Raw genomic sequence first — 125,511 nt, 5'->3', positions numbered from 1 at the left:
ACCCTAATTCCTAGCCCCTCAAAATGTGATAGGGCATTTAGAGAGGTGACAAAATTAAATGAGGCTCTAATCTAACCTGATGGGGGTCCTGACATGAGGAGGAACAGACAGACACCAAGGATTCTTGCAGACAGAGGAAGGCCACGTGAGGAAAGTAGCTGTCTGCAAGCCAAGGAGAGCGGATGGATTTCTATTGTTTAGGCCACCCCATCTGTAGGATCCGAGCTGACTGATGTGGCGGGGTGGGGTGGGGTTGGCGATTACCGCTGCTGTGCTGTTTGGACGTTTGTAGACGTCATTGTTTTGGACAGGAAGCCTGCCCAGCATGTCCTATAGATACGTTATTTATTCTGTTCTGTTCTGTACACTACAAATATGTTAGGTTTCAGAATATGGCTGAATGAGGAAATAGGTTTCAGGGATGGCTTGAATTGATACGTTGTTGTGTGCACCTTCTCCCCACGTCAGCAAAGCTGTCCTTTGTCAGGGCACATCGTATTTTTTGTTTTTTTTTTTTAATTTTTTAAAATTTATTTTTGAGAGAGAGACAGAGAGTGAGCGGTGGAGGGGCAGAGAGCGTGGGAGACACAAAATCCGAAACAGGGTCCAGACTCAGAGCTGTCAGCACCGAGCCTGATGTGGGGCTCGAACCCACGAACCATGAGATCATGGCCTGAGCCGAAACCAAGAATCAGACACTTCACCGACTGAGCCACCTAGGTGCCCCGGGCAGATCTCATTCTGTTGGGCTGACAAATTACTGTCCTTCTCTAGAGCGGCAGGCATTGGCAAGCCATCTGTGTTAAGAGCCAGATTGTGGCGTTTTCGGTTTGTGGTGTGGCAGGCCACACGGTCGCTGGGGCAGGTGCTGAGTGCACCTGTTGGCCAGCCCTTGCTCTGTTGCGGGAGGATACAGAACCATGACTCTCTCTTGAGGCTGTTGTTTATTTTTGCGGTCATGTCGTTGCTTTTTTGTGTAGATGGGCCCATCTCTAGGTAACAGTGTCATGTTTTCTCTGGGAAGTCTTCCCGGGCATCTCCTCTGCAGGCCTGCTTCCCAAGTGCCGTGTTGCCACAGAGCGTCTCAGAGAGATCGAGAGCAGCCCATCACCCTGACCAGCGGCCAGCCTGAGCCACTAGACTGGCTCACTGTTCTCCAGAGCATGTACCCCAATCCTGCCTTTGAAACTGCAGGGGAGTCCTCTCAAGCTAGCATCCCTCCTCCTAGATGGGTGGGTGTGTGTGTGTGTGTGTGTGTGTGTGTGTGTGTGTGTGTGTGTGTGTTCTTGAAAACAAAGGCTTTTATTGTCTCTAGTTGTGGGGAAGGATGAGGGGGTGGAAGCTTCCAGAATGGAAAGGGCTCAGAGCCCAGGGCTGAACCTTGTCTGCACGTCAGCCCTCCCTGGCCCCTCCTCACCCTCGTTTCTGCTTTTCTCTGCCCTCCAGTCCCTGTCTGCTGCAGACGCCCTTCCCCGCGAGTTACACATCATCCTTGGCAGCTGCCGTCCAGCCTCAGGGAAGGGGGATGACGAGGGACTCCGTGTGGCCCCTGTGCCTTATCCAGCTGCCTCCAGTGACTTGTTCTGCCTTGTTCTCCCTGCGGTCCCTGGGCCATGCAGAGCTGGCCTCGATTTTTTGTCCCCCCTCCCAGTGACCTAACCTCTGCTTCTGTACTCACCCATCCCCTTCCCATCCCAGTTCGCGACATCGTCTCAGGTACGTCCCTATATGCATCGAGTCCTGTCCCGGCTGGCTCCCCTTCCAGGTTATTAAAGTAGTCTCCTATGCTGGTCTTCCCCCTCCAGCACATCTATGAGCCTAGCTCTGTGTGTGCTCATTCCCTGCTTGAAATACTGTAGTGGCTCCTCCCTCGTGCACTGCTGACTTTTAAAAATAATCTGGGCAAACAGGCCAAGGTCACTCACCTGCCGTAGCCTGGATATCTGTATTTTCCTCTCTCTGAGCCTGTGGACTCAACTGAGAAAGCCTCTGTGTTGTTCCCTTTTATGACCCGCCTGCCACTGCCTGCCACTTCGGTTCCCGTGTTCCCTGTGCCCAGAACTGCCTGCCTCTCAAGGGTCCCGTGCCTCACCCCATCTGAAACACCCACCCCCTCAAATCCACCGTCTTCCTAGAGTTTTCAGTATTTGGTCCAAGTAGAGAAAGGCTCTCCCTGTGATTCCACTTGGAGCTTTGTTTTTATGTTTCCTATTTTATTTTATTTTATTTATTTTATTTTATTTTATTTTATATTTTATTTTATATTTATTTTATTTTGTATTTATTTTATTTTTTATTTTATTTAATTTTATTTTTATTTTAGAGAGAGAGAGTGCACAAGTGGAGGAGATGGGCAAAGGGAGAGAGAGAGAGAGAGAGAGAGTGAGTGAGAGAGGGTGTGTATCCCAAGCAGGCTCCACACTCAGCTTGAAGCCTGATGTAGGGTTCGAGCCCATGACCTGGGATCATGATCTGAGCCGGATTCAAGAGTAGGATGTTCGGGGTACCTGGTGGCTCAGTTAGTTAAGCATCTGACCCTTGACTTCGGCTCAGGTTATGATCTCGAAGTTTGTGAGTTCGAGCCCCACATCAGGCTCCGAGCTGACAGTTTGGAGCCTGCTTGCGATTCTTTCTGTCCCCGTCTCTCTGCCCCTCCCCCGTTTCTCCCTCCAAATAAGTAAATAAACTTAAGAAAAAAAAAAAAGTAGGATGCTCAACTGACTGAGTCACCCAGCTGCCCCTGGAGCTTTGCTTTGTGACCTTTGCTTTGTGCCTGATACTGATGCTTTGTTTCACGTATACATGATTCCTCGGAGGACACTGGCTGCCCCTGTGGCATCCGTTCCCTCCCGAGGTACCCACCTAGTTCCCACCTTCCTGGGCTGTGTCCGGCTTTGGGCATGGACCTGACTGGTTTAGGGGGGGCCCACTGGTCTTTCCAGTGGTTTATTGTTGTTGTTTTGGTAGTGGGTATGTGTTTCCATTCTGGCCAGTAAAGTGGGTAGGGAGCTCTGGAGGGGGGCTTCAGGGAATAGATGCCCTGTCTTGTGCTGGGCACAAACCCAGAACAGAGGGGTAGGCCTCGCAGACCCCTTGGCAGAGGGTGGGCTCACCTGTGAGCTTCTAGGCTTCTCCCAGCCTCACTTTCTCGTTTTCAGTGTTTGTCCAGGAGATTAGAAAACTTGGACTTACTGTACCCTTAAAGCTCTATTGTGGTTTAATTGTAGAGGGATTCTCTAACACGTTTCATTTAGTGACTTGCATCGGGATGAATGACGGGTGATCCAAACATCCGTTTCTTCAGGGCTCACTGGTGTTGTCAGGTTACTGTCAGGGAACCAGTAACGAGAGGTGAATTTATGCCTCACCTCCATGCCTCACCATAAGCTGGAAAGTGCATGTTTGAACCGGGAGCCCTGCCGTGTTCAGCTGTCCGTTTCTCCAGCCTTCCGGAAGGCAGTGCAGTGGTGGTGGGTGTCTGGCTTTGTCCTGTTCCTACTTCCCTGTAGCCTGCTCTGTGAATATTCTCCTGTGCTGTTCCCCCACTAGCTCCCCTGGCCATCATGTCTCCGGTCCCACAACTGCCAAAATGTACGGCGGGGGGTGGGGGGCTGGCTGGCATCCTGGTTTCCTGAGGCTTTTGCTGAGATGCCTTTTATCAGTCAACATAACCTTGACCCCAGGGGCCCTAGGCGTCTTACCTAGGGAATGAACTGTCCTGTCGTTGCATACAGTTCTTGGACTGCAGCTCCCAGACACCAGCATTGTGATGGTAATGATGTACGCTGACCTAACATTGGCATATGGAGGTGCCAGTCTGCACCCCAAGAAGGAGCTGATTCCATCTAGAAAAGAACTTCTGGGGATCAGCTCCTATATGTTCTCTCAGTGTTACTGCTGTTTTTTAAAATTTATTTTCCTTTTATTTATTTTATTATTATGAAATAGTAGGTGCTCTTTATTTGTTAATATGTATCTTTTGGTAGTGAAGTAGAACTTGCATTCAGAAAAGTAAAAAATGACAACAGCTGGATGAATTTTCCTGGAGTGAACACGGCTGTGTAAGTCATTATCCAGATCAAGAGATCGAACTTTCCTGTTTCTATGTCCTAGGCCCCACAGGTGCCACTGAACCTCTCCCCTGAAGATGCTGTGTCTTAAATTTTCACACCATAGATTAGCCTCTATTTGACCTTTATGTAAACGAAATAAATATATTCGTGTCCAGCCTTTTCACTCTTTTGTTTAGGAGATTGTAGCTATAGTAGCCCATTTTCTTTGCTGAACCACAGGCCGTGTGTGTGTGTGTGTGTGTGTGTGTGTGTGTGTGTGTGTGTGTGTGTGTGTGTGTGTGTAAGGGGACTTTAGAAAATTCTTAGTGGCTTTGACATCCTTGTGGTCCCTTTTCATCCTTCCCCAGAGATGAGCCATCTTGAACACAGATTTGACATCTGTTGCCTCAGAGCCCACCCCTGGCTGCTCTGTGGCTGGGGTCTGCCTTCCAGAAGATTTATTGTTTTCTCGCAGACACTTTGTAACTACTTCAGTAGAGTGCTCAGATGCATGCTAGCTGCTTCTGCGGTTGATTTCCTTTCATGGAATTTTATAGATGGAATCTGGACTCCCCAAGACATATCAACTTCCGTCTTATAAAAGGGTAATCCAAGTGATAGAATATTGCTTTTGATCTGTTGAGTTTTGTCTTTGGGTTGCTTTTTTTTTTAATGTTTATTTCTTTATTTGAGAGAGAGAGAGCAAGAGAGAGAGCGCGTGCATGAGCAGGGCAGGGGCAGAGAGGGAGAGAGAGGATCCCAAGCAGGCTCCGCACTGTCAGTGCAGAGCCTGACCTGTGGCTCAAACCCCCGAACCGTGAGATCAAGACCTGAGCCAAAGCCAAGAGTCAGACACTTAACTAACTGAGCCACCACCCAGGGTGCCCTGTGTTTTTGGTTTCTTAAAGCAGTTAACTGTACTTACTGTTCCGTGCTTGTCTTGGCCTCAGCTCAGTATTTGGGAATCCAGGCAAATCTCCTTGTAGAGTAAGCCTGGCGTACCAGGATGATAACATTCAAATCCAAGGGCAAGGAATGAGGCCCTTCACAGGTTGGGGTTCATTTTGAAGCACAAGATAAAGCGCTGAGAGAGTGATGTTCACTGTAAGGACTTGCAGGGCACATCCTGGTCTCTGAAAGAAATGCTATTTTACCAAGTCTTTTGCAGTGAGTGACCACAGTGCTCTGGGACACAGTGTGCACCAAAGGAGGTAGGATTGATTGATTGATTTTTTTTGGTCCTAAAAGCTGTGTGAATCCAGAGATGACTGGAAAGTATCAACATACTAAGATATTCACAGACGAACACAGGAGATGCAGTGCTCTGGGGGCCTCCAGAGAAACTGAAGTCTGATCAAAGGTGGAAGAGGGTAGCTAGTGGAATAATTAGGTAGCTCAGGAGAGTGACCGACCAGCATCCAGCTGTATAAAGGGTGCTGTTCCTAAGAAGTCTGTGTGGCAAGCCTTGGCCAGTCCTGACCTATGATCACCGTTCTTACCCTCACTAGTGATTTTGCAGCCTGAGTTCTGATGTCCTGCAGAAATGCTGCGTTAGCTTCTGGACGCAGCATTCCCCGGTGTCCTTGAGCGGTGGCTGATTCTTCTAAGGATGTCTCCCCTTTGATTTAATCATGTCCCAATGGAATTAACTTTTTTTTTTTTTTTTTTGAGAGAGAGAGACAGACAGCACAGGCGAGGGAGGGGCAAAGAGGGAGACACAGAATCCGAAGCAAGCTCCAGGCTCTGAGCTGGCAGCACTGAGCCCGACACGGGGCTCGAACTCACGGACTGGGAGATCATGACCTGAGCTGAAGTCAGACACTTAACTGACTGACCCACCCAGGTGCCCCTGGAATTAACTTTTAAAATAGTTTTTCTTTAACCTTTGCATCTGTAGCTGCATTTCTCCTTACCCATAATGGAGGGTAGGGGCGGAAGAAGGAATCTCTTATGGATTTGAGAAGCTTATGTTATTAGGGCGTTAATGCCCCATATGTGTTGGGGCAAATGTGAGGATGGAAAGAGAAGCTGTTGTGTAGAGTACAAATCTACATTTATGAATTCAGCGGTCCATCGCCGGGTCACAGCAGACCCCAAATTTGTGTGTTCTTCGCGGCTGTTGGTATGTTACTGAAGTTAAGTCAGGTGTCTAGAGAGAGACGTCCTAGGAGGTAAAATTGACAGAGAAGTTCTAGGAGATAAAATCTTCTGCTACAGGGTTATCGGGAGAGGAAATAGAGGGAGCCCATACGATATGTTTTAATGGTTCACCACTAATTAGATATATGACCTTGAACGAGCTACTTCATATCTCTGAGCTGAATAAACTGCCCTTTGACCAACTTTTTAACACCATGAATCTGTTTATCTCCACGATGAGGGTGGTCAGGTGCATGTCCCACATGTGGGAAGGTTTCACAACGCATGCCAAGCGCCCACCCAGTGTCCTGCATGAGTGAGCCATTGAGTGAAGGGTGTTTTGTTGTTATTCCTGGAACACACAGCTTCTGTTCCATTCACGTACCTTGATCACCTAAAAGTCCAGAGCAAATGAGCTTCCACTTAGACGGGAATGTCCCTGGGGTTGGAACATTTGCCCAGCAGTACAAGCTATGTGTGTGTGTGTGTGTGTGTGTGTGTGTGTGTGTGTGTGTGTGTGTGTGTGTGTGTGTGTGTGTGAAATACAGAGCACGGGAGCATGGTGAAGGCGTCTCTCCCTGCCTCCCTAATCATCTGCAGCTCCAAACAGTCCCAGCGCAGCTGCTTTTGACAGCTGGTGTGACAGTGCTGCAAGCCACGGGCATCTGAGGGCCCAGGAAGCAGGGAGTGCCCGCTGTGCTTAAGCAAACATGCCAGAGGAGAGGCTGGAGGTGCCCGCTGGCAGGAGCGGTCCCCGTGGAGGCTGGTACGCGCTCACCATCTCTGCTTCCTCTGGTTGATCTCGTCCCCTCTGCGACACGCTCTGCTTTTCTTCCAATCTCCCAGTGACTCGCTCCGGGGAGACACAGCTTCCCGTGGCCTTGGTTTCAGAGGCTGCCTCAGATGTGGCATCACATCTTTGGCTCTCCCGCGGGGGGTACTGGTGGCCTCCCAGCCCTTCCTATGTGACCTGGGCATCGCTTGGAGTTTTGTGGGGTAGAGGAGGTCTCCCCTCCGCCAAGGCCTTGCGGGGCCAGTTCCTCTGGGGTGACTGTCGGTTTTACAGGCTGCCTAGAGCGTGTCCTTATCGGCCCCTCATTTAAGAGCCTTCTGCCGGAAGTGGGGGGCTGAGTCCCCCTCTCCTTCACCCCATCCCATCCACGTATCTTCCTCTGGAGTGGAGGCGCTAATGGGAAGACAGAGCAAGGCTGACCATCACCCTGACACCTCTCATTGTAGTGAACTTGGCCAACCTGTCAGCTAGCACTTGGACACAGTGGAGAGAACGCCGACAGACAAGACAGGGTGCTTTTTCCCAAGGTTGAAAGGAATGGTGACTGCTGTATGCCGTTAAACGAGGTACGGATACAGTACATTGTATGAAAGCGTGCGTGTTGGTGTTTAAAACAGGTGGACGCGGAGCGGATGGTCCGTATGTTCTGTGAGCGTTTTGGGTCGGTGGGGGTCCTGGGGTCTGTGGTTTCCTCCCCTCACAGCTGGGAGCCCTTGAAGGGACCGCCACTCTGCTCATCAGCAAACGATTCTGCCATTTGAGTCGCATACACCCAAGGCCCTCACGTGTTCATTGGATGGACATCTTGGGTCCGGGCTGGGCTGTCCCCCCACCCCCCCCGCCCACCCCCCGCTCCAGCACAGAGTAACCTCACGTCCCTTGTTGGCTCATTCCCCCCCTCCCCACGCCACAGCACCTGCGGGGCTGTCCACTGCAGAGACTGAAGTCCCCGCCAGTGTCCACATCGTTCTCTGGTCTCCCACACTTGGGTTTTGCTAAGAGCCATCACTTTCTTGTCACTCCCCCCCGCCGCCCCTCCTGGACCCCAGTTCCCTTTATGTCTGTCACTGGTGCCAGGGAGAGGTCATGACTTCAGGAAGATACGCAGTTTTGTTTTCTGGGTTCAAGTTACTGTGCATGTTCCTACTTTCCTGCTGGAAGATGGTAGACAAGTATGAAGTCAGACACTGGCCGTCAGCTGGACTTAGGTTTTTTAATTTTTTTTAATGTTTATTTGTTTATTCTTGAGAGAGAGAGAGAGAGAGACAGAGCATGAGCAGGGCAAAGAGAGAGGGAGACACAGAATCCGAAGTAGGCTCCGAAGCAGAATCCGAATCCAGGCTGTCAGCACAGAGCCCCACGTGGGGCTCGAACTCACAAACTATGAGATCACGACCTGAGCCGAAGTGAGACGCCTAAGTGACTGAGCCACCCAGGTGCCCCTGGACTTAGTTCGTAAGTATTCCCTGCAGCTTCCTAACTTTACAAAACCCAGACCCCTATTCAGGAAGGACTACAGGTGATTCAACATGAAAATTCATGGACTTGCGGTCTCCTTGTTTTATCAAACCTTCAGTGGCTTGAGGGGATCCGATCTCTCTCTTCTACCCTATTTAAATGTTTCATACGGTTCTTGAATTTAAAAAGATTTTCAAAACAAATGCTTCACACGTGTGTTGCCCATTTGCTTTCGAGTAAGGTGAGGGGACGTGACCAGGGACGGCTTGTTACAGGTTTCACATTATTTTCCCTCACTTGTTTGTCCAGAGAGTATCTGAGTGCTTACCATCAGCTAGGTGCTGTAGTAGGGAGTGTAGCACATGAACACTTCCAGCAGGAGGAGCTGGTTCTGATTTGGATTTAAATTTTTTGTTTTTTTAGTGTTTTATTTTTTGAGAGACAGAGAATGAGTGTGGGGGGGAGGGGTGCAGAGAGAGGGAGACACAGAATCTGAAGCGGACTCCAGGTTCCAAGCCGTCAGCACAGAGCCCGACGCGGGGCTCGAACCCACGAACCCCGACATCACGACCTGAGCCGAAGCTGGATACTCGACCGGCTGAGCCACCCAGGTGCCCTGGTTCTGATTTGGATTTAAATGACAATTTCATAATTGTCCTCAACTCCAGCAATATGTCATTATTTCAGTTTTACCATCATATATTCATAAGCCTTCCTAGCAATGAACCGAAAATAAGGCAGGACAGGCTTTATCAGTTTCAAAGGAGTGTTCATTTAAAAACGGCCCTTTAAATTATGTACTGGAATGAGTACTCTGCTCATCAGCAAACGATTCTGTAGTTAAAAATCTCTTACTAAAAAGACCTCTTATTAAGCTCAGAAGGACATGCATCTAATTCCAACGGCTTTGTGTTTCATTGAATTAAAGAAATTCATATCAGTGAAGTGTTAACTGATATAATGTCTAGCTGTCAATTAAATTGGAAAATGTACTTGTTTATTATAAAAACTGAGTGCCTTCCATGCTATGAAAACCTAATAGTGTGCTTGCCTAGAAGATCAAAAGGGGGCTGCATGGGTGCGATGTCCTAGAGATCACGCTCTGGGATTCTTTTGATCCCCATAACTTCCGGTTAGTTTTTCCATGGCTGAGTGCCTAACAGCCTCCTGAGTGTCTGTGACAATGAATGACAGGCTGTATCGATGGAACTTGGGTAGAGTCATTTGGGGAATATATATTTTTTATTTTTTATTTTATTTTTATTTATTTATTTTAATTTTATTTTTTATCTTTTAAAATTTTCATCCAAATTAGCATATGGTGCAACAATGACTTCAGGAGTAGATTCCTTAGTGCCCCTTCCCCATTTAGCCCGTCCCCCCTCCCACACCTCCTCCCGTAACCTTCAGTTTGTTCTCCATATTTAAGAGTCTCTTCTGTCCCCCTGCCTGTTTTTATATTATTTTTGTTTCCCTTCCCTTACGCTCATCTGTTTTGTCTCTTAAAGTCGTCATGTGAGTGAAGTCATGTAATATTTGTCTTTCTCTGACTGACTCATTTCACTTAACATAATACCCTCCAGTTCCATCCACGTAGTTGCAAATGGCAAGATTTCATTCTTTTTGATTGCAGAGTAATACTCCATTGTATATGTATAGACCACATCTTCTTTAAATTTATTTTTTAATTCTTTTAACGTTTATTTATTTTTGAGACAGAGACAGAGCATGAACGGGGGAGGGTCAGAGAGAGAGGGAGACACAGAATCTGAAACAGGCTCCAGGCTCTGAGCTGTCAGCACAGAGCCCAATGCGGAGCTTGAACTCACGGACCTCGAGATCATGACCTGAGCCGAAGCTGGACGCTTAACCAACTGAGCCACCCAGGTGCCCCCGCATCTTCTTTATCCATTCATCCATCGATGGCCATTTGAGCTCTTTCTGTACTTTGGCTGTTGTTGATAGTGCTGCTTATAAACATGGGGGTTCATGTGTCCCTTCGAAACAGCACACCTGTATCCTGTGGATAAATGCCTAGCAGTGCAACTGCTGCATCATAGGGTAGTTCTGTTTTTAGTTTTTTGAGGAACCTCCATACTGTTTTCCAGAATGGCTGCACCAGTTTCCATCCCCATGGGAATATATTTAAAAAAAATTTTTTTAATGTTTATTTTTGACAGAGAGAGAGAGAGAGAGAGAGAGAGAGAGAGAGAGAGAGACGGAGCATGAGTGGGGGAGGGGCAGAGAGAGAGGGAGACACAGAATCTGAAACAGGCTCCAGGCTCTGAGCTGTCAGCACAGAACCCGATGTGGGGCTCGAACTCAGGGACCACAAGATCATGACCTGAGCTGAAGTCGGGTGCTGAACCGACTAAGCCACCCAGGAGCCCTGGGAATATTTTTAAAAGAGGCTTTGGGAGTGCCTGGGTGGCTCAGTCAGTTAAACGTCCAACTCTTGATTTGGCCTCAGGTGATGATCTCACAGTTCATGAGTTCAAGCCCTGTGGAAGGCTCTGTGCTGACGGTGTGCAGCCTGCTTGGGATTCTCTGTCGCGTGCGTTCTCTATCTCTCTCTCTCAAATAATAAAAGCAACTTCAGGTCATACAGTTAGTCCCCTGCTCCTTGGCTACAGAGAGAGAGCTCACCATATCCTCAGAAGTGTGCAGACGTCGATGCTGTTTGCTTTACTGGCTCACGTACCCCTTTCTCAAAGCACCCCCATTTCCTTACGAAAATCTCCCCACTCTTAGGTCTTGTCGAGAGGAACCCCTGCTTGTCACCATGCCCTTCTAAGGGTCAACCAAATCTCTTGGCTTCCTGTCCCTGGTAGAGCCCTAGTAGTCTCATGATCTCTCAGCCAGTCTTTCCTTTTTCCTCTTAATTAAATACTTATTTTGCAGTCACTGTAGATTCATTTGCCAATGTCAAAAGATAGAGGGGTCCCTGGTGGTAGCATCTTGTAAAGCTCTAATAACGATGTCCCAACCAGATACTGATGCGGATACAGTCAAGATATAGCACCTTCCCATCACCATGAGGACCCACACTGGTTTCGCTCCAGCCCCTTCCTGACGTTAAGCCCTAGCCACTGTTTTTATAATTGTATTTCAAGAATACTAGCTACATGGGATTGGCTGTTTTCACTGGGCATAATTCTCTAGAGATTTGTCCATGTTCCTGGATCGAGAGTTCATTGTATTGCTGAGTAGTCCCGGCTACTTAATATACATAATACATATTCATTCATATGTAATACATATTCATTCATTGCATCTTGACCAGCTGGTTTCTGCCCTGAGCCTGACTTCCTGCTTTCCTCCTCTTTACTTTCTGGAACCTTCTGGGGCAGTTCCCAGTGCTGTGGTTTCCATGATTCCCTACATCCTTGTAATAGATCTCACTTTGCTTTTGAGAACCAGACCCTTCCCGTCAGAGCCCTCAATGATCCAGAGTCTGGGGATTACGTGGTCAGATCAGCGTGGCTCGTGCTAACGAGTCAGCCGACAGGCTGGAGCTTAAACAACAGTGCAATTCTTGCCACTCCGATGTTTGAGTTCCTTGCCCGTTCTTCCAGCATTTTCCTACAAGGTCTGTGTGGAGACAATGCCATCATTCAGATGCACATATAGAGATGTGGAAAGGTACAGAATTTCTATGTACTCTGTCAGAATACTGCGGCTCTCACTCTTTGGTAATACTGTATTCTTTCAGCTTCTGCTTTCTGTGCTACCTCTGTTCTGCCTTTATAAAGATAAAAGTCGAGGGGTGCCTGGGTGGCTCAGTCAGTTGAGTGTCCGACTTTGGCTCAGGTCATGATCTCACGGTTTGTGAGTTCACGCCCCGTGTTGGGCTCTGTGCTGACGGCTCAGAGCCTGGAGCCTGCTTCGGATTCTGTGTCTCCCTCTCTCTCTGTCCCTCCCCCATTCATGCTCTGTATCTCTCTCTCAAAAGTAAATAAACATTTGAAAAAAAAAACTTAAGAGGTTGAAAATCTTCTGTAGTAAAACTGTTATTGTCTGTAGCCTGGGATTAGAGCCGAGGCGACTAGAGTCTGTTTTATCCCTTCAGCTTCTAGTTTTGAATTAACAGGAGTTCATTCTATTAGATAAGAAGCCTGTCACTGCTTCATTCTGCTCATTTAAAGAGTTACAGCCCTGCAGAAAGAGCCTGCTCATTAAAGGCAGTCTCTCGTGAAGATAGGGATCTATTGGAGTGCAGGACGTGACCATCAGTGGTCGAGCCATTCAGACCTTGGGGAGGTTAGTGCCCGAGAAAAGGCTGTGTGGCAGAAACCCAGCAGTACCTCCTGGCAACACATTCCACTAAAGATGATTCATTGCAGTATTCAGTTAACTAGACTTATTTTCCATGCTCTGCTTTTTGTTGTTGTTGTTGATTTTTTGAGAGAGCGCTTGAGTGAGCAGGGCAGGGGCAGAGAGAGAGAGAGAATCTGCACTGTTAGAATCACACACGGGGCTCCAACTCACAAAACTGCGAGATCATGACCTGAGCCGAAACCAAGGGTTGGCCACTCAACCGACTGAGCCACCCAGGTGAAGAAGGACCCTTGTCCCTCCTCTCTGCCTTTGCAGCTCCAGGGGTACGCCACGTGTAAGAGTTGTCCTGCTCAGCATCTGTCTCGATCCTTGCTACCTTTTCATAACATCTGGGGCTTAATTCTTATTGCCAACACCTTGAATCTTTGTTTGAGCTGGGTCTGTTGAAGCCTTGCTTTCTGCTACACGCAGTGTCCCCTGGGACACACTTCATGCCTTACCAGTGCACAAATCAGCATGAACTGCAGGTTTCAAGACTGTTGAATTAGACCCAGGGTAAGAATGACTGTAGGATTGGAGTTTTGAGATTGTAAAGCTGAAAGATCTGAAGTACAGTCGGGATTGAATTGCTGATTTTGATGGGTAAGGAAACAAAGGCCCAGAAAAGATCAGTGGTTTGACCCGAGTGTGTGTTTGCATCTCTGGGGAAAGCTGGAAATTTAAGTTCTTTCTTCAGTCCCTGGCATCCAGCCTGTGAGTTTTCAACAGTGGATGATGTAGTCCTATTATCTGCCTTATCCCGCCCCCCGCATGCGATTTAAAACAATCCAGAAAGTATTTTCAAAGCTCTGAGAATGTACCTCTTGGGCTTTGCAGATTACTTGTTTTAAGAGGAAAGGAAAGCCTGTTATAATATGGCTGTTTCTTGGGGTGTCTGGGTGGCTCAGTTGGTTAAGCACCTGACTGACTCTTGATTTCAGTTCAGGTCATGATCTCACAGTTGGTGAGTTCGAGCCCCACTTCAGGCTCTGTGCTGACAGTACAGAGTCTGCTTCAGATCTCTGTCTCCCTCTCTTCTCTGCCTCTCCTCTGCTTGCGCTCTCTGTCTTCCAAAATAAATAAACATTAACATTTTTCTTTAAATATGTGGATGTCAGGGCATCTGGATGGTTTACTCAGTTAAGCATCTGACTTTGCGTTCAGGTCATGCTCTCATGTTTCATGGGTTCGAGACCAGTGTCAGGCTCTGTGCTGATGGCTCACAACCTGGAGCCTGCTTTGGATCCTGTGTCACCCTTCCCCCCTGCCCCTCACTTGCTTGTACTCTGTCTCTCTCTCAAAAATAAACATTAAAAAAAATTTTTTAAATGTGGGTGTTTCTTGGGCACCTTAACCCTAACCCTAACCCTGGTACCACCAGTTCATAAAGGAGCCCCCTCAGTCCTTCCTTGGTTGGGGGGGGGGCCGGGGGCGGCGGGGATCGATGATCCCGTGGAAGGTCAGGATGTCCCCATTCCCCTGCCAGGACTCCGAACGGCAGACGGCCAGTAGAGGAGCTGCTGTGGCTTCTTGGCAAAGCCCAGGTCTCATTCTGGAACCTTTAAGTCGCTGTGGCAGAAGGTCTTTGCTCCCATCTTGGTCATACCCTTTTCCTTTTGGTAAAAGGAAGATGTATCCTTTCCCAGGGCTGTCCCAGCAGAGATGCAAACAGGTTGCTTAAACAGGTTTATTGTCTCTCAGTTCTGGAAGCTGGAGGCCAGGTGTCAAGGTGTCAGTGGCCGTCCTGCCCTGAAGGTTCCTGGGGACAATCCTTCCTTGGTTACGGATGCATCCCTCCAGTTGCAGCCTCTGTCTTCGCGTGGTCTTCTCTCCTGGGTGTCTGTGTCCAAATTTCCCTCTTGTAAGGACGTCAGCCATTGGATTAGAGCCCACTCTCATCTAGTATGATCTCCTCTTAAATCGAGTCCATCTGCAAAGATCCTGAACCGAAGTAAGCTCACATCCCCAATTCCTGGAACTAGGACTTGGGCATCTGTCTTTGGGGCACACAGTTCAGCCCATAAAAGAGAGCGAGGGGCGCCTGGGTGGCTTAGCCCGTCAAGCATCTGGCCCGTGATTTCCACTCAGGTCATGATCTCTTGGATTATGCGTTTGAGCCACCCCCCTCCTCTCCCCCTCCCCCACGCCCTTGTCGGGCACTGCGCTGACAGTGTGGAGCCTGTGTGGTACTATCTCTCCCTCTCTCTCTGCCCCTACCCCCATCAAAATAAATAAATAAACTTAAAAATACGATACAACTTGGTTTTGAGTTATAATCTACATATAGAACACTGTTCACATTGTAAGCATAGGCACTGATGAACTTTCACATAGTATGCCCCACTTGTAACCCAGATGAAGGAATGGAAGAAACCGGTGTCTTTTTGTCTTTGCCTTTGCCTTTGTCTTTGTCTTTCTTTTCTTTTCTTTTTTCTTTTCTTTTCTCTTCTTTTCTTTTCTTATACCTTTTATTTATGCCTTTTTTAAGGTATACACCTTAAGGAAAGCCTCCCCTCTTACCCCAGGCTCTTTAGTTTGGTTTGTGCTTTTAATTCTTGTATGTTGCTGACACTTCTGGCTGGGTATACTGTAATAAAACCTCTGATGATAGGGGTTAGGAAGAAATTCCTGCGATGCTTGCGTCTCAGGTGTATTTATATCTTTAGTTTTTACTTAGGGAACCCTCATATTGAACAAGTACACGTTTTGACCACAGTGGCTTCCTAAGAACTCTATTGTAAAGAATACATATAGGGGCACCTGGGTGGTGGCTCAGTCAGTCAGTGTACGACTTGGACTCACGGTTCCTGAGTTTGAGCCCCACGTCGGGCTCTGTGCTGATAGCTTAGAGCCTGGAGCCTGCTTCGGATTCTGTGTCTCCCTTTTCTGCCCCTCCCCAGCCTGTACTCTGTCTCTCTCTCTCTCTCTCTCTCTGAAAAATAAACATTTAAAAAAAATTTTTTTAATGAACTCTAAGCAAGGAGGGATGGCCATTTTTTGTTTGTTTTTTAAAGTTGAGAGTGAGAGAGGGCGGAGAGAGGCGGAGAGAGAGAATCCCCAAGCAGTCTCCACACTGTCAGCACAGAGTCTGACGGGGAACTTGAGCTCATGATCCATGAGATCGTGACCTGAGCTGAAGGTCGGATGCTGAAGTTGGATGCTTAACCCACTGAGCCACCCAGGCGCCCCAAGGACCCCTCTTTAAATGAGAGCAAGAACATTGTTGACTTTTGTCACTTAGGTTTTAAATTTTTTTTTTTTCAAATCACAGGCTGTTCACTCTTTTATAAAGAGAAAAAGTGGCATTTCTGTCTTATGTCCTACATGTCAAATACAGTGAAAAGAACCTCTGCCTGTTGTGTAAAATATTTTAGCTGTATTTGGAATCGGTCACTGTTCCTAAGCTGACTTTGTTTTCCAGATCCTTGGGTAGAATTTGTTTTATAGTCTGTCATGGGAGATAGCTGCTTCCCTGCTCTTTTGAACAGTGATTGTAAAATCCCAAGGAGTCCCGCATCAGTCCTAACAGACAAATACACACTTTACATCAAATTTTCCCCTAAAAGGACTGGATAAAGCACAAGAGACAGAATGACATCAGGCTGCAGCTAGCCTAAAAAATGACTTTGCTGAGAGCTTTGCCATGTTGTGTTAAGCCACCGAGACCCTGGAAGAGGTGGTGACTCCCTCTATCCTCAACGTACACAACCTGGAGGTGTGTTGGGGCTCCTACCTCTGTGCCTTGCCTCTGCACACTTTTACGTATCGTAAACTAAGCATGTAAAATTAACTCAGTGTCTTTAGTTAACTGGTGAGTAATTCAATCTTTAACTTGGGAAAAACTGGAAGTGGGCTATGAAGCATATTTTTTTTAATGTTTATTTAAATGTTTTTATTTGTTTTTGAGAGAGCGTGAGTCGGGGAGAGGCAGAGAGAGAGGGAGAGACAGAATCCGAAGCTGGCTCCAGGCTCTGAGCTGTCAGCACAGAGTCCGATGCGGGCTCGAACTCATGAACTGTGAGATCATGACCTGAGCCCAAGTTGGACACTTAATGTATTGAGCCACCCAGGCACCCCAGCATATTCTAACGTCTAGTAAAAGATTGTACGCCCCCCTCCCCAAACCACAACCAAAAGGTCTGAATTTAGGGCTCCTTGAGTGGCTGGCTCAGTCAGTTGAGCATCCAACTTCAGCTCAGGTTCTCACAGTTCTCACAGTTCAGATCTCACAGTTCGTGGGTTCGAGCCCCATGTCAGGCTTTGCACCAACAGCATGGAGCCTGCTTTGGAATCTCTATGCCCCCTCTCTCTGCCCTTCCCCCTGCTCATGCTCTTCCTCCCTCCCTCCCTCCTCCCCACTCTCTCTCAAACATAAACATTAAATAAACAAAGAGGTTTAAAAAAAAAAAAAGCTCTGAATTTGCTCTGTCTTGGCTGAAGCTGTGGCCACTACTGTGCCAGGAGAATTAAGTTCTTTTATTTTGAGTCTCTTTTTTTTCTTAAGACTTTAGAATGTTTCCATATTTGCTCCCAAAGCTATGAATGAACTTGGGAGAAACAAACAACATTAAGCGTTGAAGGTTTTGCCTGGACAAGTTGGCCACTGGAAAAAGTCAGCGAAGAGTTTTCTGATTTCTATGCAATCTCATTAGGACTGGAGTAGCTTAAATCTCCAGTGTTTTTCTTTTTCATGACTGAGAAGGGTTCCAAATTAGATAATAGTTTGGCTAACTTTGGTTTGATGCTAACTTCAGTTCACTGTGGATAAATAATATTACTCATGAGCTGAGGAATGTGTTTAGTGTAATAAAAACTTGCTTTCATGTAGTCTCATTTATATTTAAACAATTAGATTTTGTACGTATCAACCCTGCTTCCATCCATGGTTTTTAGTTTTTTCTTTTATGGGTTTTTTGTTTTGTTTTGTTTTGTTTGGTTTTTCTGGTTTTTTGTTTGTTTGGTTTTTTTTACAGTGGTTTATACCATTAGTCTTTGCCATCAAAGAGTACAGGCGTTAGACAAACAGAAATGTGATGACTCCTCATAGCTGCTGGATTTTTTTTTCTTTAGGGTATGTGCAGTTTGTCTTACTCTTTTTTTAATATAATATTTTGTTTAATGTTTATTTTTGAGAGCGAGAGAACAAAGCTGGGGCGGGGGTGGGAGTTGCACAGAGAGAGAGAGACAGAATCCAGAGCAGGCTCCGTGCTATCGGCCAAAGTCGAATGCTTACCTGACTGAGGCACCCAGGTGCCCCTTCAATACAAACATCAGTAAGCAAGACATGTAGGTTTTCTTAGCCTGTTTCTCAGACATGATAAATTATGTGTCTCAAAATAAATAACATTTTAAAACATTTATTTATTTAATTTTATTTAATTTTATATTTTATTTTATTTTATTTTATTTTATTTTATATTTTATTTTATTTTATTTTATATTTTATTTTATTTTATTTTATTTTATTATTTTATTTTTTTATTTTATTTTATTTTATTTTTTTAATTTTTTTAATTTTTTTAATTTTTTTTATTTTATTTTATTTTATTTTATTTTATTTTATTTTATTATTTTATTGTAATGTTGAGAGGGATCACATACTTGCAGGGCAGGGACAGACAGAGAATCCCAAGCAGGCTCCACACTGTCAGTGCAGAGCCCAACATGGGGCTCGAACTCTTGAACCATGAGATAGTGACTTGAGCCAAAACCAAGAGTCAGAAACTTAACTGACTGAACCACCCAGGCACCTTGCTCTGGACACTTAAAGAATCATGACTCATTTGAAGGCACCCATGTCTTCTGGCCGGATTGTTCTGGTTTTCTGAGGACCTCGCCGCAGGCACGTCACGGCAGCATGGGCGACCTAGGCCGTTGAGTGTGCTGCCCGAACACCCAGCTCTGGTGCGTGGCCGGCTCCCACCCGTGGCTGGCCACCTCCTGGGCCCCGAGACTCTTCGGGGCTCTCTCTGCTGTCTGCACGGTAGCTATAGCATCTGCGGGCCCGTGTGCTCTTTCTCGGGGGCCCCAGATGTGTCTGCTTCTGGTGCAGCCTCACAGGGCGCCTGGGCGCCTCGTCGGTCAAGCGCCTGACTCCTGATTTCGGCTCGGGTCCTGATCTGTTCATGGTTCGTGAGATCAAGCCCTACATCAGGCTTTGCACTGACAGCATGCAGCCTACTTGGGATCCTCTCTCTCCCTCTCTCTCTGCTCCTCCCCTCCTCTCGGTCTCTCCCTCTCTCTCTCTCTCTCAAATAAACAACAAAAAAAAACCCTGATGCAGCCTCCAGCTGACGCCTGCTTCCGTCCCCTGTGCCAGGACCACCGCACAGCCACCCTCCCTGCAGGCGAACATGGCCGTCCCCTCGTGGCGATTCCTACTGTGGGGAGAGCAGGGCTTCTGGCCTCCAGAGACTGATGCTCACCAGTGGTGGGAGGGTATCGCCCTGGAAGATACAGTCGGGCCTGGAGAACTCAGTGCTTGTCTAGAGTGCTGAGGGAGCCCACATGACAGGGGAGGAGGGGACATGAGGGTAGGGATAGTGGCAGAATGCTGGGTGAAGGGACATAAGGAAGACCGCCTGGGGGGTAGGGTTCCCGCGTGCTGCCGTGGCTTCTGACACAGGAGAAGAGGCGTATATGACAGAGGAGGACCAGAGGTGCGTGTGTGGTTACGTGTATGTGACCTTCTGATAATGATTTTTTTTTCTCACCTCATTTAAAAATTTGTTTTGATGTTTTATTTTTTTATTTTTTGAGAGCGAAAGCATGAGTGGGGGAGAGACAGAGAGAGAGGGAAACAGAATCCGAAGCAGGCTCCAGGCTCTGAGCTGTCAGCACAGGACCCGACGCGGTGCTCGAACTCACGAACCATGTGATCATGACCTGAACCGAAGTCGGACGCTCAACCGGCTGAGCCACCCAGGTGCCCCTCACTCACCTCCCTTTTAAAAGCCAAGGATTGGGGCACCTGGGTGGCGCAGTCGGTTAAGCGTCCGACTTCAGCCAGGTCACGATCTCGCGGTCTGTGAGTTCGAGCCCCGCGTCAGGCTCTGGGCTGATGGCTCAGAGCCTGGAGCCTGTTTCCGATTCTGTGCTCCTTCTCTCTCTGCCCCTCCCCTGTTCATGCTCTGTCTCCTCTGTCCCAAAAATAAATAAACGTTGAAAAAAAAATTTAAAAGCCAAGGATTGCCAGCCTTTGAGGTCCTAGGGAAATTATCGATAAAAATCCAGATGGTCAGGGGCGCCTGGGTGGCGCAGTCGGTTAAGTGTCCGACTTCAGCCAGGTCACGATCTCGCGGTCCGTGAGTTCGAGCCCCGCGTCGGGCTCTGGGCTGATGGCTCAGAGCCTGGAGCCTGTTTCCGATTCTGTGTCTCCCTCTCTCTCTGCCCCTCCCCCGTTCATGCTCTGTCTCTCTCTGTCGCAAAAATAAAATAAAAACGTTGAAAAAAAAAATCCAGATGGTCAGATTTAGGAGAATTAAAAGAAAAAAAAAAAAAAAAGGCCTGCTCCCACTGAGTGCTGATTTCACTTCCGCGAGTGGCATCTTTTGTACACGTGGCCCCTTCTCGACCTTATGAGCACTTGCTGTGCAAGTCAGGGCTTCGTGTTCTTCCCGCAGGGCTCAGCGAGGCCCTGTGGGCTGGACCTTTGACATCTGCCTTTGTCTCTTCCGGCTAATGTAACAACAATACCACAGACTGGGCAGCTCATAAACAAATAGTTATTTCTCGCAGTTCTGGAGGCCAGAAGTCCAAGTTCAACGTGGTGGCAGATAGGGTGTCTGGAGAGAGCCCTCTTCCCTCTGTATAGACAGCTGTCTTTCCACGGTGTCCTCCCATGAGGGAAGGGGTGACGGAGCTTGTGGGGTGTCTAGTAGAAGAGCACTAAGCCCAGTCCCGAGGGTTGCACCCTCATGACCCGATCCCGCCTGGGAGTGTCCCACCGGGCATCAGGGCTCAACATGTGAGTTTGGGGAGGACACAAACATTCATTCACCGCCAACATCACTGAAAAAAGAGTTTTTCAAGCAGAAAGACAGCCCTTGTGATGGAGGAGATCATCCATATTTTACCCAGCACAAAAAGCGAAGGGTTTAAGGGAGCTCTGAGTTTACCCAAAGGAAAGGTGAACGTAACTTTGGCCACGTTCCCTCTGAGCAGCGCGTCTCTTGGGTCGCACAGGGGCGGCGTTATCTGAAGGGACAAGCGCTGTTTCTTTGAAATGGCAGTAGGCTGGGAACGTCCATTAAAAATAAACAGCCGTGTGTTCTGAAAAGCCAGGGACACTTTGTTCTAATATCCAGCGGTTCCTTTTCCTGTTTCGTGATTGCCTATCAGCTCTTGGAGATTGCTTTTCTACTTTGAAAACTGAAAACCTAAGTAATTCCAGTCATCTCTGTTTAACCGGCACTTAATGTTCCCACCATTTGTTTCCAGAAGCTCTGAGAGAGGGGCGCCTGGATGGCTCGTCTGACTCAATTTTAGCTCAGGTCATGATCTCACAGTTCATGGGTTCGAGCCCCACATCAGGCTCTGTGCTGACATTGTATAGCTTGCTTGGGATTCTCTCTCTCTCTCTGTCTCTTTCTCTCTCTCTCTCTGTCTCTTTCTTTCTCTCTGTCTCTTCTTTCTCTCTCTCTCTCTGCCCCCTCCCTCTGTGCTCTCTCTGGCTCTCTCAATAAACTTTAAATAAATTAATAAATTAGAATATACATGCATGCATACATACATATATGCTTGGGGTGGTTTTGTCCCAACCAGTCTTGAGATTTCTAAGACTGACTTGAAAGACCAGGACTGGGGACACCTGGGTTAAGCACCCAACTTCAGAGTCCTTGTGATTCGCCGTCTATGATTTGGAGCCCCGTGTTGGGCTCTGTGCCGACAGTTTGGAGCTTAGAGCCTGCTTTGGATTCTGTGTCTCCCTCTCTCTGCCCCTCCTCTGCTCATGCTGTCTCTGTGGCTCAAAAATGAATAAATGTTAAAAAAAAAAAAGAACTGTAGTGGGGTTTTCGTCCCACGGTCCTTAGGATGAAGGCAGGGCTTGAGACAAAAACCTGGCCATCTTCACTGGTTCCCTTCCTCTGTTCACCCCTTCCACAGTGTTGCCTCCTGCCTTGCAGCAGACATTGGTATAGGAGGGACTAGCAAAGATGCCACCTGGGCTTTGTTCTCAAAGACGGGCTAGTCCCGCCACGGAGCTAGAAGCAGAGGCAGAGGACCATCAACGGGGTTCATTGCAGTGGTTGGCGGTGCGGCCTGGGTGTCAGAGAGGCCAGGAGGAGGGCCGCCAGTCCCGCGGTGGAGGCAGGAGGAGGCTTGTGTGGCGTCCAATGGGAGTGAGCCAGGTACAGTGCGTGCATGTCCATGATGGGGGCGGCGGCCTGAATGGAGGGGACCTGGCCAGCAAAGCCCGCAGACAAGAAAGACCATTTTCTGTGGGGACAAAGAACAAAGGCTTCTTAGTTGCGGGTGTGTGATGTTGGGACAGGACCCGTGGTTCCCAGAACAACAAGGCCTGCTTTGCATGGTAATGATGGGCCTCATTAAACACGGTGGCTCCACCTGGCCCGATGGGCCTTGTGCGCGGCTGCCAGTGACCAGAGAGCCTGTCCCTGTGAGGCTGTCTGCTTCTCACCACAGTGGATGGGGTTTGCGGGGCAGGCGTAAAAATGGGATTTAGGCGGTGTCTTGCTTTTTGTGCAGATGTTCACGAGAGCTGGCCTGGTTGTCCCGGATACTTAATCCTTTCTCTAGAACAGTGGCTCTGAACTAAGGGTGATTTTTTGGGGGGTCCCCTAGGGGACATTCGGTAATATCTGGAGACATTTTTAGTTGTTACAAATTGGGGTGACGGATGGTCCTGGCATCTAGTAGGTGGAGAGCAGGGATACTGCTAGTAAACATTTTGCGCCCAGCACGACCCCCCACAACAAAGAATTACCCAGCCCCAGTCTCAGAGGTAGAGAAGTGTGACGTGATATTCCACCGTGAGCCGTCCCATAGTTTACTTTTTGGACATCTGGGTTGTTCTAGGGTCTTAGGTGTCATTGATGATGCTGGTGTGGACATTGTGGTATGGGCCCGTTGGGTAATCTACAGTCACACTGATGAGGTATAGGTTATGCAGTGTGGTTTCCCACGTGGTCACATTGATCCCACGTGGTCACATCCATGTAGCCTACAGGACTTGCAGTCATTGAAGCAGCCCACGTGTCCACTGACAGGTGAAAGAATAAAGAAGGGGCACCTGGGTGGCTGTCGGTTGAGCGACCGACCGACTTTGGCTCAGGTCATGGTCTCACGGTTCGTGAGTTCGAGCCCCGCATTGGGCTCTCCTCTGACTGCACAGAGCTTGATTGGGATTCTCTTTCCCTCCCTCTCTCTCGTCGCCCCTCCCCCGCTTGTGCACGCTCTCTCTCTCTCTGTTTCTCTCTCTTTTTTTTTTTTTAAATCTTAACATCTTCATGCCGGTATTTTTTTTTCAACGTTTATTTATTTTTGGGACAGAGAGAGACAGAGCATGAACGGGGGAGGGGCAGAGAGAGAGGGAGACACAGAATCGGAAACAGGCTCCAGGCTCCGAGCCATCAGCCCAGAGCCCGACGCGGGGCTCGAACTCACGGACCGCGAGATCGTGACCTGGCTGAAGTCGGACGCTTAACCGACTGAGCCACTCAGGCGCCCCTATGTCTCTCTCTTTCTTAAAAATAAACATTGAGAAAAAATAAAGACAAGGCATATATGTACAGGGAATATTATTGAGCTTTAAAAGGGAAGGCTGCTATGCATGATGTGCTGTGGCATGGATGGACCTTGAGAGCTATAACCAGGCGAAAGGACAAATACCGTATGATTCTACTTATGTAAGGTGTCTAGAGCAGTCGGGTTCCTGGAAAGAAAGAAGAATGGTGCTTGCTGGGGGCTGGCGAGAAGGGGACTGGGGCATTGTTCGGATATAGGGTCAGTTGTACAGGATGAAGTTTTAGAGATGGGGTATACACGATGTGTTTATACTTAACGCTACTGAACTGTGCACTTTAAACACATGGTTTTTTAAATTTTTAATTTAATTTTAATTGAGAGAGAACCAGTGGGGGAGGGGCAGAGAGAGAGGATAGAGGATTCGAAGCAGGCTCCATGCAGATAGCAGACACCCAGACACAGGGCTTGACTCATCAACTGTGAGATCATGGCCTGAGCTGAAGTCTAACACTTAAGGAGCTGAGCCACCCAGGCGCTCCGCGCCTTAAACACAGTTAAAAGAGTAGATTGTGGCGCACGTGTTTAAGCACTGTCAAAGAGCTGCAGGTGACCCCGTTTTCCTTTCAGGCACCCTGTGCTCCTGTGCAGGTCACCGAGCAACTGTGCACCCTGGGGCACACCCTCCTTTTCCTGCCTGAGGGCGCTAGGGGGCGACAGGGAACGTAGGTGTTGGGAGCCGCACAGATGATGAAGACATATTAAAGGAACTAGAGCTCATGGAATTGTGGGAGAACGTCCTCAGGGGGCATGTTGGGCAGCAGGAAGGCCTCTGACAACCCATGTCCACCCGGCTTGGGAAGACTGAGGGAGGCAGGCCCCTCGGTGTGGCCAGGCATCCCCCTGGCGGGCCACTGGTCTCGCGGCCCCAGTGTGGAGCAGTGGCCTGTGAAGACGTCCTGGGGCCTCCTGGGCCCCTCTGCAGCCATCCCTTGCTGACTGGGACCTTGTAGAGACCTTGTCACCAGTAGAGAATAGTGCTGCTGTATCGATTCTGCCTCCCATAGTTGGGCAGGTTCATTCTAATGCAGAACCATACAGAGACGGAGATTCTGGAAAATGTAGTTCCCATTTTAACCAAGAGGACCCACTACTGACGCCTAAGTTGGAAACACCTTTTACTTATTGAATCTGTTCAAAGGGCCACCTGGGGAAATTCGTGTTCCTTTTTTTCCCTTTGCTTGACTGCAAATCTGTGGTATTTGAGCCACAAGTATTTTCAAGTATTTGTATCTTGAGAATTTATCATGTAAATCATGCTTTTTTAAAAGGGGGAACTGTGGTCTGGTTTCTACATAATCCGCTTAGGCTAAATTTTTGTAAAATATCATTTATATACTGTGGCTTTGTCTACTTAAGTTTTCTGTGATGCTATTATAGCTAAATAATGGAAAAAGGAAACTTTAAGTTAGGTTTAAACAATAGCATCTAGGATAACTGAGCTTTGGGATTTTTTTTTTCTTTTTCAAACAGCTTCAGGAAAGGACTTAGAAACTATTGTACCTAAATAAATAGCTTGGAGCATTGTAAATGAAGCATTCTCCCTTACCACTTCAGCCTTATTTCCTAGTGTTAAAATCAAGAATGGGGGGTGCCTGGGTGGCTCAGTCAGTTGAGCTTGGGACTCTTGATTTCAGTTCAGGTCATGATCTCAAGGTTTGTGGGTTCAAGCCCCACGTTGGATTCTGCACTAACAGTGCAGAGCCTGCTTGGGATTCTGTCTCCCTCTCTCTCCGCTCCTCCCCCACCCGTGTTTTCTCTCACTCGCTCTCTCAAAATAAATAAATAAACACTTAAAAAAAATCAAGAATAGAATCATTAGGTCACTGAAGCCTAGCCAGGTAGTTCCACTTGTTACACCAACAAATGGTAAGTGAAATAATTTGTGAATATGCTTGTGTAATACTTTAGAGTTTACAAAATATTTTTTTAGGTGACAAAACAGACAAAAATGAGTGACTTTAAGTTGACTAGTTAAGTAAATGGAGGAGTCAAGACTTTTTTTTTTTTTTTTTTTTTTTAGTTTATTTATTTTGAGAGAGAGCAGGAAAAGCGGAGAAGGGCAGAGGGAGAAAGAGAGAATCCCAAGCAGGCTCTGCGCTGTCAGTGCGGAGCGCGATGTGGGTCTCGAACTCACAAACCACAAGATTATGACCTGAGCCAAAATCAAGAGTGAGACGCTTAACCACTGAGCCACCCAGGCGCCCCTAAACGTTTTATTTTTTTAAGTAATCTCTACACCCAGTGTGGGGCTCGAACTCACAATCCTGAGAGCAAGAGTCCCACACTCCCACCTCTTTTAATCCTTCACTGATGCTCATCATCTCCTTGCTCCCTAGCCAGCCCGTAGTATAATTTTGCTGCTTGGGCCCCGCGGGTGTCTGTTACTGCACTTGCCACGGGGAATTTATATCTGTCAGTGTCCGGAGAGGAGACAAACCGTTCAGTAATTTGGACAGGAAATGCTTCATATAAAGCAGGATTCGGCAGACCGGCGACATACAACACAGCGTTCTTTGTCTTGTCGGTTGCACAGAGTCGAGCGCTGGCTGTAGGCTGCGAGGCCCACGAAGCCTAAACTGAAACACTGCTCGCCGTGCGGCTCTTTACAGAAAGGTTTGCCCCCCCCCCCACAAAAAAATTATTACCTCTTAATGGATAATTACTCGAATTGACAAGTAAAGAGGACTGTAAATGCAGAACCGTGGCTGTGAGGCGCAGCCACCACCCCCGGGGCTGAGGCGGGTGAGCGAAGGAAGAAGGCCTTAGAGGTAGCCCACCCCTCCCGCCGGGAGTCAGGCCTCCGTGGGGGCGCATGTGACCGCGTACCCCCCGGCAGGGACGAAACTCAAGGAGTCGCAGAGCAGCAGGGAGCGGGGCAAGGGTGCTGCCAGAGCCGGCTGGTGTGCCGGTGGAGAAGCCTCTGGGGAAGGCACTGGGGTGACGCTGCTAAAACTCGCGGAGAAGCCGCCCCCGCCCCCCAGCGTATCCGCAGAAGGTGCCCGGAAGCTACCGTGCTGCTGGGCACGCCAGGTGACTGCCACGCGCGGGGGACTGCCGCGCCCATTAATGTGGCCAGCCGTGACTATTATGCCACGTGACTGGCGAGCCAGGTGACTGCCATGCTCACGTGAGCACCGCGCCCTTTGACGCCTTCGGGTGACTGCCACGCCCATCACTGTCATGCTCACGTGACTGCCACGCCCACATGACTGGCGTGCGGTCATACCTACAGTCACCCATGTGACTGCTGTGACCACGTGACTGACGCGTCCCTGACTGCCACGCCCATAACTGTGGGCACGTGACGACCCATCCACATGATTGCCACGCCCATGTGACTTGCGTGTGGGCATAATGGCCACACCCACATGAAAGCCATGCCCCCAAACGGTCATGCTCACGTGACTGTCACACTCACGTGACTGGAGGATGGACATAAAGGCCTCGCCCATGTGATTCCCTTGCCCATTAAGGGTTGGGTCCCTTTGACGCCCTGCCCATGTGACTGCCACGCCCATAGCTACTGTGCTCATGTGACTGCTGTGCTCATGTGACTGCTGTGCCCACGTGACTCAACGCCCACGTGACTGGCGGGTCGGCCTAATGGCCACATGACTGTTATGCCCACGTGACTGCCACGTCCATTAACATGGGTCAACCCATGCCCACATGACTGCCTTTCCTCTTGGCTGCCACGCCCATTAACTGTGGAGTCCCTGTGACTGCCACACCCGTGAACTAATGAGCCCATGTGACTATCACATTCATGTGACTGCCTGACCTGTCCACGTGAGTGCTGTGCTCATTAATGGTCACGTCGGTCTGACGTGACTGGCACACCCATTAACTGCTGAGTCCAAATTACTGCCATGCCCGCGTGACTGCCATGCCCATTAACTGCCTCACCCACGTGACTTTTGCTCCTCCAATGACTTCCATGCTCCCGTGACTGCCACACCTGTTAGCTTCTACGTCCGCGCTGCACCCACGTGACTGCCGCCCCCATAACTACCATGCTCACGTGACTGCCACGCCCACGTGACTGACGTGTCCCTCGACTGCCTTGCCCATTAACTGCCGTGCTCGCCTGACTGCCACACCCACGTGACTGCTGTGTCCATCAGCTGCCTTGTCCTCGTGACTTCCACTCCCGTCTGATGGTCGCGCCCATTGACTGCCTTGCCCACGTGACCCTAGTTCACGTGACGCCAAGCCCCAGTGAGTGCCATGTCCACGTGACGGCCACGCTGAATCACGGCGCCATGCCCACGTCTCCGCCTTGTCCGCGTGACGACGTGCCCACGTGATTTTTCATGGCCACGTGAGTGTGGCACCTCGTGAGTGCCATGCCCATGTGCCGGCCTCTCCCACGTGACTGGTGCACCCACGTGATGGCCGCATCCACCTGATGCCGTGCCCACGTGACTGCCGCCTCAGGGGAGCAGGTATAGAGGAAGGCAGGCCGCAAGTGGAAAGGGTGACGGAGTCCCCTTCTGGTGTCCCTCCCGTGCCCTCTGCTGACGGTCCTTACTGGTGCCTGCGGCAAGGAGAAGCGGGCACAGGGCCCCTCTGCGGGATCTTCAGGGGAGGCCGCGGAGGGCAGAGCTAGAGCCGAGGCGGCACGTTGCTAACCGGCAACGTGAGAGCCGGAAGTCTTCGTGCCCCTTCTGGCCTGAATCCTCCCTGACACCTGACGGTGTTTAGAAGATGCTCCTTGGATGTGGCTTTCCGGAAGCCGTCCCTTACGTGCGTAGGCCTCTGTTCCTGGGACGCAGGGACGATGTGGTGATGAGGACTTTGCAGAGTGTACTCCTGTCCCGGACCTTGGCCCCGTAGAGAGGAGGCCCTCGCTCGGGCCTCATCCGGCCGTAGGCGGGCAGCCGGGCCCGGGCTCGGGAGGAGCGCTTCTCCTTTGGCTCCTGGCGCGGCTGGCCTGGCTTCTGCGCTGTACTCCCGACCGCCTGATGCGGAGCCCCTCCTCTGCCGATTGTGCTTGAGCCGTCCTCCACATTTCGGTTTCCGTCTCTGGCTGTCCGGTGCAGCCTCCAGATCTTGTCCTCCTCTTCCGTGGGACTTCGCCTTGACGCTTTTGTTGGCCACATTCCCCCTCCGCGCACGGGCTCGTCACCCAGGCGTGTCTTCCTTTTATATATCTCGTCGGCCGGGGTCTGGTCTGGCGGTTAGTTAACCTGCCTTGGTCCCGTTGTGCAGGCCACATTTGCCTTTCTTTTTATGGGGTCTCACGTGACCAGCTCTCCTTTTAGGGAGGCTGAAAGGAACGTGTTAGAATAGTCAGAGCGAGCCGTCGCGTTCTTAAATGCCTCGGAGTAACCCAACTTGCTCACCGGGAGACCAAAGCCCAGGAGGTGGGTTGTGGTTTCTTTTGTTAGTTTTAGGGGGGCATCGTTTTGTCTTTTCTCTTGCTTTTTGATTTTGGTTGTCAACCATGAGGGAAAAAAAGAGGTGGTTTTTTTTCTTTCCACAATTGAGATTTCGTTGGTGGTTTGATGATCCGTACACAGACGTTTCATTTTGTCTAGATTGTTTTGAAGTTTATTTATTTATTTTGAGAAAGAGAGAGAGAGAGCATCCCAAGTAGGCTCTGCAGTGTCAGCACAGAACCGGACATGGGGCTTGAAATCACAAATAGTGAGATCGTAACCTGAGCTGAAATCAAGAGTCGGACGCTTAACCGACTGAGCCACCCAGATGCCCCTCATTTTGTACAGTTTTTAACACAGATACCAAAGACCTAAAAAGATGTAGTCTGCCACTCTTATGTAAACCGTTATTCCGGTGACTTTACAGCTTGAAATGTGGAGGCAGATTTTCCTTAGGAAGAGATAAGTATCAGTATCTTGTGTGTCGATAATCTGTTCAATCACAGTGCTCCCCACCTCATTCACAATTCACAATTTAACATCCTAAACACGACTTGTTCAAACTTCCAGGTTTTTCATGGCACACGACCAACGTGTTTAGGGAAACTGGGCTAGCACGCTCAGGAACTGAGCGCACCGAGATCAGGGAATGGTTTTCTTTAGGAATTGTGGGGAGAGAGTAACTTTCAGTGTTCGAGACACACGAAATACACGACCGTGCCTCCAGATTGCCACGTAGCATGCTTTGTACTGTCGGCTGTAAAAACTGCTCGCCTGACCCGTGGAATGTTAAGCTGACCCAGACAGCCAGAGCCTCCTGGGATTCCATATCTTGCTCTTTCCTGGTTGTACTAAAAAATACATAACCAGCGAATGATTTTGCCTCTTAAAAAAAAAAAAGTTACACTTAACTCGGATGAAGTGAGATTCTCTCCTTAAAAATATTCCCAGACTTAGTAAAAAGCTTACATTCCCAAAATAGCGATGAAACTCCCCTCTGGATTCTGTAAGGAGACAGGGCCCACCAGTAAGACGTGGCGTGTGATCTTAGGCTGGGCTTCCTTCACCTCTGCTTCTCCAGAGGCTGGACTCTCCTGAAGCTTTCGTTCCTCTGTTTCCTCAGGTAGATCTGTAGTTTCTTGTCAGTCCCTTCAGCCTGTTTTCCCATTTGTTTGCCCTTTTTTTGTTTGTTTGTTTGAAGAGGTTTTGCTCCATTTCCACTTTTGCTGGTGCAGGTTTTAGCTGACAACTTGCGTGTCTCCTCTGGGGCTCCCTCACCGCCCCTGCACCCGAGTTGACCTTTCTCTCGGGCATCTTGGCCGTGGAGAGGGTGCTGGTCGGTCCCGAGATGCCGAAGAGCCTTCTAGAAGCTGGGCTGCCTGGATTGTGTGGCTTCTCTCGTCACAGGGGGCCGGCAATTATTGCTTGTTCGAGTCTCCAACACGTTTAGGTGGAAGTTTCCAGTTTTCAATGGGCTTGTCTGTTACCAGAGATACACATTCAGGTTGTTTCACTACTTGATACTTCCCCTGGATGAGTCAGGTTTCCTTTCCGAAGCTTTTTGGTTCTGGGAGAATGAGTAAAATACTGAAATTAAGCAGCCTGAAGCGGTGACATCAGGGGCTGACATCAGGGATTGCCCCGTCTAACAACAGGCATTGCTTTGTCATGCAGTTCCTGTTGTCTGGACCATTCTTGAGGTAGAACTGATAAGTTGCACGTGTGATTCATGGCCTTTGAAATAGGATATTAGACTCCGTGTCGTTTTCTTCCTTTCATTTTGATCTCTGGCCATCGTGATTTTCTGAATCACTCGAGCACAACACCTCCGCACCACTGGCTTCTTTCCTTTGGCCCATTGTGTCCATCTGTGACGACATCGTGAGGTCTTCCCTCACAGCGTCTAAAGTCCTTGCCCACGTTCCTGTTCTCTGCCCTGTGTCGTTTTGAGCCCTCGTTTCTGTCCAGCACCAAGATGGAGGTGAGGATCTTCGTCATTGCCACCTTGTTCTTAGGCAGAAATTCATTTCACGTGTTGTGCCTGCGAGGTTCATCTTCCACAAATACTTGCGTGAATACTATCATTTCCCTACTTCCATGCCTGCTTTCTCTGCGCCTTCACTGCCTACGGGATATTGTCCCAGATTCTGATTCAAGGTCAAGTTCCTAATCTTCTCCCTTCTGCCCTTATCTTCAAACGCCCTCTTGTGAGAGCTTTACACCCTGCCAGGCTGACATTCCTGTGACACGCCTGGGCTTCCCGCCCGTGCCCCTGTCTTCAATGTCAAGACCCGACTTTGGGATGTCCTCCCCGAAACACGCACTTCCTTTCAAGTTGTGTTCATGGCCCTTCCCATTTGTGAAACTGCATTTCCGCCCCCGAGACAGAAGTGAACGATGCCCCTCGTGCTGCCCCCTGCGTTGGACGCGATTCCTTTCAGCGTATGTCTGGTCCACTCCCAGACCCGATTCTTTTGCCTCTGTGGGTCTTCATTCCCGATCATCTGTAACGTCCGTTCCAAGAAGTATGAAAACTTTGTTCCAAAATGACTCTCGGGCGTTTAGGTGACTCAGTCGGTTCAGTGTCTGACTTTGGCTCAGGTCGTGATTGCACGGTTTGTGGGTTCGAGCCCTGTGTCAGGCTCTGACCTGCCAGCATAGAGCCTGCTTTGGATTCTCTGCCTCTCTCTCTCTCTCTCTCTCTCTGTGACCCTTCCCCGTTGATGCTCGCCCGCTTGCTCTCAAAATAAATAAATGATAAAAAATGAAGGCTTGTGTTAACTGTTTCTCCCCACTGCTGTTTCCAGACAACATATTGCTATAAGAAGAGTAAGGCCTTCTTTACGTCACGGGACATCTCACTTCATTGGGATGGTGAGCGTGGGTTTGCCGTAAGGAATGCCAGTTAGTGACTCCGGGTGGAATATGTGGACTGGCGCGGGTGCTCGGGACTCCCGTTCTGTACGTGTGAAGTGCGTGCCACGTGGGCCCGCATTGTGGGCACAGCAGGGTTTGTCTCTGCCCGCCTCCCGTTGTGCGGGGGACTCTTCTGGGTTGGAGCAGGTGACCTTGGCCGGAACTGCCCTGCTGGTGGCTCCCACCCTCTGTACACGTGGGTGGTCGCCCCTACTGGTTAACAGTGCCAAGCACGGTCCTTTGTAGTGTGTGGCCCTGGGGACGGAATGCCCATAAGCATTGGGTTTGGATACACTGTCACGTGCGGGCAGGCAGAGTCCTTATCCTGTGCGGGTAGCACCGACTTCAGGTTTGTTCTTCGCCAAGTTGAAGCCTAATTAATCCCACCTGCTGTGAGATGTTTGGGGGGTGGTATAGAATGCAGGTTTTCAAAGCTGCTTTTTCTTTTCCAGCTTCTTCCCCCAAGAGCACAATAAATATCAAAGAGAAACTTTGTCTTGGGGAGGAAGCCAAGGGCGGGGGTGCAGGGGGGAGGGTAAAGCCCCAGCTACTTTATCTCCCAAACCCAGACCGATTTTTTTTTCTGGGAAGTGTAGGTGGAGTGCGTTAGGGCGAGGCTGAAGGAGGCTTTGGAATGCAGTCTTCCTTTATAGAGGGGAAACTGGAGAAGTCTTTACGGATGAGAGGAAGTAACATGGTGTTTGTCTCCGTGGCGAAGCCGGAGGACATGACGGGGCTTCACGGGAGTCTCGCACAACTTGTCCATAGAAGGGTTTGTGGGGATGACGCAGAGAAACCCACCAAGTGGTAGCTGAGCCAGACACCGGTGACGTGTTCCCTCCAGGGCCTGCTGCCTTCACAACTGTCCTGAGACCCTGCAGGTCATTAGTCACGGTGGTTTTGCCTAAAGATGTTCTCTTTCACTGCAATTCAAAGGGAATCACTGTAGGGAGGACGCTTATGTTCACTCTTATCATGGCGTCAGGATCTTTTCTTGTAGATACAGAAGGATGTGTGACTTTTAGTATGCTAAATGTGTCTGACACAAAACTCACCATTTTAACCCCTTTAGAATGTGTGATTCAGGGGCGCCTGGGTGGCTCAGTCCATTAAGTGACGACTCCTGGCTTCAGCTCAGGTCATGATCTCATGGTTCGTGTGTTTGAGTCCCGTGTTGGGCTCTGCACTGTCAGTGCAGAGCTGGCTTGGGTTTCTCTCTCTTCCTTTAAATAAATAAATAAACTTAAAAAAACTTGTATGTTCTGTGGCTTCCTCATGGTGCCTGGCCCTTGTGTGTTGTGATGAGTCTCCAAAAAGCGCATCCTTCAAGGCTGCACCAAATGCCATGGGCTCTGTGAAAATGTTCCTGGGGGGTCCATCCACACCATAGAGGGCAAGCCGACTTCTCACTCGTCTGGTACTTCATTTATCTGTCCCTATATCTCTACACTGCAACTCAAAGCACCGTCTCCTCTCCTGGGAGCTTGTTAAGGATAGTCTTAGAGACGCAGAAGTTCAGGCCCCACCCAGGACCTGCTGAATCAGATCTGCATTTAAAAAACATTTTTTTAAAGTTTTATTTATCTGTTTTGAGAGAGAGGGCATGAGCAGAAGAGGGGCAGAGACGGGGGGGAGGGGAGAGAGGGAGAGAGACAGAATCCCAACCAGGCTCCACACTGCCAGTGCAGAGCCTGATGCAGGGCTCAAACTCACAAACTGTGGGATCACGACATGAGCTGAAATCAGGAGTTGGATGCTTAACTGACTGAGCCACCCAGCCACCCCCAGATCTGCATTTTAAACCCCGGGAGACTTGTGTGCACATTACAGGTTGAGAAGCATTGGCCTCTAAGCCTAGAAATGTCTTCGAGGCGGGAACTACATCTTGCAAGACCCACTGTCCAGTATCTAGCGGTTTTTGTGCATAGTACTTGCTCTGTAGATGCTTACTGAAAGAATAAGTACAAACTCTGCACGCAGATGGCTTTTTTTGCACTCATGCCACCAAAGCATTTACCTAATGGAATTCAGGCAATAGTTCGCTGGGTACAGACCCAAGTTACCATCTGCATGTGTTCTGTATTCTAGATTTTGCCCTCCAGATTGTGTACTTAGCGCCAAGAGGAGAGAGAGAGAGGAGATGAAACTGACCCAGGCACGCCTTGAAGGCCGCCTTGAGGGCCTGCAGCGTCTGGGTCCCCGTTTTGGGGGACAGGTGCTGGTCTTGACCCCAGCCACCACAGTGCTGCGGGCTCTGGTAGTGACCCCAGCCGGAGCGTTGGTCAGCTTCCCCTGGGGGCTTTCCCCGCACGGGCAGGGTCGCCGGCCGTCCTCGTCAGTGTGAACTTCGGTGGTGGAGGCTCTGCTGCGATGCTCACCCTTTCTCCTTTATCTCCTGTGGTTTACCTGGTGCCCTCTTTCACCAGCGCTCTAATTGTTGGGGATCCAGGGTTCCATCTCTGTGGTTATCTGCCCGTGACTCTGTCTTCTGTCCGGGCAGCCTCCTTCAGTCTCCCCAGCCCCCTGGTTTTGTTTTTTTTTTAAGTTTTATTTATTTCTGAGAGAGAGTGAGTGTGTATGCACAAGCCAGGGAGGGGCAGAGAGAGAGAGAGAGACAAACAGAATGGAAGCAGGCTCCAGGCTCTGAGCAGTCAGTACAGAGCCCGACACGGGGCTTGAACCCATGAACCACAAGATCGTGACCTGAGCTGAAGTTGGACACTTGACCTACTGAGCCACCCAGGCACCCTGCCCCTCAAATCTTTAAATATCTTCTGCTTGGGGTCACTCCATGGGTGGGCCACCTTTCCCTGGATGCTCTTCTCCCACAGCCAGCTGCCCACGGACCCTCCACCTGGACAGCCCCTTGGCCTCTCGCACAGGACGTGTCAAAAACCTAAGCTCTCCACTGAATGCCACCTGCACCTTGACTGTACCTGGCTGAACGTGTAATCTTGGGCAGGTGGAAATTTATTTACAACGTGTCTGTTACTGTGTTGGGATAAAATTGTCTAGACTTTTTTTTTTTAATTTTTTTTTCAACGTTTATTTATTTTTGGGACAGAGAGAGACAGAGCATGAACGGGGGAGGGGCACAGAGAGAGGGAGACACAGAATCAGAAACAGGCTCCAGGCTCTGAGCCATCAGCCCAGAGCCCGACGCGGGGCTCGAACTCACGGACCGCGAGATCGTGACCTGGCTGAAGTCGGACGCTTAACCGACTGCGCCACCCAGGCGCCCCTAAAATTGTCTAGACTTTTGAAACCAGTTGTTAACAAAAATATGAAGCCATCCATTCGGTTAAGAAGTGGCCGTTTACTTGCATTGATGGTGTTGACTTACAATGAATAATTGCTTGGTTAACCTGAGAGTTCAAACGTTGTCCTTAGATTTAAGTGGAGATTTGAGGCAACTATCATTCACTTGCAGAACTGAGGCATATAAGTTGCTTAGTACCCAGTTTTTTAACCGGAAGGAAAGATGTACTGCTCTACTGCTTTGTGAGGGCTTTGTAAGTAACTGTTAGGTTGGCCACGGCAAACAGTCAGGCAGTGACCTTTCAGACTGTACACAGATAGTCTCACAAACGTTAACTTTGTTCACCGGTTTTCCTAGCAGTTTGTAAAGATAATTGCTTTTTGGTATAAAACTGGGGTTGGCAAACTGTTTTGTAACAAGCCAAGTAGTAAATACTCTTGGCTTTGTGGGCCAGGCGACTCATTGCTGTCCTGTAGCCATATGTAAGCAAGTGGGTGTGGTTCTATTGCAGTAACATTTTATTTACAAAAAAGGCAGGGGGGGGGCGCATCTGGCTGGATTTCGCTCATGGGCCATAGTTTGCCAAGCACTAGTAGAGAAAGCAGACAGGGTTAATTGCTGCTGAGATTATTATTACTGTATAGAAAAAAACTAGGTTTAGTATTTAAAGACCAAGATTTCTTGGGGCGCCTGGGTGGCTCAGTTGGTTAAGTATCTGGCTCTTGATTTTGTCTCAGGTCATGATCTCTTGGTTCATGAGTTTGAGCCCTGAGTGGAGCTCTGTGCTGACATCATAAAGCCAGCTTGGGATTCTTTCTTCCTCTCTCTGCCTCTCCCCTGAGTGGGCACTCTCTTTTTCTCTCTCTTAAAATAAATAAACGTTTTTAAAAATGCCACATGTTGCAGAATTCTTTTTATTTGTTTAAATGTTTAATTTTTAAAATTTATTTATTATGAGAGAAAGAGAGAGAGAGAGCACAAGTGGGGGAGGAACAAAGAAAGAGGGAGAGAGAAGCCCAAGCAGGCTCCATGCTGCCTGTGTGGAGCCTGACACAGGGCTCGATCTCATGAACCATGAGATCATGACCTGAGCCAAAATCAAGAGTTGGATGCTTAACCGGCTGAACCACACAGGCGCCCCATTGTTCATTTATTTTGAGAGAGAGAGAGAGAGAGAGTGCAGGGGAGGGGCAGAGAGACAGGGAGAGAGAGAATTCCAAGCCGACTCCACATTGTCAGCACAGATCCCAATGGAGGGCTCTATCCCACAAACCGTGAGATCATGACCTGAGTCAAAATCAAGAGTCAGACGCTTAACCACCTGAAACGCCCAGGCGCCCCTGTAGGATCCTTTTTCTGTGAGCTATCCAGCAAGGGCAAATGCATAGAGACAGGAGGTGGGTTAGTGGTGGCCAGGGCTGGAGGGGATCAGGAGGTGACTGCTCACGGCTACCAGGTTTCTTCTGGGTTTAGGACGTGATGGTTCCACAGTTCTGTGAATATACTAAAAAGTCATTCACTTGTATATTTATGTGAGTGAGTTTTGTGGTATTTGAACTCTCTCTCAGTAAAGCAGTTACAAGAATCTAGGTCTGGGATTAATGTATGAGAAATAGTACATAATAAAAATAACCCATCATTATTGTTTGGATAAAGGATTTCCAGAAAAAGGTCCTGTATCTTTAGATCCACCGTTTTGGGTCGTGCGTGTTCCAGAGCGCACGCGCTCTTTCCTGTTCCCTCCGTGAAGGTAGCCCAGGTCCGCGCAGAGGCAAGCGCTGGGTGAGGGATGTGTCCCTCATCCGTCAAATAGGAATCCGCGCAGCCTCAGGGCCTAGATGGGGTCCTAGCCGATCCCAGAGCCAGTCATAGAGCTGTGGGCGGCACACGTCACAGGCACGTTGCTCCTGGCTGACTTCTGGGGACTTGCTTTGCTTGTTTGGAGGCTCATGGCACGTGCGTCTTTGTTGCAGATTGAAGAAGGAAGGAAAGCTGCGGCAGTGGACAAGTTACTGGCCGGGGACGAGATCGTCGGCATCAACGACATTGGTCTCTCAGGGTTTAGACAGGAGGCGATTTGCCTGGTGAAGGGCTCTCATAAAACCCTGAAGCTGGTAGTGAAAAGGTAAGACCCACCCCTCGTGCCATTTTCACAAACGGAAGTGAGTAAAATAGCAAAAGGTGAAGCCAGGTCTGCTGATCTGTATCACTGCAAGCAAATCCCGGTTTGGACTTAAGGGGTGTGTGTGTGTGTGTGTGTGTGTGTGTGCGTGTGTGTGTGCGCGTGCGGGCCCGCGTGCGCGCATGACCATAAAATTCTACTCCTTGGCCAAGGGTGAATCCAGCGTCCAAAACTTAAAAGATGCCTTCTTCTAGTACTATGCATTGTTTATTTGATACATTAAGTGAATTTGAATGCTTTTTTCTTTTCATTTTTTGATTTAAAATCAAGTTAGTTAACGTACAGTGTGGTCTTGGTTTCAGGAGTAGAACCCAGGGATTCATCGCTTACATATGACACCCAGTGCTCATCCCAACAAGTGTCCTCTTAATGCCCATCACCCATTTTCACTACCCCAGTCAACCCTTAGTTTGTTCTCTGTATTTAAGAGTCTCTTACGGTTTGCCTCCCTTTCTGTTTTTATCTTATTTTGCCTTCCCTCTCCCTGGGTTCGTCTGTTGTGTTTTTTAAATTCCACTTATGAGTGAAATCACATAATATTTGTCTTTCTCTGAGTTATTTCACTTAGCATCATACATTCTAGTTCCATCCACACTGCTCCAATGGCAAGATTTTATTCTTTTTCATCACGATGGAACATATTCGATTGTATACATAAACCACATCTTCTTTATCCATTTGTCAGTTGATGGACATTTAGGCTCTTTCCATACTTTGGCTATTGTTGATATTACTGCTGTAAATACTGGGGTGCATATGCCCCTTCAAATCAGCATTTTTGTTTCCTTTGGATAAATACCTAGTAGTGCAGCTGCTGGGTCAGAGGGTAGTTCTATTTTCAGTTTTTTGAGGAACCCCCATACTGTTCTCCAGAGTGGCTGCACCAGTTTGCATTCCCACCGACGGTGCAGGAGGGTTCCCCATTCTCCACATCCTCGCCAGCATCTGTTGTTTCCTGAGTGGTTAATTTTAGCCACTCTGACCGGTGTGAGGTGGTATCTCATTGCGGTTTTGATTTGTATTTCCCTGATGATGAGTGACGTTGAGCATCTTTTCATGTGCCTGTTAGAATGCTTTTCTCTTTTCTTCAGCCATATGTAGGTTATTCTGTTAGAAAGCTGCACTGACGCTTCAGATGAAGTGTTGTTACCTCTTGTTTCCACAAGGTGGCAGGCTACTGCGTTTTCGCCTTAAAGGAAAATGGTGCAGGGCTGCCTGTACACTTGTCAGCTACCAGGAGTTTCTAGAGCTGTGCTGAGGTCTGGGGGGAGCGCGCTGCCTGTTCCTGCAAATCAGATTGCAGAACTTTGGAGGACTTGAAGTGGTTAGAAAAGGGGAATGAGGGGCGTGATGTTTTTATGCACAGGAGCGACCCTGAACCCCCATAAAGGTACTTGTGATTTCTTGTCTTCAAATAGAAGTAATTCTCTACCTTGAATTTTGTAGTTGGCTAATTCACACTAAAATGTTTGCATGCCCCTCCTCTTTTTTTTTAAGTGGAATTAGTGTATTCTTTCAAGTTTAAGTGTAAATTTTAAAAAATAAATGGACTCAGGAGCCTGAGTGGCTCAGTTAAGTGTCCGACTTCGGCTCAGGTCATGATCTCATGGGCTTGTGGATTCGAGCCCCACGTTGGGCTCTGTGCTGAAAGCTCGGAGCCTGGAGCCTGCTTCGGATTCTCTCTCTCTCTCTCTCTCTCTCTCTCTCTCTCTCTCTCTCTCTCTCTCTCTCTCTCTCTCTCTCCCTTGCTTGCTCTCTCTTTGTCTCTCTCTCAGAAATAAGTAAATAAACATTTTTTAAAAGTGTGTTAAAAAAAATAAATGGACTGAAGCATTTACTTCCATTTTTAGTACAAGTAGACTTGAAAGCCTATTCCCAAAGGAATTCGCTTTTTATTTTTTATTTTTTTTAACGTTTATTTATTTTTGACAGAGAGAGAGACAGAGCATGAGCGAGGAAGGGGCAGAGAGAGAGAGGGAGACACAGAATCCGAAGCAGGCTCCAGGTCCTGAGCCGTCAGCACAGAGCCCGACGCGGGGCTCGAACCAACAGACCGTGAGATCATGACCTGAGCTGAAGTCGGACGCTCAACCGACTGAGCCACCCAGGCGCCCCTCACTTTTTTTTTTTTTTGACTGAAACCATATCCAAGGAGGAGGCTCAGAAACAAGGAAGAAAAATCTCTATTTCATTGCCACACTGAATTAACAACTTCATTTCCAAGTGGTACAGACTACCTTCTCTGTAAATCAGAAAAATAAACTCTTAGATGGGCAGTTTGGGAGCCCTTTGGAGAGGATGAGATAGGGGAGACTCCGTCATATTGTATAATTATTCCTTTGTGGTCACGTTAACGACCTTTCTAAGGCAGGATACGTGTTCTAGGTGCTTAGTGCAATAATGATGATGCGAAGGGAATCGTGCTCCACAGAGGTGAGCTGGGTGTTATCAACTGCCTCGGGGAGTCCTTACCAGCTCCCCAGCTGATTGAGGTTGCCTTCTATCCTCTCTCATAGGAATCTGCGGGTTTACTTGAAAATGAGACAGTTTTTTTTTTTAATGTCTATTTATTATTTGTTTTGGGAAGCGGGGGGGGGCAGAGAGAGGGAGGGAGGGAGAGAGAATCCCAAGCAGGCTCTGCTGTGCCAACGCAGAGCCCGACACGGGGCTTGAATTCATGGACTGTGAGATCGTGACCTGAGCCAAAACCAAGAGTCAGACGCCTGACAAACTGAGCCAGCCCCCCTCTCCCGCCCCCTGAGGCGCCCCCTGAGATGGTAGGCTCTGGCTGTCTTGTTGGCAGAGATCTAACAGTTAGCGAGACCCATCGGTGAGATTGTGGGGAACCAGCATGTATCTGATACAATGCCGATTGGACTACAGGTTAGACAGACTTTCCGGCGAGTAGTTTGGCGACATGTTTCAAAAGGCAGGTCTCGGACCCACAATTTTCGTTTCTGGGATCCTAGATACTCAGCAAAGGGAAATTACTGAAGTGAATTAGAGACCACCCAAACTGTAAAGTGCTGCTGTTACCAATGATGTCAGCGTTCCCTGACATGGGAAGGCGCCCCACGAAGTCCAGGTGAGTGGAACACGTAAGAGCAGTCAGAGAACTGTGTATGTCCCATTCTCACAAGGTTGGTCGGTTGGTTTGTTAGGTATGCTTCACGCCAGCATGCAGCCCAGCATAGGGCGTGAGCCCAAGACCTGAACTGAGATCAAAGGTCAGAGGATTAAGGGGGTGCCTGGGTGGCTCGATCGGAAGCGTCTGCCTTCGCTCAGGTCATGATCTCATGGTTCGTGAGTTCGAGCCCCACGTAGGTTCTGTGCTGACAGCCCGGAGCCTAGAGCCTGCCTCAGGTTCTGTGTCTCCCTCCCTCTCTGCCCCTCCCCCACTCATACTGTCTCTGTCTGTATCTCTCCATCACTCTGTCTCTCTCTCTCTCTCTTAAAAATAAACATTAAAAAAAAAGAGGGGGCACCTGGGTGGTTCAGTCGGTTAAGCGTCCAACTTTGGCTCAAGTCATGATCTCACGGCTTGTGGGTTTGAGCCCCGTGTCAGGCTCTGTGCTGACAGCTCAGAGCCTGGAGCCTGCTTTGGATTCTGTCTCCCTCTCTCTCTGCTCCTCCCCCGCTTGTGCTCTGTCTCTCTCTCTCTCCCCCTCCCTCTCTCTCTCTCTCTCAAAAATAAATAAACATGAAAAAAAAATTTTTTTAAAAAGAGTCAGACATTTAACCCACAGAGCCACCCAGATGCCCCGTTCTTAGTTTTAATTTTTAAAGATATTGTGGTACAATACATATAACAGAAAATTTACCATTTGGGAAGGCAAGCTGGTGCAGCCACTCTGGAAAACAGTATGGAGGTTCCTCAAAAAACTAAAAATAGAATCACCCTACGACCAGCAACTGCACTACTAGGCATTTATCCACGGGATACAGGTGTGCTGTTTCAAAGGGACATGTGCACCCCCATGTTTATAGCAGCACTATCGACAATAGCCAAAGTATGGAAAGAGCCCAAATGGCCAACGAATGGATGAATGGATAAAGAAGATGTGGTACATATATACAATGGAGTATTACTCAGCAATCAAAAAGAATGAAATCTTGCCATTTGCAACTACGTGGATGGAACTGGAGGGTTTTATGCTAAGTGAAACGAGTCAGTCACAGAAAGACAAATATCCTATGACTTCACTCACATGAGGACTTTAAGAGACAAAACAGATGAACGTAAGGAAGGGAAACAAAAATAATCTAAAACCAGGCAGGGGGACAAAACCGAAAAGACTCCTAAATATGGAGAACAAACTGAGGGTAACTGGAGGGGGTGTGGGAGGGGGGATGGGCTAAATGGGGAAGGGGCACTAAGGAATCTACTCCTGAAGTCGTTGTTGACTATATGCTAACTAATTTGGATAAAAATTAAAAAAAAATAAAAAATAAAATAAATAAATAAAAGTATATTTATCATGGTGAGCAATTAAAAAAAAGAAAATTTAGCTAAGTCGACAGGAAGATGGCGGCGTAGGAGGACGCTGGGCTCACCGTGCGTCCTGCTGATCACTTAGATTCCACCTACACCTGCCTAAATAACCCAGAAAACCGCCAGAGGATTAGCAGACCTAATTAGTCACCGGACCCAAGTGCAGACGAGAGGACCACGGAAGAGGGTAGGAAGGGCGGCGAGGCGGTGCGCGCTCCACGGACTGGTGGGAGGGAGCCAGGGTGGAGGGGCGGCTCGCCAGCCAAGCAGAGTCCCCGAGCCCGGCTTGCAAAAGCGGAGGGGCCTGACGGACTGTGTTCCGACAGCAAGCGCGACTTAGCGTCTGGGAGGTCATAAGTTAACGGCTCTGCTCGGAAAGCGGGAAGGCTGGAGGACAAAGGGAGGGTGAGCTGCGGAGCCCCCGGACGACAGAGCTCAGTTTGGCGGGGAACAAAGGCGCTCGCCGGCGCCATCTCCCCCGCCCATCCCCCAGCCAAAATCCCAAAGGGAACCGGTTCCAGCCAGGGAAATTGCTCGCTCCGCACAAACACCCAACTCTGTGCTTCTGTGGAGCCAAACCTCCGGCAGCGGATCTGACTCCCTCCGGCTGCCACAGGGCCCCTCCTGAAGTGGATCACCTAAGGAGAAGCGAGCTAAGCCTGCCCCCCCTGCCGCTGTGCACCTTGCCTTCCCACCCCAGCTAATACGCCAGATCCCCAGCATCACAAACCTGGCAGTGTGCAAGTAGCCCAGACGGGCCACGCCACCCCACAGTGAATCCCGCCCCTAGGAGAGGGGAAGAGAAGGCACACACCAGTCTGACTGTGGCCCCAGCGGTGGGCAGGGGGCAGACATCAGGACTGACTGCGGCCCCGCCCACCAACTCCAGTTATACACCACAGCACAGGGGAAGTGCCCTGCAGGTCCTCACCACACCAGGGACTATCCAAAATGACCAAGCGGAAGAATTCCCCTCAGAAGAATCTCCAGGAAATAACAAGAGCTAATGAGCTGATCAAAAAGGATTTAAATAATATAACAGAAAGTGAATTTAGAATAATAGTCATAAAATTAATCGCTGGGCTTGAAAACAGTATACAGGACAGCAGAGAATCTCTTGCTACAGAGATCAAGGGACTAAGGAACAGTCACGAGGAGCTGAAAAACGCTTTAAAGGAAATGCAAAACAAAATGCAAACCACCATGGCTCGGATGGAAGAGGCAGAGGAGAGAATAGGTGAACTAGAAGATAAAGTTATGGAAAAAGAGGAAGCTGAGAAAAAGAGAGATAAAAAAATCCAGGAGTATGAGGGGAAAATGAGAGAACTAAGTGATACACTAAAAAGAAATAATATACGCATAATTGGTATCCCAGAGGAGGAAGAGAGAGGGAAAGGTGCTGAAGGGGTACTTGAAGAAATAATAGCTGAGAACTTCCCTGAACTGGGGAAGGAAAAAGGCATTGAAATCCAAGAGGCACAGAGAACTCCCTTCAGACGTAACTTGAATCGATCTTCTGCACGACATATCATAGTGAAACAGGCAAAATACAAGGATAAAGAGAAAATTCTGAAAGCAGCAAGGGGTAAACGTGCCCTCACATATAAAGGGAGACCTATAAGACTCGTGACTGATCTCTCTTTTGAAACTTGGCAGGCCAGAAAGAATTGGCACGAGATTTTCCGTGTGCTAGACAGCAAAAATATGCAGCCGAGAATCCTTTATCCAGCAAGTCTGTCATTTAGAATAGAAGGAGAGATAAAGGTCTTCCCAAACAAACAAAAACTGAAGGAATTTGTCACCACTAAACCAGCCCTACAAGAGATCCTAAGGGGGACCCTGTGAGACAAAGTACCAGAGACATCACTACAAGCATAAAACATACAGACATCACAATGACTCTAAACCCGTATCTTTCTATAATAACACTGAATGTAAATGGATTAAATGCGCCAACCAAAAGACATAGGGTATCAGAATGGATAAAAAAACAAGACCCATCTATTTGCTGTCTACAAGAGACTCATTTTAGACCTGAGGACACCTTTAGATTCAGAGTGAGGGGATGGAGAACTATTTATCATGCTACTGGAAGCCAGAAGAAGGCTGGAGTAGCCATACTTATATCAGACAAACTAGACTTTAAATTAAAGGCTGTAACAAGAGATGAAGAAGGACATTATATAATAGTTACAGGGTCTATCCATCAGGAAGAGCTAACAATTATAAATGTCTATGCGCCGAATACCAGAGCCCCCAAATATACAAAACAATTACTCATAAACAGAAGCAACCTTATTGATAAGAATGTGGTAATTGCTGGGGACTTTAACACCCCACTTACAGAAATGGATAGATCATCTAGACACACGGTCAATAAAGAAACAAGGGCCCTGAATGAGACACTGGATCAGATGGACTTGACAGATATATTTAGAACTCTGCATCCCAAAGCAACAGAATATACTTTCTTCTCGAGTGCACATGGAACATTCTCCAAGATAGATCATATACTGGGTCACAAAACAGCCCTTCATAAGTTTACAAGAATTGAAATTATACCATGCATACTTTCAGACCACAATGCTATGAAGCTTGAAATCAACCACAGGAAAAAGTCTGGAAGACCTCCAAAAGCATGGAGGTTAAAGAACACCCTACTAACGAATGAGTGGGTCAACCAGGCAATTAGACAAGAAATCAAAAAATATATGGAAACAAACGAAAATGAAAAGACAACAATCCAAACGCTTTGGGACGCAGCGAAGGCAGTCCTGAGAGGAAAATACATTGCAATCCAGGCCTATCTCAAGAAACAAGAAAAATCCCAAATACAAAATCTAACAGCACACCTAAAGGAAATAGAAGCAGAACAGCAAAGGCAGCCTAAACCCAGCAGAAGAAGAGAAATAATAAAGATCAGAGCAGAAATAAACAATATAGAATCTAAAAAAACTGTAGAGCAGATCAACGAAACCAAGAGTTGGTTTTTTGAAAAAATAAACAAAATTGACAAGCCTCTAGCCAGGCTTCTCAAAAAGAAAAGGGAGATGACCCAAATAGATAAAATCATGAATGAAAATGGAATTATTACAACCAATCCCTCAGAGATACAAACAATTATCAGGGAATACTATGAAAAATTATATGCCAACAAATTGGAGAACCTGGAAGAAATGGACAAATTCCTGAACACCCACACTCTTCCAAAACTCAATCAGGAGGAAATAGAAAGCCTGAACAGACCCATAACCAGCGAAGAAATTGAATGGGTTATCAAAAATCTCCCAACAAATAAGAGTCCAGGACCAGATGGCTTCCCAGGGGAGTTCTACCAGACATTTAAAGCAGAGATAATACCTATCCTTCTCAAGCTATTCCAAGAAATAGAAAGGGAAGGAAAACTTCCAGACTCATTCTATGAAGCCAGTATTACTTTGATTCCTAAACCAGACAGAGACCCAGTAAAAAAACAGAACTACAGGTCAATATCCCTGATGAATATGGATGCCAAAATTCTCAATAAGATACTAGCAAATCGAATTCAACAGCATATAAAAAGAATTATTCACCATGATCAAGTGGGATTCATTCCTGGGATGCAGGGCTGGTTCAACATTCGCAAATCAATCAACGTGATACATCACATTAACAAAAAAAAAGAGAAGAACCATATGATCCTGTCAATCGATGCAGAAAAGGCCTTTGACAAAATCCAGCACCCTTTCTTAATAAAAACCCTTGAGAAAGTCGGGATAGAAGGAACATACTTAAAGATCATAAAAGCCATTTATGAAAAGTCCACAGCTAACATCATCCTCAACGGGGAAAAACTGAGAGCTTTTTCCCTGAGATCAGGAACACGACAGGGATGCCCACACTCACCACTGTTGTTCAACATGGTGCTGGAAGTTCTAGCATCAGCAATCAGACAACAAAAGGAAATCAAAGGCATCAAAATTAGCAAAGATGAAGTCAAGCTTTCGCTTTTTGCAGATGACATGATATTATACATGGAAAATCCGATAGACTCCACCAAAAGTCTGCTAGAACTGATACATGAATTCAGCAAAGTTGCAGGATACAAAATCAATGTACAGAAATCAATTGCATTCTTATACACTAACAATGAAGCCACAGAAAGACAAATAAAGAAACTGATCCCATTCACAATTGCACCAAGAAGCATAAAATACCTAGGAATCAATCTAACCAAAGATGTAAAGGATCTGTATGCTGAAAACTATAGAAAGCTTATGAAGGTAATTGAAGAAGATTTAAAGAAATGGAAAGACATTCCCTGCTCATGGATTGGAAAAATAAATATTGTCAAAATGTCAATACTACCCAAAGCTATCTACACATTCAACGCAATCCCAATCAAAATTGCACCAGCATTCTTCTCGAAACTAGAACAAGCAATCCTAAAATTCATATGGAACCACAAAAGGCCCCGAATAGCCAAAGGAATTTTGAAGAAGAAGACCAAAGCAGGAGGCATCACAATCCCAGACTTTAGCCTCTACTACAAAGCTGTCATCATCAAGACAGCATGGTATTGGCACAAAAACAGACACACAGACCAATGGAATAGCATAGAAACCCCAGAACTAGACCCACAAACGTATGGCCAACTCATCTTTGACAAAGCAGGAAAGAACATCCAATGGAAAAAAGACAGCCTCTTTAACAAATGGTGCTGGGAGAACTGGACAGCAACATGCAGAAGGTTGAAACTAGACCACTTTCTCACACCATTTACAAAAATAAACTCAAAATGGATAAAGGACCTAAATGTGAGACAGGAAACCATCAGAACCTTAGAGGAGAAAGCAGGAAAAGACCTCTCTGACCTCAGCCGTAGCAATCTCTTACTCGACACATCCCCAAAGGCAAGGGAATTAAAAGCAAAAGTGAATTACTGGGACCTTATGAAGATAAAAAGCTTCTGCACAGCCAAGGAAACAACCAACAAAACTAAAAGGCAACCAACGGAATGGGAAAAGATATTTGCAAATGACATATCGGACAAAGGGCTAGTATCTAAAATCTATAAAGAGCTCACCAAACTCCACACCCGAAAAACAAATAACCCAGTGAAGAAATGGGCAGAAAACATGAATAGACACTTCTCTAAAGAAGACATCCAGATGGCCAACAGGCACATGAAAAGATGTTCAGCGTCGCTCCTTATCAGGGAAATACAAATCAAAACCACACTCAGGTATCACCTCACGCCAGTCAGAGTGGCCAAAATGAACAAATCAGGAGACTATAGATGCTGGAGAGGATGTGGAGAAACGGGAACCCTCCTGCACTGTTGGTGGGAATGCAAATTGGTGCAGCCGCTCTGGAAAGCAGTGTGGAGGTTCCTCAGAAAATTAAAAATAGACCTACCCTATGACCCAGCAATAGTACTGCTAGGAATTTATCCAAGGGATACAGGAGTACTGATGCATAGGGGCACTTGTACCCCAATGTTCATAGCAGCACTCTCAAGAATAGCCAAATTATGGAAAGAGCCTAAATGTCCATCAACTGATGAATGGATAAAGAAATTGTGGTATATATACACAATGGAATACTATGTGGCAATGAGAAAAAATGAAATATGGCCTTTTGTAGCAACGTGGATGGAACTGGAGAGTGTGATGCTAAGTGAAATAAGCCATACAGAGAAAGACAGATACCATATGGTTTCACTCTTATGTGGATCCTGAGAAACTTAACAGGAACCCATGGGGGAGGGGAAGAAAAAAAAAAGAGGTTAGAGTGGAAGAGAGCCAAAGCATAAGAGACTCTTAACAACTGAGAACAAACTGAGGGTTGATGGGGGGTGGGAGGGAGGGGAGGGTGGGTGATGGGTATTGAGGAGGGCACCTGTTGGGATGAGCACTGGGTGTTGTCTGGAAACCAATTTGTCAATAAATTTCATATATAAAAAATAATAATAATAATCCAAAAAAAGAAAAAGAAAAAGAAAAAAAAGAAAATTTACCATCTTAAACATTTTTAAATGTACATTTAAGTAACGTATTACTTATTACTTTCATAGTACTTTATAAATTATATTATTATACTCACAAGTTATGTTTATAACAATAAAAACTAGCATTAAAAAAAGCTCACTGTATTTTTATTTTAATTTTTTATATTAAAATTTTTTTCTTAATTTAAAAATATTTTTAAATTAAGTTTATTTTGAGAGAGACAGTGTGAGTGGGGTAGGGCAGAGAGAGAGGGAGAGAGAGAATCCCAAGCAGGCTCCGTGCTGACAGCACAGAGCCGAGCACGGGGCTTGAACTCGCGAAACCATGACCTCATGATCTAAGCCTGAAACCAAGAGTCGGACACTTTAACCAGCTGAGCCCCCCAGGCACCCCAGCTCGTTGCATTTTTAAAGAGGAAAAGCTTTGGGGGTTCAGTGTGCCTGTGCTCGTAGGAGTCAGCAGGAGGGTTGGTCCCCAGGAAACCGTCAGCTGTGCACCCTGTTCTGTTCTAGGCAGTGCCCCAGAGAAGGTCTGTTTATTGCTGTGTGATCGGGACAAGAAGAAGGACCCTAAGAAGGCGGGTGTTGGAGTGCTGGCTACGATATACTCTAAGGCTAACATGTAATCTTCATTTATTCAGTTCTTAAAGTAACACCAGGGCGCAGTCGACTCCCCGGGCTCAGAAGGGCATTGGGTGGACCAGGGGCCTTGCACCTCTGTTGTGTGTCTCCGGAGAGCAGCATTGGCACTCACTGCTGATCTTGGGCTTCTTTGTATCACACACGTTCTTGTGCACTTAACGTCTGTATCCGCGGAGATTGTTCCGGGTTGACTGCGCTGAGGTCTGAGTCGCGATTTCTCTTAACGACCCCACGCTGCTCCACAGTCTGGATCCTCCGCTGTTCTACAGAACCTCTGTAGACGGATATTTCTGGTGCTTCTGGTGAAAGCCTGTAACTGCAGCATGTGGTGTCTCTGTACCCGAGTCTCTGTACCTGTACGTACAGGTCGTTGCAGTCCATTTCCAACCTGGGGTTCTTGAATCAGAAGTTTGGGGAGCACGAACTGTGACAGCCACCTCCAAATTTCTCGGGCCGCTTTTCAGGCTCACGTCCACTCTAGCAGAGGTTATTTTCAGTTTAGTTCTGTACTCTTTTCGAATGTGACGGGTGAAAAATGGCTTCATTGGTTAAATGAGCATTTTTCAGGGCACCTGGTGGCTCAGTCAGTTAAACATCTGACTCTTGATTTCGGCTCAGGTCATGATCTCACAGTTTGTGAGGTTGAGCCTCGCATCTGCGCTGTTAGCGTGGACCCTGCTTGGGATTCTCTCTCCCTCTCTCAGCCCCTCCCCTTCTCTCTCTTATGCACACTCTATCTCAAAAATAAAATAAACATTTTTAAAAATTGAAAACAATTTAAATGGGCACTTTTCATTATGAGTGAAGTTGGGCGTCTTCCCTTATATTTAGAAGCTTTTTTTTTTTAAAGTAGAGGAACATCTTTAAGAATATCAGAATGATCCGAATTCTGTTCCAAGCAAAGCATCTATGCCACAGAGAACTGGTCAGTGGAGGGACAGGGAGGAGATGCAGGGCACCTGCTAGCTGACGGAGGTGACGAGTTATCTAAAAGACCCTTGGGGAGAAGGAAGAGACTTTTGCCCCAAAGGATTGATGGGAGCCACTGTGTAGAACTCCACTTTTGCATTCTGTATGTCCAGTTTTCTTTAAATAAGGGGTGCACAGGATAATTTTCTGGTTTAGATGGGAATTAATGTTTTAAGCAATACGTAGAACAAGATCATGATTGTTCACTTCTGTTTTTATGAAAACATACTTTATTTTGATCATTTTTTAAAATATATATTTGACATATACCATTGTGCAATTTGAAATATTTTTTTTTAATTTTTTTTTCAGCGTTTATTTATTTTTGGGACAGAGAGAGACAGAGCATGAATGGGGGAGGAGCAGAGAGAGAGGGAGACACAGAATCAGAAACAGGCTCCAGGCTCTGAGCCATCAGCCTAGAGCCTGATGCGGGGCTCGAACTCCCGGACAGCGAGATCGTGACCTGGCTGAAGTCGGATGCCTAACCGACTGCGCCACCCAGGCGCCCCAATTTGAAATATTTTTAATAACACTTAGGTATTACAACAATTTTTAAAATAACTTTGTATTAATTTTTAATACGATATGTCGATATTATTTTTTGACTAACAGAAAAAAGTCTAAGGGGTGCCTGGGTGGCTCAGTTAAGAATCCAACTCTTGACTTCAACTCAGGTCATGATCCCAGGGTCATGGGGTGGAGCCACATCTGGCTCTGTGTTGAGATTCTGTTAGTCTCTTTGCCCCTCTCCCCTGCTTGCTCTCTCTCTCTCTCTCTCTCTCTCAAAAAAAAAAAAAATTAAAAAGTCTGAAATGGTGCTTTGTTCAGAAACATGAATGAAATTCTGTAACCTGGTTAATTAGTTAGTATTAGGGTCTGTTGCTGTCACCCAGCACATGGCAACTCACTGCTACAAAATCCTGAAGATGCTCAGAGGAAGGACCACTAAAACTTCAAACTGAGTTTTACGTTGTCCTTATTACAGAGGCACCAGTGGGTACTTTTAAAACAATTTCTCTGGAATTGGTAACGTGTATTCTTCTCTGCCCAAAATTAAATCTGTGTTTAAAGCCTGCCATTCTCCTCTTTCTCCATCCCCAGGCAACCACTTACCGGACTTCTGTCTCACAGATCAGTTAGCATTTTCTAGAACTTTATGGACAGCTGCAAAGTAGATCATGTACTCTTAAAAATACAAACAAACAGACAAAACCCGACCAGTTTATAAAAAAGCACTCTGGGGTTGCCTGGGTGGTTCAGTCAGTTAAGCATCTGACTTCAGGCTAGGTCATGATCTCACAGTTTGTGCGTTCGAGCCCCACATCGAGTGAGCTCAAGCCCTGCTTCGGGTGAGCCCTGCTTCAGGTGAGCCCTGCTTCTGTTTCTCTCTGCCCCTCACTCACTTGTGCCCCCTTTCTCTTTCTCTCTCTCTGTCTCTGTCTCTCTCTCAAAAAAAAAAGCACTCTGTAAATTTTTCATAGACTGAACCACAAACACATAAATATCCTATGTTGCCCTGCCCGAGAGTATGGCCAAATGATGAATTAGCTTGCTCAGCTCTTATTTAACTTGATTGTACTCCCAGCCCGTCCTCAGAGGCCCAGAGAAGGGCTGACATTTATGACAAAGACTGAGAGTGGCCAGTGCAGGTATGGTGGTTCTCGGAGGTTCTGGGGAAATGTACCTCCGTGCAAACTACGTACCCAGAGTTTCATGAGTGGAAAGAGCGGTTCACATGCTAACTCCTTCCTGCTAGTATATCTGAGATCTTACCCGTAGGCTTGTTTTGTTTCGTTGTGTGTGGTGATCAGGGGAGCGAGCAGGCAGGATGGGATCGAGGGGGGCCGCTTGGACAAAGCCGTGGCGTCTGGTTTCCTGGGCCGTGGGCAGTGCTATCTTGTCATCGCTTAGGGGCCGGGAAGGGAAGGTGAGTCAGGAGGTGCGAGCGGCTCTTTATCTCTCCCTGTGAAGTTTCTTTCCCAGACACAAGAGAGAGAGCGCTTCCTTTCTCCCCATGTGGGGTCAGCTGGAAACAGAGACCTGTAACCGTGATCCCCACCAAGTGCACATCTGTTCTCCTGCACGATGCCCAGGTGGTCAGGGAGGGGGCGGGGGTGTCTGCCCGGGAGTCAGGTGAACTGTTAGGCCATGAAGAGAGGCTGAGCCGAAAGCTCCTGCCTAGATCTTCCCTCCGGGCTACTCTGTTGTTCCGACTTTGCTTGGCGGAGGAAGGAAGTGCTACTCACGGGAAAGTTCGGGGCGGATGCGGTAACCTTTTCTTCCGTGTCGCTGACAGTCGTCATCTGCGCCTTTGTCCTGTGTGCCCAGGCCACCTCCCTGGGAGGGCTGCCGGGCGGGTCTGGAGTGGCTCCTGTGCCCCTGTTTTCACAGACAGCCACGGCTGTTGTCCTGGGCAGGCACAGAGGGTACACCATGGCCTAAGACGGGCTCGGAACAGGTGAACACCAGAAACTGGGTCACTTGTGGCATTTTCCTGGTCCTACTAGCCGAGTAGATCAGCCTCGGTTGTGGGAGATGTGCTCAGGGTCTGCCTGATGCGCACAGCGTGTTGGGAAAGGGGGCGTCTTGCTCAGACCTGGGGTTAAGGCTGCTGTGCTCTGATCCTACCGAATGTGCACTGAAATGGCATGAAGAGTGCTGGGACACAGTCCTCCTCTCTCTCTTTGGAGGCAAAATTACCATAGCCTCAGCTTCTAAAATGTACATATAATTTCAAATATCCTCGGGAAAATTTCTTTTAAATACCACGCTATCCATTACTTTGGAAAGCTTGCAACTGCTCGGGCTTTTTTTTTCTTTCAACTTTGTATGGAAACAGATAGTTTTGGTTACAACGAAGCATGCCTGCCCACCTCATCGTTTATGGTACTCTCAAACCATCATCTGGTGTTGCAGGTAGTTTTGCCGGGTCTGGATTATCGATAGGGTTGGTTCATGTGATTTTCTGCCTCTTTGCCGGCGGCCCTAAATCCTTTTGTGTCTCTAATTACAGCCCCTACACTTGCGTTCAGGAGCAGATTAACACCCAAGGGTAGAGGTTCTTCGCTGGAGGCTGAAAGGGTTAGCCAGAAGACTTCAGGCCGAGTTAGAGATTTCAAGAAAGGGGCTTTCAAATCTAGTGACCACAGCTGTGCTCGCTAGGAGCACATTTCTTGCAGCCTGCTTTGTTTTCTGAATGCCACTAAGCTGCGTGAACTCCACACTGCCCCTGTGCTGTGCTGGGAGCCCTTCTGCTCCTGGCTCCTTGGAGCTGTCCTGCAGCAGGTGGGTCTGCACGCAGCCCTGACATTGGTTGGCACCGATGTTCTTGGAAGCAGCTATGCGTGGCGATGCGGCAGGATTACAGGCAGGGCTAGGGCGTCGGCAGGCTTCGTTCCTCCCCGCTTCCCTCCCAGGAGCTCTTCCTGGGCCAGAAACCATATATGTGTTTTGTCGGAGGGTGTGTGCCTTGGTGGGGGTGTCGGCAAAAACCTGTGCTTTCGAAGGGTATGCCATCATTTGTTCGGGTCTCAGGGGAAAAGTTTCTATTTCGAGCATGTTGGGGGTTACAGCCGTTTGCAAATGCTCATTTTCTTATTGGACAGAGGAAACCCAGAGACTTACGCTGGACAGACACCCTGTCTTGGGGCTGTTTTCCATTCTTGGTTATTAAATGGAATCAGGAGAAAAAAGAAAACCATGCAGATCAGAGTTGTTTTATTTTGGGAAAAGTTGCTTCTATTCCAATTTAGGCTCATTGAATGGCTTGAGCAATTTAATCGGGTGAATTTCCAATTAAGTGAGGTTATTTCATATTCTAAGTCAAATAGAAAGTGGAAAGTTAAGATTTTGTTTTTCATTGCAAAGTGTGTAAGTGATGTTTATAAAGTTTATCGTGCAAACATCGATGGTTTCTGATATGTTAAGACATGCAGAGAAAGGTTTTTTTTTACTTCTTTCATATATGACTCATCAGCACTGTTGCTAATGCTTAGAGCTATTTATAATTAGTTTTACTAATGGTTGCACATTTGTATATCCTGAGTTTCTTTGCCAGAAAATCCATTCTCTTGAAATGTAGCCAGTAGGTTGGGCTGACACCGTTCTGAAACACTCAGTTGAACTTGCTCGGGCATTAGTCCCTCAAGGAGCTGTACTTTGAACACAGGTGGGTGAGATAGTCTTTTTTCCCCTTTTTTCTTACATGAATAGATTTATTGACCTGAAGATTTTAAAAGTTAGTAGAAAAACCAAATCGTTTTGGTCTGCTCCAGTTCTGCCTGCGTTCATTATGTGACATTAAAAAAATGTATGTATCTTTTTAACGTTTATTTGAGACAGTGAGAGGGGGAGACACAGAATCCCAAGCAAGCTCTGTGCTGTCAGCACGGTGCCCGAAATCACGAGTCAGGCGCTTTACCGACCGATCCACCCAGACGCCCCCGTTATGTGACATTTGTGCACAGGCTTCTCTGTGGAAGCACCCGGGAAGAGCGCCAAAGGCTGAAAGAACCATGCACCCGCCCTTACTGGGGGAAGGGGAAGGACCAGGGGTGCCCCGGGCCCATGGAGAGGCGCCCTGCCTCTTTCATCCTGTGGGAATGCTGCCTCTCAGCCTGGCGTTTGTTCCAAATGCAGCTTTGATGTCCTGTATCAGTCTCAGCTCTTTAGGCCGTTTGGGAATTTTTATCTTAATTCTTCTCATGTATAAAGGCAGGAACTCTGTGGCTCGCATCCCATAGGACTATATGGATTCAGTCCAGCATGACATCACCGTCCACAGCAGTATGTTGTCTGACCACCGCAGGGGAAGGGAGCCCTTTGCTGTTTCTCGAGTGCTCGGCCCTGTGTCTTCATACATTCGTGTAACGTGTTAGAAGCGCTCCGTGCAAGCATACCATTAGGTCCTGCCGTCCAGGAGCTGCCTGCTGAGGGTGCTCTCACAGGCCTGAATTGGGAAAGCTGTGACAGGTGGTGAGCCAACAGATGTGAGGAGGCCGGGAAGCAGACTGCTGCAGAGTCTTACCTGAGGCTGGGCCACTGACCTGCCCTTGGAAGGCTGAGCCAGGTTTGAGCCGCAAATCTGGTCCTACATCGGCAATACCAGGGAAGGGCAGAGGGGGTGCAGGCAAACGGACTGCAGGGGGACGGGTGACTAGGTGGCTGGGGGCAGAACGGTGCTGGGCCTGAGCTTGCCTCTGAGCTGCCGGGAGGGCTAGTGCAAGGCCACCAGCCTGCCCACATGTGTCTCCAGCTGATGCCCACGCTGCTGGCCCAGGGGCACCCTCCAGACCACAGCTTGGCTAGATGCCTGAGAATGTGGGAGCTTGGGCTCCTGTGGCAACTGCGAGCAGTTGAAGGTTCCGGAGTGAGAGCAAGAGCTGTCTAGAGCAGCGTGGCTAGGAGGTTGATCTGGCAGGAGGTGGACAGACGAGCGAGGGAGAGGCTGGTCAGGACGTAGTCATCCACAGGCTTGGCTGGGTCACAACAAGGTTCATTTTGTGTTTGTAGAGTGCTGGTTTTTATGTGTTTCCTTTTGAAGGACTAAAAAGGGTGCTTGCAGTCACCCTCTCCAGTGCACGCTCCCCCCCCCCACCACCTTCCACCTCCCCTGCTGGCCTGTACCCCCTCCTTTCCTTGAATTCTAAAGTCTTCACACAGGGGTGTTCCCCTCACCCACGGGTCACCGAGGCACCTTTGCAGTCCTGCCCAGACCACCCCTTCTCTGAAATCCAGGCCTCTTCCCCCCTCGGGCCCCCTGATTCTTTTCTCTAAGATGCCCCCAACGGATCACTATTGATTTCCACCCGCCAAGGAGCTTTCCCCAACCCCAGCGTTGCCTAAAAGCCCCAGATCCCATCATAACCCCCAGCACAATGAACACCCAAAGCCAAGGCACCTGGCCTCCCCCTCTGGCCTCCCCGGCCTCCCAGCCAGCAGGCCCAGTACAGTCAGGCTGACGCAGCTTGTGGTGACCAAGCACAGACTGTTTGTTTTGTGAGGTGGTGCCTGTTGGCTTCATTCTAAAAGGCTATGAAAATAACCCAGCACTCACAAAATTTTTTTTTAGGCAAGGAAGGGATTCTGTTCTTTATGAGAATGACAAACATTTCACTGAAGCATTAATTTTAATAATTCCTTTTTTAAGAGAGAGAGTGCACACGAGCAGGGGAGGGGGGCAGAGAGAGAGGGGGACACAGAATCTAAAGCAGGCTCCAGGCTCTGAGCTGTCATCATGGAGGCCGATGCAGGGCTCGAACTTACAAACCATGAGATCATGACCTGGGCCGAAGCCAGACGCTTAACCGACTGAGCCACGCAGGCGCCCCTGGATTCATTCTTAATTTTAAATGATATGCTAGCATTTTTCATATTTGTGGTGTAAACCCTGTCCTTCCAAAAATCCCCCAAAGACTACCTCGCTTATAAAATTATTTCTAACAATTGAAGTAAATTTTTATTAATCTTGGTATGTAATTTGTGGGAAAGGCTTCGGGGGAACAACCCTCATTAGGATGAATAATTTCATCTGTAGGAGCAGAAAATGTTCGTAGCCAGTACTATGGCTTTTCTGTATTTATATGAAAGGAATAGTAAGCACTGATTAGAGGTGCCATTTGGGAAGAGTGACAGTGGCATGAGAGAATACTCCCAAAACCAGGCGGGTCGCAGAGTGAAATGGAGACACGGAGTCTGCAGGCTTCTCCAAATTGTCTAGAGACAGAGAGGAGGTCGTGCAGAGGGCTGTCTTTAGATCATGGCTTCTTTTCCTTGGGTGTCTTTCTGGCCTTTTAATTTTTACATATTCCATATTTTCTACAATAAGCATGTGTTTTAAGGATTCCAAACATCAACAGCCGTTTGAACAAACAGGGTTCCTTTCCTATACACACTGGGCTGACCCTGGCCTGGTGTGAGCACGGACGAAGCCCCACTGCCTATCCAGTGATTCTGGGATTGAGCAGCCCCAGGCTCAACGTGGGGCGTTGCCGGTCCATCTGTCACATCCCTGCCCACAGCACCTGCTCAGAAGCAGGACCTTTGGCATCTCTGGGTTGGGCTGCACAGGCCTTTGTGGTTCTAGCGCTCCCATTCGCCCCTCATGGCTGTTTGCGAGGCCAGAAGTCACCCTCTGTGTTTCTCCCTCCCAGAATGGGCTTCCTTACCGGTCTCTCCAGTTGGCTTACATCTGACTGCGGCCAAGGAGGGAGCATTCTTTCGGTAGCGTCCCTATTCATTCCTGTTCGATATTTGTCTTCGGGCTGTCTCGACCGTAGCAGACATCCCACAGGAAGGAGTGATTCGGGACTGGTTTGCTGTATGCCATTTTGCATTTACTCCCTTCTTTGTTTTTATTTATTATTTTTTTCCAGAGGGAATGCTTTTTTTTTTTTAATCTTTGTAATATAATTTACTGTCAAATTGTGTAACATACGGTGTGTAAAGCGTGCTCTTGGTTTTTGGGGTAGATTCCCATGGTTCATCGCTTACATACAACACCCAGTGCTCATCCCAACAAGCGCCCTCCTCAATGCCCATCACCCATTTTCCCCTCTCCCCCCCCTCCATCAACCCTCAGTTTGTTCTCTTCATTTAAGAGGCTCTTATGGTTTGCCTCCCTCCCTCTCTGTAACGATTTTTTTCCTTCTCTTCCCCCATGCTCTTCTGTTAAGTTTCTCAAGATCCACTTATGAGCAAAAACATACAGTATCTGTCATTTTCTGACTCATTTATTTCACTCAGCATAATACCCTCCAGTTCCTTCCACATTGCTGCAAATGGCTGGATTGCATTTTCTCATTGCCAAGTAGTATTCCATTGTATATATAAACCACATCTTCTTTATCCATTCATCAGTTGATGGACATTTAGGCTCTTTCCATAATTTGGCTATTGTTGATAGCGCTGCTATAAACATGGGGGTACATGTGCCCCTATGAATCAGCACTCCTCTATCCTTTGGATAAATTCCTCGTAGTGCTATTGATGGGTCATAGAGTAGTTCTATTTTTAATTTTTTGGGGAGCCTCCACACTGTTTTCCAGAGCGGCTGCACCAGTTTGCATTCCCACCAACAGTGCAAGAGGGTTCCCGTTTCTCCACATCCTCGCCAGCATCTATAATCTCCTGATTTGTTCATTTTAGCCACCCTGACCAGTGTGAGGTGGTATATCAGTGTGGCTTTGATTTGTATTTCCCTGATGGTGAGTGACGTTGAGCATCTTTTCATGTGTCAGTTGGCCATCTGGAGGTCTTCTTTGGAGAAGTGTCTGTTCATGTCTTCCACCCATTTCTTCAGTGGATTATTTGTTTTTCAGCTTCTGAGTTTGATAAGTTCTGTATAGATTTTGGGTACTAGCCCTTTATCCGATATGTCCTTTGCAGATATCTTCTCTCATTCTGCCGGTTGCCTTTTTGTTTTGTTGATTGTTTCCTTCACTGTGCAGAAGCTTTTTATCTTGATGAGGTCCCAATAGTTCATTTTTGCTTTTAATTCCTTGTCTTTGGTGATGTGTTGAGCAAGAAATTGCTGGGGCTGAGGTCAAAGAGGTAGTTGCCTGCTTCCTCCTCTAGGGTTTTGATGGCTTCCTGTCTCATATTTAGGTCTTTCATCCATGTTGAGTTTACTTGGGTATGGTGTAAGAAATGGTCTAGTTTCATTCTTCTGCATGTTGTTGTCCAGTTCTCCCAGCACCATTTGCTAAAGAGACTGTCTTTTTTCCATTGGATACTCTTTCCTGCTTTGTCAAAGATTAATTGGCCATACATTTGTGGGTCCAATTCTGGGTTCTCTATTCTATTCCATTGGTCTATGTGTCTGTTTTTGTGCCAATACCATACCGTTTTGATGATTACAGCTTTGTAATAGAGGCTAAAGTCTGGGATTATGATGCTTCCTGCTTTGGTTTTCTTTTTCAATATTACTTTGGCTATTCGGGGCTTTTATGGTTCCATACAAATTTTAGGATTGTTTGTTCTAGCTTTGAGAAGAATGTCGGTACAATTTTGGTTGAGATTTCATTGTATTTTATTATTACTTTAAAAAAAATTAATGTTATTTTTGAGACAGAGAGACAGAGCATGAGCAGGGGAGGGGCAGAGAGAGAGGGAGACACAGAATCTGAAGCAGGCTCCAGGCTCCGAGCTGTCAGCATGGATCCCGATGCGGGGCTCGAACTCACAAACGGTGAGATCATGACTTGAACTGAAGTCAGACGCTTAACCGAGTGAGCCACCCAGGCACCTCTGTATTTAATTATTTAAAAAAAATTTTTTTAAGTTTATTTGTTTACTTTGTGTGTGAGAGAGACAGAGGGAGCAGGGGAGGGGCAGAGAGAGAGGGAGAGAGAGAAAATCCCAAGCAGGCTCTGCACTGTCAGCACAGAGCCCAATGTGGGGCTTGAACTCACGAGCCATGAGAGATCATGACCTGAGCGGAAGACAAGAGTCGCATGCTTAACCACCTGAGCCACCCCGGCACCCCGCATTTACTCACTTCTAATGCCCATGGCTCTGCGGGTGGCCAGGGTGGATACCACTAAGAACCAAGTATGGCATAGTGGTTTCAGCCAGGCCCTCAAACTGGGCACTTGTGCTCTCCTGTTCTGGCACATCCTGTGGCCTGTGCACTCCTCAGGGCCCCCACATTTCTGGCGGCTGAATGGCTTAAAGCCACCTGAGTGTGTATCTTGTGCGAGAAGAAAGCCCACGATCTTGTGAAAATGAAGACCTTAAATCTGTTCTTGTTTCTGTTCATCTGGGTCTGACTGGAACGCAGCCAGAGGGACAGTGGCTGTGTGAGACCACCAGGTGGCGCCAGAGAGCTCTTTCCCCACAGCCTGGCGGACCAGCATCCTCACAGCATGGTGATTGAATGAACACTTTTGGGTCCAGAACGTCGTCCTCTCTTATCGGCATGAATCCAGCCGTTTTAGGTAGTCAGAGGGGCTGAGAAACAGAAGGTAGCTGGAACCTTCCCAAATACATGCATTATGCACTAGGAAATTCAAAGGACCTGATGAAAAGCCCATTATGTTTTAGGAAAACGTCACTATCCCCAATAGCCAGGATATCCTTGTGTGTAGCTTATAGGTACAACCTTTCACTGGGTGATTTGTTTTTTTTTCTAAAAAGCTCTTAATTTCTACTGTGGTTGTCAACTATGTCTTCTTGAAATAGACATGCATCTATATGCGTTATCTTTTTATTTTATTTTTTAACGTTGAGCTGTTTTTGAGAGAGCGAGAGACAGAACATGAGCAGGGGAGGGACAGAGAGAGAGAGAGAGGGAGAGAGGGAGACACAGAATCTGAAGCAGGCTCCCAGGCTCCAAGCTGTCAGCACAGAGCCCGACGCGAGGCTGGAACTCGTGAACTGCGACACCATGACCTGACCTGAGGTTAGATGCTTAACAGACCGAGCCACCCAGGCATACCTGTATTGTCTTTTAATTTTTATTTTTTTAATGTTTATTTTTGAGACAGAGAGAGACAGATCATGAATGGGGGAGGGTCAGAGAGAGAGGGAGACACAGAATCCGAAGCAGGCTCCCAGGCTCCAAGCTGTCAGCTCAGAGCCCGATGCGGGGCTCGAACTCACGGACTGTGAGATCATGACCTGAACCGAAGTCGGCCGCTTTACCGACTGAGCCACCCAGGCACCCCTGTATTGTCTTTTTAGAAAGGAGGGAGTGCTTGTACTTTTGGAGCCCTGCTGCCCCCCCTCCCCCCAAGTAAGCCAGCACATACCCCAGTCTTGCCACGTGCTGGGTTGGAAGATGTTGCCACAGATTATAAGGCATTTTCTTTTTCAGGCTTCCTTTTTTTATTTGTTTCCTTTGCCTCCACTCTCAGTCTAGTTTATTTCCTTCATTAATTAAGTATAAAGGAAGGTGAAACACATCCTTGATGCGATAGCACAGAAAATGCCATCTGAACACGAGACTCTTGTAGCCAGAACCTTCCTCACGAGGATTTGGAGAAACTCAATGAGGTACACTTTGGGATTGCAATCCCCTTACTTCTGTGGTGTGATGAAGTTGTCTGTTTTTTTGCTCTTGTTCATGGGGAAACTCCTGAAGTCAACACATTCCACATTTTGCCACCCATCTACTTTTCCTCCTTAAGTATGAGTTGTCAGAACGTTTTTATTTTAACATTTATGTATTTTTTTTGAGGGAGGCGCAGACAGAGAGAGGGAGAGAGAGAGAATCCCAAGCAGGCTCCACACTGTCAGCGTGGCTGGAACGCAGGAACCGTGAGGTCATGACCTGCGCCGAAATCAAGAGTCAGACACTTACGTGACTCGGCCACTCAGGCACCCCGTGAGTTGTCAGAAGGTTTAAGTTATACATACTTTTCAGATTTCTTTAATACTCTTTACTACTGTTTTGAGAGAGAGTGTGTGTGTTAGAACACACGAGCAGGGCAAGGGCAGAGGAGGAGAGAGAGTCCCAAGCAGGCTCCACACCCAGCCCAGAGCCCATCGTGGGGCTCAATCTCATGACGCTGGGATCATGACCTGAGCTGAAGTCAAGAATCAGACGCTCAACTGACTGAGCCACCCAAGCACCCCGGGTTTCTTTAATATGCTTTTAACATTAATATCCCTTAATGTCTTTGCCTGCCTGCAAGAATGTCTGCTTTCTGTCAAGCACCTAGAGAGGCTCAGTTTGAGCCTCTTGAGCTGCAGACTGGCCACAGTGAGCGAGTTCTGTCCCAAATTGGAGACGTGGAGACAATGGACACTGGGAGAAGCAGATGCGTGGCTCTCCTCACACACCACCGTTCTCTTGGATGCTCTGTGAACATTTACATGGCAGCTGTAGGGATTTGCGACTGAACCTCCCTTATCGTTCCCAGGCGGTGTAGCCAAGAAAAGAATAAGCCACCGATGGGAGGGTGCGGACAGGGACGCAGGAGCCCAGGAAGACGCCGCATACTGTGTTCACAAGTCCTGGCTGAACGGACTAGAGCCGTCGTTCTAGGGCATCATGAATTCACACGATGGGGACCCTTAGCTGACTTCACAGACACTCTGAGAGGCTCAGAGGAATGCATGCGCCCCTGCTAGTCTCAGCTAATGTCAAGATGTCTGCGTTTACTTAGTGAAGTGAGTAAATAGAAGTCATCCAGGGATGCCTGGGGGTCAGTCGGTTAAGCATCTGACTCTTGATTTTGGCTCAGGTCGTGATCTCACGGTGCAGGAGTTCGAGCCCCGCAATGGGCTTTGTGCTCACAGTGCAGAACCTGCTCAGGATTCTCTCTCTCTCTCTCTCTCTCTCTCTCTCTGCCCCTCCCCTGCTCTCTGTCTCTCTCTCAAAATAAATAAATAAACTTTAAAACAAAGGAAGTGGTGTAAACTGTGTGTGACCCGGCTCAGCTGGGACCCCCTGCAATTCTCTCTAGTGCATCTCCCCTCCTCAAGGAGGCTGACGGCTGTGTGCATAGCTATGCTGAAACAGGAAAGACAGAAGAGTCCTTCCGGGGTCCTACTGATGGCTGAGGCAAGGACAAGATTTATTTACCTGTTTAGAGCAAAAATTGAAGAATAAGGCTTAGTTCACATTTTGGAACTCATGACTCTCACTCTGCCTTAGGATGGGTTCTGCATTAATAAAAGTTAACAATTTTTCATATCCAGATACCGTGGAAAGCCCCAGAAGCAATGCTATCAGTCACACGGGAGTAGCTGTAACATATTTCCGTGTCTCGCTCCTGTCTTGGCACAGGGTTGTCCTTTATTTGCAATTCCTGAGTTGTCTGCGGGTTTTTTTGTTTTTTGTTTTTTTGTTTTTTTCAGGAAGAATGAGCTGAGCTGGAGGCCTCACTCCTGGCATGCCACCAAGTTCTCTGATAGCCACCCTGACACATCAGCATCTCCGTTCCCCTCTGCCAGCTCCTGTGCTTCCTGGCATGGCCGTCACCACCCCAGGTAGGCACTGTTTCCCACTGGGATGGATGGTATTCGACATTCCACCAACATCCATAACTTCCCAGCCCTGCCACCACAGCACCTTTCTTGACTTCAGCGTGATTTTCTTTTCTTTTCTTTCCTTTCCTTTTCCTTTTTTTTTTTTTTAACATTTATCTATCTTTGAGACAGAGAGACAAAGAGCAAGCAGAGGAGGGGCAGAGAGAGGGAGGGAGACACAGAATCTGAAGGAGGCTCCAGACTCTGAGCAGTCAGCATAGAGCCCGATTTGGGGCTTGAACTCATGAACAGAGAGATCATGACCTGAGTCAAAGTCCTATGCTTAACCAGCTGAGCCACCCAGGCACCCCTCTTTTTTTTAATTTATTTATTTTGAGAGAGAGAGAGAGAGAGAGACACAGTGCCAGTGGTGGAGGAGCAGAGAGAGAGGAAGAGAGAGAGAATCCCAAGCAGGTTCTGCACTGTCAGCGCAGAGCCCCATGCAGGTCTCTAACTCACAAATGGTACAATCATGACCTGAGCCGAAATCAACAGTCAGAGGCTTTTTTTCTGATGAGGAAAAGCTGCTGACACACCATTACCAGTAGAAATGTCTAAATTCTTCACTGGGTAGGTAGGTGTCCAAGCCTTGAAAACAAAAACTAGGGGCACCTGGGTGGTCCAGTTGGTTAAGCCTCTGACTTCGGCTCAGGTCATGATCTCGTGGTTCACAAACCCCATGTCAGGCTCTATGCTGACAGCTCAGAGCCTGGAACCTGCTTTGGATTCTGTGTCTCCCTCTCTCTCTTCCCCCGCCCCTGCCCACACTTTGTGTCTGTGTGTGTGTGTGTGTGTGTGTGTGTGTGTGTGTGTCTATGTGTGTGTCTCTCTCTCTCTCTCAAACAAAAAATAATAATAAACATTAAAAAAAAAAGAAAACAAAAACTAAAACACCAAGAGCAAGGATGAACAAGTGTGCTTTCTCATTTATGTTGTTTAATAAATCAGGAGCTTGGAGACTTACCTTTTTGGGCTGAATCCCTTTGGGCCAGCCAGGTCAGTGGTCCTGAGCTGAGTGGGAGGGCTGTCCATCCACCCATGTGCCTACAGTGGGCACCTTTCTTCTGAGAGTTTTACGTACACATTAGAAGGCAGAAGCGGGGCCCCTGGGTGGCTCAGTTGGTTGAGCCTCTGACTTGGGCTCAGGTCATAATCTCACGGTCCGTGAGTTCGAGCCCCTCATCAGACTCTGTGATGACAGCTCAGAGCCTGGAACCTGCTTGGGATTCTGTGTCTCCCTCTCTTGCTGCCCCTCCCCCCTCACACTCTGTCTTTCTCTGTCTCTCAAAAATAAATAAACGTTAAAAAAACTTAAGAAAAAGAAGACAGGATCTGCCTAAGGGTTCGGCAAGTGTATTGCAGCGAGGCTCCCAGGCCGTTCTCTTAAGCATCAACACCCTCTCCCCAGCCCCCAGGGCTCTCCTTATAGAGGAAATCAGGGCTTCACAACCCACATGCCAGGGTGCCATCCAGCGTTGGGGGCCCAGGGGTGCTTTCCCACTGAGCGGGAGACCCAGATGCTGGGAGTTGTAGGTCAGTGGATGGAGGGGGAGCTCTGGGCTACCTGGAGTCCACATTGCAGGGTCAGAAGGGCTAATGTGTCAGGCAGGTGTGTGGCCACACCGCAGGGGTGTTGTCTGGAGGAGGCCTCTCCTGGCCACCTTGGGTGAGTGGCCAGCGTCCTCACAAGTCTCATATTAAAAGGATGATGGCTCTGTCTCCCTCTCTCAAAATAAATAAATAAACTTAAAAAAATTTTTTAGAGCGGGGGGAGGCGCCTGGCTGCCTCAGTGGGTTAAGCGTCCGACTTCGGCTCAGGTCACGATCTCATGCTTCAAGCCCAGCTTCGGGCTTCTCACTGACAGTGCAGAGCCTGCTTGGATTGTCTCTGTCTCCCTCTCACCCTCTCTCCCCCCACCCCAAAATAAATAAGTAAACTTAATATTTTTTAAGTAGGGTGGCTTTGGGTGTGTGCAAGCCCATGTATGAGCGTGTATATGTATGTATATGTGCAGGTGTATCTGTAAGTGTGGCGTGTGCACATGTATGTAAGTGCATGCATGCGCGTGTGTGCTTGAATGTATGTGTTTGTGTATGTGAGTGTGCGTGCGTATCTGTTATGGAAGGGCATTTGTGCCTGTGTGTGTAGAGCTAACGTAACCATCTCAAAATCAGTTTTTGATCGTTAGTAAACACCGGTCTGCTACAAACTTCTGAAGTACTCCTGTGAAGGCAATACATCTCAATGCATTGACCTGTTGAAAGTGACAGGAGATGATGGTATTTGGAGTCCAGGGTATTTTTGAAAAACCACAGATTCTCAACTGAGTAGTAAAAGTTAAGTGAAAAGTGGGCCTTTTATTTTCATTATCAAAGTGACGTAAAGTAATACAATTTCCATTAAGCCCATTTGGTGGTTTGTTGATGAAAGAATCACGTTTGCTGCCCACATGCGTGTGGGAATGGTGCTGGGCACTATTTATAGCTCCCCGGACCTCAAATGTTACAGAGAAATCACCTCCAGGGCACTGAGGGGAGGGTGCAGGAGAACCGCCTCCTGTTCTGTCTGAGAAGGGCACTGCTCTGTCCTTTTAGGAAAGGGTATACAAGCCAACGGTCCCCTGCCTTCAGGACAATGTCACTGTCCCCGGTAGCTGCCGTATCCTCAGAGCTTGTAGATGGAGCCCTTGTTGTGTGTTTTCGTTGGTTCTCTTGTTCATTTGTTTGTTTTATAAATGGTCAGTGATGTGCTTTTCTAAATGTTTGTTTATTTTGAGAGAGAGAGAGAGAGAGAGAGGAGAGAGAGAGAGAGCGAGTGAGCACACAAGAACAGGGGAGGGGCAGAGAGAGAGGGAGAGACAGAATCCCAGGGAGGCTCTGTGCTGTCAGCCCAGAGCCCGACTTGTGGCTCCAACTCACAAACCCTGAGACCATGACCTGAGCCAACATCAAGAGTCGGACGCTGGGGCGCCTGGGTGGCGCAGTCGGTTAAGCGTCCGACTTCAGCCAGGTCACGATCTCGCGGTCCGTGAGTTCGAGCCCCGCGTCAGGCTCTGGGCTGATGGCTCGGAGCTTGGAGCCTGTTTCCGATTCTGTGTCTCCCTCTCTCTCTGCCCCTCCCCCGTTCATGCTGTGTCTCTCTCTGTCCCAAAAATAAATAAACGTTGAAAAAAAAAATTTTAAAAAAAGAGTCGGACGCTTAACCCACTGAGCCACCCAGGCCCCTTGTGTTTTGTTTTTGTTTTTGTTTTTGTTTTTTTTGGAGAGTGGGTTGCAATTTTATTTTTTTTTATTTATTTTTTTTCAATATATGAAGTTTATTGTCAAATTGGTTTCCATACAACACCCAGTGCTCATCCCAACCCTTGTGTTTGTTTTAAGAGTGATTTAGCCAGTTCGGTCTCCTGTGTCCTTGCCCTAATCACACAGTTTTCCCTTTCATCCTGGTTCTCCCCAAACCTAAAGTCGCCAGGGTTGTGGTAGTTTTTCTTGTTTTTTGGTTTCTTACCTTGAAGCCTGAATGTTCCAGCTTTGTTGAACTTTAATGAAACCAGTTTTTCTTTTTTTAAGTGTTTATTTTGAGAGAGAGAGAGAGAGAGAGAGAGAGAGAGAGAGAGAGAGAGTAGGGCAATGGGTAGAGAGCTAGGGAGACAGAGAATCCCAAGCAGGCTCCACACTGCCAGCTCAGAGCCCCACCCGGGGCTTGAAACCAGAAACTGTAAGATCATAATCTGAGCCAAAATCAAGAGTGGGATGCTCAACTGACTGAGTCACCCAGGCTCCCCACGGAAGCATTTTTAACATGCTTGGATAAGTAGTTTTACCATCGAGAGCCATTAGCCTCCTATATACACTGTCACTACCTCATAGAATAACTGATTCCTTAACAAACATATCTCCCAGCTTGTAGCAACAAACCTGATTTTGTATTTCCCTGTCTTAGGCCCCATCCTGCTTCAGAACCAGTATTTTTGGCATTCAGGTACAGCTCCAGTGAACTCTGTCAAGTTAATGAGTCCCCTGAGCACGACAGTGTTTGTTTTGCTAAGAAAGCCTGTGGCTTGGGTCCTTTATCAAATATTCCATTAACTGAGAATTAAGAGGAGCTCTTGGTACTTTAATATTTGGGTGTGGAAAAGTAACGTTATCTCTGGATTTCCCCTTTTAATTTGAAAATTATCGTTATTTGGAGCACTGGGGCGGCTCACTCGGTTAAGCATCCAACTTGTCCTGGTCTCACTGTTCGTGAGTTCGAGCCCCACATCGGGCTCTGCGCTGACAGCTCAGAGCCTGTTTGGGATTCTCCCTCTCTCCCTCTCTCTCTGCCCCTCCCCTGCTCTGTCTCTCTCTCTCTCTCAAAATAAATAAATAAACCTAAAAAATTCTTAAAAAGAAAAAGGAAAATTACTGTCATTTGATTGCTTCTTCGGTTTTAGTAATCCATAACAAGAATCCTTTTATACGCTAAACCCCGGGGTTCACAGTCTTGTTCTTTGAGGGGGCAGGTAGGAAATATTTTAGGCTTCATGGGTCTCTGTCAATTGCAGGTACCCAGCTCTGCCATTGTAGCTCAGAAGCATTCACAAACAGTGTGTAAACAAATGGCCATAATTGTGTTCCAATCACAGCATATCTGTGAGTGCTGCGATGTGAATTTCCTGTCATTTTCACGGGTCACAGAATAATCTTTTTTAAAAAATGTCTTTAATGTTAATTTATTTTTGAGAGAGAGAGAGACAGACAGACAGAATGCGAGCAGAGGAGGGACAGAGAGAGAGGGAGACATAGAATCCGAAGCAGGCTCCATCCAGGCTCTGAGCTGTCAGCACAGAGCCCGACGCGCAGCTCAAACTCACGAGCCGTGAGATCATGACCCGAGCCGAAGTTGAACGCTTAACCCACTGAGCCACCCAGGCGCCCCGGCATCTGGACGTTTCTGTGTGGGGCCAGCTGTGTTCTTGGTCCTGCTCTCCTCATTTGTCCCGTTTACTATTGCTCGCTTCAAAAGCAAACTCTTCTCTCTGGTTCTTTCCTCCTAGTTCTTCCTCCCATGACCTGTCTGGCACGTGGGAGCACACGAATCTGCAGCGTACCTCTGACCACTTTAGTTCCCTGGGGAGCGTCGACAGCCTGGACCACCCTTCCCAGCCCTACCCCTCCGGACGCCTCTCCGCCGCCAGGTCCAATGGCAGCATCGACCACCTGGGCGGCCCGAGCAAGCGGGACTCAGCTTACGGCTCATTCTCCACCAGCTCCAGCACGCCCGACCACACCTTGCCCAAGGCTGATGCGTCCTCTGCGGAGAACATCCTCTACAACGTGGGCCTGGGGGAGGCCTCCAGGCCGGGCGGCCGGCAGGGCCAGGCTGCCAGTGACCCCCAGGGCCTGGAGGACAGGCTCGGGTACTTCCCACCCCGGGTCCCCCGTGACGGCAGCAGAAGCCCCAGGCCAGAGGACAGTCCTGAGACCAAGCTGGCCACCCCTGGGAAATCAAATTTGGGACCGGTCTGGTATGTCCCCGATAAGAGAAAAGCACCTTCCTCCCCTCCTCCACCGCCTCCCCCTCTCCGCAGTGACAGCTTCGCTGCCACCAAGAGCCACGAGAAGGCCCAGGGCCCTCCGCTCTCAGACACCGCCAGTGTGCAGCACTTTCCAGGCCCGCCCCGGGCCCAGCCCCGCAGTGACTGGAGACCAGAGCCTGCCAGTCAGCAGTGGAGGCCGGCACGGCCCGGCAATGGGAAGAGAGTCGGGAGCTCGGGCCCTGTGCCCCACGTCCCCCTGGACGGTGGGGTGCCGACCCCTGACCACAGGCCGGGCAGCCTCCCGGGGGCCCCCGGCCGGCTTCAGGCCTCTCTGTCCAGCACGGACGTGCGTTTCCCGCAGGCCTCCTGTGGCTGCCAGCACCCGCGCCAGTACAGTGACGAGAGTCCGTTCTGTCACGACGGCCCCAGGGCCGCCTCGTCGCTGAGGGAGCAGCACTGTGTAGCCGTCCCTGGCGGCCGCCAGGAGCCTTCTGCCCACCGTGTCCAGGACGACGGCCCCACTCGGCTCAGGTGGCCCGGTGCCACTGAGCAGAAGGGCGACAGCGGTGGGCAGAGCCGCTACTACTGTGTGACCAGCAGACAGTGCCCGCAGGCAAGCGCCCAGGCGGGACAGCCCCACGAGGAATATTGGCAGTCTGACAGGGCCGCAGAAGCCCACGAACTCCCCACTGAGCACCCGATGGGCCACGGGCCCTGGGGTCACATCCAGCATGAGGAGGAGGCCCCGGACACCCGTGAGAGCGACCAGGCAGCCAAGGGCCACCCCGTGGGAAGCGAGGAGCCACAGACAGCCGCCCACGGGACAGGAGCCGCGGGGAAGGAAGCCGCCGACGGCTTCCTGTGGGCCACGGGAGAAAGCGGCAAGATCTCCCCTCGGAAGACGCCTATGCTGCACTCGCTGGCCCGGGAGGGGGCGCGCCCGCCCGACGATGGCCCAGGAGCTGGTGCCGAAAGGCCGCCCCCGTTCGATGGCCAGGTGGGCAGAGCCACCCGGAGAAGCGACCGCTTCGCCACCACCCTGAGGAACGAGGTCCAGATGCGCCGAGCCAACCTGCAGAAGAGCAGAAGCACGGTGGCGCTGGCTGGGGCCGACGAGGCGGCTCGGGAGGCCGGCGGCTGGCAGGCGGAGCCGGGAGGCGTCCCCGGCGCCTCCCCAGAAGGTTCCTTCCGGGGCACCTATAAAGACCACCTGAAGGAGGCCCAAGCCCGGGTCCTGAGGGCCACGTCCTTTAAGCGCCGTGACTTGGAGCCCAGCCTGGCCGATCGTCCCGCGGGGTCAGCAGAGCCGCGGACTGAGGAGCACAGCACACACCTGGATGCCGCCCCCCACTTCTGGGAGGGGGGCCTGCCCAAGCCGTCCCCGTCTGGAGGGGGCCTGCCGCACGTTCCCCGCATTGGGGGCCGGAAACGGTTCACGGTGCAACAGAAGCTGAAATCGTACTCCGAACCCGAGAAAATGAACGAGGTGGGGCTCGCAGGGCCCGATCGCCCCCACCGGCACCCGGGTGCGTCCGAGGACACCGTGGGCACATTCGCCGACAGGTGCAAGTTTTTTGAGGAAAGCAGCAGACCCATTCACCAGAGACCTGGGCAGAGGCAAGCGCTCTGTGGATTCCCGAAGGAGAAGCTGGAGAGGCCGCGGACAGCGGGCCACGGGTACGAGGGTGCAGAGCCTTGGTTCCAGAACAGGGCCCACACGACCTCCCTTGGAGAGAACCCCGGCAGTCATGGAAAAACGGCGAACATGGGAAAACCAGAACCGCCTCAGAGACTTGGAACCTTTGCTGAGTATCAAGCCTCTTGGAGGGAACAGAGAAACGCTCTAGAAGCCAGGAGTTCTGGGCGGTATCACTCAGCGGATGACATCTTGGACGCAGGTCTGGATCAACACGAGAGGCCACAGTACGTTCATGGAAGGTCCCGTTCCTCACCATCCACAGACCCCTACAAACAGGTAAGGTTTGTGCCCCAACCAAGGAAGAGCTGCCCCGGGCTGCTGTCTTAAGGCACATATAGGATGCCCTGAAAATACGATGGCCCAATGTCAGTGTCGATTGTGTCCCGCCGTTTGGGCATCGTTTGTGTGCACCGGCTCTTCTCGTGTCAACTTGTGTGAAAGGTACCTGGGGACTAAACAGGTACATCCATGACAATTTAACTCCGTATCCGTGTGCCTGTCTTGAGTCCCCGGCCTCCCCATCGTCACTTGCTTCGGCTGTCTTTCCTCATAATTAGCTTGCCCCAACCTTAACACCACGTAAAGAATTTGGGGGGAACCCTAGAAAATGGTCAGTTCTCCTCTGAAATGAAAAGGGGTGAAGACAGTGTATGATACACGATAGCCACTCTTCAAATGCTGAGGCCTTTAAAATTTTTAATATTTGTTCCTTGTAGTATTTTTTTTCAAATATGGTTAGATTCCTCCAGAACAAATGTAATTAAACATGCAATGCATTAAACTGTTGCACTTTTTATAAGGTGAGAATTCTTTTTATTTTTTTTATTAAAAAATTTTTTAAGTTTATTTTGAGAGAGAGAGCGACTGAGTGAGCAGGGGAGGGGTGGGGGGAGAATCCCAAGCAGACTCCATGCTGTCAGCACAGAGCCCAGTGTGGGGCACAGACTCACAAACTGTGAGATCGTGACCCGAGCCGAAACCAAGAGTCAGACGCTTTAACTGACTGAGCCACCCAGGCACTTCTATAAGGTAAGAGTCCTAATGCTGAAAGTTGACTTTAAGCTTTCTAGAAAACTTAGAGAAAAATTCCAGTGTCATCTCTTTCTCTCTCTCTCTCTCAAAATATAAATAAACATTAAAAAAAATTTTTTTAAAAAGAACCAGTAGTAGGTTCAATACACAATATTCAGGGGGTGCCTAGTTGCCTTAGTCGGTTGAGCGCATTTTTTTTTTTTAATTTTTTTTTTCAAAGTTTATTTATTTTTGGGACAGAGAGAGACAGAGCATGAACGGGGGAAGGGCAGAGAGAGTGGGAGACACAGAATGGGAAACAGGCTCCAGGCTCCGAGCCATCAGCCCAGAGCCTGCCGCGGGGCTCGAACTCACGGACCGCGAGATCGTGACCTGGCTGAAGTCGGACGCTTAACCGACTGCGCCACCCAGGCGCCCCTGAGCGCATTTTTTTTTCATGTTTATTCATTTTTGAGAGACAGAGTGCAAGTAGGGGAGGGGAGAGAGAGAGAGACACAGAATCTGAAGCCGGCTCCAGGCTCCGAGCTGTCAGCACAGTCTGACACGGGGCTCGAACTCAAGGATGGTGAGACCATGACTTGGGGCAATGTCAGACACTTAACCGACTGAGCCACCCAGGTGCCCCAAGCGTCTGTCTCTTGATTTCGGCTCAGGTCACCATCTCACGGTCCATGGGTTCAAGCCCTGTGTCAGGCTGTGTGCTGTCCGTGCAGAGCCTGCTTCGGATCCTGTCTCCCTCTCTCTCAGCCCCTCCCCAGCTCGCTCTCTCTCTCTCTCTCTCTCTCTCTCTCTCTCAAAAATAAATAAACACTAAAAAACAACAGTTTGGAGAGCGGAGCTTGTGAGCCCTGTGGCTGAGTGTCATTACAAGGCGGCAGGCCGCGTCCTCGCCTCCGCGGCACAGGCTTGCGGGGCAAACCCACAATGAGGGGGTTCGTAATAATAGATGTCTTGAGGAAGGCAGCTTGACGATTCGGAGTTTCACTGTGCTGCTCTTGGCAGGAAGCTGCCATCGAACCACAGCAAGTGGGGGACGCTGGTGAGCACAGGCAACTTTCTGCTGCCGTCCGGGCCGAGGAGGGACACCCTAATCCGAGGTGGGTGAATTCTGGGTTTGGGGTTGCTAAGAGGACATCTTGGAGGTGGCCTTCTCGATGGTGGGTGAATGCTTGGTTCACGTGATTGGGCCTCTGGTGGTTTTTCTGCCAAACCCAGCATGGCTGCTAACTGGATGCAGTTTCCAGCACCTCAGCGTCCCCGCTGCAGACGTGGTGCCGTTTGAGCAGAGCCTGTAGCCCTGCGCCGCCTCCAGCAGAAGCGTCTCAAGGGCGAAGATGTCTTCTGATGCCATCGTGGCTTCTTTTTTTTTTTTTTTTTTGGTTCTTAAAATGGCTGCTGTGTTTTCTGTACAGTACGGTTCTTTATGTTCACAGAATGAGAAATCCAGTGTAATGTGCTTGAATGAAATGCTTTATCCAGAATGCTCATTGAAAGGATGCTTTAATGATCTAGTACACAGCTGGGCTGCCGGGGCGTGGTCTCCAATTGGAGTTGCCTGGGAAGATTGTCAGAAAGGAATGGAGCCAGCCTTTCTAAATTGGGCTTATTTCGAGCTCGAAAATAGAAATCAAGTCCGTTGGCTCCTCAAGAGGATCTGAAAGACTGGTGGATGGTAGCAGTGTTATTAGCACGTTGTGTGCCATAGTTCTCAAATGTGGCCAGTGTAGCTGTTTAACTGTAGTGAGGATAGAATTTAGACTGATTAAGTAAATGAATCAATAGTGTCATCTCGCCCTTGATATGCACGAGGAGGGAGGGAGACGGAAGCGTAGAATACTGTAGGACCTGTGGTATCAGCTTATTTTAAGAGGGCTGATAGGGGCGCCTGGGTGGCTCAGTCGGTTGAGCGTCCACCTTTAGCTCAGGTCAGGATCTCACGGTTCGTGAGTTCAACCCCCACATCAGGCTTGCTGCTGTCAGCTCAGAGCTCGCTTCAGATCCTCTGCCCCTCTCTCTCTGCCCCTCCCCCATGCACACTCTCTCAAAAATAAAACATTTTTAAAAAAAGACGGTTGATAGAACAGTGGAAATAAAACTACACAATTGGGTCACTGAATACAGATCTTTCTACTGCTTTGAGAATATCTGGTGATTGGTGTGATATTCAAATTTAAACACTTAACCTCAAAATTCAGGGTTCTGTTGCAGAAATAACCGATTTAAATGTTTGCTTTTGAGAGCCTTCTATACTGGGGTTTTATTTCATTTGGCTTTAAACTCGAGTGCTGGGGCGCCTGGGTGGCGCAGTCGGTTAAGCGTCCGACTTCAGCCAGGTCACGATCTCGCGGTCCGTGAGTTCAAGCCCCGCGTCAGGCTCTGGGCTGATGGCTCAGAGCCTGGAGCCTGTTTCCGATTCTGTGTCTCCCTCTCTCTGTGCCCCTCCCCCGTTCATGCTCTGTCTCTCTCTGTCCCAAAAATAAATACACGTTGAAAAAAAAATTAAAAAAAAATAATAAATAAAAATAAAAAAAATAAACTCGAGTGCTGTTAGCCTCACAGGAGAGTATCCAATCTTTACGTGGCTCTGAGGGGACACAAGTGGTATTTTGTGTAGGAAGTCTGTGTAATTATCTGCATGGCTAAAACCAAGAATCCCTGGGTAAGAAGGAATGGCCGCTGAATAATACACCTACGGAATCGAGCAGTTTCTGAGAAACACAATCACAGCTTTATTACTATACATTCTGGGTAAGTCACGTGCCCAGCACCAGCTGTACTGTTTCTTCCAAGCCCACTTCTAGGCTGTGTTGCAGTTGTGAGAGTGCTCGGTGCACCCTGCATGTGCGAGCTCTGGTTTTACCCCTGTGCTCCTGCCATGTATGTATTTCACTGATCCTGCAGAGAGTTTGTGTGGTGGTTAGAGTTAGCACCCCTGCAGTGAACAGAGTCCTAATGAATAGCTCTAATGTACAGTGTGTGTGTGTGTGTGTGTGTGTGTGTGTGTGTGTGTGTGTGCGCGTGTGTGTGTGGTAAATGGCACTATCAATAGTGAAAGGGTCTAGAGGAACAGGGGGAGGGACCATATGCTTCATTTATCATGGCTGTGTCTTCTAGCGGACTGTGTAACCACCCTGAAAAAATTAATTCCAGAAGCTTTCTGCTTTTGAGCTACAGACCCAGCAATTTTCAGAATTATGTGCACTTTCAAAGAGTGGCAGGACTCAATGAAATTCTAGAATAGGAGCATTGAAAAGCCATTCCCAGTTTTTTTCAGAGAATGTTTGTTTTTTGAAGTATCAGTAAGAAATAATGTACTTAAAACATTAAATCTGGGAATAAGAGAAATGAAAACTCAGGTTAAGGACTGTCTTTTGCTCACCAAAAATAAAATCTTATAATACAAAGATTTTAAGATACCTAATGTTTTGCATAAATTTTTTTAATGTTTTATTTATTTTTGAGAGACAGAGAAACAGCACGAGTGGGAAAAAGGCAGAGGGAGAGAGGGAGACACAGAATCCGAAGCAGGCTCCAGGCTCTGAGCTGTCAGCACAGAGCCCAACGTGGGGCTCGGGTTCACAAACTGTGACATCATGACCTGAACCGAAGTCAGACACTCAACCAACTGAGCCACCAGGTGCCCTGCATGAATTTAAAACAATATAAGTGTGTCTATAAAAAATATGAATTACTGGGGTGCCTGGCAGGCTCAGACAGTACAGAATGGGACTTTTGATCTTGGGGTTGTGAGTTTGAGCCCCACACTGGGCATAGAGATTGCTTAGAAATGAAATCTTAAAAAAATTACTGATCTGATAATGGGGCAGGATAATGAATGGTTTTCATTGTATTCTGTTGAGACAACAGTAGGGCATCAAGATAAGAGTTACTTGTTTACGCAAACCACATAGAGAACATTTTTGTGAGGGTCCAGGTTCTGTTCTTTTTTTTTTTTCAACGTTTATTTATTTTTGGGACAGAGAGAGACAGAGCATGAACGGGGGAGGGTCAGAGAGAGAGGGAGACACAGAATCGGAAGCAGGCTCCAGGCTCTGAGCCATCAGCCCAGAGCCCAACGCGGGGCTCGAACTCACGGACCGTGAGATCGTGACCCGGCTGAAGTCGGACGCTTAACCGACTGCGCCACCCAGGCGCCCCTCCCAAGGCTATTTTCATGACTTGTAGACATCCACCTCCTCCCCGCGTCCTCACGTGGTCTTCCCTCCGCGTGTCTGTGTTGTGATCTCTTGTAAGGCACCAAGCTGGATCAGGGTCCCCTCTGATGACTTCATTTTACCTTACTGACCTCTTCAATAACCCTCCATCCAAATTGTCACATTCTGAGGTCCTGGGGGTGAGGACGCAAGCATATAAATTTTAGGGGGATACAGTGAGTCCGTAACACTGGGAGGAATGTCGTTGCTGCCTTATACCTTAAACCAGTGCTGTCTGCTGCATCGGCCCTCTCAGGAAGTGTCACCCCATCATTGAGCGGCTGAGGCCACACCTGATAGGGGAGCATTTAAAATTTTTAAAATTTTTATTTATTTACTTGCTTATTTCTTTCTTTCTTTATTTTTTTTTTAATTTTTTTTTCAACGTTTATTTATTTTTGGGACAGAGAGAGACAGAGCACGAATGGGGGAGGGGCAGAGAGAGAGGGAGACACAGAACCGGAAACAGGCTCCAGGCTCTGAGCCATCAGCCCAGAGCCCGACGCGGGGCTCGAACTCACGGACCGCGAGATCGTGACCCGGCTGAAGTCGGACGCTTAACCGACTGCGCCACCCAGGCGCCCCTCTTTCTTTATTTTGAAGTGGGGAGAGCAAGACCAGGGGAGGGGCAGAGACAGAAAAAGAGAGAGAATCCCAAGCAGGCTCCGAGCCATCAGTGCTGAGCCTGATGTGGAGCTCAAACTCACGATCCATGAGATCATGACCAGGGCTGAAATCAAAAGTCCGGTGTTCGACGGACTGAGCCACTCGGGCGCCCCGTTACGGGAGCATTTAAAATAAAAGGAAGAGGGAGGCTGCCATCCTTGAGTGTGGCTGTTGAAGAGAGAGGAATTTGGCAGAACCTCTCTGGAGGGCTTTTTGGTGGCCCGTAACCACTGCAGGCACCTTCTGGTTCACTGATCCCACTTTGAAGAGTTGCCCTTCCAAGTGAACGGCAGCACAGAGGCATTCCCCGCTGAGGTGCTGACTGATGCTCACTTGGTGGGTGTGTTTGCACCCCACCTTTCCCATTTCTCATGGAGTCACCCCCTTGCTGCCTGCTGGTCTCCTTGCCTGGATGGCTGGTAGTGCCTTTGAACGATGTGGAGGTCAAAATCCTGTTTTTGCCCCTCAGTACCCTCCTTGCCGGGGCTCGGATCTGAGCCACAGCTCCCCTGGTCACCTTGCTGCCCACACCAAGGCCCACCTCCCTCAGGCAACACACTGCTCTCTGGGATCACGTTCCCGTCTTCGTGCAAGCTTTCGTCATCTCCAGCGTGGACCACAGCAGCTGCCTCCTCACTGGTTTTGGAAGATAGATTACAACTGTCCCAAGGCCCAAACCATTCAATGGCTTCTAGTTGCACTTGGAATAAAATGGAAACTCCTGACTGTGACCTGGAAGGCCCTTATGCCCGTCCTTTTTGGGGGGGCACCCTTCGTCACTCCTTTCCAATCCAGGCTCAGGGCTCATTGCCACCTTCCTATCCCTTGAACAAGCCAAGCTCGTTTCTCCCACAGGGCCTTGATGCTTACTATGAGACTGTTCCTGGAATACCACAAGCCTGCCTCAGGACATCTGCTTAGCAAATGGCAGCTGGGTGTTCATGCTCAGCTTGGGGAGGGGACCTGTGGAGCACAGTGACTGACAGATGGCTGGACCAGTTGTCAGGTGGATGAGCGGAGACATGGGTGGGTGGTGGGTAGATAAATGCATGGGTAGGTGGATAAATAGGATGGATTGGCAGATGAATGGATAGGTACCAGCCTAACAGCCCTTGGTTCGGTCCTTGATTATGGTGGATAAGGATTCCGTGTTGGTACATTCTGTATGCTAAATGTCATTTAAGATTTTAGTTTATACAATCGTAAGTGAAACGGACTTGTCTTTCTGTCCTGGCATAACATTGAGAATCAAGACATAAATGTCTCAAAATAAATTTGGTAGTGTGGACTTGTTTTCCAGTATCGTGTTTTTTAAATATTTATTTATTTTTGAGACAGACAGAGAGAGTACAGGCAGGGGAGGGGGAGAGAGGGAGACACAGAAACCGAAGCAGGCTCTGGGCTCTGAGCTGTCAGCACAGAACCCAAGGCGGGGCTTGATTCCATGGACCTTGAGATCATGAACTGAGCCGCAGTCAGATGCTTAACTGACTGAGCCACCCGGCGCTCCTCCAATATCATATTTTAAAGCTTGTAAGAAAGCTAAGCTATGCTGTAGGCGATTATTGTTCTCCGATTTGAGTGTTCAATGAGTACTCTGTTCTGGGAGGCTCTGGAGACCAAAGGTGATGAAAGGGGATCTAGAGGTGGAACACCACGGCTGTGGGTGCTGGCAGGTTCTGTCTACGTAGCTGCCTTCCAGCCATTTCCACCCCCGCCTTTAGGAGCGAGTGCCAATGGGCTGGCACTGACCTGCAGACCTGTATCTTGTTGGGGCAGATGAGGAAGGAGGAGGAGGAGAAGGTATTCTGAATCCCAGCAACTGTAAAATTGAATCTGTACGCAGTTGAGCTCTTTAGGGAAAACGTGCTTGAATATAAAATTCACAAACAAGCTAAACCCACCTGAGGGGCACCTTCCTGTACACTTTCCCTGAGAGGTGACTTGGCTTACAGAGGTTGGTTAGTGCAGACTGATTTTTCATGTATTTTTCTTTTTAAGTTTACTTATTTTGAGAGAGAGAAAAGAGCACACGTGAGCGAGCAGGGGAGGGGCAGAGAGAGGGAGAGACGTAATTCCAGGCAGGCTGTGTGCAGTCAGCACAGAGCCCAACATGGGGCTGGAACTCAGAACCATGAGCTCATGACCTGAGCTGAGATCAAGAGTCAGCTTAACTTACTGAGCCATGCAGGCGCCCCTGACTTTTCATTTACTAAACAAGCTTCTTACAAATAGATTTCAAAGTAAGAGAGATTAGCCAGCCAGAGTCTATTCCTCATTTGTTGCTTTAGGGAAGACCTTTGCTTTTCCTGGCCCTCAATTAGCTAAGGGGCAATTGAAGCTTTCCATTTTGGACTGCTCTGCTGGGTAATTATGCAGCCCGCGCTGGGATAACAAGGGAACACTCCAGCTTGGACGTTTTCCAGGGTGGAGCCAGCATCTGGCAGAGCTGGCACTGGGCATAGCTTCCTTCCTGGGCGGTGGGCTTCGTGCCTGCAGTGCTTACACACTTGGCCTCGGCCTTCTGTCCTGGAGAGGAGAAAGGGCGTGGCAGAAAAAACCCTGAGCCCCCCCCCCCCGGGGGGGGGGGTGCTGGTGGGCTGTAACTCCAGTTCCTCCCTGCATTTGTAGCCACATGGCTTTTTGGGGAACGCAGAGTGAGGACAAGCGAGCGGTTGCAGATTTTCTTCCATGCTGGCTTCGTCTGGTGACTTCACGTTATTTGAAAGGGACATGGTGGGGCGGCGTGTGCGGGTTATAGGATTTGGGGCCGGAGAAGAAAGACGGGAGACCCAGAGCCAGGACAGAAGAGGCGTGCCTACCGGGCAGGGGCGGGGGCGGAGGCCTAGGGGAGGAGAGGGGAGGGGAAGTGGACGGCCCGCAGTTCTGAGTTCCCGGCAGGGAGAGGAGCCAGAACTGGGAGTCACATGACTTCCGGTGCTCTTCCGGGGGAGACTCCTCCCCCCCACCCTCCCTCCTCTAGCTGCGCCTGCGTGCTGGGCGCGCGCCCCCTGGTGGCCGCCAGAACTGGCTGGTGAATCCTACAACCAGCCCGGAGGCCGCTGCGTGCCCTTCCCTGATGGAGAGACCTCCACAGCCGCCCAGATGCAGAAACCCCCTGCTCTTTTATCCTCTTGTCTCTCCCGGCCTGTTGGCCGCTCTCTTCAGAGCTCAGACCCTTGTCGCTTGACCTTGGTTGAATTTGCACATAAAGGTATTCATCAGTGGTTTTTTTTTTTTCTTTGTCTGGAAATCCATCTAAGCATACCAAGACCCATCTCCTTTCAATTCTCCCGGCCTGCTTCTATTCTCTAGGCTGTGTCTGAGAGCTGAGATGGTCTGGGAAAGTACCCACTCAGCCATACACATTTAAATACTCCTTACGTTAACGCTGTTCATTTTGACAAAGGCATTGACAAAGTCTGCTCTTCCTCCTTTGGAGATCATCTTTGCTGCCTGTTAACTTTTGTAGAGTCTTCTGGTTGGTTGCCTAGTTAAGGTGCCTTCCATCTTGACTCAAGAACCAAGTTCCTATTTCTTATTTTTATTTGTTTATTTATTTTTAATGTTTATTTATTTTAGAGAGAGAGAGCACAAGTTGGAGAGGGGCAGAGAGAGAGGTAGATGCAGAATCTGAAGTAGGCTCCAGGCTCTGAGCTATCAGCACAGAGCCGGATGCAGGGCTCAGACTCACAAACTGTGAGGTTATGACCTGAGCCAAAGTCCGTTGCCCAACCGACTGAGCCACCCAGGCGCCCCAGTTCCTATTTCTTCTAATGGGACCTAGCATGGCACTCTATATGATCCATAGTAAGTTGGCTTTTCCTACCATTAAGCCAAATGTCTTAATCAAACGTGAGTGATTAACTCAGGTTAGAAACATATGCACATCCCTGGGACTCCTGGGTAGCTCAGTCGGGGTTGAGCGTCCCGCTCTTGATCTTGGCTCAAGTCATGATCCCAGGGACATGGGATCAAGCCCTGTGCTAAATGTGGAGCCTGCTTAGGGTCCTTTCTCTCTCTCTCTCTCTCTCTCTTTTACTCTGCCCCACCCTTACCACAGAGAGGAGCGAGGTGTAGGGCCAGCAGAGTCCTCCCTGATGACCCAGTAGGGTCCTGGCTGAGTTGATGTGTTCCTTCTATACCTGCCTTCCTCAAGGCCACCATTCATTCAGCGTCATTCATTTTTAGAAACTTTGGACAGTAGACGTGCCAAATACAGGCACGTTGTTTGGGGCCAGGATAAGGCAGCCTAGTGGCAGGTTTCTCCTTTGCTCCTTTTCCTTTGTTGGCATTTTTATATTAGAACTTTGAAATCATTGTGTGTGCAGAAAACCGTTGGGGAATGCCAGGCCCACCAACGCTGAGCTCCCCACAGGATCACTGTGAGGACTGGCCCGCTGTCTGGTTCTCAGTTCCACCTCCTCCCCTTAGGACTCACAGGCTTGTAGGTCTCTATCCAGAGGACCTCAGTGGCCGTTCTTTGTCTCTGAGGTTTCTCCAAATTACTTGCCCTCCCGCCCTTCAATGAGGTTGTAAAGATTTATTTGTGGTAAGATCCAGACAACATAAAATTTCCCATTTGAATGCGTGCCATTCAGTGACATTTACTACATCGATGTTGCGCAACCATCACCACTACCTAATCCCAGAACATTTTTGTCACCCCGAAAGAGAACCACCTACCCACTAAGCAGTCACTCCTGACCTAGGCTTACTTTCTTTAACTTATGAGATAACTTGACGTGATCCACCACGTGGGGCAAGAGTACGTCTTACAATACGCAGTTGTCACCAGATGCGTGTGAGGTGGGGCCTCGGCTCTCGGCACTCACTTTCCACAGATTCAGTTGTCAGGTTCTCGCAGCCAGTCTCCAGTCGGCTTAACCCCTGCATTTGCTGAAGGTCCACACACCTGAAATTAAAGAAAAGTCACCTATTTCTCTTAAGCGATTGAGATTGCGTCCCGATATTTCTAAGCGTGTGTTAAAACTACGCATTGCCCAGGACTTCACGGAAGAGCACACAGAGCTGGGGCGTGTTTTACGTCTGTGCCCCCAGCCCCACCCCAGTGGCCCTTTTTCCTCCCACTCCCAATACAGAAATCCTTGCCACCCCCACCAGAATTCAGAGGAAAGGAAGGCGAGGGAGGAAGACAAGCATGTAGTAACAGAATGGTCACCTGAAAAATAGATCTCCTTCAGGGGTGCCTGGGTGGCTCAGTCGGTTGAGTGTCCAACTTCGGCCCAGGTCATGATCTCGCGGTTCGTGGGTTCCAGCCCTGCACTGGGCTGTGTGCTGACAGCTCAGAGCCTGGAGCCTGCTTCGGATTCTGTGTCTCCCTTTCTCTCTGCCTCCCTCCCCCCTCCCCCCTGCCCCGTGCCCCCTGCTTGTGCTCTCTCTCTCTCTCTCTCTCAAAAATAAATAAACATTTAAAAACAAACCAAAAAAATTATTGAAAAAAATAGATCTACTTCAGGTTTTCTCAAACAGTATTTGGAGCATGTTCTTGGGAATAAGCATGTTCTCTGTGTGAGTTTATTTTTCTGTCATTGTTTCCATACTAATCCTTCAATTCATAAAAGGATATTCTGGGTGATGTGTGTAACCGCACCTTGTACGTGAGGGAGTGTCTCATTGTCAGTGGCACTCACATAACTGCCCCCTGGCTGGGAGGAAAGAACCTGTCCACATTCATCCATTAAGCTATCCTTCTAGATCGGCCAAAGACATCAAGGTGCCTGGCCCCCAGAGCTCTTTGTCCTGTCAGTCAAAAGAAAAGCGACGGGCGAAATGAGGCCTTCTGTGACATCCAGAAAACCGGTAGCTGAACTGGAAAGTAGTGCTGAGGTATCAGGTGGGGCCACGGGAGAAACAGTTTGTTCCCAGAAAACCCGCCACACCATCGGATTCAACATTTGCTTTGTGGTCTTGCTCTCATAAAACGTGCAAATTTGTTTTGTGTTTTATAGCCTAGGAGCTATGAAAACAAAGAAAGTGAAATGTTTTATATTTAGACATATTTCACAGTACAGTAAAAAATAAAGCCGTATGTGAGATCGCATATGTCGGCAGAATCTATAGAGACACAAAGTACATTCGTGTTGCCAGGAATTTGGGGTCGGGGGGCAACGAGAATGGCTGCTGTGGTAGGTATGGAGTTTCTTCTGGGGGTGGCGAGGATGTTCTAGAATTAGATAGCATAGATAGTTGTACAACTCTGTGAACATACTAAAAAATACTGAATTGTATACTTCCATGGGGTGAATTGTATGATATGTGGACTTTATCTCAATTTTTAAAAATCTGTGAACACTGGGATCCCACAAAAAATAAGTTAATTTAAAATAAGTCTGGGGGGGGGTTGCGCCTGGGTGGCTCAGTCGGTTAAGCGGCCGACTTCGGCTTGGGTCATGATCTCGCGGCCCGTGAGTTCAAGCCCCTCATCGGGCTCTGTGCTGACAGCTCAGAGCCTGGAGCCTGTTTTCGATTCTGTGTCTCCCTCTCTCTGACCCTCCCCCGCTCATGCTCTGTCTCTCTCTGTCTCAAAAATAAATAAATGTTAAAATAAGCCTGGGGGAACCTGCCTGGCTCAGTCAGTGGAGCATGTGATCTCAGGCTTGTGCGTTTGAGCCCCACGGTGGTGTAGAGATTAATTAAAATCTTATTTATTTTAAAAAAAATTTTTTTAACGTTTATTTACTTATTAAGAGAGAGAGCACAAACAGGGTGGGGGTGAGGGAACAGAGAGAGAGACACACACACACACAGAATCCAAAGCAGGCTCTAGGCTTTGAGCTGTCAGTACAGAGCCTGACCCGGAGCTCAAACCCACTAACTGTGAAATCATGACCTGAGCCAAAGTTGGATGCTTAACTGACTGAGCCACCCAGGTACCCCAAAAATAAAATACTAAAAATAATTAAAAAATGAAATGAATCTGGACATGACTCAAGTCTGAGAAATACAGCTGTAGCTCTGAGGTCGACAAAGTTTGTAAAGGGTCAGACAGTGACTTTTCTTGGCTTCGGGGGTCAGACTATTCATGTTTGTGATGGCTCAGGTCTTGTAGCGTGGAGGCAGCAATGGCAGGTACATACAGGAGTGTATGGCTGTGCTCCAGAAAAACATGGTGGAAAGGTTCGCTGGCCCTGGCGTTTGGCCAAGGGATGGTTGTCGGTGAGTGTACTTTTCAGGATTGGGAATGCAGGTCCTGAATGGAGCTCTCTTTACACATTCCAAAGAGCCTTCTTTGATGATTCTCTTGCCACATGAGATCCATTTCTCTTGTCATCTTCATTCTACTTGTCTCCTGGGAGGTGGTTGAACTTCTGGAGCTTGAACGGTCCACCGAGTAGAGGTGCTGGGGCTCCTTCACAGCGTAGGGGTAGAGGACGGTGCGGGATGCTCGAACCACGGGCTCCTTTGTGATGTTCTGACTCGCAGTGATGATGCGGGGTGGGGTCCTCGGACCCTAATGACCAACTCGGGAAGGGCTCAAGGCTTCACCAAAACTTCCCAAGAGGCGAGGGAGAAGAGTTCTTCTGGAGTGTAAGTGCTAAGGTGCTTATCTTGTTCTGTTCCCTTTTTATTTGTGGAATTCTTCAAGAGAGCAAATGTTTGTGTCAGTTAAAGACCAGGACTTGTATGTAATTTATTACAAGTATTTATAATATAAAGTCTTTTTTTGTAATTAAAAAACATTTTTTAATGTTTGTTTATTTTTGAGAGAGAGAGAGCGTGAGCAGGGAAGAGGCAGAGACAGAGGGAGACACAGAATCTGAAGCAGGCTCCAGACTCTGAGCTGTCAGCACAGAGCCCCACATGGGTCTCGAACTCATGAACCGTGAGATCATGACCTAAGCCAATGTTGGGTGCTTAACTGACTGAGCCATTCAGGTGCCCCTTTTTTATTTAAGTTTAAGTTAGTTAACATGTAGTGTAGTAATGGTTTCAGGAGTAGAACCCAGTGATTCATCTCTTACATACGACTCCCAGTGCTCATCCCAAAAGTGCCCTCCTTAATGCCCATCACCCATCTAGCCCGTCCCCCCACTCACCTCCCCTCCAGCAACTCTCAGTTTGTTCTCTGTATTTAAGAGTCTCGTATGGTTTGCCTCCCTCCCTGTTTTTACCTTATTTTTCCTTCTCTTCCCCTATGTTCATCTGCAGTGTTTCTTAAATTTCACATATGAGTGAAAGTCTTTCTCTGACTTATTTCGCTTAGAATAAGACCCTCTAGTTCCATCCATGTTGTTGCAAATGGCAAGGTTTCATTCTTCTTCACCTCTGAGTAATACTCCATTGTGTGTATATATATCTAAACCACATCTTCTTCATCCATTCATCAGTTGATGGACGTTTGGACTTTTTCCATAGTTTGGCTATTGTTGAAAGTGCTGCTATACACATTGGGGTACATGTGCCCCTATGAATCAGCATTCCTGTATCCTTTGGATAAATACCTAGTAGTGCAATTACAGGGTCCTAGGGTAGATCTGTTTTTAATTTTTTGAGGAATCTCCTGTTTTCCAGAGTGACTGCACCAGTTTGCATTCCCACCAGCAGCGCAAAAGGGTTCCCCTTTCTCTGCATCCTTGCCAACTTCTGTTGTTTCTTGAGTTATTAATTTTAGTCATTCTGATTGGTGTGAGGTGGTATCTCAGTGTGGTTTGGATTTGTATTTTCCTGATGATGAATGATGTTGAACACCTTTTCACGTGTCTCTTTGCCATCTGGATGTCTTCTTTGGAAAAGTCTATTCATCTCTTCTGCCTATTTCTTCACTGGATTATTTGTTTTTTGGGTGTTGAGTTTGGTAAGTTCTTTCTAGATTGTGGATGCTAACCCTTTATCTGATATATTATTTGTAAATATCTTCTCCCATTCCGTTGGTTGCCTTTTAGTTTTGCTGATTGTTTCCTTCGCTGTGCAGAAGCTTTTTATCTTGATGAAGTCCCAGGAATTCATTTTTGCTTTTTTTCCCCTTGCTTCTGGAGCCATGTCTAGTAAAAAGTTGCTGCAGCCGAGGTTAAGGAGGTTGCTGCCTGTTTTTGTCTCTAGGATTTTGGTGGTTTCTTGTCTTACACTTAGGTCTTTCATCCATTTTGAGTCTATTTTTGTGTATGCTGTAAGAAAGTGGTCCAGGTTCATTCTTCTGCATGTCACTGTCCAGTGTTCCCAGCACCACTTGCTGAAGAGACTGTCTTTATTCCATTGGATATTCTTCCCTGCTTTGTCAAAGATTAGTTGGCCACACGTTTGTGGGTCCATTTCTGGATTCTCTATTCTGTTGCTGTGATCTCTGTGTCTGTTTTTGTGCCAGTACCATACTGTCTTGATGATTACAGCTTTGTAATACAGCTTAAAGTCTGGAATTGTGATGCCTCCAGCTTTGGGTTTCTTTTTCATCATTATTTTGGCTATTCAGGATCTTTTCTGGCTGCATACAAATTTTAGAATTCTTTGTTCTAGCTCTGTGAAAAATGCTGGTGGTATTTTGATAGGGATTGCATTGAATGTGTAAATTGCTTTCGATAGTATCGACATTTCAACAATATTGATAACATAACGTCTTGCTACTGTTAACATGGCACAAGCAATGAGTGTCCCAGTGAGTGTCCCAGACACCATAATAATTATGCCTTGCTCTAGTAAACATAGTTGACTTGGATATATGAGAACCCAAATTATAAATCTTAGTATTATAAAAGTGCTTTCTCTTTGGAAATAATTCATTGAGGGCGTCCTTTAAAAATTCCACAAGCACAACTAGCGTCGAGATCTTGATCTCCAGTACCCTTCTGTAATCAAAGCGACTGGTGCTCCTTGGGAGAATGGCTGGGTTTAGAGCTGGGCCAGGGAATATACGAAATGAGCCTGGAATGTCTTGTAGTGCCAAAAAAGTAAGAAAGCACTGAACTAAATAAGCCCAATGACAGTAGGCACATGTCAAAAGGACACAAGAGCCGTCTTAAAGGGCTTCCTATGACCAGAGCTGGAATAGTTAAAACAAGAAAATAATGTTGGATTTTAACCTAGCGTATAAAATAAATATTCTTGCGTCCATACTGATATACACAAATGATGGAATAAATGGGGGAGAGAAAAGGCAAGTCTGTGCAGAAAAGTTCCAGATAATCTGTGTAGTTTGTCTGCCCTCAAGGAGGTGGCACACAACTCCCGGCTTCTTAAATATGCGCTGTGTAGAGAGGACAGGATGGAAAGGTGGAGGGAGAGAAGGACATATGCTAGCCCCTGTATCCCAGGTGATACACAGAGATAAATTGTGTTGACAGCATGACTCTCGGTGTCATGTAATGAGAATGGCACTTTACCTTCGTGATCTTACCCCAAATCCTATAACTGCAGCGTAATCGTGACAAAACCATCAGATGGATCCTTGTTGGGAGATGCTCTATAAAATTGTTAAGGGCGTCAAGAACAAGGAAATTCTGAGAAGTTATTCCTTAGGAGAAACTGGGGAGACACAGCTAAATGTAATGTGGTACTCTGGGTAGGGTCCTGGAACAGAAAAAGGACATTAAGTAAAATAAATTTGGGGTCGCCTGGGTGGCTCAGTCGGTTAAGCGTCCAACTTCCACTCAGGTCATGATCTCATGGTTCTTGTGTTTGAGCCCCACATCGGGCTCTGTGCTGACAGTGTGAAGCCTGCTTGGGATTCTCTCTCTCTCTCTCTCCCTCTCCCTTTGTCCCTCCCTTGTTCTTTCTGTCTCTCTTTCTCTGCCCTTCTCCCTCCCCTGCTCACGCATGAACTCTCCCTCTCTCTCTCGAAAGTAAATAAACATTTAAAAACAGCAACCGCAACTAAAAAACAATCTAAATTGAGTGTGGGCTGCAGCTAATATTAATGTCCTCAGACTGGCTCATTAATTATAACAAATGTAGCACATTAATGTAAGTTGTTAAATTGTAGGGGACACTGAGTGTTGGGTGTATTGGAACTCTTTTATTGTCATATTTTTTCTGTAAGTCTAAAACCATTCTAATTTTTTTTTAATGTGTGCTTATTTTTGAGAAAGAGAAACAGAGTGTGAGCCAGGAAGAGGTAGAGACAGGAGACACAGAATCTGAACCAGGCTCCAGGCTCCTAGTTGTCAGCACAGAGCCCGATGTGGGGCCCAAACCCACAAACTGTGAAATCATGACCTGAGCCAAAGTCGGCTGCTTAACCGAGTGAGCCGCCCAGGTACCCCTAAAACCATTCTAAAATGAAGTGTTTACGTACAATTGTATTCTTGTTTTTTTAAGATTTTATTTTTGAGGGGTGCCTAGGTGGCTCAGTCGGTTGACTGTCCGACTTTGGCTCAGGTCATGATCTCACAGTTCCTGAGTTCGAGCCCTGCATGGGACTCACTGCTATCAGCGCAGAGCCTGCTGCGGATCCTCTGTCCCCCTCTCTCTCTGCCCCTCCCCTGCTCATGCGCGCTCTCTCAAAAATAAATAAAACATTGAAAAAAAAAAGATTTTATTTTTAAGTGTTCTCTACCCCAACATGGAGCTCAAACTCACAATCCTGAGGTCAAGAGTCACAGTGTTCCCCTGACTGAGCCAGTCAAGCGCCCCCTAAAATGCTCTTCTTTTTGTTTGAATGTTTATTTTTGAGAGAGAGAGAGAAAGAGAGAGCATGAGTGGGGGAGGAGCAGAGAGAGAGGGAGACACAGCATCTGAAGCAGGCTCCAGGCTCAGAGCTGTCAGCACAGAGCCCGACGCGGGGCCCAAGGTCACAAACCATGAGATCATGACCTGAGCCGAAGTCCGCCACTTATCTGACTGAGCCACCCAGCCACCCCCAAAATGGTATTCGTATAATGCATTTTGAGTTACTCAGTGTGTAAATATTAGGAATGTACCTTTTGAACAGTGAGTGGGGTGAAATATCTAATCGGCCACCATCTTACTGGACGTGTATTACGTGGGTGGGTGTGCCCTGTGCGCTGAGTGTTAAGGGTGTGGCCTGGGACCAGTTTTGCCTTGTCTTAGAAACAGGACCATGTACTTGGTAAATAATCAGTGGACATGAGAAGTCTAGAAAGAAGGTAAGCTTTGGGGTTGAAGACACAGGTTTAAATTCTCATTCTGATTGCATCAGGCCACCTCAGTTAATGACTTCAGGTCCCTGGCCTACAGCAGCCTTCCTCGGAGACTTATTTAAATGCTTCCTGGATATAACATTAATGCATGAGCACAGTGCTGAAGATAAGTAGGTGTGGATAAAAGGAAAAAGTCACTCTTACGAATATAGCAGTAACATGGAAGGTACTGCAGAGTAGTATGTGTGCCTCGGTTAAATGAGCAAGACTCAGAACTAACTGCCATGAATTTAGAAGAGGCTGATAGAAGCAGGTTGAAAAGAGAAAACCCATCTTGAAGTCAGGTAAGCACAAGACTCGGGAGGGCTGGGACTGTCCAGATGGGAGGGCGCTGTTAGGGCCAGTGGTGGGTGGGAGCGTGCTTCCTGTACTGGGGCAGCACTGAGGTCTTGGGCTGCTTTAGGAAGGGAGGTGGAGGGCAGGGACTTTAAATATGGATCATTGTGAACTGATGAACTGGTAAGTCACGGTCAGCCAAGTCGCGGTCAGCCTGTGACTTCTTTGTCTTCTTCACTGAAGGCTTTGCACACAGGAAAACTTCCGGAAATACTTTATCAGTTGTTTGGTAGATTATGTTCCTAATGAGTGTGTAATAAACCCAAGAGTACAAAGAGAATGCAGATAGATATAAAATAGGCTTTTCAGTGGGGTTTTTTCTTTCATTGTTCTGTCTGATTTTATTACTGTTTTAGGGTCGAACAGTGTAGCGCACATGCTATGTGATTAGCATAGTTAAATAGACAAAGCTGCATAAAATACAGTCACTAGGCTTTCCTGTGTTTGCTCCTTTTAAACGGTAAGGAGAAGACACCCGAGCCTTTTGGTAGCTTTAAAAGGGCGAGTCTTTGGGGGTGGGGGTTCTAAGCACAGAAGCCTTGGGAATGTTCCCCCTGAGGTCAGGAGTTGTTGATGAAGTAACATGAAATACCAGGGAGCCTTGAGTCAGGGAGGTTAGAGTTGACAGAGCCTGCGTGAACTTGTCCATCACGAGGCAGCAGGCACAGACAGGCCAGCTGCTGTGAGCATGGCTTTGAGGCTCCTCTGTGCCGGAGGCAGCTAGACCCAGGGGCTGCGGCAGGGTGCGGCTGCCCCGTCCCTGGAGGGAGCACCCCGCCGTGTTCCCGCTGCTCCACCACGCGCAGGCAGCCAGCGGGGAGCCGGTAAGAGACTCCCGGATTTGTCCTCAGGCAGCTCGCCCGGGATGGGACCCGTCGCCTCGTGCCTCCGCTGCGTCCAAGCCTAGTTACGAGTGTCTCTTTTGTTCTCCTGTCTTTACGAGCAGGTTGTCAGCTCAGGCGGCACAGTGGGTGAGATCCGGGGAGGTCTGTAAATGTTTTCCTTGTTTATTGTGCTGCCTGGAAATGAAAAATGATGCAGGTTGGGGTGCAGATTCCAGCTCTGCACGCACGCACGCACGCACGCACGCACGTACGTGTGCAGACACGCGCCTGTGCCGCTTCTGTGCTTCTGGATCCACGCAGACTTCGCAGCTTTCGGTTTGGCAGTTGGCTAAACGTGCTCTGAAATGAGAAGGCGGTGGCTTTCCGTACCGCATTCTGGGCTGCGAGCCACGGTGCCAGTGGGACCGGTGGCCTGGGATGTGGGAGCATCGCTCTGCGTGAGATCGGCGGAAGGCCGGCATGGTGTGAACAGCGTCTCGCCTTTGCTTTTTCTGTGCCAGTAGGAAATTAGCATTTTCATGACCGAGGCACTGACTGCGGATAGTGAAAGGAAATGGTGAGTCGGCCACATGGAAATGGGGGGGGGGGGCGGGCAGCAAAATCAGGTGTGCACGTTTAGTCATGGAACAATGCTCTGTGGCTAGATTCACACGTAGACTGCTAATTGCAGTGAAAAACGCCTAAATGTAGAAAATGGAATCAGTGTGGTTCTGAGTATTGTGCAGGTCTTAGGTTTTGCTCCCCACCGTGATTGTGACAGCTTAGAGGCATGCCGTTTCTTCACAGCTTTTACTGTACATGTGCTCTGAGTCTTCACCTTCTATATTGTAAAAGAAAGATTTGTGAAATGCCTTTGCTATCAGCAGATGCTTTTGTGTCTGGAGGGAGGATGCCATTTTCAGAGAAATTGCTGCATATACGTGTGTGTGCGTATGCTCACACATGCATACACTGGTTGAGTCTGCATTTACTGACTCCCATGGGCAGGCGTTCTTTTAAAATGCATATGTAGTGGCCATGCTATTGAGAAGTAAAAAGGAAAAGGAGTTTGAAGAAAGGTTTTCAGAAACCTATAAAATGGCCTGCCGCCTTACACACTGAAGTCTTACGGAATGAATGAATGAATGAAACATGTCACGTAAAATATCTGAAAATTGGGTGCAGGTCAGATGAAGGGCTGGCATATTTCTCTTGTGAAGCAGAATCTTTGAGGGGTATTCTAGAAATATTTTTCATTATTATGTTGCAGAAAAGTATTCCACGGACAGTAGTAAGAGGTACATCTCCACATTTGCTTTTTGTCCTGCATGGTGGAAGAAACATGGTCTCTCTTTCTCTCTCACCTACATACACACTCAAGCTGACACACACCCCTTAAAAAATTTGCAGGGTATCCTTATAGATGCACGAACAGAACACACACAGAAGCGCTTTTTTAGAAAGTATTAGAAACGACCATACGCGTTGGTGTTAACCATACAGGTTGTACGAGGCATCTCTTGCCCAGCTGGAGTGACATGGCCCTGGGAAGCATGTGCTAACTGCCCCCTGTTTAACATGGACTGGCCGCTTCCCCCAAATCCACCTTTGAATTTCAGAGGTGTGTTGGGAAGCTGGTATGTTATGCGGTTTTTAGAATGCGTTTGCTTTACTTTCACGGCCTTTAATTCTTTGCCTCTTATGTGCATTAAAATTTAAGAAGGTCAAGGTGGTAGAAACCAGGGCTGCTATTTTGTGTCCACTGGATCAACCCATCTTTCCCTGGTTAGTGGACACTTGGGATTTCCAGCTGGCTTTTCCTTAGATAATTAGGTCCTTTCTGGACAGCTTCTAGACAGAGCTGGAGGTCTGACGAGATCCTACAGTTACTTAGTTTTTTGCCTTTAAAAAAACATTTGCAGAATCTCTTGTGTTAATTCTTAAAGTTCACAAGCATTTTCATACACACACACACACACACACACACACACACACGCACACAATCTTGGGCCTGAGCACATTGCATACCATGTTCACTTTACAGTGAGCAAACTGGGGCTTAAGTGCTGGATTCACACAGCCCTTGCGTGCAGTGTGGCTGGTTTTTCATCTGTTGGCTTCCTGCGGATTCATGCCACCTCTGACGTTGAAAGGTCCTACAAGGAAGTAGGAGAGGAGATGGCGGTGCTCGTTGCCAAAGCTAGTCTCTTCTGACCTTTCGTATCTCAAATCCAGGGTGCTGATAGTGCAGTGGGAAGGAATTCAGTGTGGACTCCCGAGGGGGCGTGTGGTACAAAGAATCCCTAACCAGGCTGAGAGACTGGGGACGTGTATCCTGAGCTGCGCGGGTGTAACCTGCAGGCTGCCTTTCTGACCCTCCGTTTCTTTGTCCATAAGATAAGGAGTTTGGGGCGCCTGGGTGGCTCAGTCAGTTAAGCATCTGACTTTGGCTCAGGTCATGATCACAGTTCGTGAGTTCGAGCCCCGCGTCGGGCTCTGTGCTGACAGCTCAGGGCCTGGAGCTGCTTCGGATTCTGTGTCTCCCTCTATCTCCACCCCTCCCCTTCCTCACACTCTGTCTCTCTCAAAAATAAATAAACATTAAAAATAAATAAAATCTCTGGGGCGCCTGGGTGGCGCAGTCGGTTAAGCGTCCGACTTCAGCCAGGTCACGATCTCGCGGTCCGTGAGTTCGAGCCCCGCGTCAGGCTCTGGGCTGATGGCTCAGAGCCTGGAGCCTGTTTCCGATTCTGTGTCTCCCTCTCTCTCTGACCCTCCCCCGTTCATGCTCTGTCTCTCTCTGTCCCAAAAATAAATAAACGTTGAAAAAAAAAATTTAAAAATAAAATAAAATAAATAAAAAATAAATAAAATCTTTAACAAAAAGTTATTTTTTAAAGTGTAATAAGGGAGAAGACTAGTCCTCACAGGAACTTAAATGTATTATAAAGCAACAAGAATTCAAGTAGTGCAGCAGTGGTTCAAGAACAGACAAAAGTTAATGAATACAAGAGGAGAATCAGTAGCCCAAAAATGAGCTTATTTTTTAATTGAAGATTTAATAACGCATGAAAAACAACAGAAGAGAAAAAATCATGTCACGGGGCGCCTGGGTGGCTCAGTCGGTTAAGCGGCTGACTTCGGCTCAGGTCACGATCTCGCGGTATGTGAGTTCGAGCCCCGTGTCGGGCTCTGTGCTGACAGCTCAGAGCCTGGAGCCTGTTTCGGATTCTGTGTCGCCCTCTCTCTGACCCTCCCCTGTTCATGCTCTGTCTCTCCCTGTCTCAAAAATAAATAAAACATTTAAAAAAATTTTTAAAAAATGAAAAAATCATGTCACATATGCTGTTGAAAAAAATAGATTGGAAAAAAGTATATTCTTATTTTGTGCCATCTATCAAGTTAAATTTCATGTGGACTTAGAAGATTTTTTTTTTTTAAGTTAACTATAATAAGGGGCGTGAGTAGCTCAGTCGGTTAAGCGTCCGACTTCGGCTCAGGTCATGATCTCACGGTTCGTGGGTTTGAGTCCCGCATCGGGCTCTGTGCCGACAGCTAGGGGCCTGGAGCCTGCTTCAGATTCTGTGGCTCCCTCTCTCTCTGCCCCTCCCCCGCTTGTACTCTGTGTCTCAAATATGTAAACATTGAAAAAAAAAAGACTGAGAAAGCTTTAAAATACTTATTAAAAAAAAAAAAGAAGAAGAAGGAAGGAAGGATAAAGTGTTTGGAATCACTGATTTCTGAGGTCCCTTGAGACCATACTAGTTTTTCATTCACAGGGACAGAAGCCAGGCACTGCAATCCCCCTTGAGGTCACACACCCAGCCCCCAGGTTGTATTGTCTTAGTGGAAAAGACATTCATGGAAAAGAAGACCTATAAATATAAGTCACACACACACACACACACACACACACACATTAATGTCTTTGAGATCCATTTAAAATAAAACGAGCTCCTGTCTGCCAATGGTGTTCCTGCCTGCAGGCTTTGTTGATGGAATAGCAGTGCCCTTGACAGTCAAACCTGTCTGGTGTCCTGTGCTAATGCCTCATAAAGTCAGCTGCTGACAGATGAAGTGCTTTGGGGTATAACTTGCATAACATTTGTTATTTAATGACTCTTGCAAAGTCTAGCCAGTGGGCCCTTAAACGTACTCAGAGGCCATTAAAGATGGAATAATTAGAAACTCTAGGAAGGTGTTTTAACATTTATATCCACGCGCATGCACGTATATGTATATATGTGTACAACATAGGCACACTCACATATTAGACATTTTATAGAGTAATAAAGTATATAAGGTAAGCTTTTATTAATATATCTAAATTAATATATCTATTAATATAATATCCATTAATCTGTTAATATATCTATTAATCTATTAATATATCTATTAATCTATCTAAAGCCTATTGGGTAAATAACCCATTTCCAAATATGGTTCAGCTGAGTGACAATAATTAGACAATCCAATGTATAGAATTTTGAGAATTTGGGGTCACATGCAATTGTGGTAAGAGAAAGACAGCTGACGCAAATGATTTTCTCTTAAATTATGGGGAGACTAGAGGCCGCCTGGGTGGCTCAGTCAGTTAAGCGTTCAACTCTGGGTTTCGGTTCAGGTCACGATCTCACGGTTCATGGATTTGATCCCCACATCAAGCTCTGCACTGATGGTACAGAGCCTGCCTGTGATTCTCTCTCTCCCTCTCTCTGTGCCCCTCCCCTGTTTGCGTTCTCTCTCTGTCTCTCTCAAATATAAATAAACATTAAAACAAAAAAGTAAAAATATAAGGAAGTTCTTTGGTCAGCACAGAGCCCTCTTCAGATCCTCTGTGCCCCTCCCCAACTCGTGTGTCCCTGCGTGTGTGCGCTCTCTCTCTCTCTCTCTCTAAAATAGATAAACATTTAAAAAAGAAAAATTTTAGGGGCACCTGGGTGGCTCAGTCGGTTGGGCGTCTGACTTCAGCTCAGGTCATGATCTCACACTCTCTGAGTTCGAGCCCTGCGTCGGGCCTTGTGCTAACAGCTCAGAGCCTGGAGCCTGCTTCAGATTCTGTGTCTCCATCTCTCTCTGCCCCACCCCACTTGCGCTGTCTATCTCTGTCTCTCAAAAATGAATAAACATTAAAAAAATTTTTTTAAGAAAAACTTTAAAAATATATAAGGAAGTTCTGTGTATGATGTGTGGCATTGTAAGATACAAATGTCCAGTAGAGGTCCTGTAGACTTTTAGGATTATTTCCACACTTTCACAGTTATATAGGTGAGGCTGCAGCAAACATCTTGTGAAATACTCATGTTCTGGCATGCTGATTTCCCTAGGATCAAATTCTAGATACGGAATTGCTAGGTAGGCTTTTGGGAAATACGCGCAAATTGCCTTCCATAAAGTGCGTGCTGTTTGTGCCCTACCACCTAGTAGCCTAGGGAAGTCCTGCTTTCTCAAAACTCTGGCCACATCAGATATTTATTTGTTCATTCATTTATTTATTTTTATGCTTATTTATTTTTTGAGAGAGAACAGAGGAGGGGCAGGGAGAGAGGAGGACAGAGGATCTGAAGCAGGCTCTGCACTGACAGCAACGAGCCCAGTGTGGGGCTCGAACTCATGAACCCTGAGATCATGAGCTGAGCTGAAGTTGGACACTCAACCAACTAAGCCACCCAGTGCCCCAACTATAAATTAAAAAAAAATTGTAATGTTTATTTTTGAGAGAAAGAGAGACAGAGTGTGAGCAGGGGAGGGACAGAGAGAAAGGGGGAGACACAAAATCTGAAGCAGGCTCCAAGGTCTGAGCTGTCAGCACAGAGCCCGACACGGGCCTTGAACCCATGAACCGTGAGTTCATGACCTGGGCTGAAGTCGAATGCTTAATTGACTAAGCCACCCAGGCACCCACATCAGACATTTTAAAAGTTCTGTGATTCGACAGGAAAAGAGCAATTTCATTTTTAATTTGCATTTGCCCAGTAACCAGTGAAGTTGAGTTTGTGCTTTGTCTAGCCATTTGTATTTTTTCTTTGGTTCATTACTGTTCATATCTTGTGTTCACTTTCCTGTTGGGGGTGGGACCTCTCTCTTCATGATCATTGTTATTTAGGTTGCAGATAGATCCCTGAAGTGCGTTGTGTGCTTTTCAAACATTTAGGGTTGGTTATGCTTAGTTTTGTCCTTTTCTGTGTATAAGTATTTAATAATCATGCCATTGCCCCTGCCTGGCGGTTTTGCACAGTCCATTTCTATCCTGCTGGCTCCTGGCCCCTGGCAGTTGTGTACTGGCCTTTGCATTAGTGACGTCACAAGCATAACCCTCTGGGGCTCTGAGCCTGTGACCGTCCTATGAGCTGTAGACTGCCACCTGAAGCATTCTACAGAGTTTTTGCAAAGAAGATAAAACTGGTCAGGAAGAGAAGAACATAGGGGTTTCAGAGGAGTGTCTCACGTGATGTTGTAGACAGAGAGAAAGAGTCACAGATGAATATCTACACCCTAGCTCAGGTTATCAGTAAGTCACTTAGGCTCTGGGGCTGCAGTGTCCTCACAGGCCAGGCAGAAGTACTGGATTTTCTCAGTTATGCTTGCCCTCTGCCAATGGACGTTAGGGTTAGGGCTGTGTGTGCTGAAGAATCGAGAAGTGCCCGCCTACCCGGTACCCCAGCACCTCCGGCCACCTGCTCTGGTTGACCAGAGCCCGTCTGAGGCACAGCTGTCAGACTTCCATACCTGCCAGGGTCTGCTCACTTGAGCACTTTTCCATGCCTGTGCCTTTCTCCTTTTCGTTCTCCCTCATCAGGATGTTTTTGTGTTCATTGTAATGTTCCTGTTGTGTGTTTTGCTGTGGCCCACCGCCCCAAAAGCATTTGATTGCTCAGGGTGTAAGTGCGTCCAAGTAAAATACATAGAAGCCATTTAACTATAGATACAAACACACTGGAAAGAGTAAAGGGCTACTCAGTCCCCAGTTAATATTTTTATTATGGTCATCGCTTTGTTGAAAAATTGAGTGGCTTCAGATTGTGTTTAATGGGCAAGGAGACCTAACTGCTTCTGTGAGTGGCATTGGTTTCTATAGCATTCATGCAACGTGATGTGAAATTGCAAGGACTGAGTCAGGACACGGCTGTGCAGTAGAGCTGACGCCGTTCGCCTCTCATTTAAGAGCAGGTCAGGGCCTCACTGCTCCAGCATACTGGGTGCACGTGTGTGTGTGTGTGTGTGTGTGTGTGTGTGTGTGTGTGTGTATGTGCCCCTATGTTTTAATTAGTATTCGATCAGAACCACGGACTCTGTGGACAGGTCTTTGGGTGACATCGGTATGTTTCTGGTTACTGATCTGTATTTACATGGTGAGGTGCCAGGAAGCCTGCAAAATGGAATCAGGTACAGAGAGAATCTCCCTTGAAGGATCTTCTCTTTATGAGGGAAGATAATAACATAACAGATTACCGTAGACTAGGTGCTTGAACAACAGACATTTACTTTTCACCAGTTCCAGAGGCTGGAAATCCAAGATTGAAGTGCAGCTGACTTGGTTCCTGGTGAGACCCGTTTCCTGGTTTGCAGACAGCTCTGTTCTTGCCGTGTCCTTACGTGGTGGAGGGCAGAGAGAGGGGCCACAAGCGCTTTCCTGTGTCTCTCTCTCTTTTTTTTTCTTTTTAGAGAGAGAAAGAGGTGGGGGGGGGGACAGAGGATCAGAAGCAGGCTCCGTACTGACATCAGCGAGCCCGATGCAAGACTCAAACTCATGAACCTTGAGATCATGACCTGAGCCGAAGTCAGACAGTCAGCCAACTGAACCACCCAGGTGCCCCTCGTGTCTCTTTTACAAGGGCACTGTCCCACTGCTGAGGGCTCCATCTTTATGCCCTAATAACCTCCCCCACGTCCCACCCCCTAACACTACCCCCTGGGTGAGAGGGAGTTAGAATTTAACATATGAATTTTGGAGGGTTACAGAAATAAATACTGTGATGTCAGGTAGCCAGAAGGCCCAAGAAAATCAGCCTGCCGGCCTTGGCTTCCTCTCCTCCCTTACTCCCTCCCTCCTTTCTTCCTGTTACCTCACTGAGTCTTTGCTGAAGCCTGCCTTGTGCCGGGGCACTGCGTTAGGCCTACGGACAGAAGTGGGTGTTATCACCGTATCCAGGAGAAGTGATATTCACCGAAAATAACACAGATAAGTTGAGTATAGTTTGGGGACAAACAGGTAAAGATTAAATCCTTATGGGGGTTCATCAGAAGAAAGGCTTGTTTGTCAACAGGTCCTGGAAATGGGGGCACCTGGATGGCTCTTCAGTTGGGCATGTGACTTCAGCTCAGGTCATGATCTTGCAGTTCGTGAGTTTGAGCCCCGCATTGGGCTCTATGCTGACTGCTCAGAGCCTGGAGCCTGCTTCACATTCTGTGTCTCCCTCTCTGCCCCTCCCTTGCTTACGTTCTGTCTGTCTCTCTCTCTCAAAACAAAACAAAACAAAAACAAAAACGGGTCCTGGAAACGCTTCATGGAAAAGGTTGGATCTTAAAGAAAATGGGAATGGTGTCCATGGGGCGTATTCTGAAGAGTGTGGATCAAAGCGGAGATATGGAAACCACGAGGCATAAATGGCAGGGGAGGGCCTCTGGCCAAAATGTATGTTGCAGGAACATGCATCCCTGAGGAGTGGCAGGTGGCTTGGGAGGGATGAGAGGGAGTCTGCAAGATCAAGCATGCAGTCTGGCCTTGATCTGGTGTTGATGGCAGGAGGAGCCGGAAGTTTCTGGGGGACAGGGTCAGGCATATCTACTTTCCATGCTAATGGTGGCTAAAGCATATGCATGTTTGTAAAATGCAATAAAGGGAGGACAGAAGAAGAGTGGAAATGCCCAGGGTGGCTGATCCTTCCCATGGAATACTTTGCTCACAGTCTGGAAAGGTCACTGCAACGTGGCTTTGCTTTCAGAACATTAGTTTGTGCAAGTCGTGAATAGATTCCCTCTCAAATTTGTTGAAATGGGCATTTCCCAATCATTTCAGTAGGGTTTGATTTGTAGGTGTTTTTTTTTCCCAAATGTTTATTTATTTTGAGAGAGAAAGAGAGAGAGAGAGAGAGCATAAATGGGGGAGGGACAGACAGAGAGGGGAAGAGAAGGAATCCCAAGCAGGCTCCACGCCGTCAGCACAGAGCCTGATGCAGGGCTTGAACCCATGAACCATGAGATCATGACCTGAGCTGAAATCAGGAGTCAGATATTTAACTGACTGAGCTACCCAGGCGCCCCTGACTTGTAGTTTTAAGGAATTTTAATCTTCTACGTCTGCCTAAAGTTGGCTGTCCTTGCAGACAAACACACTACCTTACAGGGTTTTCAGTCAGGGCTGCAGTAAGTGCCTTAGAGCAAGAGGGAACTTTCTGGGGCAGTGCAGTTGTATTTTGACTTGATTGTGGTGGTGAATACACAACTCTATACATTTACCCAAACCTCCCATCGCTTGAATTTTATGGTGTGTAAACAATACCTTGATAAGATTGTGGTGTGGTCATGGGATCGAGCTCTGAGTCGGACTCTGCACTGAACTTGGAGCCTGCTTAAGATTCTCTCTCTCTCTCTCTCTCTCTCTCTCTTTCTCTCTCTCTCTCTCTCTCTCTCTCTCTCCCTCCCTCCCTCCCTCCTTCCTTCTCTTTCTCTCTCTCTCTCCCTCCCTTTGCCCCTCCCCCTCTTGCATGCATGTGTGTGTTCTCTGTCTCTCTCTCTCCCAAAATAAAAATAAAAGATAAAATTGTGGTGGGGGGTGGGGAGGAATAGAGGCAGAGATGTTCTATAATGTCAAGACCTCCCAGATCCATAGCTAGATTTCTAGGAATACAAACACGTGTTTTTAAAAACTTAAGTGGCTCAGGAGAAAAGTGTGTACATGTAGGGCACAAGATGTACGGTAAACCCAAATTCATGTATCACTTGTTCCCTGTGCCCTAATGTTTGCAGCTTTTAAGTTTTTATCAAGAACAGATCATACCTAATAAAAATTTACGCAGCCTAGATGTTCCGAAAACTATTATTGAGGTAAATGAAGTGTCTGCCGTAATACGATACTAACCTGATTTTTCCTTCTGACTGCTTCTAATGATTTGCAGCAACAGGTTGCAACATTCACCATGGTTCACCCAAGGATGTTCACAAGAGACCATTGCTCCCACTAATAGCTAAAAAGGAGGCATTGCAGGTATAAAATCATAGCTTTAGAGGAACTCAGCAGTCCCTCCTCTCTCTAAAGTCTCTCCTCTTTTCTCCCTTGGCATTCGCTTCATAGTACTTATCAAAAGGAGTTAAAATTGTTTAGAAATTACTATCTGCCTTGCCTTTTAGAGCAGGGTTTGACAAACTACAGGCCAAGGCCCAAATCCCCTGGGCCCAGGGTTTGAGAAGCCTTTCTTGGTGGAGAATGAAACATCAAGGCTTTATCCCTCCAAGGCTGGTACCAAGGGGTACTTAATCTCACTGTATCTTCAGAGGATGATCGTCTGGTTTCGAAGGGACATGCCAAGCCAAGGATCAAAGCTTCAGGTGTAGTTTGTAATACTCAGATCAAGTGGTTAGAACAAGGGGAGAGAAGGAATCTGGGAGGGGAGGGTCCCATAAAGCAGAGATTCTCAGCACTGCCTTGACATCCAGATTCCCAGGAAGGCTTTTGCTAAGATAACAGATTTGCAGGCGTACGTGTCCTCATCAGCCCCTACCTCTGCCCGGAGCTGGCTTCTCGTGGAGTAAGTTCGAGGAGAGCTTAGATTTGTATGTCTGTAGCATCATCCCCTACGTTCCTTCAGAATGTTCTTGAGAATTGGAGGGGTGGGTTCAGGAAGCTGCTTTTTTACACATCTTGGAAAGAAATATGGACAGGGTAACCTCATGCCTGGGAGGGTCGAAAGCCTCTGATAATGATTACGTTTCCCCTGTTTTCTTTGATAGGCTTCAAACTGGTAATAGCTTCCCATGAGTTGCGGAAGGAGCTGCCAGGGTCTCAGAAGGCAGAGAGAACTTTTTACTGTATCTCTTGTGGTTTGTACCGTGTGTCCTGCTTCAGGTATTTCCTGGTCGGACGTGGGCTGACCCATGCTGAGAGTGGGGTCCTGGCTGGCCGCAGGTGCAGCTGGACCAGGGGATCCAAACGCCCATCAGAAGAGACGGCAGGGTGCGCTGGGACTGTGGGGTGACTTGTGGCACACACTCTTGTGTCCTGCGGTTTCAGAAGACTAATCGTGCCCTGCCGGGTCACCTACTTAAAGCCTGCAGACCACACTGAGTGCAGTCTGTAGCCAGCAGCGGAGCAGTGTCATTGGCCAACCCCACTTCCCCCTGAAATCTTGATTTGATCAGTTCGGCTAGTTCTAAAACCTTCCAGTTCGGATCGGGCTTGCCCACTTTGAACTTTGCGCAGAACGTATTTTTAGGAAAGCTGATAACGGAATGCCTGAAGAAAACTTGGCTAACCGAGCACGTGAAAATGTCATCTTTAGCCCATTTGTGCCTGTTTCTCACTGGTCTGGAGCTTTCATTGGCAGAGAGAATTTGCCTGATTTGGGGATTTTTGTTCAATCAAAACAAAACAATTCATCAATTTTCAGGGGTTCCTGGGTGGCTGAGTAGGTTAGGTGTTTGTTTGACTTTGACTCAGATCATCAGATCATGATCTCACGGTTCGTGAGTTCGAGCCCCATGTCGGGCTGTCTGCTGTCAGCATAGAGCCTGCTTCAGATCCTCTATCCCCCTCTCTGTGCTCCCCCCGCTCATGCGCCCTCTCGCGCTCTCTCTCTCTCTCTCTCTAAAATAAGTGAAATAAACACATTAAAACAAACAAAAATTTCCAAGTGTCACATCTTGGAACCAGGAACAAGTGTCTCTCTAGCCACAGAAATGAAAGAGGCCTGGAATAGATTCAAAACACGTGTTCTGAACACAGAGTTGGATGCTTGAGGGGCGGTCACAAATTACGGTTTCTAAATCTAAGTATTTTCTGTGATTGGACACTAGTCCTTCAAGAAATCTGTGCTTGTATGTTCTGATTTGGATCCTCTGTGTGTGTGGAATCTCTCTATTAATCTGTTCTCCTCCACTTACTTAACTACAAACGACTTACCAGTCCCTCTCAATTCAGCTTCATTCCTATTTACCACCCAAATTCCTGCAAGCAAAAAACAAAACCCAAAGGGAGCAAGTCTTTTTATCCATCTGTTAAGATAATGAAGAAGTAACATTCATCTGATTTTCTAAAGTGATTGCTTTCCCCGTGTGGCATTAGAATCACAGAAGAGAGAGCCTCTTTGGGTCTGACGCAGAGGGAATAACTTTAGTGGAGACGTTGCAGTAAAGAGATGACTGGATTGAAAACGATTTCAGCGCCCCTCCCCTCCCAGAAGGTGATTCTGCGAGACACGGAACTGGGACAGGACTCATGGAAACCGCTCTCTCCCTCATCACTAGTGTACCTGTCCATGCATTTGGTAGATGTTGTTTGCATACTCGGAAACTGGGATACGACAGCCAGACAGCCTTTAGCCTCCAGGGGCTCACCATCTGGGAAATCCTGTGGTCGTCTGGCATTTCCAAGGAAAGAGTGGGTGGTGCCATTATCCCTGGGTGTTCATGCTGTTGGAGACGTTTCTAGTCGTTTCCGTCCGTTCATCATGAATCGGTTGATTGCCTCTTTCGCTTCCATGCCTTGCCCATCATCGTCACCTTTTCCCACCTTGTTTGGCTCTGAGGGGGTGTGTACACAGAAGACCTTCCTGCGTGTGCTTCACTGCGGCCATGTGTGTGTGCTGGGAGTTCCCTGGGGCACACAAAGATCAGCGGAGACACCAGGGACTCGTTCCGGAGACTTGTACTTGTGGCGTGAGCGTCCCGTGTCTCTCCAGCCACCTGGCTCGTCTGAATGTCCGGTGGCAGTGTTGTTCTCGAGACAGCCTGCCTGGTGGTGTTCCGTGCAGATACAGGGAGAGAAGCTGTGATTTCTAATAAACGGTTCCAGCCTTCGCAAAATCGCCGTCCTCCATACCCACCGGCAATGGATGTGTGCCGCCTAAAACTGTATGTTGACCTCCACCGCTTCTGGGAAGCCTGTCTCTGCCTGGAAGGCAGCACTTCTGAGTCCTACCCGGTTGGCCTGTGGAGTCATCTTGTCCCGTGCAGACCTGGCTTTGCCACATACACTCGCAAGTACTGCTCTTGAACCGTCTCCAGTACGCCAGCCACCCTGGCTGACGTCAGCGGCGGGCTGGCTCCTTTGAACGGTAGGACTTAGCATTTTTCGCAATATTGAAATGAAAGGAGGAAACACCCGAGTGCTGTCTTCCACTGGAAGGTTGCTCTGTCTCTCCCCGTCGTTCACTTGGGCAGTTCCATCCCACGGGATTGTGGCGGTACCCGTAAGCGCCCTGGAGCAGCTGCCACGGGGATGCCCTTCCCCGGTGGAGGCCTGGGCGGCCCTGCCTGGCTGTGCCGCGCTGTGGCGCGGCGTGGCGCGGCGTGGCGTGGGCGGGGGGTACGCGGTGCTGCCGCGGAGACCTGCGTTCGGGTCTGCTCCGCTACACGGGGCACTCTCCCGTTGGGGGCTCCGCAGCGTGTGGCTGGTGGGGGCCGCCACGTGGATCCCGCCGCGCGGGGGGCTCTGCCGCCTCTGCCTCGCGTGGCGCCCCCGCGCGGTATCCCATGGTGAGGAAATGAGGCTTGGTGACACACTGTCTCTCGCCGATGTCACACAGCTGGTAAATGGTGCTGTGATGGGAAGCGTCTGCCTAGTGAAACCCCAAATGAAATGTGGGCCAGAGCCTCACCACATGGCCTCACACACTGAAGTGCATCAGGAGGAAGAGCCGTGAGCAAGAAATGAGTGTCCGAGTCAGAAGTGACCGTGTGTCCCTCTCCTCTCATTGTCCCTCTGAGCACTTAGGAAAGGAGGACCCTGTGGTACGCGTTACGTAAGTCATCCGAGAGCTAGAAATGTTTCTCTTTTCCTTGATGGAGACGATGGTTAACCCAACTTGCAAAGCAGTGCTGAATTAATTAGTGATTCCAGAGCAGTCTAAAAATGTTCCGTTATGATGGGAATGTTCACCTGCAAAGTCATTTCTCTGAGAACCTGACTGGCTGCGTCTCAGAAAATGCAGCCTCGCAGGGCGCCTGGGTGACTCAGTCCGTGAAGCATCCGACTCTTGATTTGGGCTCAGGTCATGATCTCACAGTTTGTGAGTTCGAGCCCTGCTTCAGGCACCGAGCTGACAGTGTGAAGCCTCCTTGGGATTCTCTGTCCCTCTCTGTCCCTCCCCAGCTTGCTCTCTTTCTCTCTCTCTCTCTTTCTCTTTTCTCTTTCTCTCTCTTTCTCTCTCTCTCTCTCTCAAAGTAAATAAGTAAACTTAAAAAAAAAAAGAAATGGGGTACCTGGGTGGCTCAGTCGGTTAAGCGTCCGACTTCGGCTCATGTCATGATCTCACAGTTTGTGAGTTCGAGCCCCACATCCGGCTCTGTGCTGACAGTTCAGAGCCTGGAGCCTGCTTTGGATTCTCTGTCCCTCTCTCTTTCTGCCCCTCCCCCACTTGTTCTCTCCCTCTCTCTGTCTCTCTCTCCCTCTCTCCCTCCCTCCCTCCCTCCCTCCCTCCCTCCCTCAAGAATAAAAAATAAACATAAAAGAAAGGGGAGGGAGGAAGGGAGGAAGGAAAGCAACACAGCCTTGCTCCTTACCATTGTGCACAGTGACTGAAAGCAGCAGATGCATTTGTACGTTGATGTTTGGATGACCGTGTGCCATGGTGCATGCAATATTTGCTTGTGAGGCTTCAAGAAGATAGCCTGGTCTCCTGCCCTCCGTGGAGGCGCTTATAGCCCAGTGAGGTGAGTGGAGACCGTGAACCACGCAAGCATTGGAGAGTGAGACCAGTCCTGGGCTACGGGTGACCAGGAGTAGAGGGCCTGTGTGAGACGGAGCAGAAACCTGTGGCCCAGAGAGAGGAACCCAGGGCCACAACAGGGCTCATCACGAGCACAAAGAACCTGGAAATAAAACCGTCACTTCTCAGATCTAGAAAGCACAGTTAGACATGGGGCTGACCAGCCGCATCCCCAAATCAACAATTTGAATCAAATCAATCAAGATTTGAATAATACCAGTGTTGATGGGATTCCCTGGGAATTTGGTGTGTGTGTATGTATGTGTCTGTATATAGTCTTTCTCCTTTTGGACTTCTGGTCATTTCTGCCCCTATCACAGGGTGTCTGGGGTCCTGAGCAGCATTTATGTGGCCTTGGGGCGGGGCGGGGGGGGGGGGTTCCTCTTCAGATGAGGTTTGTTTTGCTTCGCTACCCTGCCTCGGACCTTTCATGGCAGCAGGCAGAGGAGAAAACAGCCAGGCGCTGGGGGGAGAGAGAATCCCAAGCAGACTGCATGCTATCAGTGCTGGGCCGGACTTGGGTCTCAAACCCACGACCATGAGATCATGAACTCAGCTGAAATCAAGAGTCAGATGCTGACTTGACTAAGCTACCCCGGCACCCGTCAGCTTTTATTTTAAAGTCTATTTATTTATTTTAGGAGAGAGAGAGCGCACACCAGCAGGGGAGGGGCAGAGAGAAAATCCAGATGAGGTTTGTTTTGCTTTGCTGCCCTGTCTCAGACCCAGGCGCTGGGCTCCCGCCTGCCCAGAGGTTGCAGGTGTCCTGGGAGCCTCCTCCTGGAGCAACCTTCTCCTTGATAACGTGTCATTAGCATGTTCTGCATGACAGTGAGTGACCTGAGCTGCATATCAATTGCTGGGAGTCTGGAATGCAGCTGCCTTTTAAAGGTTCCTTTGTATGGCTTGACTCACTGTTCCAGGCATTCCTCGGAGCTACATGGTTAGGTGCCTTTGCTGGCAAATCCTTAAGACTTCTTATTTTCTTACTCTGTGTGGATCTTTCTATCACCATTTCTATCACCATTGGCTTTATCCTTGAAAATTAAAAAAAAAATTTTTAATGTTTATTTTTGAGAGAGACAGAGAATGCGAGTGGGTTAGGGGCAGAGAGAGAGAGGGAGACACAGGCTCCAGGTTCTGGGCTGTCAGCATAGAGCCCGATGCGCGGCTCAAACTCATGAGCCATGAGATCATGACATGAGCTGAAGTTGGACACTCAACCAACTGAGCCACCCAGGAGCCCCTAATCTTGAAAAATTTTTCAACATTTAAAAAGGAAGGGCTCCGAGGTGCCTTGGTGGCTCAGTCAGTTAAGCGTCTGATTTCAGCTGAAATCATGATCTCATGGTTTGTGAGTTGGAACCCCGCGTCGGGGTCTGTGCTGACCTCAGAGCCTGGAACTGCTTCGGATTCTGTGTCTCCCTCCCTCTCTGCCCGTCCCCTGCTCACTCTCTGTCTCTCAAAAATAAACATCTAAAAAAATTTTTTTTATTAAAAAGTTATTTAGAAAATTTCTAGTGTCTCTTAGTGTGTACCTAGTATGTATTTTTTCTTAAATATCTAACTTTCTGAAGCTGGGTTAATATTTTAAACTCTTTTGCTCGGCTGTTTTGTCACCGTGCATCTTCGAAGCTGAGGCCGTGTCTTCAGCGTCTTGAAAGCAGAGACCACACCTGCCCTCTCTCAGGGCCCCTGTGGGATTTGAGCTCTTCCGACCTCTCCCAGATGTGGACGGCTTCCAGCTTCTAGGTGCGGCCGGGTCCAGCCGTGTGTGGCTGTGCTCACGGCCGCACAAGGTGGGGAGCTGCCCCCAGCTGGCTGACGACAGGAAGGGGAGGGACTTGGACATGGTCAGGGTTCTACTCCAGAGCATCCGCTGAAGCTGGAGGGGCCCTTTCCCCGAGGGACACGGTCAGAGGGACACGCACCGGGCACTGGACTTTGTCGTGCAGCAGCCTGGCTGGGGTTGGGGCATCCATAACACCCAGGCTGGGCATCACATCCCAGGAGGCAGGCTCACTGCTGGGCCCCAAGGGGGTGCTGGAATGAGGGGGAAAGCCTTACCTAGCTTGTTAGAAGGGGACGTCACTTACGGGCACCGGTGCTCTGTCTTCTGGTTCCCCCCGTGCTGCCCTCGTTAGAGTTTGCTTTAGCACCTCTGAGGTGATCTCCTCAATGCCAAATTGCTCTTCCCTGAATGGGACGGTCCTTCAGAGGCTCCTTTTATTACTGTGTCAGGTTGGAAGGAACTGTGCTGGCAAAGGCATGGCAGGCTGCTCTGTCACAGAGTTGATAGTGCTTAGCCCGTGACTGAGCGCTGCTTGCAGCGCAGAGAAACGTCCTTGGAGCGTGTGCCTCCGTCCGGGTTTTGCGGAGACCTTCCTGCGTGTGCGTCTGTGCGTACTGAGCACACGCGTATGCGCATCGAATGTGGAGGTAGAGCTGGGAACGGGTAGCAGTATGGAATGATGAGTGAGCCACTGCAGCACCCAAAGTCTTTGTTTTTGTCTCTTGTTTTAAATTTTATTTGAGAGAGAGAGAGAGAGAGAGAGCATGAGTGGGGGAGGGGGCAGAGGGAGAGACAGCAAGAGCGAGGGAGAGAGAGCGAGAGAGAGCGAGAGAGAGAGACTCTTAAGCAGACTCCACACTCAGCACAGAGCCCAACGTGGGGCTCGATCCTTTGACCCTGAGATCACGACCTGAGCCAAAATCGAGGGATCGAGGGTGGGACGGTCAACCAACTGAGCCACCCAGGTGCCCCATGTTTTTCTCCTTTTTAATAATATACGACTGATTGGGGTGCATGGGTGGCTCCATCGGTTAAGCGTCCAACGCTTCCTTTTGGGTCGGGTCATGATCTCACGGCTTTGTGAGTTCAAGCCCCACATAGCACTCCACACAGGCAGCATGGAGCCCGCTGGGGACTCTCTCTGTCTCCCTCTCTCTCTACGCCTTCCCTACTCACGCTGCCTCTGTCTCTCTCAAAATAAATAAAACTTTTTAAAACTTTAGGAAAAAAATAATATACTACTGATTTTAAAGGCTTTATTCGTAAATTGATTTGAGGCTCATGTTAGAAAGCTCTATGCCTTTTTGTAAATGGCAACTTTCCTAAATAAGCCACATAAAAATACTGTTACATCAAGAAATAAATATTTCTAAATATAGCCATATGAGATTTTTCACTAGTGTTGTTTTTAAAAATGTGTAAAGGGGACTCCCGGGTAGCTCAGTCCGTTAAGCATCTGACTTGGGCTCGGGTCGTGATCTCGTGGTTCCCGAGTTGAAGCCCCACGTCAGGCTCTGTGCTGACAGCTCGGAGCCTGGAGCCTGCTTTGGATTCTGTCTCTCTCTCTCTCTCTCTCTCTCTCTCTCTCTCTGCCCCTCCCCAACACACTCTGTCTCTCTCTCTCTCTGTCTCTCTCTCTCTCTCTCTCAAAAGTAAATAAACATTGAAAAAAATTTTTAAGAGGTCTGAACCTTTATAAATAACTAAAGTGTGAATTTTCTTGCCCCACAATGCAACGTGTGTGTGCAAGTACATGTCTGTACCTTAAGTGTGTGCGTGTCATTTTAAGATTTCCCGTCCTGTTACGTGAGGTAGCAACATGCAGCCTCCTGTGTGTGCTTGGACTGGATACCTCGCGTCACGAGCGGCGGGGACGGTGTGGGAAAACGTATCTGGCTGTCATTCCCGAAAATGAGTTAAGAAGGTCATCGAGATCTGGATCTAGTCCCGTTTGGAGAGATGCGGCTTGGCATCGTGCGCTCACTTGTACACTTTCTCCCTGTAGACAAGCAGATGTCCGACGGCCGGCAAGCGGTGCGGCAGGACAGCAGGACTCCCGGACGCCGGCCCAGCTCGGTCAGCCGTCTCCCGCCTGGGGGGCTCCGGAGGTGCCCCCGGAGGCCCGCGGCCGAGCGGGGACCCTCCCTCGAGACTACAGATCCTCGGAGGGCGCGCCCTCGGCCCCGCACACCCGCGGGCAGGAGCCCAGGCCCTTGAGCGCCGCGCCCGTCCCCAAGCAGCCAGCCCCGCGGAGGCCGCCGCCGCCGCCGCCGCCCAAGCGTGAGCCCGGGCAGTTGGGGGGCCTGGCCGGCGGCACCCCCAGCGGGCCCCCGCCGTCCCCCGAGGCCCCGGACGCGTGCGCCCCCCGCCCGGCCCTCGGCCAAAGGCCCGAAGACGGCGAGCGCGCGGGGCGGCATGTAGACGGGCACCCGGCCGGGCCTGAGAGCCAAGCCCTGCTCCCTTCCTCGCTGCGGGCCCCGTGCCCGGCCGCCGTGGAGACTTCTCGCTCCCCTTCGCCCCAGTTCGCCCCGCAGAAGCTCACGGACAGACCTCCCCTGCTGGTCCAGGACGAGAGTTCCACCAAGTAAGGCCCTGGCCCCGCGCCTGCCCTTCCCTGGGCTCCCGCGGGAGGTTTCCCGGGCGTCGTTCCTGGGCGGTGTGGGGGCGGTGTCTGGACCCCATGGGGGACAACCCACAGCTCCAGGGGTCAGGTGGATTTTTAACTTGGGGTCGGGGCGGGGGTGCCCTGTTCTCCAGGAGCAAAGGGGATGTGCCGCAGGTGCGGACTGTCCTCTGTCCCCGTGGTCCAGGCCCAGCCGTGGTGTGTGCCTTCCCTCCGGGCATCTGCCCATGAGGGCTGTGCTTTCCCTGAGCACTTGTGTGGTTGGAGAGTCCCGTGTGCAGTAAGCCTGACGCCTTCAGGAGACTTCGGTGTTTTTCATAATGTCCAGGATTTCCACACATTTTGTAGGTTTATGTTTCTATTTTTGAGAGAGAGTGTGAGCAGAGGAGGGGCAGAGACAGAGACAGGGGGAGATGGAATCGCAAGCGGGCTCCACGCTGTCACCGCAGAGCCCCATGCGGGGCTCATGTGGGGCTCACGCAGGGCCTCACACGGTCAAACTGTGAGATCAGACCTGAGCCAAAGTCAAGAGTTGGACGCTTCACCGACTGAGCCACCCAGGTGCCCCAACACATTTTCTTTCTGTGTCATGTGTGAAAAGCAAAGCTGGTATACACATGTTATGAAGGCAGAGGAAAAACCTGTTCAACTCCATGGCGCTGCTGTTAGAATTTCTGACGTGGACTTGTCTGCCGTGCCCGTGGAGATGTTGATGAATATGGTCAGGCTGGGACTGACCGGTCCCGAACGCTGAATGTTTCCTTTTGCCGTCCTCTCAGAGTGCCTTTGAAGAACTGGGAAAGGGCAGAAGTGCAGAATTTTCATCTTGCTCGCTAGGGCCGTGGTTGTCCATCTGGGGGAGGGTGGCTTTGCCCCCGGGGGGGCATTTGGCTGTGTCTGGAGAGGTTTGGGGGGGTCACAGCTGAAGAGCGAGTGTTGCTGCTGGCATCCAGCAGGCAGAGGCCGGGACGCCTCGCATCCTGCGGTGCACAGGTGAGCCCCGCAGCAGGGAATGCTCTGGCCCCGATGTCCCGTGCTGTCGAATACGGTAGCCACAGTCACATGTGGCCGTAGGAATGGAAGTTAATGAAAAACAAAATAAATTCTGTGCGTCAGCTGCACCACGTGTGCACCATTTATTTCCATCATCCCAGAAAGTTCTGTTGGACCTTTTTGTTGTAGAGTCTCAAGCCGTTCTCTTTTTTTTAAGTTCATTGATTTATTTTGAGAAAGAGCATGAGCACGGGAGGGGCAGAGAGAGAGTGAGAGACAATCCCAAAGCAGGCTCCACGCTCTCAGCACAGAGCCCAGCGCGGCTCAGACTCCGGACCCAAGAGATCATGTCCTGAGCCGAAATCAAGAGTCAGATGTTAAGGGGCGCCTGGGGGACTCAGTCGGTTGAGCGTCCGACTTCGGCTCAGGTCATGATCTCACGGTTCGTGGGTTCGAGCCCCCCGTCGGGCTCTGTGCTGACAGCTCAGAGCCCGGAGTCTGTTTCACATTCTGTGTCTCCCTCTCTCTCTGCCCCTCCCCCACTCTCTCTCTCTCTCTCTCTCTCTCTCTCTCTCTCTCTCTCTCTCTCTCAAAAATAAATAAACATTAAAAAAATTTTTTTTAGGGGCGCCTGGGTGGCGCAGTCGGTTAAGCATCCGACTTCAGCCAGGTCACGATCTCGCACTCCGTGAGTTCGAGCCCCGCGTCAGGCTCTGGGCTGATGGCTCGGAGCCTGTTTCTGATTCTGTGTCTCCCTCTCTCTCTGCCCCTCCCCCATTCATGCTCTGTCTCTCTCTGTCCCAAAAATAAATAAACGTTGAAAAAAAATTTAAAAAAAAAATTTTTTTTAAAGAGTAAGATGTTTAACCAACTGAGCCACCCAGGCGCCCCTGTTCTTTTCTTTCCACCTTGAAAATAACTCGGCAGAGAGGACACCACTGATAGCATCCTGTATCTCTGCAAGTGTGGCCTCGTAACCACAGCTTCATCTGGGGGCCACGTCTGCTCTGTGTCATGCAGACTGTGGGCACCACTGAGATAACCTGTCAGTGGGAGGCAGCGTTGTCCGTTCTGAAGGGAAGAAGAAGCAATAACGTGGTCTGTGTGGCGGGCCAAGTGTACGACACTGTTCCAGGCGAGCTGGCCTAGGCCCCTCAGGTCGCTCGCTTCTCGGGAGCTGGTCTGAGCTCCGCGGGCTCCTCGGAGAAACAGCCATGTGTTCCCACAGTGCTCGTGACCTGCGTCAGCTCAGGACATAGGGAGTGGGTTTCATTGTTTTCTTGCCTGAAGCCAGTGTTGATTTTCTCATTCTGTCTTTTCCAGGAGCTTGAGAGGGATTTCAGTAAACAGGGACAGTGCCTATTGAAGATACTGGGGGGTGATGGGTACCCACATTTTTTAGTGTTCCCACCCATCGTGTCTTTTGGGTCGGAAAAGGTTGCCTGTGCACCACGTCCCCTGCTGTATGAGTGCTCGCAGAGGGCCCGAATCCGGGTCAGTGTCTATACCCAGACCCACATGTGGACACTTTGTTCTCAGGAAGCTCAGTGAGGCACATGGTGGCCGTGCCACCTCCAAGAGCTGCTACCCAGAAAGTCGCTCACAGTGCACTGAATGAGTCACTGTCCCCACGGTGTGCCCCATCGGTCAATCCTGGTATGAGAGCCTGCGATCCCAGTGACCTGCAGGCTGAACAAGAAGCCGGGGAGGGGTCCTGGCCCTGCTCTGTATCCACGGTCAGCTACCGATGGGTCAGCAGGGGAAGGGCCAGGGTCCCCCTGTGTCAGGGCTTCCTGAGCTGCCGGTCATTTGGGCTCAGCTCAGAGATACTGTTCTCGGGGCGCCTGAGTGGTTCAGTCAGTTAAGCATCCAACTAAGCGTCTCACAGTGCGTGAGTTCGAGCCCCACGTCGGGCTCTGCATGATGGCGTGGAGCCTGCTTGGATCGATCCTCTATCCCCTTCTCTCTGCCCTCCCCCACTCTCAAAAATGAATAAACGTTTAAAAATTTAAAGGAAAGGGGTGCCTCGGTGGGGCAGTCAGTTAAGCGTCCAACTTCAGCTCGGGTCATGATCTCACGGTCCCTGAGTTCGAGCCCCACGTCGGGCTCTGTGCTGACAGCTCAGAACGTGGAGCCTGCTTCCGATTCTGTGTCTCCCTCTGTCTCTGCCCCTCCCCCACGTATGCTCTGTCTGTCTCTCTCAACGATAAATAAACGTTAACAAAAATAATTTTAGAAATAAATAAAAATGTAAAAGAAATTGCCCTGCTCTCTGCTGACTTGGATCTCTTGAGCAGAGCTGCTCACCTCATCTCCCTCCATGTCCGGCCTCTCCCTCCTTCCAGCTACCCCTTGACCATGAGTGTGCACGCGCTCCTGCCTGCTGGGGCGCCAGCCGGGGTGCAGGGCAGGCTCCCACCTTCACGCGCTGTTGAGCCGTCCCTGTGTGCCAGGCCCTGAGCCCCCAGCAGGAGTGCGGAGAGTGGAGAGCAAGCATTCCTAGCCTCTGAGGGATTTCAGAATGGGCATTCCTACCAAAACAAATGCTTCAACTCGTGTGCTAACACTAGGTAGCTGACTTTTTTACTTATTTGTTTTTCCAACATTTGTTCATTTTTGAGAGAAAGAAAAGTGTGAGTGGGAAAGGGACAGAGAGAGGGGGAGACACAGAATCGGAAGCAGACTCTAGGCTCCAAGCTGTCAGCACAGAGCCCGACACGGGGCTCGAACCCACGAGCCATGAGATCATAACCTGAGCCGAAGTCGGACGCTCAGCCGACTGAGCCACCCAGGTGCCCCTAGGTAGCTTACTTTTAAATCTTTAACAGTTGTCTGGGGATTTTTTGCTTAAACTTCAAACGATCCTCTGCTCCCCCATCTGCCCCTACCCCACTTGCACTTTCTTTTTCAAAAATAAACATTAAAAGAAAAAAAACATAGGCAATCTTTCTAGAAGTCTCCCGGCGGCCCCAGAACCACGCAGGCACCCGTGGGTATGTACTGGCCCTGCTTTGAGAGGCAGCGAGGGAAGGCTTTAATGATAACTGTGAAAGGAAGCCTGTTGCAGGTTCCCCGACAAAGGAGAATGTCACCGAGCAGGGCCTGTTAATGTTTGCACTACTATCCGCATGAAAACGCGTGTTAAACCACCCTCCTCTCAGTCAGCAAGCCCAGGGATACACCCCCGGCTCCCCTAGGGGTGTGGGTGATTTTGAAAGTGGAAAAGGTGTCCAGACGCTCAGGGTCAGGAACGCAGGCCTCCTCAGCCTCCATTCCCCGTCCTGGGTCTGTGATCACGGAGGCTCCTTCCAGCTCAGTGGCCAAAGGTCTTTGAGCCTGGGTTCCCCAGCCGGAAGAGCAGGTGAGGGACCAGCGGGTTTCTCTCCTGGGTAGGCATCGACGGCAGGGCTCACTTTGCGTTTTCAGCACACGGCTCTTCTCTTTCCAGAATCGAGCGGGTGATTGACAACAATACCACTGTGAAGATGGTGCCCATCAAGATTGTGCACTCGGAGAGCCGGCCTGAGAAGGAGAGCCGCCAGGGCCTGGCCCGCGCCACCGAGCTGCCCACGCTGCCCAGCGGGCTGGAGAAAGACCACATCAAGACCCTCAGCACCTCGGAGCAGTTCTACTCCCGCTTCTGCGTGTACAGCCGCCAGGGCGCCGAGCCCCAGCCCCAGCCCCCCGAAGCCCCCGCGCCCACTGCCAAGGACAGCGGGGCCTCTCCGTCCGGGTTCAGCTACATGAGGACCAAGGAGAGGACAGCCGAAGACCTGAAGTCAGAAGAGCTGGCCTGGGAGATCGTGGGCAAGGAGAAGTCTCTGGCCGACATCCTGGACCCCAGCGTGAAGATCAGAACCACCATGGACCTGATGGAGGGGATCTTCCCCAAAGACGAGCACCTGCTGGAAGAAGCCCAGCAGCGGAGGAAGCTGCTCCCCAAAGTCCCCTCTCCTGGGACCGCGGACGAGAAGTGAGTAAGCACCGCCTTCAGGTGCGTGGTGTGGCCACTCGGTGTGCTTCTCCCTCTTAGCATCTGGTTCGCTCCAGGGGGCAGGTGGCTTCTCCGTGTGTCTGTTTTCATGATTGCTTCTGGGGGGCAGGTTTCCGAAAGTACTGCCCAGTGCTTAGCACGTTTTGGCCATCCGGGGACCCTCCCAAAAGAAGCGCTAAGGCCCGTGGCTGGGGATGACGACTCTGAGGCCTGGCAAAGATGTGAGGATAGCGCAGCTCCTGCGATGCCCGCAGGCGCCTCTCAGAAGACAGCGCTTCTCAGCTGGGCCGTCGTCTCCCTCCAGGGGACACTTGGCAACGTCCGGGTACGTTTTTAGTTGTCGCCCCCGCGAGGTGCTCCCGGCATCCTGTGGGTGGAGACAGGGAGGCTGCCCAACACCCTGCGGTGGACAGGATGTCCACCCCCACAGCCCCAGATGTCAGTCACGAAGGCTCCTGAACGTCATAGTTATTACGGAGGCTTTCTGTTCCCGCTTGCGGAACGGAGTGAACGGATGCATTTCCACGGTTTGGGGGAATGTGCTTTGCGTCCTGTCTCATTCCGTGGGCCGCCTGCACAGGCGTGTGCTCACATCTGTCCTGTTTATGTCCGTTGTGTCCATACACGTCGTTAACTGGCGGTAGGTGGGAGTGCCCGTGAGATGCCCGAGAGAGGGGCAGAGGGGGTGAGTCGGATCAAAGCAAGAGGGAGCAGACATGGCTGCAGACAAGGGCTGCCCCTCCGCCCCCCTTTGGCGGTCCCATCCCCCGGCTGTTGTCTTTTGGTTAGCGGCCCCAGTGGCTCGTCGGGACCGAGGCCGTGAGCTGGAAGGGGGCACGTGCGCGTAGGGTCCCAGCCAGTTGCGGTTCTGACCTTTTTACGCAGGAGAGAGGAGCCGAGCGTGCCGGCGGCCATGTCCCTGGCCACCAGTTCCACGTACTACAGCACTTCGGTCCCCAAGGCCGAGCTGCTGATCAAGATGAAGGATCTGCAGGAGCAGCAGGAGCCCGAGGAGGATTCGGGGAGCGACGCGGACCACGACCTGTCGGTGAAGAAGGTAGGAAAGGCCGTTGTCAGTGAAATCGTGCTCGTTGGCAGAGGAGGGGCCGCACGTCTCCGTCCAAGTAATCTGTCCCTTCCAGCCTGGTTCAAATGCTGCGGACTTCATTCTGTGACCTTCAGCAAGTTACCTGTTCTCTTTGAATATCAGGTTCTAATACCTGCAGCCAGGAGATCATAGTCCCCACATAGTGCTTGTAAAGTGCTTTGTCCACCAAGCAGCGGCATTCCTTGGCTCCTAGAACTCCCAGGCGCTTAGGGATACAGCAGGAGACCAAACAGAACGGAGCCCTTCCTTTCCAGAGGGGAGCCTCTGTTCAGCCCACATGAAAACAAATACACAGTAGGGGGTCGGCACACTGCAGCCTGTGGGCCAAACCTGGTTTTGTGAGCAAAGTTGTATTGACACACAGGCACATTTATTCACTTAGAGACGCTCTCTGGTGGCTTTCCTTCCACAGAAGCAGGGTTGAGTAGTTGCAGCTGACCACGCCACCTGGAACGTCGAGGATCTTTACTGTCTACCCCTTTATGGAAAGAGTTTGCCAGCGTTTCATGTGGTACATTGGATGGTGAGAGAGTTAAAACAGAGTGAAAGAATCGAGTGAAACAAAGGAAGGTGATTCTAGAGAGGGCTCCGGCGAGGGGATGATTGAACAGCGACCTAGAGTGGTGTGAAGGGTGAGCCGTGTGGATATCTGGGTGCACTGGGGGAAGGGGACCAGCCGCTGCGCAGGTCCTGAGGTGGTAGGCTCGTGACACATTGGAGAAGCAGCAGTGGCTTTAGCTGGAGCTATGTGGACGAGGAGGGTAGGACTGGAGATAAAGTCAGAAATGAGGTCAGGGACTACATAGTGAGTGGCCATGAGGTCATGGTAGGGACAGCATTACTGCTGTCGGTATCAATGTCATTACTGCTCTATTAGCTTTAAATCTCCATGATCTGTCAGCACGCCAGACCTGTGGCATCTAGGTGATCACCTGGTTTTTTAGGAAGGCCTTAGCATTAAACGGATGACGGGATTGCCAAAGAAAGTCCGTTTCGGAGGCTAGCACGTACTCTTTATTCCAGGGCCTTGAGCCCGTCAGATACTACCAGGGAAAGAAAAGGAGGGAAGCAGCCTTTTGTGAGCATTTGCCATATGCTTAGTACTTTGGAAAACTGCTTTCATAAAAAAACACTTTTTTTTTTCTTTAACAAAAATCTTCCCAAAAGATTATGCGTGTATAGTTGGTGGTTTAAAAACACCACTGGCTGGGGCACCTGGGTGGTGCAGTCGGTTAAGCGTCCGACTTTAGCCAGGTCACGATCTCGCGGTCCGTGAGTTCGAGCCCCGCGTCAGGCTCTGGGCTGACGGCTCAGAGCCTGGAGCCTGTTTCCAATTCTGTGTCTCCCTCTCTCTCTGTCCCTCCCCCGTTCATGCTCTGTCTCTCTCTGTCCCAAAAATAAATAAACGTTGAAAAAATAAATAAATAAATAAATAAATAAATAAATAAATAAATAAATAAATAAATAAATAAATAAATAAATAAAAACACCACTGGCTGATTTCAGATATAATAGAAGAAATACTGTGACCCATGCATGAGAGAAATTTATTTTCAGTTTGGGGATATTTGCTTTTTTGTTCAAGGGAATTAAAGGGAATAAAAGATAAGAATTTTAGTCCTGGGCTTGTATCTGGCTTCCAATCACATATCCAATTTCTTTCTTTTTTTTTTCTTCTTTTTTAATGTTTATTTTTGAGAGAGAGAGACAGACAGACATACCAAACGTGAGCCGGGGAGGGGGAGAGAGAGAGGGACATGCAGAATGTGAAGCAGGCTCCAGGTTCTGAGCTGTCAGCACAGAGCCCGACGTGGGGCTCGAACCCGCGAACCGCAAGATCATGACCTGAGCCGAACGAAGTCAGACTCTTTTTACGACATGGCCTTGTTTCTCGTGCTGTGATGAGTTTGGGGTGGGGCACGCCCTGGTACTGCCCAGCCTTCATCTGGGTGGCTCTTTTCTCTTTCTGCTTTTGGGAGGCTCAAGTTGCTGGGCAACTGCCTCACCTTAGATGACTGCTTTGGGATTGAGATGAATCCCTGTGAACTTGGCTCCTGACAGCCTACTCCCCGCCCCCCCAACCTACTCCGCATGATTATATTCTTGGGTTTTTTTAATGTTTATTTATTTTGGGGGCCGGAGGAGCAGCAAGAGAGGGGGCCAGAGGATCCGAAACAGGCTCTGAGCTGTCAGCAGAGAGCCTGATGCGGGGCTCGAACTCACGAACTATGAGATCATGACCTGAGCTGAAGCCAGACTCTCAACCGACTGAACCACCCAGGCTCCCTCGCATGATTAAATTCTTAACCCAACTGACATATCTTATTCCAGATGCAAATGTTGAGTAATTTCACAGTAAACGGCAAATGCTATAAATCACAGGTCTCTATGGTGTTAGTGACTCAGTAATCCTGCTTTTCGCCTTGATTTGACAAAGGCAACTGGCACCCTGTCTTTTCAGCCTTCTTCCCACAACCCACAAATACGCTGTGTCGTGTGGTTGTACAAAGTGTTCACGGTGGGGAGAAGGAGGTCCGTGCCGTGTGGATGTACCTGATGGGCCATAACGGTAGAGCGGCTTGACCCCGAATCGCATGTGGACCCACGTGCCCAGAGGGACCTTGGCTGTCATGGTCCCAGCATCGCTGCATGCTCACAGAGCCCGAGTGCCAAGTCGGGTGACCCTGTGTTTTAGGAGAAGGCTGAGGACACAGGGATGCAGAGAGGGAATTGTGGTGGCTGGTTGGAAGCATTACCCCAGGAAGGCGAAATCCGTTTTTACACCCGAGGCGGCTCAGGTACACTCTGCCCAGAAAGAGGCCCAACTGAGATATGGGATTCTTCAGCAGAAGCAGACACTCCATGGTCAACATCTGGAATCTGAGGGTTGTGGTTCTTCCCTGGAACTTAGACGTGGGCATGAGGCCCAGAGAGAAAAGACCTCATTCCCCCCACAGAGGGGGACAAAAGTAGGTGTGCGGGGGGGCACCGGAAACAGAGGTAAGGGGCAGGAGTGCACCTGCTGTGAGACCCAGGGTGGGCGGGGGGGGGGGAGGGGTGGTGGCTGGCCTCTGCCACCACTTGCTCTCCCCCCAGACCCTCTTGAATGCCATGTGCTGCAGAACACAAGCGGATGGGCTCGCGCGAGGCTCATCTGACGTGGCGGGTGAGGCCTGCTGCACCCCGGCTGGTGCTGATAACCAGTGATCCGCATGCTTCCTGGGCCAGGCCTTGTTCCGAGATCCCTGAAAGTCAGCGTCTGGCCCTTTATGGAAGAAGGGGAGGGTATTTCAAATAAAACTTTACGCAAGACATATAAAGGAATCAGAGGAATTTGGGCTCCTTCCAGAACGTCCAGCTTCAAGTTCGCTCAGCTGTTATTGCAGGTTTTGAAGGCGCATATCATGCATTGGTGTGAAATCTTTATCACGATCATTGCTAAAGAAGAATGAAACAGGAAAATTACCAGAAGCCCTGGCTAGGGGTCCTCACACATCCACAATCCTCTGAATTGCTTGAGGTGTTCACTCGGGTTACGGGTTGCCTGCAGGTGAGAATTTGGAAGGTTCTCCATCCCTACAATCCATTTTGTGCTCTTCCCTCAAGTTATGAGTATCTGAAAAAGGCCATCTTAGCCATGGGAGTCGAAGTTGACTTAAACCGTCTCCCCAGATAGGTAGGTAACCAGACGCACCGAGACACAAGCATCAGCCCACATTCTGAGAGAAAATATCAGAGAACTGTAGACGCATACAGCTTTACATTAGTGAGGGAAGCGGCGCCTGGGTGGCTCAGTCGGTTGAGCGTCTGACTGCATGCAGCTCAGGTCGTGATCTCACAGTTCGTGGGTTCAAGCCCCGCATCGGGCTCTATGCTGACAGCATGGAGCCTGGAGCCTGCTTCGGAATCTGTGTCTCTCTCTGTATCTGCCCCTCCTCTGCTCTCCCTCTCTCTCTCTCAAACTAGGTAAAATAAATAAATAGTGAGGGAAGACTAACTAGAACCTGACCCGAAAAAGCCCAAAGCAGTTTATAAATTCCATGTTGGGTGTTTTAGGAGAAAACCCATGCCGATTAATCTGCAATGAGGACGAGGACGGCTCTCCTCTGAAACTGCTTGCCATCTTAATCTGCAGGATACCCAGACATTGCGATAAGCCCTAGGCAGGTTGAACCACGAGCAGGCAGTGCCCATGCCTTTCCAGGCCGTGGACTTATCGTTATACGTACTTGTGCGCGCGCGTCCACGCCAGATGGGGATTGTCGTCAGTGTCTCCTCCGCAGACAAAGCGGACACGTCATCGGCTCCTGCAAAGCATACGCTGCCTTGCTCGTGGTTCAGCGTGTCTTTCGTGCCGCCATGTGACTTTGCCCACCTAAACTGTCATCGGGACAGGCGTTTTTTGTTTTTGAATTTTTGTTAACGTTTCCTTATTCTTTAGAGAGAGAGTGAGGCAGAGCACGAGCAGGGAAGGGGCAAAGAGAGAGGGAGACACAGAGTCTGAAGCAGGCTGCAGGCTCTGAGCTGTCGTCTCGAGCCCACAAACCGTGAGATCACGACCAGAGCTGATGTCGGCCACTTAACCGACTGAGCCACCCCGGCGCCCCCATGACAGGCGGGTTTTACCCCACTGTTGTCTGTTAAGCCGGGGCACCTTCTCAGCCTGCACGCAGGACTGCTGGTACCTGCCAAGTAAGGGTACCTCCCGCAAGCCGCCAGGCTGGTGATTGTCACGCAGGCTCGCGTTCAGCTTTCGTGTCAGTCCTGCAGGTGCGGGCTCCCTTTCCCCTGTGCAGCCAAGATCACGGTCCTGGAGAGCTTAATGAGACGTCGCTCCCTCCGGGCGGGTGACTTCTCTCCGCTCGGCTCTGCCGGCTCCCTGTGGGGTCGGAGTCTGTAAAGGGCCCAGGACACGCGGTGACGGTGTGGGGGGACTTCATAGGTCCACTTTCTATACGTGGTGTCCCTTGTTGCAGCAGGCTGAGCTGACATCCTAACTGGACGTGAGCGTTCACATTCTGCAGTCTTCATTTGGGTTTGTGCACCTCGGCGCTGTGGCGTGCGGGGGTTCACGTGGGCTGTGTGTGGTTCAGCACGTGGGGGTGAACGCGCTGGCGCTTCTGCCGTGGGTGGGCCTGACGGCACGCAGACATCCGTGCTCAGAAGACAGTGGCTTTGGCAGCCTGGGCTCACCTGTTGCGTTCCTTTAGAGCCACCCCTGTGCGTTTCCCCGGATCTACCAGAGGAGGCAGACCATCTTTGCCACTCAAATCCTGCCACTTCAGCAGGAAGGCCAGTTTATATGTTTGGTTTTTTATTTTTGCCCCTTTAAAAAATAATCACTTAAAGGGCCTATGGAAAAGGAGGTGGGGAACTCATGTTTAATGGTCAGAGTGTCAGTTGGGTAACATGAGAAAGTTCTGGAGATGGGCGGTGGTCACAGTTGCCCACGATGTGAATGCACTTAATGCCACAGAGTGCTACGCTTAAAAACGCATAAAATGATAACTTTTGAGACGTATATCTTGCCATATTCAGTTTATTTTATTTTATTTTATTTTATTTTATTTTATTTTATTTTATTTTATTTTATTTTATTTTACCTAAAATATTTTTTTAATGCTTTTGTTTTTGAGAGAGAGAGGGACAAAGCATGAGTGGGAGAGGGACAGAGAGAGAGAGAGAGGCGGGCACAGAATCCAGAGCAGGCTCCAGGCTCTCAACTGTCAGCAGAGCCCGACTCGGGGCTCGAACCCACAAACCGTGATCATTACCTGGGCCAAAGTCGGACTCTTAACCGACTGAGCCACCCAGACACCCCTTTCCTGCCATATTTTTAAAAAGGTAGTAATATATGTGCATTTCGGTCACATTCAAGTCAGGTTACTCTCAAAGGACTTTTAATTTTACTGACATCCCTTTATTTGTTTTAACTTTAAGTTGCTAGTTGTGTGTGGAGCATACGTTTAAATCACGCCATTCAGTAGCAGGCGTGAGACTCCATAACTTGTGTACGTGTCAGTTCTTGCACTGGAAGATTGCAGACTATGAAGCACAGAATCTAACGTGGGCCCCGAGAATCCCGGCCAAGGTGAAGGTGAAATGAGGTTTATCTCGAGGGGCCACGTCCTACCTATGGCTGTGTGATAGGACACTAACGGGAGGAGAATAGGTTAGTTTCGTGTCTAAATGTCACGCCAGGGACTTCACCAGGAGTTGTTCTCCCTCCCCGGGTCTTAGAAAGCCTCTCTTAGAAAGTTGATGCGAAATCAACTCTTCCCCACGCGGGTCACTTACGTGAGACCACAGGGCCCGGGCAGCCACTGCAGGTGCCAGGTCGGGTCACCCTAACGAGTGTTTGCATGCCCCCCTGTGCCCTACAGCAGGAGCTCATCGAGAGCATCAGTCGCAAGCTGCAAGTGCTTCGGGAAGCCCGGGAGAGCCTGCTGGAGGACATCCGTGCCAACAGCGCACTGGGGGACGAGGTGGACGCCATCGCCAAAGACGTGTGCAAACCCAATGAGTTTGACAAGTTCTGCATGTTCATTGGGAACCTGGACAAAGTGGTGAACCTTCTGCTGTCGCTGTCGGGCCGTCTGGCGCGGGTAGAAAACGCCCTCAATAATTTGGATGACACTACTTCTCCTGGTGATCGGGTAGATACAACGTGCCTGACCTGGACTCGGCGGGGGGTGGGGCGGGAGGTGGTTGCGGGAAGGTTCCGCGTGGGGCGTCATGAGTTGGTGCCCTGAAGCCTCACGCGGTCCCTGCGGCGGCCTGTGCACCTCCCAGCGCAGGACGCCTTCGGGTGTCCAGGGCTCTCCCTCACTTTGCTGGTAACTGAGGGAGACAGGTGCTGGGGGTGTGGTGGGCAGGGCCTGACAGGCGTGGTCATGGGACTGCAGGGCTGCTGTGATGTTCAGGAAGAACTGTGGGCTCCTTTTCACATCTTCTCCCCTGTTCCCACGGATCATTACTGATCAGCGTCTCTTCCTAGGAAATAGTCTCTTTCGCCTTTCTTGACCATGCGTGTAAGTGAGTCTCACTGAGAATGGAATGTGATGTTGTTGCTTCTTTTAACAGGAGTGCACACGGCAGTCTGGAAGCATTCGAGGACTTGTCTGCCTCTTCTCCCTCTCTTGAGGTATGCAGCCTGGAACGTGTCTCTTAGGGGGTTTGCAGAATGCAGGAAGTAATAGCCCCCTTGTTGGCTTCACTTGCTGGGTCAAATATCAGTAGAACATGGAGTTTGCTTCTCTGTGTAGGCCCTCAAATGATCATCTTTATTATTAATAAGGCTCTTCTCTGAAAGGGGAGCAGAAGAGTTAGCCCTCTCCCTTACTCTAGGTGAGAGCGCTTTCAGGTGACCTAAATGTTCTCGAGCGCGGCTCACAGATGTTGTCATTCTGTGCTTAGCTTAGTCATTGATGACTGCCGTTTGAACGTACTGGATAAGCATTGACAAAATAGCCGGGACCTTTGGATGATGTTCAGATTCCACTTTCTGATTTCCTCGTCTTTGCCACGTGTATCTGAGGAGAGGAAGATAACACGAGGGGTGCCTGGGTGTCTCCGCCTGTTGAGTGTCCGACTGGCTCAGGTCATGATCTGTGGTTCGAGCGTTGGAGCCCCGTATTGAGCTCTCTGCTGTCAGCACAGAGCCTGCTTGGGAGTCTCTCTCTCTGCTTCTACCCCACTCAAGTGTGCTCTGTCTCTCTCAAAAATAAAAATATTCTTAAAAAAAAAACTTGAACAAGAAAGAGATTCGTTTATACATAATTGGAATGTTCTCGAGTATTGATTTAAGTGAACAACTAGTGTGGTCTTTGCAACTCAGCTCCTCTATAATCTATCTTTCCCTCCGTGTGGGTGGAACGGACAGATACTTTATTTAGCATTTGGGGATGATGAAGGAATGCCAACGCTAAGGACCACGCACGTGGTCCTCCTGAGCACCAGGCTCTGGAGCCCTCAGCACGTCCCAGGGGCTCCCTGTGAATGGAGTGTTGCATTCCCCCAGCCAGGGGCAGTGAGGAGGCCCCGTCTCCAGCAGGGTTGGCGTTGGAGGAAAATCTGCGTCAGGCAGTGGAAGTCTGGAGACGCTAAGGTTTTCAGAGACACCATAGTAACTAGTTAAAAGACACGGCAGAACGTTTTCTGAGGCTCCCTCCATCTTTCCAGACAGAAAATGTCCCCATCAGGTCCTCTCCCAGCCTCTGCAGCCTCCTCTCCCTAGTCAGCCTGACTGGTTTTAAGTTTTTATGAATTTATTTTGAGAGAGAGTTCCTGCACACACCAGCGTGGGAGGGGCAGAGAGAGAGGGAGAGAGAGAATCCCAAGGCTCTCTCCCGTGATGCGGGGCTGGGACTCACAACCCACAAGATCGTGAGCTGAGCCAAAATGCAAGAGTCGGACACTTACCTGACAAAGCCGTGCAGGCGCCCCAGCCTGACTGATGTTAATAATCCAAAGCGCACTTCTAGGGTCTGTTAGCACCTGTTTCCCTTTGGGTTTAACGGATTTGCTTTGCCTCCTCTTTGCGTGAGAATTCCCTGTGCGCGTGACCTGAAGAGGGCGGTGTTGCACGGGAGTGGGCAGGGGACCTGACGCCTACCAAGACACTTTCTGCTTAGTGACCCGCCCACCAAGACACTTTCTGCTTAGTGACCCGCCCACCAAGACACTTTCTGCTTAGTGACCCGCCCACCAAGACACTTTCTGCTTAGTGACGGTGGCCGCTCACGTTCATCGCGCTCTCTCTGTGTGCGGGAGTTTTACAGAGAGCCGCCGCATGCTGGACTCTCACGGCGGCTGTTGGTAACTGTGCGTGGCCACGTCGCAAAGTGGCGGAATGAGAGCGGCTGTCCTGCTGTCCAAGTAAAAATCACACGGAGGAAATGAAGCCCCGGCCTCCCCCAGCCGACGGTGGGAGACTGAATGCACTCATCTCTTCCTTTCTTAGTTTTCGTTAAACTTAGAGAAGGCAGGGACCGTTAGGTGTGTATTTTGCGGAGAGACGGTGCGGCTGTGAGTGCCACATTTTAGGAACGGGGTCGTCCATATCCCCCAAAGCGGGCCCCGTGCGGGGTGCCGGGGAGTCTCCCCCGTCTCCCTGCGTCTGTCCTGCCTGTCCTTGCTCCCTCACGCGTGCCCTGCAAGCTCGCCCAGGGGCTCTTCTCCTGCGGAAGGGTGTACACACCCCGCTCTGCGAGTTCTCCGGAATCCGCGCCTTTTGCTGCCTTTGCCGCGGTGTTGTCACAGGCAGTCCTCTGACGCGCGTGGGATCCCTAAGTCCTTTACACCTTTGGAGCCTCTCAGAATTCTGTCCTTATCTGTCCGGGGACAGCTGCTCTCATCAAGGCTGTTCCTCTGAGCCGTTCCAGGCCAGTGGGAAGAAATGGGAGGCGGGACGAGCCTGGGAGCTCTCGAGGAAGGGCTGGGGCCAGCCGCGCCCGAGTATCTCCGTGCAGAGGCCGTCAGACCCCTGGTCCCTAACCTGGTGTCAGGTGTCCCCCGAGGCAGCCTGCAGCGTGGCCGGCATCTTGCGGCGGCCGCCCGGAGCCCCTGCTCTCGCCCTCGTCCTCAACGGGCTTGTCTCTCTCTCTCCCCAGCGATCGCTGCTCGAGAAGCAGCAGGTCCTCATCCAGCAGCACGAGGATGCCAAGGAACTGAAGGAGAACCTGGACCGCCGGGAGCGGATCGTGTTCGACATCCTGGCCAGCTACCTCAGCGAGGAGAACCTGGCCGACTGCGAGCACTTCGTGAAGATGAAGTCCGCCCTCATCATCGAGCAGCGTGAGCTGGAAGACAAGATACACCTGGGCGAGGAGCAGCTCAAGTGTCTGTTCGACAGCCTGCAGCCCGAAAGAGGCAAATAGGAGGGCCCTCCCTGGAGGAGGCCGGAAAGGGCCCCTCTGAGCTTGGTTCCAGAGGATGCACGCGGAGACCCCAGCCAGTATTTATGTCCTGCAGCCCGAGTTGTCCCCTAGTGGGATGGCTGCTTTAGAGAAGCAATAACTTCCATGTGTGTTTGCGATGATCTATTTAATGTGTTTTAGCTTCCCCGTTGAACGCTGAGCAGAACATCTCACCATTAGCCATTTTGCTTTGCCGGTTACCACACGTGGCCCAGCCTCCGGAGGGTGGCGGGTTCCCGCAGTATAGACTGTGTAGTGCATGCAAGTGGTCCTTCTCACTGGTAAGTGTGCCCTTCCTCCCGTCTTCACATCCTGAACCAACCTCCCAGGAAGCAGCCTGAGTGAGTCTTGAAGGCGCATGAGCGGGGAACCCCTGGCTCCCGTCTTACCCTGCGATTCCTTACCCTGGGAAGCGTGGGCTGCCCCGTCGTACCCCATTCATCCGATGGTGTGGACCCTTCCTCGTCTTTCATTCATTGTCTCCCAGCAAAACCATGATGATATGATGACAAGTTACTAACCTTTTGGAAAGGGGAATGGTTTCCCAGTGGTTAAAACCCACTGTGAAATGAACACCTTATGTGTTGGCTTCATGCATCCTGAAATCGCCACAGAAAGAATCGTGTGCATGCTTTAAAACACGCGCACAGCACAAGGAGCTTCAGTCCTGACGTCACGGTTCACGTGATCTTTTCCTGCAAAGTGAAAGTCCTCGGTCAGTAGTGTGTCCAGTAGGAGTGATGTGCTCGCTAGATACTTGTTTCATGAGACCAACAGCATATTTCTGAAATTACCTTCTGCCTGTAACACTTCCTTTGTGTGCGTATGGTTGTTAGTGACAATTGGCTATGTTTCTGTTTTTGCCTCTTTAAATCTATTGCCATGCCGTAAGGGTTACTTTCCATTTACTTGTAAGAACCTTTCCTCTCTGCGCTTTCAGAGGCCCCATGGAGTATTACAACGCCCAAACCCGATCTTTTTCTGCCACAGTTTATAGATTCTGTCCCCTGTTTATTAGCTGAAACCGCAAGTTTCTCAAGAGAGTCTGCTCACTAAGAAGACACTGTCATGCTGTCAGTTTCCAGTGGACAAGTCACAGACTGGGAGGAAAGATGTGCTGATCATGTCTATGACAAAGGATCTAGAACGTGTGAAGAACTTTCAGAAGCAAGAGAACAAACAGCTGGTTAGTACATGGGCAAGAAACATAACTCGGTGCTTCAGCACAGAGGCCGTGTGCACGGGCAATAAAATAAGCACGTGGAAAGACATTCAACCGCCATCGGCTTGGTTGTAACTTCCGTTTAATCTACGCCGATGTAGAGCTTCTTCACAGATGCTCATCTGATTAAACGCGTGGTAAATGGCAGGACAGCCCCTTGGACGACGTCATGTTGAAGTGATGATCGGACATTTGGTTGAT

At 49.0% G+C, this 125,511-nt stretch overlaps 1 protein-coding gene across 1 annotated transcript; it reads left to right on the top strand.

Moving 5' to 3' along the window:
* Positions 1–33,963: 33,963 nt before the first annotated feature.
* On the top strand, positions 33,964–124,049 carry LOC124525802 (protein Shroom2-like). The gene is made up of 10 exons (XM_047098383.1): positions 33,964–34,104; positions 37,056–37,207; positions 62,161–62,292; positions 67,371–69,828; positions 71,587–71,681; positions 107,459–108,037; positions 112,518–113,042; positions 113,949–114,120; positions 120,555–120,827; positions 123,783–124,049. The coding sequence occupies exons 1-10, from the start codon at positions 33,964–33,966 to the stop codon at positions 124,047–124,049; spliced, it is 4,794 nt and encodes a 1,597-aa protein (XP_046954339.1).
* The last annotated feature ends 1,462 nt before the right edge of the window (positions 124,050–125,511 follow it).

The sequence above is a fragment of the Lynx rufus genome, unplaced genomic scaffold (assembly GCF_022079265.1).
Source record: "Lynx rufus isolate CCGP_SWC_20201006 ecotype Redwood Valley unplaced genomic scaffold, mLynRuf1.p SCAF_48, whole genome shotgun sequence".
NCBI classification, from domain to species: Eukaryota; Metazoa; Chordata; class Mammalia; order Carnivora; family Felidae; genus Lynx; species Lynx rufus.
The sequence above is the reverse complement of the archived record's forward strand: the minus strand, read 5'-3'. Positions and strand labels throughout refer to the sequence as shown.

Coding starts and splice junctions, on each gene's coding strand:
- LOC124525802 (XM_047098383.1), top strand. CDS start 33,964: ATGAAACTGACCCAGGCACGCCTTGAAGGCCGCCTTGAGGGCCTGCAG. Junction 114,121..120,554: donor ACGACCTGTCGGTGAAGAAG/GTAGGAAAGGCC, acceptor TGTGCCCTACAG/CAGGAGCTCATCGAGAGCAT. Junction 120,828..123,782: donor CTACTTCTCCTGGTGATCGG/GTAGATACAACG, acceptor CTCTCTCCCCAG/CGATCGCTGCTCGAGAAGCA.